General features: G+C 38.5%; 3 protein-coding genes across 4 annotated transcripts; 2 read left to right on the top strand and 1 right to left on the bottom strand.

The window, feature by feature from the left end:
* Positions 1 to 9,522: 9,522 nt before the first annotated feature.
* On the bottom strand, positions 9,523 to 11,668 carry ovca2 (OVCA2 serine hydrolase domain containing). The gene is made up of 2 exons (XM_079447836.1): positions 11,301 to 11,668; positions 9,523 to 11,212 (listed from the first exon to the last, which is right to left on the bottom strand). The coding sequence occupies exons 1-2, from the start codon at positions 11,464 to 11,466 to the stop codon at positions 10,698 to 10,700; spliced, it is 681 nt and encodes a 226-aa protein (XP_079303962.1). The 5' UTR covers positions 11,467 to 11,668; the 3' UTR covers positions 9,523 to 10,697.
* Positions 11,669 to 27,877: 16,209 nt separating this feature from the next.
* rtn4rl1a (reticulon 4 receptor-like 1a) lies at positions 27,878 to 100,961 on the top strand. The gene is made up of 3 exons (XM_079448943.1): positions 27,878 to 28,596; positions 96,770 to 97,221; positions 98,544 to 100,961. The coding sequence occupies exons 1-3, from the start codon at positions 28,584 to 28,586 to the stop codon at positions 99,426 to 99,428; spliced, it is 1,350 nt and encodes a 449-aa protein (XP_079305069.1). The 5' UTR covers positions 27,878 to 28,583; the 3' UTR covers positions 99,429 to 100,961.
* Positions 100,962 to 126,360: 25,399 nt separating this feature from the next.
* smyd4 (SET and MYND domain containing 4) lies at positions 126,361 to 130,851 on the top strand. 2 transcript variants are annotated; one of them, XM_079448936.1, is made up of 10 exons: positions 126,361 to 126,608; positions 126,838 to 126,982; positions 127,731 to 127,820; positions 127,897 to 128,839; positions 128,906 to 129,163; positions 129,244 to 129,416; positions 129,493 to 129,628; positions 129,934 to 130,050; positions 130,142 to 130,265; positions 130,338 to 130,851. In XM_079448936.1, exons 1-10 carry the CDS (start codon positions 126,475 to 126,477, stop codon positions 130,456 to 130,458), a joined length of 2,241 nt encoding a protein of 746 aa, XP_079305062.1. In that variant the 5' UTR covers positions 126,361 to 126,474; the 3' UTR covers positions 130,459 to 130,851. The 2 variants fall into 2 exon arrangements, with proteins under 2 accessions (XP_079305062.1, XP_079305063.1); XM_079448937.1 differs by lacking the exon at positions 126,361 to 126,608 and adding an exon at positions 126,729 to 126,757.
* The last annotated feature ends 4,860 nt before the right edge of the window (positions 130,852 to 135,711 follow it).

Genomic DNA, 135,711 nt, shown 5'->3' on the forward strand with positions numbered 1-135,711 from the left:
CTAACTTAAATTAATTTAGTTTTGAGAAAAGCAATTACTCGAAGCTTAAGTTCATGCCATCAAGAAAATGTGTATATTTAACTCAGAAATATAGTAGTAAAAAGTTGGTCTATTATTTGGATCAATTACTAAATGATCATACATTTCATAAATTCATAGATGTACTGCATTTAGTTTTATTTAATTTCAGTGAAGTGAAATTATATTTGTGACCAATCCTTACAAATTATTATATGTGTGATGTTTATATTATGTGTATAATGTGAATATTTTGTATTGTGCTGTGCATAATGAGTACCTATAATGTATATTTAAATAATATGGTTTTAGGAATAATATTATATTATTTATGAAACAACCAGACAAACAATTACATCTACAAAGATTGAAACCAGATGCCAATGTTCACGTTTTTAAGTGGATTGTGTACATTTTGTGTTATTTTGTACATAACTGCTGTGTTGGTGGACCACACACCCAGGATTTCCACCCACCATCACACTCATGTTTCTGCCGTATAGCGACAACACAGTTAGTTGTGCATCTGGCAGTTATTGGTCACACTGTTTCTGCTTTTGAGGGATAATGAATGAACTTTCTCCTTGAAGCTATTATTCTATGCATGTATTGGGTAACACGAGTGGGTGTGGCAGGTTGAATGTGAATGTGTGTGTGTGCAATGGGGGGCTGAAGGTGCGTCTTTAAACGACCACACGGGGGTGGAGGGGTTTTTACAAATCACAACCCACTTGCCTCTCGCCCGTCCTTTTTTCTCTCCCTTTCTCTCCAGCAAACCTCATTATATGCAAGTCAGCCTTGCAATCAGAGAGAGAAAACACAAACTAGGCTCCGGCATGCAGGGATTTCTGCATGAGTCAGAGAGAGATAAACGTGGTGGGTGGGTGGAGGTGAACAGAATGGAAGCAGAAAAAAGAGAGGGTTGTGGGTTTTTCATATTGATCTGAATGCATTCTGTGCAGTGAATACATAGCGAGACACAAAAAATGAAAAGCCAGATTTCGGCAGACGGCAAACAGGGCATATTGAGCTCCTGTCATTGACTCCCGACAGCGAGTCTCGCTTTTTGGAATCGGTTTTCAAAAATGTGGATATCCCTATCAGTGTTGGTAGCAAATTGAAGAGCATCTGCACAAGTGGGAAGAGAAAACAATACAGTCACAAAGAGGAGAAACACGCAAGAAGGAGGGTGAGAGAAAGAGAGAGAGAGAGAGAGAGAGAGAGAGAGAGAGAGGGAGGGAGAGAGAGAGAGAGGGAGGGAGGGAGGGAGGTGACAGTTTCTGTGGGGGCGATTACATTGGGAGAGGGAGGAAGAGAGCAGGATGAGAAGGGTGGGCGGAAGTGACAACTTAAGAGAGAGGGGAGGGAGGTAAGAGGGAGAAAGAGAAAGGTGTCTAGTTATTTGTTTCACGATAGCTTATAAGACAGCTTATCGCAAATCATACCCACACATGTGACCACCAACGACCCTTATCTTTGAAATCATTCAAGCATTCATGAAAAATGTATGTTTTTTAATGTGAAGATTTATGGCTGAGGAAATTCTCAAAATTAATAACTCGGTTTTGCAGCACAGCATACAGTCCAAAATAAAAAATCGTACAGCTGAAAAAAACGGACGATTTAAATAAAGATACAGAGAGGCTGCATGATGACAAAAAAAGGAACACCTTATGAGGCGATAAGCGGGTTTCGGAAAGTAGAAACGGAAGCAACCTCCCAAAGACTCGACCCACTCAGTGTCTCCCTCGGTTATTTTCTCTACTTTGCTCTGAAATAAAAAATGATTTGCCATTAAGCTTCCTGCAATCTGTAATGGGAGATCCTTTCTGAAATCAAAGAAGAGCACGCCATGCATTAAACTGAAAGACTGTTTGATGAGGGTCAAGTTAAAAGTTCATAATTAAAAAAAATACTCATTTCAATCTGTTTTATAGTGACAAATACAACTCACAACAATAAACACACTACACTCTACATTATGTATATGCTGTATTAAAGTAGAGACAATACAAAGACGTTTAACATCAAAGATTAGGGACTCGAAAAAAGAGTCTCTCAAAAGAAAATATTCTCTGTATTGTATAAACTTATAGTCATTGAGAACAAAACATTTTTTGGACCAGACTGATATGAGTATCGTATCGGGCATATGTAATTATTTATAATAAGCATAAACAATGTAGCACTTATTTGAATGATAATGACTTGTAATGCTTGAGTAGCTGTAACAGTGCCTATGCATATTGTAGGTACTTTTTAATCGAATGATACACACCAATGTGACAAACTGTTACATGTGACATGTGTTCAATAAATGTCATCTTTTTAATGGGCATTGTGTTTTCTACAGCTGTAGTACTTTTAAATTACATTTTAAGTACATTTTGAGAAAATTAGATGAAATTGAAATTCATGTGCAAAACAGAAATGTACTTTGCTAAGTTCATTTTAAAATATGACCAACATGTATGGAGAATATGGAGTAAATCAAATTAAAAATTATTTATCTTCAAGTAAATGGACACTTATACGTTGAGAGTAACGAGCGCAGCAAAAGTTAGAAAATGTGCAAACTTCCTCGGGGACGTACCCGGTGCGGGGGCACGCGGTGTACTCCGTTTCTTGATCATCCCACGTTCAGAGACGAGATACCCGTCTGACACGTGCGTTACGTCTTCGGGTTCCCCAAATCCCCATCCAGAATTGGTCATGAGGACGTAGACTACCGGTTAGACGCATTTCCGTGATCTCGACGCACTTAAAGACTTCGTTGCGAGCTACACTTCTATCGATTTAAGCGCGTATCAAAATGACATTATGACTACTTCCAATTGACGTCTGTTTGAATAACGCGAAAACGCAGTAACTTGGGGATGATTCAACAACACGACACGTTGAGATTGTCGACACACCAGCGCTATTGTCGAGATCTCCTGCATTGATAACAATAATCTAGAGAGCAAATTGCTGGAAAACCAACTGGGGAAAGACTGGGGTGAACGGTGCGCAAGGAATTACGACACGAATCAGGACACTGGCATAAAATGTCATTGCGATATACAATAATCACGTGTCCTTGAATTAATAATCAAAGAGTTCTGTCTTAATTAACATTTTCATACAGAAATGTAGCCTACCTATCCAAAATATCTTGTATATCTCCCAATGCTTATTATTTTGTTCAACAGCAATCATTTGTGTGCCCTTAACGTATTTGGCTGCATTCGGAATTGAAATAGCAGGTTCAGAAAAAGGAACATATATAGATGTGTTCGTTCAACTGTGCTCTAGGAGCCTTGTGAAAATCCAAGCTCTCCACTTGGTCTTTATAAATAGCAGCCCCGTTGACAAAATTCCGTCAATGACGTAGTGCGCGCACGTAGTTGAGTAGGTGATGCTTTTTAGTGAATGAGTCCCCCTCCCTCTCCATCTTACTAGTACTATCACATCGCTATAAAAAGCGCATGCTAGATGGAAAAACGGGTAAGAGCTGCTTGTTTCTACCAGGAAAGAAGACAAGACGTGACGTGTGTAGACAGTGGCCCATTTGGAGACGTTCAGAAAAGAAAGAAGCGGCCGGTTAAACTTCTTACGCAGTTAGGTGTAAACCGGTGGCAACCGAGCTCCTCCAGGATCACCAACAATCCTACCGGACAGCCGACTGCTATCCTATTCCAGTTTTGTCACAATAAGGAGTCTTATATTTCGAGGTAAGTGGGATACTTATTCGTTTAAACGGGGGGGTGTTTAATCGTTTAGGAATTGCATAAATGTATAATCACTCATTTTCAGCGCTGAAAAGTCTTGGGAGTTTTTTCTTCAGATGACATTTCTTTGCGTGTTTATTTAAAGCTGTACGGCATTTTGCAGATAACTTTAAACTTACTGCAGTGTGACTCACTTTTTTCGCACGTGGGCAGCATGAAGCCCCTTTAATTAAAGTCATCCAATGAACAAAGCAACTGTTAAAAAAAGCATGTGAAATTATAATTTGGTTAAGGGAAGATGGGAAATGGAAAAATATTTTTAATGACACTTGAACATATTCTTGTACTAATCCAAACATTTAATGACGCTTACGTTTGTCTTTGAATAATCTAATGTACAATGACCCCACTCTCCGTTAGTATTGTGTGACACCGGTAGATTTCCGGTAAAGACTTTGCTCGTCTCTCTTTGGGTACACCTTTATACAGCCCCCTTCCACCCCTTCCGGTCCATTTCCTCGTATCTTTATAAACCATCCTTTGATTATTGCTGTTATTCAGAGTCGTTACCTCCCTCTTCTATTGAACGCAGAGCTTTCCTTCCTAATGTTTCCGTTCACCCTTTTTTTACACAGACTCTGTGACGTGTTTTCAGTCGTTGAAGTCAGGTCTGCGTCACTATTGCGCACTTTGCAGATGATTCGTAGTCACCTACTGTAACCCTTTAAAAGACAAACACACAAATGACTGCAGTACAGCCCTTCAATTTCATGCGGGGGTGTTTAGAGACGGAGTGGGCATCCGTTTTTCATATGGAAAAAGCTTTATTCATTGACGCGGTCGGGAACGAATGACCATAAAAGTAAATCCGCTGAAACAAATATTTACAAGGTATAACAGAAACTCACATATTCTGGGAGTCACCACCTGAAGTGGAGAGCTGTCCAAGGTTCTTCCAAAAGCTGTTATTTGATACAAAGCCGCTTTCTGTGGTTAAAATACATGTATGCTTAATAAATTAAATTTACAAATCATTCAGACATATAACCGCAGTATTGTGCTATTAAACCCACGCGATGATGCGATGTTAAACGTGTCGTCTGTTCGAATAAAGAACAGAAACAACGGGACTGCGTGTTTCAGCACCATGGACAGCTGTTGGAGTCCCGTTACGCTACATCCGCTTCAAGATTTTTAAAAGGAAGCTGGGAATACTCAGCCCGCACTAGTGAATGTAATAAACGACAAAGAGAATCAGGCGATACGTCGAGTGGAAAATGAATGTTATACTAAAGCAAAACTTGAACAAACATGGCTCTACTTTTTAAAGACGTTCATGCCGAGCCCTACGTCACTGACCCAGCAGCTGTGCCCATGGTAAGCAATGTTCCGAGAACACTCTGCTTGGTCTTCTGTGGCTTTTCTAATACATATACAGTATAATTTACAAAGATAATCAATATGTCAAATATATCAAACAATCAAATTTGTGATGAGTGTTTTTTCCATCAGCCATTGTGCCTTTACTCATGTTTAACACAACTCTGTAGATTTATTTTGTGTTTTTGTAATGTAAAATTGCTTCTTTTCAATTGCAGTAGCCGTTGTATTTCTCCTGCTGAATTCCTCCTGAATTTATCCAACGTTCCCTGAGAGTCTAAACCGTCTATGCCAGTACTTCATGACCTTGGCTCTAGACTGCTTACTGCTTATGGAGTCCAACAGTACAGTAACAGTCTACAGTCATGGCTACTGAAGTCTGGATCCAGCCACTGACTTATAAAGACAATGACACGTCTCAAGATCACAAATTACAAGAACGGTTGTGCAAAAGTGAAGCAGAAAGGGAACACCATGTTCACGCTCACACGTACACATCCAAAATACTCTCTGTGACGGCAAACAGTTGTGTGTAACTGAGCCTGTATTGGGGGAGCCCTGTGCTATGGAGGCTTGGCGTTTCATCTAACAAGCCAATGGGACTGCACTATTTCCAGTTACCATGCCAACACCCCCTCATGCCTACCTCTGCTGTCTCCATGGTGACCGTGGCTTTAGATTGTTACTGTAGCAACGGCACGTGGTAACAGTCTACAGCCATGGTCGCCAAGGGGCAAATGTTATAGCGACAACGGGAAACGCCAAATATAATTGTGACAAGCAGGCTAAATTATGTTTTATGTGTGTGAGCAGCTCGCTGAAATTGGGTGAGGATTTTCCACTGTTGCAGGTGATTTGATATCCAAAACTAGGTCAAAGTCTTCCATTATAAAGTTTCGGGGGAAAAGCTCGCAGACAAAAGTAAATATGTCTCCCCAACTGAATCATCAAAGCAAGGATTACATTGACTGCTTGAATTGGCTGATATTGTGATAAACTGAAAACGGTGACTGTAAACTTCATTCTTATGAATGATAAATTACACACGTTAATATTATTCAATATGTACTGATCTACAAAACCTAATTCATGCTCTACTGTAATAAATTAAATTCCTATATTGTACACTGATGATACAGTAGGTGTCTTCATGGTGAAATGATGCAGTCGAATGGGGAACCGATGATTGCTCCATTTCCAGAGAATGTCCTGAGGAACATGTCGAAGAAATTTTAATGAAACTGATTTTTGAGTGACAGAATATGTTATGCAATTGATGAAGACCCATTTTAACTGGTTGGAGTGCCATCTGTGATGCTGGGGCAGGTGTTCCGATGTATTCAGTTGTGAATAATGAACAAATATCATATAAGCAGGGTTGCCTTGTATAATTTCATTTCGCATTGCTGCGATGCTTAGCACCATGCAACAAAAAAAGCCAAAATGTCAGAAAAAAACTTTCTGTCTCTTGGTTTAGCAGTCATATATCGCCCTCTGGAGGACATAAACTATAATTTCAGAACGCACTGTCTCCACTGGATGTTTGTGGAACGAAGAAAAATTGAAAAAGGTCAGTATTCACTTTGGCATTTGTCTTTTGTAAATTTTTATAATAAAACTATATTAAATTCAATAAAATTTGCATTTAAAGACAAGATATTTGCTTTCATTATTTCATATTTTGCCAGTGTTATTTTAAATACTTTGTTCTTGCTGTGGCTGGATGCAATTTTGTATGATCTATTAAAAACATGTACATCTAGTCAGAGATGTGTTACTCTTTCAAGAAAGATCAAAACATTAGTAAAAACATCTGATGGTAGAGACTCTGTTCCCTACAAGTAAGAGACAATGTGCTAATATTTGAACCTCAGCACATAAACTCTTACTGTTTAGGGCCAAGAGCTTCATACAGAGACAGACTAATTCACAGCATCGTTATTCAGAATAATTAATATAATACATTCAGGCTCAAGTTAAAATTGAAACAAACAGCAAGATGCATTTTATGTAGCTAGAATAAATATTAGTCACTATTCATCTCCAATGGACCCTTATTCTGCCCCTGTTCAAAGGCACCATACCAGATGGAACAGCCAAACCATAATTATTTCTTCTACCAAAACCTAGTGATAATACAGATATCAAATATGGAAAATAAAAGAAATGTGTGACCCTTGGAAATGTTGGCTCTTGTCATGGTACACAGTACATAAACAGGAAAACAATGAAGCAGCAAAAGTGTGTGTTTGGACCAAACTGAAAATAAAAAGCTGAAACCACCCTTTAATGGATGAATTCCCAAATTCCTGAAAATAGTTTGAAACCCCGGTTATAGGACACTGGTTGACCATCTGAAGGCAAAAAAGCCAACATTCTCACAAAACCCATGAGAAGACCACAATATGCCTAATGGGGTCTACTTATTTTTACACTCTTTAACACTTATGAAACAAAGTTTCTCTCTTTAAACTATTATGTATCCCAGCCTTGCCAAATAAATATTAACATATATATACATAACTAAATGAATACATATAATAAAAGTTATTTAGCAAACATGTGGACACTGGTTCCACAATTTTCTTAATAATAAATTATGAAATTTAGATGTATTTTTAAATTATTTGCAGATAGCCTGTGTAGCAGAAATCGAGTAGCACTGACTACCCTTTATTCCTTAAATTCCATAAATATTATCGTTCATAACCTTAATTCAATATATATATTTATATCAAAGGTAGTTTGGTTCAATCTACTGTAGTCAATGTTTCAAATGCTTTCAATTTCCTTGTTTTTAATGGTTTCTTCCACAATTCCCTGCTCTTTTAGTCTCATATCCTCTTAATGAATCTAAATGAAACAACAATCTGAACCTCACATTTTAATTAAATATACCATAATCATCCTCTGCTCTATGGTTTAAAGTAGACTCAAGACCAAATACGGTTTACAAGCAATTACATATTTTATAGCAATGCAAAAGGTTAAAGATCACAGCAAGAATTTTAAAAGCATAAGCAGTGATTTTTTTCTAGTCCTGAAGCAAACGTGAATATTCTAAAACATTTATAATGAATAGAGAACATGTGCTACAAAATAATCCACAAGGTCCTGAAATACAAACATGTACTTAAACGTCACATTACCAGGCACCTTTCACAAAAGACCACAGCCAACACATGTTTCTGCATCTTTCCTCAACAAACATCCGCAGGGCAGCAACAGAAGAAATGAAGCAGTCCAATGGCAGTTAGTTAGTCATTTAGACCAAAACATCTGGTGCCATCCGCTCAGTACATTCCCTGGATGAGAAGATGTCACTTGAAGTAACAGGGTGGGATGAAAGTGTGTCCAAATACTTGTATAAAAACACTCGGTAGCTCCTCCCCGTTATCCAAACCACATCTTCCTCATTCCTCAGAACAGATAAAAAAAGATTGTGTTACGTTTAATACAGGTTGCTGGCATCATTTTGCTGTCTACTATGGCCTAAATACAGCCTGATGTACACAATCTCCCCTCCCAACCTACTTCTTTTCCCCAGACATTCTCCAAACTTACACAACTATCTCACTCACCATTGGCCACTGCTGTTGTGTAAGTCCATGAATTCCAAAGGCTGGAGTCACAGGGCTGTTGTAAAACTTACTGGCAAGAGAGAGTTTCTGTGTTTCTCCTCTTCTCTTGTCTTCGATTTATCAAAACCATGTGTTTGACTGGGGAAAGAGACACGTGGCATGGGGAAGGAAAGAATGGAAAAACAAAAAGAGAAATATACATGGGAGGGACTTATATCAAGGAAAAACAAATGAAAAAAATATTGTCTTGACATTGATTTGTAGCAAAATAATTATGTATGGTGAAATTGTTACATTTTGGGGGGAAATAATGATGATATTTTCAGCTTTCTGGACACTGTGTAATGGAAAATTCACAGTGGGCCGCTTGAAGAATGAATGCATATTTTCTACTGTGGTCAGTTACTGTTTATCTTTCTATAAACAACTGGGCGGCTGTAACATGAACCTAATTACTATTCATGAGCCACGATGATATATTTTATAATGTGCCACCCCAAACGTCGTTCCTATGCACCTGATTATATACAGTATACAGCTATATTGAATGCAGCTAACACATTTCAATTCACATTTGAATCATGCCCAAACAGAAGAACATGGGCTGTTGTCAAGAACATCGTTCTCTGAGGAGCAGGGAGGCTTTTTCTATGTAGAATCTGTGCAAGAAAAATAAATAAATGAAATCATTGGGTTTGTGTAAATGTATCATATATATCGTTTGATTGAATTTAGGGAATGTTTGAAGTTCAACACATGGTCTTACAAACTCTGATGGTAACCAGAATTATTAACCTGACATGTTTTGCAAAATAATTATATAAGTTGTTGTACAGTAAATAAACATTGAAGGATGCAATTTAATAACAGCAATACAATGTTTTATATTCAATAAAGCATTTAAATTCTCATGTCAAAACAAAATAGTTGTCAACCACATTACCCAGACAGATTTATCCCTTCGGATTTGAGTCTATTTGACAGCCTGTGTACACGCACACCAACATAACACAAGCAGACAAACAAAACAAAGCAAACAACAAAAAAAACATATTTATATATTGCAGTAACTGACATTTGTAACCCCTTTATCTTCCCTAATGTAACTTTCCGACACATATATTTAATGTAAAATGCATGTGGTGGGCCTAAAAGTTATTGAAATCAATTGGATCATGAAAAGCATTATAGAATAGTTATTTCTTTAAGTTCACGGAAGCAATGCCTCAATCGTTTATTTGGCATACGTTACATTAACAGAAAAGGTAAGTTGTCTAAGTGCAGCAAGTCTGAATTCTGAAGTTTTGCATGAAATCTTTTGCATTGAATAATCAAGCAAACCAGGTATTTGTATTAAGAAAATAAATACTGTCAAAATAGATCTGCACTGGATTGTTTCATTATCATTTACAAGAATAAGAGGAGAATGGAGCCAAGAGGGGAAGAGATTTAGAGAAACAACAAGAGATCGAGTCATTAAACGGAAAGAGGAGTGTTTGGACGCCCTGGCTACATGGAAAGAGTGAGGGAGAAGAGAGGCGTGCTTTCCACAACATCTGGAAATCATCACGTATGCAGTATTGGACCGTAAACTTCATTTAAGCTATGAGAGAACACAGAGTTCCAACAACACACTGACACTGACAGAAATCAAAATGATAAACAGTTGTCTGTAAAGAATCACTCACTACTGCCCCAGCTGGAAACTGGTGGAAATTTAATAACCGAAATGTCTGGGCAAATTCAGAATAATTGAAGCTATGGATGTTGTGAATAACCACATTTTACTCAAAAATGTAACAGTAATGTATTTACAATGGAGTAACTGTGGAGTATAACTACAACTGGTGCAAAATCAATATTATAGTCAAAATCAAACACAAATAAAATAACACTGCATACTTGAGAAAGTCTTTATTTTCGCTGAGAACAGCATTAGATTACTATTATAATTCACTTTGTACATTTCACTTACATTCCTCCATAAAATAGCTATTATTTGATTCTCTCATTGAAACTTTTTGAGGAAGTCCTGATAAGGCTGCCTATGCAAGGATGCTGCAGGAATAAAGTGTCCACCCGGATGAACGAGGATTTGAACTCCATCAAACGTTGGCAGTAGATCTTGACTCATCTTCTCTGGAATCACTCGGTCATCCTGTCCAAACACATGCAGTGAGGGAATTGATATTGTAGGCCCTTCATAGAAACGCCGATGCTGGGAACAAGCACTGTGGAATCCGGCAACAAGGATGGCAAATCGGAAATTAAAATCAGGCTCTAGTTTTTGCTCCTGCAGGGCACACAGTATGGCCACCAGGGCGGCGCCCTGACTAAACCCCAGGATGCCATCAAAAGGACCAAGTTCCTTTACTGCAGTCCTTACAGTATCCACACTGTCCTCCAGTCCCAAGCTGCTCTCACACTCCTCCTTTGCATTAAAACTGCGTGCCTGGACATTAGAGAACCACCAGCCCCTATGGTCCTCATCACCACCACAAGCCTTCTCTGGCTCCTGATAGGCTAGTATGACAGAAGAAGGCAAGACTCAATTCAATTCATCTCTAGACAACTGGTTTTGACATAACCAATGTTTATGACAAATACTCACTTTTATTTTGAATGACTGGAACTTGGTGTGGTGCACTAATGTACACCAGCTCCACTTGTTTTTTTAATAGTTTGCGTAAAGCTCCTGTCTTCTCTCTAAAAGAGCTTCCATTTTGTCGATAACCGTGAATACAGAGAATGCGAAGAGGAGGCACAGCTTTAGACATAATGATCTGTCAAGTATATCTAACGCTGGTTATATTAACTTATAGATGTATAAACCGAACACAACACGGCCCCGCTAACGCACACATAAACAGGGATGTTTTTAAGTTAGAGGGATATTAACTTGTTTTAGGAATGAAAAACAACAACATATAAAACTCCGCATAAAGAAAGTAAACCTGCATGCTTCCGGCTTGTGCGACTGATTTATTTTCGTGTGGAAACAAAACGGATAAAGAGTTCCGCCTCTGCGAACGTTGAAAACATCTTGATTATAAATCCCCAAATCACAAATAAATGACGTTTTGAATAGAATTAGTATGATTTTGTCTAGATCTGGTGTACCCTAGAAATATAAGACTCGATATAGTACATACAGTCTGTTGTATATGCCTCGAGCAAAACACTGCGTTATAACACGGTTTTATATATAGTTTGTATCTTGAAGACTTTCATTAACTTCGAAAGATAAATAAATGTTACATTATAGTTAACAAAGGAAATGTTAAAGGTATGGTCACAGAAATGTACTGATACAGACAACAGCCTATATTGTATGCATTTGATTTTATGAAATAACTGCATTCTATTCTATTCTATTCTATTCTATTCTATTCTATTCTATTCTATTCTATTCTATTCTATTCTATTCTATTCTATTCTATTCTATTCTATTCTATTATTTAGTGCACTTCCAAAACAAAACGCCAGAGGGCAATCCTTCCCGTAGAAATGTTTACGGGGTTAAAATAGTTATTTTCTATGTTTGCTTTGCAGATGGACAATGTCTAATGATATAAATAAAAAATACATAGTTGACACTCGAATTAATCTGAATAAATATCTAAATACGTACACTGTTTCAAGTCAAAGAATGACTATATATTGTAAAAACAAAAAGAGGTCTGCATTTAAAATAGAAGTGTAGGCTTAAACAACAGATATGTTGACTAAAGTAGACATGAAAGCTAAGGATTATTGTATATAGAGAGAACATATTTTGTATTTAGAGAGACATTTAAGGTAATATTCTATATAATTTTCTTCCGTTTTAAGAAATAACGATGTACGGATTCTGTGTCAGTCACATTTCCAAATGTTTGCAGAACAAGATAAACAAAGCTTTCAAAGTATGCAATAGCTGATTGAAAAAAATAAGTTTAACAAAAATTTGTATGCATTCAATATTTCATACTTTCCAGGGAAAGGTTCTTAATTTGGTGAGATGATTATTTCACTGTTGATGTAACAGCGTTTTCTAGATGAGTGTGCCTCCTGTGCACTCGACAATTAATCTGAAATGTGTAGCTGTGTCCCTGGGGGACCTACTAATCCTTACACTCATATACAACCGAAAGTTTATCTGAGTATATCTGTTCTGATCTGAGGCCAATTTTATTCTCGCTGCTGTGACAGACGGACACACAGATTGTTTTTACGTGCACGTGTCTAAAATATGTATAGCATCTCATCCTTAATATGAATTAATCAAGTGATGGGATAGAGAGAGAGAGAGAGAGAGAGAGAGAGCAAAGAAGCATAAACTAACACTTGGCATATGCTTTGAGCTATAATTATGTGGGGGTTTTGTGGTGATGTGCCATGTTAACTTAAATTAGAAGCTATAAAAGAAGAAGTTTAATTATGGATTCAGCCCCTCTCACATTTATTGTCTTGACTGTGCATATTAAGTACACACAGCCATTCCGTATAAATACCCTACATCACTTCTTATGTGGATTTAGGCCTTCTTAAAAACACATAAAAAATAATTTTTCCAGTGGAAAGCATTTCATCACACATTAAACACTGAAATGTGTCGCTTTGAGGGTCTTCCTGCATCGACCAACGTGTTGTTCGCGCCCCTTCATTACCTTTTTTTCCTCTGTCTGAACTGCATCTCTTTTTAATATACGCCATGATCAACCAGAGAGATGTGTCACAAATGAGAGCAGATAAATAAAACAAGCCCTAAGGCCAGCCCTCCATCCAGTGCTGTTTAAGTGTTTTTTTCTAAAATATGGCTTGTTAGCGGTAGGTGATGGTGCTCCATTCGCACTCTTTGCGGTAGGAAGTTTCCCTGCAGGAATGTCGGTGCAGAATACAGATGAGATAATAGATTTCCGCAGGAACGCAGGGTTGTGCAAGCACACTTGCTTTCACGGTCACTCACAAACAAGTGCTAACAAGTGATGTCATTTAACAAATGGACCACTGGGTAAGAGTGACAGAATTGGATCAGTATTGGGACAAGTTAACATGCCAAAACAGTAATAAAGTTGGATAAATAAAATCACTATGTCAAGTCCCATTAATAGGGCAAACGTTTGAAGAAATTATGATTTTTTTTTTGTTAGACTTTTACATTTATATGTATATTTATATTTTTCAGAAGCATGTTATCAAAGTTTTAGACAGTCTGAAAATATATTCACGTCCAGATTTGTGCAAATTTATTATTTTAGTAATAAACATGAAAACTTTTTTCAAGCAAAATGAATTTAAAAACAAATACGAATATTCACCTCTCAATTAATTTAAACGTCCTTTGCCTCACAAGGTTAATTTCTGTAAGAATTTTAGGAACAATAACACCCAATATGGACAGCTGACACATGTATGAAATATATTACAGCCATTGCATCCTTCAACATATGCTACAGTATAACAAGGTCTTAGGAGACTTCACATATATTAAGTTTTAAATGTGACCACCTGTTTCCTTTAATGACACATTAATGAAATTACATTGCATTATGAGAAATATATGGGTATCGGATAACAGGTCAAGTATATAACTGTAAAAGTAGACAGTGCAGACATATGGATGAAGGAAACTATGTGTGTGAGTTGAATCATGTGGAATTATTATTGCATTATTGAGATGTATACCATATCATCATTACTATTTGCACAGCATGCTCTTATAACTGCACGAGCACATTTCAATCATAAAAGCTAATCGTAATCTAAAGTCACATCTTCATTGTAAGCCATATGGTTGTAGTCTCGTTTTTTTACGTGCACACACATATACACCAACTGCAGATTTAACACCTTGAGAGATGTGTCACAACATGTTACCTGTAATACTCTGCTCACAGAGAGCATGGATTTGTGATGTGTTTTGTTTGTTTGTATTGTACCGTGCTGCTATCGTTGTGGGTGGGATGCACCTGTTCCCATCCCTGCAGCTATTGTGACAAAATATTTATGCCTCTGCTGAGTGACCTCTCGGTTTGGTTCGTAAAAGCTCAGTTTGAAATTTGTATTACAGTTTAATTTGAGCTGTATTTCACACAATAAAAGGTGAAGACTATTTGCCATCTTTTGCTGATGAACAACAAACGTTAGATTGCGTCTGTATTAGGTGCATTTCTGAATGCATTTCGGGTTAAAATGCTTGACATAATGAACAGCATGTAACCAATGCTAACAGACATGAATACTGCTTTAACAGATGCAGAATTATATACATGGTAAACTTGATTTAAATGTGTGTTAGACTGATAATGAGAGCCATTCTTAAAGTCTCCTCTGAGGACACGCAAATTAGTGCTAACCGCAGCTTTTTATAGCGATACATTGTGTCTGTGTTCAAAGAAGAAAGGAACTTGAGGTAATACGAAGTAAAATATTCTTTGCTTAATGATGCAATCCATAGAGGGCGAAGACAGGTTGGAATAGATATGATCTATTTCACAAGTAACTCTTTCAAAAGTTTCTTTTGGCACGAGAATGTTATAAACTTGACAAATTGTGATGTGAGCGACAATAAAAAAGCAGTATTGAGTTGATTCAATGTTCAGACATTTGTGAACACAGAAGCAAAAATGGCCCGATCCAAGATCAATTTGGTCAATTAGGTCAACAAACTAGAAATTGATTCACCAGCAAAGATTCCAGTCCCCGTCTCGAATTTAGTTCACGCGCCGATCTTGCCAACCTGATACGTAGCCAAGACCAATCCTGGAACACAAATATGCAAGGCGCTTTTAAGTTAACTTGAATCGGCATTCGAGAAACAGGAATTCAAAGAGAAAAATGTACGGAGGACTTGATTTTTTTCCATCGGGATTTAAAACATCTCTATGTGACAGGTGGTCGGAGGGAAGGGGCTGAAAAATAAGTGGGGCTGGTAATAGGGGCTGTTGGAGCGGGTTATTACAGTTTGATGAAAGATTACGAAAATAAACATTGTTGCACTGTTCCAAATACTAAGAGGTGTCTATGGAGGTAGCATTTTAAAGCATCCTACTGATGTGAAGGAAAAAATAGGGCAGGATACTTCATTTATCTGAAGGTATTTTCTATAACGTTTCATTGTATTGTAAATGTTTAGTTGCGATGTGTTTAAGGGTTAAAAGCAAAACTACACTTTTGATGGAAAATGAGTACATTTTGTGTTTTTTTTTTCTTTCATTTTTTAACAGTGTAGCCAAACTATGGCTGCCTAATAAGATTTCTCATTTAGGATGGATTGTAAGGCAGGATTGCATTTTATTCTCCCTATAAAACAGTTCATTAGCATTAACAGTGGTTTGCTTTACCCATATTTATGAATCAATCGTGAGTTAAGTCTCCTTCTGTGCAGATCTATATAGTGCGGCATGCAGATGAGGAACACATAGAGTGCTGTAATGTTTAGGAAGCTCCATATTTCTATAAGAACAGATGTCTATGTGGTTTCAATGGCTTGGAAAAAAACATGCTCTAATGAATCATGCAAAACAACACCAGGAGTAGAATGTGGAGTACATTTTGGTTTCATGTTGATATTATATATATATATATATATATATATATATATAAGTGAGGTCATGAAAAGATGAGGTGAGCAGGTGTCATGTTAAGGAGAGTTTCCCGCAAAGAGATGTTGAACTCGCATACCATTTCTGACTCTCTCACTGCTGCTATGTGAGCAAGTCCCCCTAACACAGACGCACACGCTTCATCTGCATACATGTATACAGACAGCTCAGCTGACTGTCACTTCCCATTAGACTCAGTCTCTCCTCCCGCCTGGCCTTTATTTGCGTTCACACCTGGCCATAATAACTGCTCACTACTCTGTTTGAAAACTCAGGTAAGTGTGGTTATGGGATGTTATACAGTAACCTATTAAGGCAGCTGGTGTTCTGTGATATTAATATCTTGCTTTATCAAAATGGATGGGAACAACCTCATTACGATGCCTTATTCCATGACTCTGTACACGACATATCTATACACAAAATACACACTTAGAGCAGCTGTCCTAACAGAGTCTGTGCACAGTATATAATGATTGTACAGATCATCATTTTATATTTCCAAAGCGTACCTTTGAGAACGCAAATAAGCCCAGTTCCTAAGCGAAAGGAAACATGTCTAAAATGTGTCTGAATCCTTCTCAGACCCCAGACTTCTGAAATATGGACGTTTAAGTGGATGACTAAGAGGGCATAACTAATTCACGTGCACTTAGCCAGGCAAAAAAAGTAAAGAAAAAGTTTGAATCAAGAGAAGGATCACAGCTGGTACTCACTGATCCAAATATTTGAATTATTTAAGTAAGAGGAATCTTCATTAATATATTATTGTATATGCCTTGGTGCGGACCAGCGAGGAAGAGAGAGAGATCTCGATACAACTGCAAATACAAAGCGCAAGAGAGAATAATCAGAGGGCCAATGAATTCTTTCATCTTTTCCCCTGTGTATTTTCTGTCAAGAGACACATGAAGTATAAACCTAGTATTACCTGACTCTTCCACTCCAGAGAGAGACTGCATTCATCTCCTGATGGACAACAGAGAGAGAGACACAGAGAGAGAGAGAGAGAGAGAGAGAGACATCGAGTGCATTGAAAGTCAGATGCGTGTGAGGATAAACCGAAGAAAAATAAAACAAATCAGTTCAATATGTGACCATATTGATAACCTCCCTGTGCCACTATTTCTCCTACTCCTGCATTCTCAATAACATTACAAGTAAATGAAGCATGAATGTACAGTATATGCACGTGTTGCACTTCTGTACTGGCAACGCAACCCATAAAAGCTGTGATGGTTAATAATTCCCGCTGGCCTGTAATCGATATGACTGTATTATTGATCTTACAGTTAATGTTTAGGACAGACAGTTGGATCTATATCCTTTCCTTTATCAGCACAATAACTAAGTCAAACAGTATTTGCTGTGAGATTTAGTTAGTTTAGCTGAGCAGGTAAACGCATTGTTCCAATTGTTTCATATGTTCAACTGATTTTAATGCATGACACAACCACAGTTGCAAATACTGCTGTTTGAGATGATTCTTATATAGAGTATAAACTGTACTATTTAGATATGAAGTCAGCCATAAGATATCTGAAAATGGTATGGTTTCAGCCATGTAAAAAGGTCCGGCAACACAACTCAATGATACGAAAAGGGAACAAAATATCTTTGAACATTCTTGAAGAACCTGGAGCAGAACCATTGGTAATTCCCTAAAGTCAATATGTACAAGTTCTTAATTTGGTTGAGAAATTAGTTTTCATTTGCATAGCCGTTCTCTCATCCACATAAACTCTCATTGCTGAATGTCAAATCTCCTCCATCCTCCCTCAGTTCTTAAATGTAAAAAATTGCTACAGAACGTGGACGTTTTGAGTTTAACAAGCAAGGAAGATAATGTGACATGCTGTATCATCTGCTAGGTTTCCTGTTTACATGAACTTAGTGTAGCTGGAGTGTATATCTAAAGCTTTAATAGAGCAGACGTGACACTTAATAAACAATACAAACAAAAATAGCAATAACAATAAAAAATATATTTTTTAAGGTGTTTATGATGAATGTGAACTTAAGGCAAAAGATCCTCTAAACATCTCATTACCTGTACGATTCGCAATTTAAAGACATCTGAGAATACCACAAGAGAGCTTTCTTCCGATGTTTTATAAAACTTATCAAACGTTTTCTATGATGTACTGCATCTATTGCATCTACACATACGACACACTGGTAGTGCTCTTTCACCTCTTCGTACTGCTGTAACAATTAACTTGGGATCTGTTAAACAAGCAGAATTTAACCGCAACTGTTTGGCTACCAATAGCGCTTATAATTGAAATGAGCTGACCTGGCTCACGGTTCGCCGCCTTTTCTAATTAAATTTCTGAAATCTGATGGTTCCTCAACATACGCGCCCTTTTGGGGTAGCAAAACAGCCTTAAACATCAGCATAACATCAGCTGGGCGTTGCCTACCATAACATAAATAAGTATATCCGAAAACCCATTTGACGTACTGTAGAGCTTTTTGCATACTTTTGCAGAAGAAAAGCTGAATATCAGTATCAATGTAGTGTAAAATAGAGGGGATATGATTTTTGACTCGATGAAACATTTGATGAAGTGAACAGAAAAGGAATCAATAGAAAGTTCAAGCTGACGGTAACGTCTGACTGCTGCATTCAGGTGTGATGGGAGCAACTCTGTAAATATGATTAATGAAAATAAGAAATGTATATTTTCATGACTGTGTCGACATGAAAGGGAGAGAGTTGGTTTGAAAGAGGAGGAAGTTTGAAGAGAGAAAGATTTCTAACACATAAAACAGCCTATTTAAGTAGTAGTGTAGATATTCAAAAGCAGTCTGGGTGATTCTGATAAAACCCTCAAATAAAAATAACATAACTAAAGGGTTTTTTAGGACTATTTGTTTTTTCATTATTGGTTTTGCAAATATTTAACAGAAAAAACTAGAGCTTGTAAACTTCTACAACACAGTGTTGCATTAGAATTTTCCTGTTAAGTAACCGTTTTGGAGATACAAGGTTTCCGCCCGACCTGATAATATATGTTCTCTAACCTCTGCTTCAAAGGTCCAGTGTATGAAATTTAGTGGCATCTAACAATTGCAACCAACGCCTCTTCCCCCTCCCTTTCGAAGCACTTCAGTGGCTGACACATAACTAGTTGTCGTCACACATACGAAACGCACTTTGTAGAGCGGTTTGTCCGTTAAGGGCTAATGTAGAAACGACAAGGCGAATTCCATGTAAGGGGGACCCGCGGAGTATGTAGATAGAAATAGCTCATTCTAAGGTAATAAAAACATAACGCTTCACTATGTTTGGTCTCTATACACCTCTGAAGACATAGTTATGTATAGGCTATTATATTGCATTTCGGTCAATAGGCACTCCAAAAATTACTTAGCTTTTTTTCTGCAAACTTTAAATTTGTAATTCTGTTTGTTTCTGTTTTCGCTGTGCTTGTTTTCAGCTTTGTCTCATTAGCCCTGGTGTTCTTTGAGTTTTGGTGGCCAGTTGAATCTTTGATTCTTGTTTGCATCTTACAGTGTGATACCAAAGCCAAGAACCACATCTGCTGTAGGCTAGTGCATTTGCTTCTTTAAATCATTTTTGCATTAAAACCGAAGATAAATGCAAGCAAAAGCCTTGAGGAGAGATGTATGTGTGCACTACTGTAACACATTCACACGGACCGACATTGTGTCACGGCTGTCTCAAGTCACGGTGAGTGTAATTACACTGAATAAAACAGAGCGCATCGATCAGAAGACATTTACAGTCCCGGACGCTCAGTTAGTGCACAACTCGCAATATCTTTCCTTTTAAGCATCATGGAGTGTAAACACACATCAGAACAGATGTGCCAGCTCTGTCTTTGATTTGAGAATTCAGACTGCTCATCTGTATACAACTGCTACTTTTTATATGAGATCACGATACAAACATAGACTTTTTGTGTGTATTTTTTTTATATCCTTTAAGGTTCAAAAACTAAACTGAATTGAGTAACCTGACTCCTGACATGAGTTATATCATGTCACTGACTGGCGTAAGCGTCATATTTTCATAATTTTAGATTTTTGCTTTTTATGTCACTTTTGCCGGTGAAAGGCAGTAGAGAATCAGGGCACGCAAACCTTCACCGCTCAGCCCTGAGTGCCTGCTGCTGGGCTTTGGGTCGTGAGCTGGCCGCTGTCCCCGCACACACATGGTGGGCTGCAGAGTCAATCAGAAATTCACACAGTCACAGATCTTCCAGCAAACAACCCAGCTGACTGAACACACTCACACAGAAACACACAAGGGCACAGTATCACTGCAACTGCCCGAGGGCTGGAAATAAAGGCATGGCAGGGTCACACAACAAGAGAGATTTCTGGCATCTTATGCAAAGTGTAACTGAGGGCATGAAGTTTTGTTTAGAATGCATAACCTTACTAGCCATTCTATTTTTGCAGTATGCAGTATCTTTAATGTATGCGCGGGATGACAAAAATACTACTTTTGCCAAAATGTGCACAGTCTGAGCATTCTGCATAGGATGCTGTAACCCGTGATGCATAGCAGTCAACCTTATTTTAAATTGCTGAAAACAGAAGGCAAGGAAACAGAATTGTGTCTACTTTGGTTTAACTTCTAAAATTGGAAATAAAATAGATTGATAACAATGTTGTCTAACTTAAACTCAAAGTCTGACCTCCAGTCTGGATATGCAAAATGTGGACAATGAGAACATCTTTCGAGGATGGTGTATGTCATTTTGAATCAGACCTGACCCTCCATCTTGACTGTCTCTGTACATTACAATAATATTGCATAGCAGTTATCTTTATAATTTTATAAAAATACTAGGTAGTGTAACGCATATACTGCCCAGTATGTTGTGAGCACTCTGGTACACTCAGTTCAGAAAATATAGCCTGAAATAAATGGAGGTTAAATGAAGACAGATAGAGCTCTGATAAAGTAATTAGGTTTACGCTGTCTATGACCTGTCTAATTGTGATATCCTTCAGATAGCAAGAGGAACGAGCAGAGGCAAACATGCCAGGTGTGTGTGTGAGGGCTACTGGATGTCAGGTGGAATACATAATTCAGGTGTGCCATTTCTGGTGATGATGGGGAATGAACAGGCAGGTCAAGACTGAAACATGACAGAAAAGTAATATAGTTAGAAAATCATATTTTTACAGTCTGACAGGTCAAAGTTTGTTTGCGTGTGCGGAATTATATGTCAAGAGAATCTGATGTGCACAACATCCGGTGTTTATAGTTATGGTTGACTGGCTGAATACATGCGCAACCATACCAAAGTTTGGACATGCATAGGAGAAACACAAACTATTAAAATCATGTCATTTCTTTAAGATCCAGACCACTAATGTTACTGTTACCAGTCCAAACACAGTTACCATGGCAGCAGTGGCAACTGTAATTTTAAATCTGTTCTATTAAAAATAAAATATAAAAAATGCTTGTTAAACTTGATTTGAAAAAGTATGCGTATCATAGCATGTGACCTTCAAACGCAATCCTTTTATGTAATGCTGCTGTTTGTTTGCATGCACATACAGTATGCGAATATCCACCAGAGGTTATATTGCCTGTGTGTTTATGTGAATGTGTAAACAATCTAAACTGCTGTGGGGTGACACCTACAAATGAGTTGTCCTCTAGAAAATATAATCGTGTTTTTCCACCTCTTTGCTTTATTAATACAAGGCCTGGTACAGGACTCTCTCTCTCTCTCTCTCTCTCGCCTCTAAACTAATAAAAATATTCTTGAGCTGAATTATGATAATGTAAGAGGTTGGTAGAGACCGAGACCCTGTTACAATTCATAATAAAACAGGTTATCGCAAAAACAAACCCACAAAACTCAAATGCAAAATATACACCGAGCACACACATAAAGGGATAGTTCACCCAGAATGAAAAAAAATCATTACTTATTCACTCTCATGTCATTCAAAATCTGTAAATGACTCTTTCTGATGTGGAACACAAAAGAAGATATTTTGAGAGTGTTTCAGTGGTCTTGTGGACATACAATGGAAGGCCAATGTTGTTTGGTTACTGACGTTCTTCGAAATATCTTCTTTGGTGCTCTGCAGAAAAGGAAAGTCATACAAGTTTGGAATGTGGGTGAGTAAATGAATGAAGAAGAATTACAATTTTGGGGTGAACTGTCCGTCCAGCCTTCACTAAAGGACTTTGATTTGAACATATTTCTCTCAAATCGGAATTGTATATTTTATTAACAAATGTGTCAAAATTATGACACACAGAAAAACATTTGCAAATTTGCAGCTAAAATCACATCGACCTTTTTCTCGTTTTCTAGGCGCCAAAACAACAAGCCGCTTGGCAGTTTGGTTATGCAGTGCTCATGACTCAAGGGTTTTTAGTTGAATGCTGTATCGTGCCTCTCTGGCATTCAGAGTTAACTGGCACCAGAGAGAAACTCGGATCCCGAGAGTCCTGGAAAGCAGCTTCCTCAGCAGTCTGCTCCTTCACTCCTCTATATTCATTATCCCTCTTTTCCTGGCAATTAGGCCTGATCTCTCACCCCTGCCGGCTTCCACACTATACTTTACTCTGAACTGTGACAGAAGAGCTGAGGAGAAAACTCTGGCATGTCAGGGCTTTTTGCACGGCTGCTGTACAAGGCCTGAGCCGTTGTGATACATTTACAAATGTGGCGGCCTTGTGCAAACAGCACATGGGTAATGTTTAGATTGATAGGTAACTTTGTTGCAATATTTACCAATGATAAACATTTTATCTGAAAGATCGGGTCTCGTGCTATGGCATGCATTCTGACTTCTTTACACTGTTAAGCGTGCAGGCTTCTCATGCTTAACATGGATATATGACGTAGTATTTCTGTACTTGATACACTTCCCCAGCACTCCAAAACCTTTTATTGGTCATTCTCCCGGAAAAGCACGGCAAGGCAAAGGAAAGACACGGCTCAACCGACGAGTGGGACCCGCTTACCATCACGGTTATTCTTATGCTTGTTACTATTGCGAAAGTGAAGTTCAGGTGTGTCTGTTTGTTCACGGCATTTCAGTGATGGATAACGCTGGATTTGGAGATAGTTTGAAACTGATAGCTTCCGCGATCCCAGTGCTAGAAGATGAACTGCATGCAGTAAGTCAAATTAAGTCATACGTTTTGTTGGCCATCGGCATATAAGTGCATAATGTACAAAACACGAAGGGATGATGTGTTGCTTGCTCGTGCTGTAGTTCCATCCCACTCTCCCCACTAGTCCCACCTCTAGCAGTTTGTGTTTTTCTTGAAATAATCGTACAGCTGTATAAGTCTTTTTTTATTAATTTTATCAAACTAAATACTCCTCGAAGATACTACGTATGCAATACTACTTTATAGGCACTCAAGATCAATATGAGATTTGCCTGTGATACGCGATCTATAAATGATCAAGTGGCGTTCTGGAAAACTTTATATATGTACATTAAATTGAAATGGAAAAACGCATATTTATTTTTTGAGTATATAGTAATTGTACTTTATATTAATATTTGATCATATATCAATTGTGTCTCTGTCTCATATTATTCTGCTTATTTTTTTAACTAAAATGTAAACTACAATAATATATAAATGTACTTTGGAAGCTGAACATTGTACAGTCATATATTACTTATCTTATAATGAAGAACTGCAATAAAAATATTTTTTTATAAAATAAATATAATTAATAAAGAAATAAAAATATATTTTATAAAATAATGAATTTATATTTTATTTAAGATCATTCCGGGTGTAAACCATATGTAGTAATAATATTATTATGGTAATATTATATTATTTAAAAAAAACATGTACAATCCTATACAGCATTTTTAAGATAAATCATTTCAGACACACAGACACTTTAGTCAACTGCAGCACACTGCATCTTACAAAATATCAGATCTGTTGGCCATGTAAACAAGATAGCTCTTGATAAATGGGTGAGAAGCGAGAGATATTTGAGAAAAACAACGCTGAGCTGACCACCGACAAGATTGAATTTGAATCTAAGTGACTCCTTATCTCCGAGGCAGATAAGAAGTTAATATACTTTCTCATCATGGATGTATCTTCTTTCATTTATCTATCAGGGAAACACTGTTTGCATAGCGCTCATATATTTGGCATATACTGTAACTTGGGCGGTATGTCACGGATGCATGTAACCTTGGCAGTGCCGAACGGCACTCCTACAGACTGCACAACACTTGTACTGCAGCTAAAAGTGCAGCAGTCGTTGAAGATCACAGAATGACTCATATTTAGAAACTCATACAGAAAGGGGGGTTTGTATCATTTGGCAGGGAGAGTGAAGACAAGAGCCCATCTGTTGAAAAGGTCGAGATCCGAGCTTCCGACTTGGATGTTAGGAAAGCAGATCTATTGTGTTCATTATATGGCAAAAGTTTGAGGAATGGTCAATGAAAGGTCAGCAAAAGGTCAACAACACATCAAGCTGATGACTTATCTGCCAGGACTGTGAGCCAAATCCATTGAGTACTGGGTGCAATGTTTAAATGTTACTTCAAGGTCGAGGTCATTTATAAATACAAATCCGTGTCATTAAATATAACCCACAGTGGCCCTATATGAACCGCTTTTTCTGAAAATAAAAACATCTAACAATTCTTAAATCTCAGTAATACATGGAACATGATAGTAGGCGCACTCCTGGACGTGTGTCTCTAGAGTCTACACCTAATATTTTTTGCCAGTTTTGTAAAGGGAACCCATGAGACTAACTTTTAGTAAATAATATTACCAGTACCCAATACATTAGGCAGAACGTGATGAGAAATGGACTCAAGACTGAACTCCGTTCAAGAGAATGCCATAAAATAGAAACATTGACAGAGCACACTGTTTAAATATCTTCAATTTGGAATATTTATATTTCTCTCTATCTATCTCTCTCTCTCTTTCAAAAGTGTAAAAATTGACTGAAACTAGATGTTAACATCTTCCAAAGACATGTGACTGCATGTGAATCTGGATGCTAGAATAGACTGTTGCTATGGGGTTTCTATGCAGTTGCTAGGGTCTTTTTAATGGTTGCTAGTGCATTGCTAGGTGTTTGCTAGGATATCCTGGCATAACAAGGGCGAATTCCATGCAAGTGGGTCCGCTGTGTATGTAGATAGAAATAGCTCATTCAAAGGTAATAAAAACATAACACTCCATTATGTAAGTTCTTTATAGACCTCTGAAGACACACACAGTATATTATTACATTCTGTCAGTTGATCCTCCAAAACATTACACACTACTTTTAAAGTTTAGAAAAAACAACATCAGTCAATCTGAGGTATAACTACACCTAAGGTACATTTACATTTACATTTATTCATTTGGCAGACGCTTTTATCCAAAGCGACTTACAAGTAGTTTTGTTACAGTGGCACATTACTGCAGAGCAATCAGGGGTAAGTACCTTGCTCAAGGGCACTTCAGTCATGACCTGCTGGCACTGAGATTAGAACAGGCAACCTTCTGATCACAAGCCCAACGATCTAACCACCAAGCCACAACTGACCCCACAACTGAGGTATAATTTGCATCTATAGCTCAATAATGCAGGTTGCAGTTATGTGCCAAAATCTAACACTCATAGTATACTGGTTTGTTGCAATCCAAAATCATAAGGATAAATACAAATAACAGGTCCGTTTACCTTAAGTTCTTTTAGATTCAGATGGTAAACTCAACTCAACTTTGTTTTCAGAAAACACGAAAGAACAGACTGGACTTTGAAATAAAACTCAACATGTGATGTCAACCGAGTTCAGGGTTCTTAGTGCTCCAGTGTGTGACCAGTTTCTAAATATCTTCATCAACACTTCAAAACACTAATGTGTGTTTCTGCACCTCCCAGAGACAAACAATATTGGGTTGTCAGTTGAGCGCGTCCCTGTGGGAGAACAGACAGAGGCTGCACGACTCTCCACTCACGCAATGTTGTTTTGTTGTTCCTCTCATGCACGTTGCATGCTTTCTGCTTGTTATTCTGCTCCAGTATCTTTTCAGCAATATATCTGCATAATTAATGGAAAGTACCTGTTCATTTAGGATAAATTACCTTGATTAAACTTTGTCATTCTAAGACAATTACTAAATGATGCAAAATGTTTAGCGAGTCAATGTGGGAATTCATCTTAAAGGAACAGTTCACACACAAAAAAGAGCTGTTGTTACCCTATTGTTATAAACTTTAAAGACCGTCTTCTGTTAAGCAGAGAACAGGGCTGGACTGGGAAGAAAAATTGTCCTGGATTTTTTGGCCCACATCGCCCCTCTACCATTTCTGTCTTTCTGGGGTGCTGCGAGTGGTCGGGTCTGTCGACCAGGTGAGGGGTGCTGTGCATGGTTCATTGTATCGATGGGGGGGTTGCGTGCATAATTTGCGCTGCGTGCATTCGCATTTGTAATGTTCGTATGAAATGTCCCAAATGAAAGCAGCCCATGGGGAAAACGCCCTGGCAGAGAGAATGTTTGAGAACATCCCGGCTGCTTTTTTCCATATAATAGATGTAAATGGGTGCTGTCAACCTGTAAAGCAGCAAAATAAAAGTATCCATATGACTCATGAGCTTTCTTCCCAGTTTTCTGAACATATGTGTGTGATTTAAGTAATTTTTCACCTCTATTGTGTCTATCACATTGAATAGGGTGCCTTTGGATGCATTGTGTCAGGTTTCACGTCAATGGCCTTCAGTCATAAATGTGAGAACCTATTACAAATGAAGGAGTTCACGTCAAACTTGCTTCTAAACGCACCTGTTTCTTTATTGTGAGTGCCCGGCTGTAGATGGACTGGGTTAAGGTCTACATGTTAGCATTTATAATGAATTAGGATGTACAAAGCGATTAACCCGCAGCCTCACGCTACCAGCTCATTGGAGGTAAACCAAACCGTAGACATGAAGAGACCACTTGGGACAGAGTACAATTTATATCTATCATTGGCCAACCTTACCTGCCCCCTGAGGTAGAGAAAGTGAGGGAGAGAGAGCGCATTATCCTCCTTACACCGGATTACAACGGCCTTGGATTTGACCCCGCTACTGTCTGGATTGTGTGATTGTGATGTGCAGGTGCTTGTGTCAGACGATGCTGAAAAGGACATTAACCCGCTTCACCCTACGCAGAGACATATAGGACACAGGGACATTAACACTCTCACCTTACACAGACACAGAGATTTACGGCTTTATATTGAAGCCACTTGCCTCAGCAAAGGACCGCTGATGCTGCGGCGCAGGGATATAGTCAGAAAAATGTGTCTTAACCAAAACAAGGTCACAAAACTACAAATAAATGTACAAGAAGACTATTTTACAGTCGGTCTATCTGTCTGTCTGTCTATACCTCAACATTTTAAATCCACTGGTGTGCATGACATCAGATATATGGCTCTTACTAGACACAATTAAGCGTGTTTCATAAAACATCTGCTCCAGAACAATTTTCCCCTCGATAACATAACAGTCATTATACTGTCAACATCTTAAGTGGAAAATTTCCCTCAAGACTTTATCTCGGAAAACAAAAGCCCTATGATAAGGATATATCGCTCCTCCTATCTCCGTCGTCAGAGGACGAGACAGGTAGCGCAACATCAGTTTCATCTGCTCGGAAACTAAACACCAGACAAGCCGTGAAACGAAACGACATCAACTATAGTATGCGATATAGAGGCTGGGAACACTCGAGGACAGAGGCATATTTGGGATTAAAGGGTGGCGGGAGAGGGTAAATATCTCTCCGTGCTTTCTTTTCTCACACCCTTCCCGACCCTCCCTTCAGTAGTTCTCAATCTTTCCGACTCACGAAGAGACAAACCCGGGCGACTGTCATTCGTTAACGAACCCGCACGTCTCCACAACCGAACGCAGCAACTACACACAACATACGGCGCCGCGCGTAAAAGTGCCGTACGTACTTGCGCGCGCTATTTCCCCGTAACATCGAGCGATATGATAAAACTTTAATGCGTGTTTTTATGGCTATTGCAAGTGTTCGCTGAAGCCTATTTTTCGGAGTCACCTCTCTCTATAATCTCTTCTCTCGTGGAGCTTGGGAAATGTGCGTGTCGGCGATGTTGTTTTCCATTTTAATCGAGACCTGAGAGCTAGGCTGAAGAGTTACGAATTTCTGTGTGATGTGGATCGACTCACGTTGAAGATAACTAAAACATATCAAACTTTTATCTCATTTGATCCGGATTATAGAAGATGACACGCTTGTTTTGACTACCACAGTGGAATAAAGTGCTCAGCATCACCCGATCAGGATGTTCAAGCGAGGTAAGATCAACTAGATTGATCGTGTTTATGTCATTCTCTTATTTGGGGCTGTTGAAGCAAATGTAGCCGTGGCATGATGCTGAAAGTCGGTTTCATTTCCATTCCCTGCGCGCGTGACTGTTTAAGAAGCATAAGACATCCCAGAAACTCCTGATGGTATTTTTGTCAGGTTTGATATCTGTCTCTTCAAGTTGTGGTGAGCTTTTGGCCGTGTGCCGATAAAATATTCATATACAGCACGTAATATTATTCTTAGAAATAGACAAGCGATGCCGCACTGCAGCTGACAACTAGTAGATATCGTGTCTTAACTAGTAGCCTACAATTAAAATAGTTGGATGCATTTAGTAATAATAATCATACATCAGTAATCGGTGACAGACGCCCATGGAAACGGTGTTTGTGAACTCTTAATGATTGGAGTCTCTGACTCCAACAGCAATATGAAATTATAGATGCTTTTTGATCTTTTTTTGGTGTCTGTATTAATATTCACCAAACTATTTGCGTCTTGTCCTTTGATCTGTGGTTTTTTAATGGCTACGCGTTTTGTATTGTATCTGAGCTATTTTAAGGCAATCAAGTGTCTAGGTTTCAAAATAAACCTTGAAGAAAATAATTTAAGAAACATCGAGGTCATGAAGATTGATGGATGTGAATGAGTGCGTCCACAGGGGGGCGCTGTTTCACCTTTAGCGCAGCGCGTCACGATGCTTTGAGGAATTTATTTCTACTTTGCTTTAAACTTTAGAAAATGTTTTATTGTTTCAGTAAAAATATGTTATAACATTTGGGATGATTATTTGATTACATATTCATTTATTATTTTTGCAGTTTTTGTAGTGCCTCTTTTGGAGTGCTACAAATGGAAAATTCTGCAAAACACTTACAGTCATTTTACGTTTAGCTTTTTTTCATATTTATCATTAGATTTAAGATTTATTCACGTTGTTATTACCTTCATACCTTAAGAACCCATACACCTCAGTGTTTTTCCTCTGAAGTGTGACTCTGGTGTCACAACACTTTTCCTAATGCTCAGCCTGCAGCTTTAAAGCAGCCTGCTCTGGGAACTGCTTCATTTTCTTTTCATTACAAAAGAATATGTGGGTTCGAGTTGTGAAAAGAGATGGGACGGAGGGAGACAGAGATAGAAAGAAGAAAGAGAGGGGGGATTTATTTGCGTCCTGAAAGGCGTTCTGCATAAGCTTTGCCACTGAGCCCCTCCTCATTGCCAACAGACAATAACAGACAGCACAGCGATGAGGAGTTATGACTGTTTATTGTTGTCGTTCCTAGCAGTAGGAGTCTATGCTTACAGCCCGGGGGTACAGAACGGGGTATGGAACGCATAATAATTGTGCAGCTGGAATCTGTTTACAGGAAAGCAGTGTTTCTTGTCGAATAGCATTCGGTTTACTGCACATGGGATGTCTGTGTGGCTTTTGACTGGTGATATTCTACTCTACAGTCGGTCAACAAAAAGTGGGATGGTGTTTCTGGGTGTTTGGATGGCTAGTTTAGTTTCAGATTGATTTTACTGTAAGCAGTAGCACATGCAACAAAATAAATAAAGAAAAACTGGATATTGAAAAGGTGGTTGGTGGGGAGAGGTTGAAAAACATGGTATTACTACGGTCTCATGAAAAAACACAAATTTTTAAATTCAACAAAGCATAAGATGTTAAAGGTAAGATGATTGACGAGACTTTGGTCTGGTTTGCCGGAAGGCGATGTTCTGGATTCAAAGCCCTGCCCAGTGCCCACTTCTGTGACACCCTCTCTTAACCCCAAATTGCTCCAGGTACTCTACAATATGGCCCATTATCAGTCCACTTGTGTAAGAGCCCGAGAAAAGAGTAAAGGAGACATAGATTAAATAAAGGTTTGAAACAAACACGCACCTATTAGCTAAAGTGCGTGCAGGAAACAGGAGGCTACTTACCATAGAAAGTGCTACTGGCTGGGCAGCCAGCCGGGGGCGGCTCGTTGGCCCGTTTTAATAGCTCGTTCGGTTGAAAGCTCATTTAGTCAGAGATCTCACACACAGACACACACGGGCAGCCGGGCACACAGAGAAAAGAAACAGAGCTACATACACCCCCACCTGTGGCAGAGAAAATCGTCTTTGCCAGCTTGCAAACCTACTCCTAATGATGATTCAGTGTACGTCTGTGTGAATATCGCCGTTCTCACTCTATAATTCAAAAGCATTTATATGTTTGTAGGTGTCCATGGCGTGCGTGCTGTATGCGGCACACCATTAGCATGTGTGGAATGAGCAACGTGTTTACAAAGATAAGCTATAAGTGACTCCTCAACCTGCAGGTGATAAAAAGGCTGTTAGTGATGCTTTAACAGGTCTTATAAAGATTATATATGGCTGATTGTCTTCATATGTGACCGGCAGCCAGTACGATGGTATTAAAGTTTCTGCATATTGCGTTAGTAGCTGATAAAATAAAAACGGCACTACTAAAGATCTCCATGATAAGCCCATTTTTTTCACTTCCTGCTTTTCCCCGCCTGAGAATTTCTGTCCAATGAATGGATGACCTTAGAACACATGTAGTTTTGTTTACAATTTCGGTTCACAATTCAAAAAGGGCAGTGTGAACAAAAAACAATCAACTTGAATTTGGTCCGGACCAAATGAAGTGAACTAGTGGACTTTCCTGATGTGAATACACCCTTATACACTGAGTCACACACTCGAATGACGTCTGGAAAAGGGCACATTTGTATATATTGGACGTTTAAAAGATAATTCATTTCATTCACCTCTTCGCTAGGTAATTACCACATTTAGCATTTGCACATAAACCTACATCCGTCCAAGTTTCACCCCTTTGCTCTTGTCATACACATGATTAACCCAAACTGTAAGCAAACATTTGGCTCTTTCTCCCTCTTTGGAGTGTCAATTAAATCTGAAGGGTAGGAAGGGGCGGTCATTAGCTGAAGATAATTAGGAGTCAACGAGTGAAAAACCAAACAATAATGTTTCGGCAGAGGTCTGCCGTGTCACAGCCTATTGAGAGATTAATGATGTATTAACGAGAGGAGAGTGGGAATCGTGCGGGGATAGGTCATCGGTGACGTGCACTCCCTTTGGATACGTGGAGGTTCGACGCAGGGTTCTGTTTGTGCTTGACGGTGAGTCCTTCCACCTGCCCGGTGACTCCTGATTGTACAGGAAATGAAGAAATCCTGCATGAGATTTACATTTTATTAAGTTGACTTAGTTGGGGAGGTCTAGTGTAAAGGTTAGATTAAACCATCAAAATATTAGTTTTATGGTACATATTGGAAAAAATTTCAGTTGTATTTTTCTGTGACAGATCTATTCCGTTTTCTCAGATCTATTCCTTTTTTTTCACGTATAATTTTTTTCAACAATTGACCCTTGGGGTTTTAAAACGTGGGGTCTCTTTAGAAACTATTCTAGATTTTGGCACCAGCCTACCCTGTCTTATAATGGTCGCAGACTTAAATACCCAACTCCATCGGACCACTTTGGTCCCTCTGAAGTTGTCCCACTTCCTGTTAATGAAGGTAAAATACAGAACGTGCTGGTTTGAACTGAGTAAATACTTTTTCCACAGGCTCTTAAATGATTCACAGCATTAAGAAATGATGAGAGCTTCGCCTTGATCCTGACACTTAAAAATTGAGCTCTCATTATTATACACTGTTAAAAGACAGAAGAAGGACATATTTCCCGTCAGACGTTCCGATCTCAACAGGCGGCAGGAGACGTGAAACTACAGACCTCGTCGAACATCAAGGTCTTTTGACAGTAGCCGCTCGCATCTTTGATTCAACATGGCAGCTTTCGCTTTCTTTGAGAGGTGACATCCTCAATCTCGGGCTCTCGACAAAATTAGCTCAAAATCACAAGCCAGGGTGATAATGTGAAAGGATGTTCTTTGGTGGCTAGCGTGTCAAGGGGCACTGTGAGGGTTGGGTACGTCTCATTTTGGGCGACAGGATAAAGAAGCCACTGTTCCCTTCCAGAGCATCTATTTCTCCCTGACCTCTTTTGCACTTGTCTTGTCAGACCTTTACTGATTTGGCCTGGCACGAAGATAACACAGGCTAACAGAGATGGCTAAACATGGCAACACACGTCGGGTTTATAACTGCCCACTTGGTTTCAACCCATGCACAAGCTGGTTTTGATAAGTCAGAAGTAAATTAAAGGGATAGTTTACCCCAAACATTTTTTTTCCATCACCCTCAGGTCATTTCAAACCAGTATGGCTTTCTTCTACTGCAGAACCCTAAAAATATGTTTTAAAGTTTGTTGGGAACCGAACAACATTGGATCCCATTGACTTCCATTGTATGGACACAAAGAGACATAGAAGGAGACATTTTGACTTTAGAGGTCTGATGAGGACATTATTACCATTATTACTTACATTAGTGGTCCCTTGTTTAAAGCAGATTTAAAGGTCCATGCATATTAAATTTAGTGGCATCTAGTGGTAAGGTTATGAGTCCACCCCTCCCTCTTTAAAGCACTATGGTGGTTCTCACAGAACTAAGATGTTGTCACGTTTTCACTTCATTGATTTTCTTGAAACTACGTATTGAACCCAGAAGTGGCAAGGGGCCTGACCTCATATATGCCGTCTCTCAAAGGAATAAAACAATGAAAAATAAGGATGAAGACACGCGCACGCACACACCCTCTCTCACTCTCTTAAAACAGGTTGTACTAAATCTATTAGCTGTTCTCATCCATCATAGAGCTTGTGACTGAGAAACATACAGAGACAAGCAATACATATGAGCTGTGTTAATAGAATCACTTTATAACTCTTCATATTGTACACCAGCTCTAATGTCTCTCTGAGTCACTAGTCACAGTAGGACCACCAAACTCAACTCCGATACAGAATCCTGATTAAATGTCTCTTTTGAACACACACTATTTTTAAGGGCCACACAGATACTCTTTAAGACTGCAGTGCATGGACTAATAGGATTTGTTGTGAAGGATGCCAGATTGCACTATTACCTCTTGCCTTCGAATGTAAATTGCAATGTTTTACAAAACTGCCGTGACGTTACAGAGACAGTTACGTAAGTCTGAATGTCCCTGTTTCGCCTTTACTGTCAAATAATTTTTTATGAAACACACAGTAGATATTCACTGAGTAATTCAGAAGAGTCTTTTCATCATTTTTTAAATGTCCAGACTTCAGCCGGTTTGTAACTCAGAGTTTTCTTTACTGTTGTTATTGTCCATATCTAAAGACTAATCTCTTTCCAGGAAATAGCTTTTTGTTCACATCACAGCATTTTATTGAACGAAGTGAGTCATAAAGTTCAAGCAGAGTCTTTGATATATAAATTTTTTGTATTCATCACATAGTGGGCCGGTAAATTGTATATGTATATATGCTAAAGAAGGTAAAGGTGTACGTATCTTTACTTGGTTTAAAGTCAAAAGACGTAGAACTGACATTTTCATGTTAAAATTTGAAATCCTACTGTTGGGATTGGGTAGTGTAGGGAGACTGTGTGCTTGTTCAATACCTATTTTTTCATATTTTTTATGCAAAATACGGAATGCAACTTTTATATTCAGGAGCAAACTGTAGCATAAACCGTAGATGGCTTCAAATCAGATTTGATGATTTGTCACAGAACTTTTAGATATATATTTGTGGAAAGATTGACGGTGCTTAGCCTTTGCTTAAAAAAACTGTGTTTCTATGTTTCAGTTTGTTTGAAATTTCACACTGTTTTGTGTTCTTCCCTGTCTGTTTAGTATGTCTGTCAGAAAGAAGCTAACATAAAAAGACCCTTTTAGAAAAGAAGCGCAGATGAAAGGTTTTGGTAGATAAAGTGAAATCAGCCATTTTATGCTTTGCTCTGCTAATTTAAAGAGCATTCTTGTAGAGATTAGACAAGGACATAGAAAAGAGATATCAATAGAGCAGAATTCAGACCGATACATAGTAAATACACAAGTATCATTTAGGTTTAAACCAATACAAACGTAGTGAACTGTTGCTTGAATATATGCAATTCCCATGTTGTTCCAAATCTGCACGATTTTCTCCATTTGGTTTTCTGCATCTTGTAAACCATCTTGATGCACCAAGTTTAAACGTGCCAAAGTGCACTTGAAACTAATAAAAAGCCAAGATCAGAAGCCAAAAGATAAAATGGCTTCATTTTAAGTTCCCTGACTCAGGAGTACTGGACCACAACAAATCTGTAGGTCGGCCGAGACACTTAATAATGCGTTCTTGGCGATTGATGTTGCGACACCTACTGTAGATGAGTCTATCTAAAAGAGTTCTCACTGTCCGATTACAACAGATATAATCTTCCAAGAGCTGATGTTTATAAATGGGATCCCAAAGAACCCTCATTTCCACAGGCTTCTCTGCAGATAAAGATGTAAGACTTTTGTCTTCGCTAGCAAGAACAATAGAGAGCTTGTGCGTGCAATCTACACGAGTGTGTGAATAACTGTATGTCACTGTTACACTAGTCCTTGGGGGACAGCGAAGCAGACGCTGCAGGAAAGGCCTTGGGGGATAGATGGTCCAAATGTCACAGTAGAAACATGCAATTCTGCACCAGACAGATGCAACATGCACAACACCAGTTATCACCAACTGTAAGAGAAAACCACAAGGCGGCGGGAGGAGAGATTTATGTGCACAGTAGAGAAAAAAGCATGTAGACAATACTTGGACATAAACATAAAAGTAAGAGAGGAAAAGAGGGTGATGGAATGTATACAGGGACTTCAGGGTTTTTTCACTTTGGCAAGTTAAAGTCACAATACTAGCATCATATCACCGATGTGTCAAACTGAGATTTCACGATTTCTAATAAAATTCTTCCAGAACATTTTAACATCTAATGAAATACAGAGCACAGAAACAAAAAACAGTTTCCTGGGGCTATGTGATGTGGTAAAATGGCTTGCACCCTCACAAAACTCAGACCAGCTCCCACACAACATGACTTTGTTAAGTTCCCTACAGATGAAATAAACCTTTAATAATTTACTAATTAAATTTATGAGCAGGAAAAACGAATGTCAGCGGTAGACAGGACCAGCTTTTCCTGTGCCGCTGTGGAAATGAGAGACAGTTAAGGGGGACCCTGGAGACTTTGTGTCCTCTCGAACGCTCTCTGACCTTGGCTATCGATTCCCGTGGCTTCGCCTGCCCTGTCAGCGTAACTTTATAGCGCTTTAATGGCTGCTTCACCATCGGCTATGGTTAGCTTACATTCCTAACACAAAATATAAGATTGAGTGCGTTTCAGACAGTATTCATACAGTACACAATGGCACGACATTTGCGGTGTGAGGTATCCGCTGAAGCCCAGCAAATGCACAGTATTTACAATACAAAAAAGTCTTGACTTTCAGGATGGGAATGCACAGACAAGCATTGAATTACTTTGTATTGATTTAATGCTTTTGTGTATCTGAATGCTATTATTGACCCTTCTTCAGGCACTTTGAACCCACTCACAAATATGTACACAGCATTTAAGTGTCTTTTTCATTTAGCATCTGTGAAGTGGACTTTAGCTTCATTCATATTTATTTTAATGAGGAGTTGTTCATTGATTAAGACATTAATGCTATCGATCGGGTTTGTTTGTAGTGCTTTACACTACAACCTAGAGCTTTCCTCAGATTTTGTCATATTCACATCCCAAAGGTTCATGCTTGTCTTTCAGTTTCTCAATTTCACTCACACCCTATGTTCCTATTGAATTATTAAAGCGTGTTTTGATTGCCAGAATGATTAGGAATCTAAGGTTGAAACTTTCAGCAGATTTTCGGTTTCCTTCCTATTCAAATCAATAACTTGTAATTCACTTAGTAGAGGATGGCAATGTCACTAAAATGGCCATGGGTTCGATAAAACATATCAATAATAACATATAATTTATAATAAAAAATATTTAATAGATTTTTAATAATACTTTGTAGATTTACAATTAAGCCTTTTTGAACATTAAGATTTTAAACATAATATTAATAATATAATGATAATGATAATACTTTATTAAAAATACAATTTTCAAAAACGAATAAAAAATGATGACAGACTTTCAGTGTACGCCTGTTAGTTTATGTTTCTTCAACTCCGGAGATTCGGTTTTACGAGACTAAAGATAGCTCTCCCATGAAAATACTCCCCCGTGTCTGTAGCTCCAGCACTGTGTGTGTGTTTGTAATTTTAACAACATAAAGCGGTGGACCGTTGGCGTCAGAGCTGTTGCTTACATAATGGACTGCATTAACTCTACATCTGCCTCTGGAGCTCTGGAGTCTGTACAAGGACTCAGCTGTGCCTGTATAGAGTGAGTCAATATGTGATTGAAAGATATCACCTATTCTTCTACAAGGTGTTTTTAAGTGTATTTGTAAGTGTTAAGTATTTGTATACGAGACAGAGAGAGAGAGAGAGAGAGAGAGTATTAACTGAGTAGGTCAGTTAAAATAAAGCCTTAGATGGCTTTTAAGGACAGAATACAGCACTATTTAGACAAGAGATCAAGCCCACCTGTGTGCTCATGGGAGATTTGTACGTTGTGTACTTACTGACCACAGGGATTTCTTCCAATAATCTGTGTGTGTGTGTGTCTACATAGTGTGATTCTGTCATTCTGTGCTTCAGCAAGGTCACCGACTTCAAACACATCATGACTAAGCTGCCGATATTAAACTCTTAGACCGAAACCTCAAAGGATGGAGGGTTAGGGCCCTAAAACACCACCAGATCTTTAAATGTGACCACGACCTCTTTCCAGTGCATTGACAAAATAAAAATATAATGTCCTCAACGCAGTGGAGTGCAGATTCTTCGCAAGTTCCTCCTCCAATCTAATTCTGGCATGAACAACACTCAGCAGCGTCTTGGCCGTAGTTGTTTATTATTAAAAATGTTCCGGAGATGATGATTGACCAGTGAATGACGCACTTCTTTCTGGCTAAGATAAATGAAAGTGGCTTGAAATAGATATTGTTGCACAGACTGAAGATATAACAATAAAAGTAAATGAATGAAAACAAGTTTTTTTCCTGTTTAATAATCCATTTGTGGTTTTCAGGTGCTTAAAAAAAATGACTGTGGCCTGAATTATTTTGATGTGGTACATTTAATTGCAGGATTTATTAAGATTGATTTGTTTACACTATGTTCCCTTTTATAATTGGTTTATCTCGGCATTAGGAGCGATTGTAATACAATAAAATATAAATTTAATTCATATTAACATAGATTGTTATATTTTAACAGTTGACATGCTTTGAAATTTTACGATGCAAAAAACATTGTTTTGTTCTGGGAATCAAACCCTCAACCTTAACATTGCTCGGGCCAACGCTTTACCAGAACACATTATGGTTTTATCAAACATTCTCTTAGCATACGCTTCTCATTTCTTTAGTAACATTTAAATAACCCAGTAGCCAACGTGCTGAGCAACACAACAATACTATCCATAGAACCACACAGCCACTTCAAGAACCCCAACAGTGAAAAAGTTCCTGCCATGATAAACTTCATTTTCATTTCAATAATGACACAGTTGAAGGTCCAGTGAAGCGTAATTCACTCCTCGGTAATAAATCGATGTTCATGTGAATTTGCAGAGACACTTTGCTTAAAAGAGCATTTATATTGAGCCGACGATGTGACTGATAACGTGTGACCTTTCCATCTAGAAAGAATAGAGGTCGCATAGGATATTTCTGTGCGATCTTAAGTAAGATATAAGGCATAATTTATTTCCGATTATAGACAGGTGATCTGGCTGTAGTCATGCGGGTCGCACGGGCCAGGTGCGAGCAAGCTTTCCCAGTTCTCACCCAGCTCTGAGGAGACAGATGGTCTTATGGGTTGCCAAATCCCTGCACATTATCAGGTGTGTCTGTGGGAGCAGGAGATGAGCGCATATTTATGTGTTGGGTGGTGTCTTTTTAGAAACTCCCAAAGGTATTTTTTATCTTTGGAAGAGATTTAGGATATTAATTAGTTTAAGACAAGATGGTGAGGATCTGACTCACTCTCTATTTAAAAAAGTGCAATCTACAGCTCCACAAAAGAAAGAAATTCCACAACATGATTGGTTTTGGTCTGTTAGACTTCATTAGGTGGACTAAACAAAAGAAAATAAGTAAATTTGGTCATGTGACCTCCAATTGAAGCATTGTAATGGGTATTTAAGAGTTGTCTTTCCTTGACTCATTTGTCACTTCAAGAGCGGTGGGGATCGAAACCCTGTGGCGGCACTACAATCATTATTTTTCCATTGAGCAGCACTGTCTTGCTCTTTAATTATTTGTGTATTATACAGAATTGAGCAACGTATTTTCTTTTTAACATCTAGAATACTGCAAGAGGACATCTAATGGCCTCAAAGAGAGAAAAGAATCTGAGGGTCCTCATGAAAATGTAAACAGCAGCGAGACAGCAGATTGTGTGTGTGTGTCACAGAAAACATCTGCCTGCTTGTTTGTACATCGGTGACAATAAGAGGCCATCATTTCCCATAGTGCCTCAGTTTGCTTTTGTCATTTACGCTGGTGCCGCGAGAGGTGAGTCTCATATCAGCAGCTGTGCGCAACCCAGATATCACACAACACAGAAATGTCAACGCCAATGTTTCAGATACTGCACTATTATACCATACAGATGTTGAAAAACCTATTTCAGGTGCACATACGCAGCCGTTGAGGCATGTGAACTGGACGATAAACAGAAACCAAACCTTGGGTCACCCTTTTGTTATATTGTATAATTATTTTTTTATTGTTTGCATGGGCAAGTGTTGAAACTAAGGCAATAAATGCTTTAGTTTACAGAATCCTTTGAAAGTTATGTGAAAATCACAACTGAAACACACAGTGAGAATACAGTGAAGTTAATTACTTTCCATGGATGAAAGCAAAGGAAGATAAAATGGATGGGAATGTGATGAGAGGTGGTTAGAAAAGATTGGCAATGGACAGAATAGATAAGCTTCAGGGAATGCATGTCGTCCATTTGTTAACGGTCTGATCAATAGAATCTAAATGTGTCTTGTAACAGCATAACCTTACATGTTCCCTTCTTCCATGTAGTCAGATATCATCTATGCAGGACATGCACAGCGCTTAAACACACAACATATTCTGCAATAATCTCTCGCAGATAGACCTTTTGTAGTGATATATGAGCCCCCATTCTACTGGGATAAAACCTTTCCTCCCTACAACCCAAAAAACAACACACATACATGTATGTCCAGATTTAACCAGGTTGACGTTTCGAATCTGTGATTAATGACCAACTTCAGCTATCTAGAAACCATGAAACTACTTTCCTAAGTTGTGGTTAAAAAAATCAATGAAACTAATAAATAGCAGAAATGGAATGAGATAAAATTTTGTAGTCAACAATGAAAAATGTGTGTTTCCAGAGTCGACCTACACATAAAGAATTTGGTCTCATCCGTTCCTTATGCATTTATAAAAAAATATAGGCTGTACATGCATTTTAGTTTTGTCAGGTTATTCATATGTGTGCACAAGGACACTGTCATCCGTCTTCATTTACTCACTCTCAAGTTGTTCCAAATATTTATAAAAAAAATGTGTTCTGGGGCAAATACTTTTTGAAGTATATAGGAAACAGTTCTTGGGCACTTTTGAGTTTTTCTACTACTGTATGGTAGTCAATGGTGGCCAAGAACTATTCTGTTACAAGCATTCTTCCAGATTTCTTTCTCTGTGTTCAACAGAACAAAGAAATGTATATAGATTTGGAACAACTCGATCATGAGTAAATGATGACAGGATTTTTATATTTGGGTGGAAAAAATAGCAAGTGCAGAATGCACATTGTGGTTTCACTGAAGCGTTGCTCACGGGATGTGTTTCCCTCACAGGCAGTCAGAGCAATAAATCCCTCAACCCTAGAGATCTTCTTTAGATTAGTGTGACTTCATCAGTTCATTACCTAATGCTTATTTGTGTCGGATTGCCAGGATAGATGGTGGGAAATGTAACAGAAACCTAGCTATTGATAAAGCTGCCATAGTGACCCATGTTAAAGGAAAATTAGGTCTTGATTATATCACAAATTCTCTCGTGGACAGCAAAAATTCTAAATCAAATTATTTGGTCTTCGGCTTTATTCTTGTAACATAATACTGTACATTTAATGTATGTCTACAATTGCCCAATTTGTGTGTTTTTCACAAAGGAATTTCCCAAAGGATTCAGTCCCCAAATTATTAAATGGCTTATAGAATCTTAATACCAAATAAAGCTTGTATGGTCGGAGATGAGAAAATAACGCTTTTCAGTTTTAATGAAGGTTTGAAGATAGTTTAATGCAGCCCACATCGAGCAACACACAGGGTCTATACGCAGGCATCAGAAAGTTCTGGAAACAGAGTCCAGAGGTGAGGCGGAGAGGAAACGTTTTATGTCAAGCTACTTTGCTTTATGCAGGATGAGGCAGTTCCTCTGAAAAATGCAGAGACCAACTGAGCCCTCTGGTCTTTCTTGGAGGGGCATGGTGGGATGTGATTAAAGATTTATACCCTCTAGGGCTCTGGACTGAGTCCACCCTGTGGTCTAACGTGGCTGTTGTCTTTGTACCCCTGTCAGAGGGTCATATATGTCCTTTGAAGAAAGCTAAGAGCACAGATGAGCTGAATAATGCAGATACTGTATTTATTGATATCACCAATTGCGTGAGTGTTTCCCGAAAATTGCCATCAAGAACGGTTCTAGAGGTTTCTAACTTAAAATAACTCTTAGGAGTTCCCTGTAATGTCTCATTGAAATGTCAATGTTTCTCACAAATGAGTCAATTCTTGACACAGGAGACAGTAAGAATGTGGTGTTTCGTGGATACCGCAGCATAGCTATTTCAGCTTTTGATGGAGAATTTGATGAGAAATGTTAAAATCTTTCAACCCCCACCCCTCTTCAACCTCAACATGAAGCCTAGGCTGGCATATCTCCTAAAGTAACAGTTTTCACCCGTCATGTGCGACTCTGGTCCAAGGCTGAGGATGCCTGACAGCACAGTTCTTTGCTCGCTATCTCAGCCTCACATCCATCCATCGGACAGATTTAGGGCTAGGAACCTGTCCCTTACGTTCTCCCAAAATAACACTCTGCCCTTTTCACAAAGTCCTTTCCACCCTTAACATTAGTCCCGCCTCAAAAACACACACACACCCTGCAAAGGAAGCAATGCTACCAGCTACATCTTGCCTGTATGGATAAGGTAAGCAGAGGGGAGAGAGAGAGGCTGGTTTGGGAATGCTAGATTTGGTATCGATCAGTCCTCTCAGTCTGAGACTCTTTTCCACGCTTGAGTAATTGTGGAAGAAGCAAGCAAAGAACGAACCACATCAGGAGCTGTACCACACTAATGTAAGGGGAGCTGCTCTTGTCAGGGCTTTTCTCCAAGTGTCTTTAGCACAGAATACCAAACAGCTTGTAGAGAACACCTCGTGCAAGGAGGTGTGAGGAATTCACCCTCCCACCAGTCCAATTTTTCATCAAGTAAATGCTTTTAAAAGAGATACTTCTGCTGAAAATGAAATCTTTTAAACACCCTATTTCTTAAAACCCATACCTCCTTGTTTCTGTGGAGATGTAAGGAAGAATATTTATGTTGATCTTTTCTATACAATGAAAGTATAAGGAGTCTGATGCTCTTTAGGTCAAATTACCCAATAGTAGTCTATATTACGTCTTCTGAGCCCAAATAATTTTGAGGGTGCTTATTTACAGGCACCCGAAAATAACAATTCTATCATTATTTATTCAAACGTTTCTTTTGAAGAACACAAAAGTTTCGATATTTCGAAGTATGATGGTAACCAAACCACGTTGGCGTCCATTGACTTCCATTGTATGGACACTAAACCAATGATTTCTTACAGGGTTCTCGACTGCAACCAAAATGGTCGCAAATGCGATAATGTTTTAATAAATGTAAAATTTCACACGGTCCCATTGGTTTGAGTGAAAGTTCAGGTTGTTTTGGTATAAGGCTGGCAAATGTACCATGTTAACCCTGTGATGCATACAATCACACTAGTGTGATTAGAACATTCAGCGCTTTGGCTTGCACTGAGCCAGAGACGGACGTAACTTTCTCAGAACCTGCCACATACCACAACTACGTTATACAATGATTTCAACCGCATAATGTTTATTTCAGGCTTCAGACATTTAAATACACGTGCTTCGTAGAAGCAAAAAATACATTTAGAGTTTGTAAAATACACACCAATGTCTATGGAAGCGGCAATAATAATCCATTCAAATATAATTTGACGGATGTTTTATTCACATCAGATACACATAGTGTAAGGCTCAGTCTATTCTTCTCCCATTTCACCAGCCACTAACATTTGTGTATTTTGAAAGAAGTGGAAGAATTCACGTGCTGTATATCCGACAGATCAGATTCTCTGAACCGCGACACAAACAAACATGGCGCCGCCCATCATTCATATAGCTCAATCAATGCTTTCATTATGAAAGCGTTTAAACAACAAAACGTATTCACATACACATATTTAACAATTGCAATTTCAGATATTTCATGACATAGCTAACATGTTTTTGAATATTTTTTATAAAAAATACCATGAAAAGCAGTGCCGCGTCACCATGGAAATATTAAAGTGATACGTTCTAACTATAATAGTCTAAAGCCAACTCTTTTAAAAGGCAAATTAGAGTTACAATAAATGTTTGTGTGTTTCTTACCCTCTGACATCAAAACTCTAGTTCTTGTAATAGAAGAACTGAATATTTTGTTCATCTCCTACAAAGGACAAGAGACCCAGAGCATCACTGTCTTTTTAATAAAAGAAAATATTAAATATATAAATAAATGATTTACGGCTACGCGGAGCATCAAGATTGAATTGACAGTGAATTATCAGATGCTTGAGAAGTGTGAAACAGACATTGATGGAATAAAGACTGTACTGTATCTAATGACATTCAGCAGCATGTATGCTCCCATTTCTGTGATTGAGGATTCGATCACAGGCGGCCGAGAATAATCATTCATCTCTCTGTAATTCAGTTTTTGCTCTTATCAAACGTCAAATACGGCACAAATAATCCGGCCCTTTTTTTATTTGCCACACTTAATCACCATCCCTGACAGATGATCTATTGTGTCCTTGTAGGCCTGATACGTTCAGATATTGGTCTGTGCAGTTTTCATATGATCTCTTAATAAGACAGGTAAATGCTGTCATTATCACCTAACACACATTCACATCGATCGAATCTAAACTTGTTTAATTACGTCAAATTTTCCCAGTATTTGTATAAACTCATGAGGATATCAGAATGGGCCTGCTGGTGTAGTTTAATATTACTTTTTTCAGTTTTTTCTATTTTATCGCTCTTCTGAGTTAAAAGAAAATACTGTATGAATTTTTGAAGATCTGATTTACAAGATGGTGCCTTAAGAAGCAAAAAATGGTGTTAAAATACAGCATGCTCCCATGAAAGCAATAGTGGGACATCGCAATAGACATTTATTAGCAATAATAAAAAAAAATCTGGACACAATATTGTTATGCGGACAAAATGATGCTTATATTTTATATGTTGATAACTTATTGTATATGTTCTTAACTTCAAAATATTTTTCTGTATAAATATGTTAGGAGTTTCTAAAAAACAGAGATTATATTCATGAGAACTCTTCATGAACAGTTATATTAAAACATTCCTTTGGCTAAAAAGTATACACAAAAATAAAAATCACACCCAACTCTTGGCGAATCCTGTTAGACGTTCTTCCTTAAGGTTTTACATGGACACTACAGTAATGGACAATGCAACATGTAGTTGTACTGTACTGTAATTTTCCAATCCGTTTTTCATGTCATCCCTTTGCCTCTAGCTCTCTCTGAGTCTAATTTCAATACAATTATGTAAGAATTAATGGAACTGTACACACGCTGACCCACTTTGACACCGCTACGCTTGACTGCTCCATTTCCCATATAGCACTGTCTGGTGCCAGCTGGGGTGTCAGATGAATAGATGAGGACCAACAGCAGTAACAGCGAGGTTCAGCAAGAGAAAGAGAGATTGAGAATAAAATTGTGGTTTTTGTCTCAGAAAACTCAAGACCAAACATCAGACCCACAGGTGTTCTGTGAAGGCCTTCAGAATAACATATAAAAGCCAAACTGTGACATTGTAGACTGGCATTGAGCTTTTGAATTTTCCGAATGATTGGTTGCACCAATTCATTAATTCAGCTTTAGCGTGTGGGATTTCAGCACATCCGACAGTGCACCAAACGCTCTATGTTGGAAATATTTAAATGATGTAATTGTTACAGTGCTTCAGTAAAACCCTGGTTTATGCAAATGATCTGTATTAAAGAACGTGCTTTATTCACAAAAGTGCGCACAATTAATATCAAAACTATGATTACTCGTGGAAAGCATGCAGTAAGTAGAAGTTCATTTGAAAGAGGGATGATGGCAGAAGCAATTATGATGGATGGGACGTTACAATGGGCCAGACTCTATATTCAGACACACTATGTAGTCAAGTGCACTCACCATTTTAAAGAGCCAGTGTCTGGATTGCAGTAGAGTGATAATGTAGAGGTCCCAGTAAAGTATACCGGGACACACAGTGTGCTACATGCTCCATAACCGAACATTCAGAAAAGGCATGTGGGATCAAATTGAGTTCTGCACAGGTTTGTTGGCATGTTTGTGCTGTTAAACAATGCTATCAGTCATTTATTTAAGTGAGTTCTCCCTGTTGCCCTGAATTACTGAGGTGCAGGACAGAATGTCCAATGTTTTCATACTCAACTCATGCAGGGGCTTAAAAAGAAACAGTTCAGATTTTTAACTGATGAGTCAGTCAGAGGATCATGGGAAGGGGGTAGTGAAAAGCGACTGCAGATTGAAGACCACGTTTTGGTTCTATTCTACACAAATGAACAGAGAAATTGGAGATATTGCTGTTGATGTGGACTGCAGCTGGTATTTCCATGTACAGACCACACCATCAGCAAACCCTCCTCCCGCTGTGAGATATGAAACATCCTGATCACGGATGCAGAGCTCCTATAGGTCCGTAGTTTCTGTGAGTGAGCTTCCCCACAGCGAGAGCTTCAGGTTTTCCTCTATTACCCCTTGTCACTGCAATCATCCTGGCATTCAGCGGTGAGCCGGAGCAGAGGGTCGACTGCTCCAGCAGTGCAGGGCCAGGAGGCTAAAAACTGCAGCACAGAGGTGCAAAAAATAAGCAACTGCCTGACAATCCATGTGTGTGTACTTTCTGTAGATGACCGATATATTTAAATGATGATGAAAAGAGAGTTTTTCACTATTGTTGTTGCTTTAAAACATGCAAACATTAAGCTATGCTCATGCCACTTTGCATCTGTCTCGTGTCACAGATATGAAAATCATTGTAATAAGATCCATAGAAGGGAAGGAAGGAGGTGGGAACCGGCGAACATTTAAACAATAAAACTTTAATTAAACAAACAATAAACACGGAAGTAAAGACCGGCAGCCACCTCACGGTCGACTGCCGGCCATAAAACATGAACACAAACTTAACATATGTCCGGGCCCGGTCCTCTCCCGTAAACAGTCCTACTGGTCGTCCTTTTAAGCTCCCGATCTCCTCCCTGAACCGGCCCCGCCTCACGGCTCTCGTCCCGCCTTCCTCACCACAATCATATAGAGGGTAAATCAATTAATGTATGAGAAAATTGACATATTTTGGTAAACTATTTCTTTAAGTATAACATAATTCATATAGTCATGTCTAACCAAAAAAACTGATTGGCAGACACCAGCATTAAGCATCTCAGATGCACTTAAGGTGACAGTTCCATGAAAATGAAAATTCTGTCATCCTTCACTCACCCTCTTGTCATTTCAAATCTGTATGGCTTTCTTCTGCCAAACACAAAGGAAGATATTTTTTTAAATGTCAGTAACAGAGCAACGGTGGTAACCATTGACTTCTATTGTATAGAGGCAAAATAGGTAGCGTCGTTGTTCGGTTACCAACATACTTTAAAATATCTTTATTTTTGTTCTGCAGAAGAAAGAAAGTTTAAGTCAATCATTAAAGGGCTCATATCAAAGAAATCAAATCTTCACGGGTCCTTTGAAACCAAAGACTGTGAAAACGTAAAAGTATAAATACCCCCACAGTCCAAAAAGATAATTTATTTAGTGTGTTGCAAAAACGACCTCATTTCCTGAAGTCAAAGCTAAATTCAAACATTTTAAGTGGACCTCAGGAATCAAAAGTAAAATTGTGTACGGTATGAAATATTGTACATAGTATTGCTTTTAATATTCAACTCTACCCTCAATGTGCATGGAGAGAGCCGGTTATAAATTACAGCTCTCCTGTGGTATATTAGCAGTTTTGTCCTGTTCACTGGTGATAACCCTCTTTACACGCAGATAAGAAATGGGATTGAACAGCAGGGTGAGCTAATTGCAGGTCTGGGTAAAATGAGACCCACTGAGACTACACACACCCCCTCTTTACAATCACAGTAATTCTCATATTATCTTCCTTACTTAATTCTTTATTTTTTCTTCTCATCATCTTCTTTCATTCTGTCTTGGTCCCTCCTCTCAACCTCTTCCTTCTCTACCAGGTCTCCCAGAATAGAAAAGCCATTTCTTACATCTAAAGCTCAAGTAATACATTGTGAAAATCGCAGGAAGGCAGATTTGGATTAACCTCGGCTTTCCGTACATCAAAAGAAAAATGCAGTCTCCTAGCAGTCGTGTTCAAGTAATGTGCCAAAAAGATGGGGGGAAATATTTCCGAGCCATTTTGCATTAAATTGCTTTTCCGCTTGATTCTCAAGAATCAAGCAGCTTTTCATGGCTCTACCAAAGATGTGCAGTCACAGGCCAAAAGTTCAGCAACCTCATCAAAAGCATGGGTTGTTTTCTGAAAGAGCACACTCACCGTGAGTCACCCTTGTGTGTGTGTGTGTGTGTGTGTGTGAATGAGTTTGAGTCAGGATGCGACAATATAAATGATAGGGGAGAAAGAAGATAGACAGACAGACAAAGACCCCAGTGTTTGCTGATCAGACCGGATTGTTGGAAGCTTTAGAGAAACAGGCAGGAATGCTGGTGTGGGAGTAGCTGCAATATTTGCAACATTAGAAATGTGCATATCCTCAACTTCATTACAAAGTACGTGGGCGTTAAGTGTGCAATCTTACCTGACCCGGACAGCTAAAACAGACTCCCACTACCATTGAAAGTGTATAGCGTGTGTGTGATGAGGGGGAGCTAATGGCAAGGGTTTCGTGAGAGGGATAGATAGAGCCGTTTCTCCTGTAAATATTAGACTCATAGAGAGCTCACTAATAATACATATTTTAACCATGGATTTTTTTTCTTGACACTTTTGACAATATTCATTTATTTTATACAGTATTTGCTTAAAAAATATTTGGCTGTGGTTCTCATCACTGTCCATGGTCCTGAAATCCAGGCACACAATAAAATCCTGCATTAATCAGTGACTTAAACTCAACAAATCCTCTTGAAGAAGCATTTTTTGAAACCCCAGAGCTGTCCTTGGTGCTGATATTTCGTCATTGAGTTCAGTGCTCGGCATGACGGTCTGACATAATGAAAAGCACAGTATGCTCAGCGTAAATAGAAGACACCTGTCCAGGGTGCTGAACTTGAGGTGTCACATTTACTACAGTGATTGCAAGGCAGCTCTCTTCTGATATTTCTCAGAATTTGTGTTTTTATGCTGCATGAATGAATTGCTATTGTATCAACTCAAAGCCTTGTTTTGAAACTTTATTCCTAAATTAACAAACAACAATGATCCCAGTGTCATAATCTTCTTACGGGTAGTTGACAAATAAACTTTACCATAAGTCCTATGACGGTAAATATGTAGAAAGCAAATGATTTACAATATTTTATTTTTAATTATTTATATGTATAATATAAAATAACATAATAGAGCTGGTTGATATGCGATTGGCCTTTTTTTATTTAAGCATCTATTAACACAACTTATACTTACTTGCAGGCACTAATACTTCATCTATGTAAATAGCGTTTTTGGCACATTGCAACCCACATTGCTTGACATTCACACATGGGCAGTCTATAAACTGAAGTAATTTTGCAAACTAGCAAGTTTTCTGTCAAACAGAAATGTCACACATTTTTAGGAAATTTGGGAATGTTTGCAAAGTTGCCTACTAAAAAGCACATTGGGAGATTTTTCTGAAAGCAATATTCACTCATAATACTAAACCACAAATAATGTATTGAGAAATGCTTCAAAAATCTAAACATTCAGACTATTTAACACATTAAGTTTGACCATATATGCATATTGAGCCTGCAAGAGCCGCATTTCCACCTGAGTCCACTGCCAAAAAGCCTGTTGTGTAAATCATGTACCCACACACAGGCAAATGAGGGAGAGAGTGCACACTAGTAAGGCCGTGTATTGAGCGGGTCCCTTAGGGAAGGAGGGGGGGTTCCTTCTGTTTGACAGGCACGCGGAGGCAGGGCAGCCCGGGGGCAGCTGTGCTGCTATCGACAGACACATTACGGATCAGAAACAAACGGAAAGAAGCCATTAGGGAGAACCAGGGGCCTAGAGAGTAAAAGCCATAGAAACCATGGCTGTAATGATAGGGTGGAGAAAGAAAACACAGACAATAGCAGCCGAGATAAAGGAGAAAAACAAATGGAGATGTTGAGGAGGAGATTGGAAAAGTGGCATAGGGATAGTCGATGTGGTAGAACACAAAAGATTTGTTAGTTGGTAGTGCAGTAAGAGAGCTGTTTAAGAGCTGTTGTAACTTGAAAAGTGGACTTTGTAAATATACTGCATACATAAGGACACGTAATGCAGTAAACATGCGTACTGTGGATTATATAGAAATAATATAAAACTAGGACTCTTCCTTAAATTTGCAGGGACTGGGAAATTAATTGTGTCCCCCCACTTTATGTTATGTATATAATTAAAACATTATATACTCTATCTCTAACTTCGAGCTGAAACACAATGTTAACTCGCCTTCAGTTCCGCTGTGGCATCTCCTGGTAATAAAACATCTGTTCTTTGCAACAGATGATTTTTTAAAGGCGAGAGGGGTGCAGCTAAAATGCTCACAGCCTGACCTACTTCTGTCCATTTCGAGAAGAAAAAAAGTATTTGGAAGAGAAGCAAAAAGTGCGCTGAGGTTTTTACTTTAAAGTCATTAGCGTTGGACACATGCTGCGTGTAAGTGCGTATGTGTTCACTAGTTGCCTCATCTGCGAATTCCTTAAGCCCAGTGCTGGGACCCAAACATGGGATTATGGGTAATGCGACTTGCCAGTGCTCTCATGAAAAGACGTTACATGTCGCTTGCTGAGCTCGCTAGAGTCAGTGTCTTTCGAACAGATGTTTGCTTAATAATAGCTTAGCTTCTGTAAACACATTCTCTGCCCGCAAAGATGGAGTCTGTGGAGTGATTTGCGTTCGGACTGATGTGCGTATTGGCTCCAGTGCTGGGTTTTTATCTCATCCCGGTTCCAATAAGAACAGCAGATGAGCAAAAGGAAAAGCTATGTGCGCAGAGAGAAAGATAACAGAGACAACACAAAATGAACCTAATCACCTGGATTATCTGCAATGGTTGTGTAACCTGCTGAAGCACCTAAACATACTTTAAATGAAACTCGTGTGTGTGTCATAAACAGATTTTGGAAAATAAGTTTAATTGAAAATATTGCCCTTAAGCTAAATAGACATTTGATCAAGTTGCATTATTACATGACAAATAAACAGCCGCTCTTAAAGGACAAATGAAAATTCATTAGCCCTGCCTTTATGTTATTCCACCATGTTTATGGAGCACAGAAAGAGAAACCATCATGCTCAAGCAAATTTAGACCTGGCAGACTAAAGCGTGTGACGTCATTGAAACCAATAATGGTTCTTGTGTCTCGTTGCCAAGATGACATAAAGCACAAATGAGAGTTACAAAGCTGTTGTGTTGCTTCTGAAGATTTGAAATTACATGACTCATGTTTATTTGTCTTTTAAAGCTTGACAGCCGCTGGTCACTCTCTGCTTTCATTGTATAAGAAAGTCAACATTCATTAAAACATATTATGTGGTCCATGACTCACAAAATCACATTGGTTTGAAACAACATGAGCGTGACTGATTGATACTCTTTCGTCTCTCTTTTCTCCTATTTTCGGTCCTCTTTACACTATCCTTTAACCATAGTCATTCTATGGTGAAGCACTGTCAATAAAGTTATACTGTAAACACTTTGTTGTCCTCCTCAAGCTCACTCTATTGTAAAACTGCCAGTGTGTAACCAAATTCAACTGTCCTTGACCTCAAAAACTCATCACCAAAATATTTAAACCCCCTCCCCCTCGTCCCCCAGCTCCTGGAAAAGAAGATATCTCAGAGGTGATTGTTGACATGAATCCCTACTTTTACCCTCCAATGGGAGCTCATTATGCAGCTGTTGACCACCATCTCCTGTTCCATGTCTAATCTGGGCCACTGCAATTCGACTTCTCATATTCCCCGTTCTTCAGCCGTCTTTGACGATTCCCGACAAAGGCTGGCTGGTTTTAGGATCCTGAGCTCTGAAAGGAACAACAAAATTAATAGATTAAACATGGCACGAGCTATTCTGTGTCTATCCTGATTCCACATGCAATAAACAAGCTGCACTTTTGAATTCACTCTGGAGAACGGAATTAAATATATGAATAAATAAAATCATTTTCAGCCAAATAAATACATTTGGAAATGCATGAAATTACTCCGTGGTTTTGCTGCAGAGGAAATGACAACGCTGCTCTCACTGTTCACCGCAGTGCAAAGAGAAACAGTGACCCACTTAAAGTATATTGAAAACCAAGCATCACACATATTTAAATACACGCACATGCACATTTCCACACTATGTACACTTTATAAATTCAGAGACATGACACAAACATTTTGTTTTATAACATAGTGAGGACTTTTTTTTAAACGGAGCAAATGATCCCCCAAACGAAACCATCTTCCTTTCTGTATTTTTAGATTTTCATTAAGGAGTTAGATCACCCAAGAAGGAATCTTCTGTCATTATTTACTCACCCTTATGTTGTTCCAAACCCATATGCTGTTGTTTTTTCTGTGGAACACGACAGGGAAAAAATACAGCCTTTTCTATAGACTGTCAGTTCACAGTGACCTACACCGCAAGTCTGTTAACTTCAAAAATGACAAGTAATATACAGCAAGCAACACAATAACATTTAATCTTTGGGCAACTTTTACAAGTAAGACTTATTTTTTTCAATGAACTGTCGCGTCCCATAAGGTGAACTTTTATGGTTGAACTCATACTAAAAGGGTTCAGTGGGTGAAATTTTGCGGCTTCTAGTGGTGAGGTTGCAAATTGCAACCAAAGGCTCAATCCAACCCTCCCTTTAGGGCACTATGTCATACACCACCAAAGGTCAGCATATTCCACTCTGAGTTTTTCATTCGACACCTCAAAGTATGCTCACTGGAAACAGATCGTTCCATCCACAGATAGATGCAGTAGAGTCTACATTGCAGCTAGTGCTTGATCTGCAGAAGTAATTTTTTCGTAGGTTTAATGTATTGTTTTTGCTCTTGGTTTACAGTAACAGTAGTTTTGGAAGTCTGCCTGAAACTATCATCTTTTAACAAAACATTAGCTGTTGTTGTTACACGTGTTATGAAGAGTGTTGTGTTCTGCAGACAAAAAAACTGTAATAAACAACAATATGCAAACACTGGTAAACCCATCCACTCATGTAAATAAATAAAAAACATTCTGCTAACCTGAGTTATTATAGTTTAGATTTTAGTTGTATTTAGTTTTATGAATATTTAAAATTATTTTAATTTTAAGATCTTTAGTTAATTTTAGTTAAAGTTTTAGCAATTTTGGTATATGCTTTTGTCATTTTTAATTTATTGGTTTATTTTTAATGTTGCTATATTAGACTCATTCATTTTATGTTTGTTAATTATTATAATTTTACTGCTGCAACATTTCAACTCTTCCAATAATTATTCCAATAATGTTTAGGTCAATATTTGATATGATTTCAATATCAAAGTTTTATTTTAGTAAACTGGAAAAACCCTTGCTGCTATTTAATAAACAAAGTTGAAACAAGCGAACTACGGAACGCATGAAGGGACAAACTGCTTGTAATTTTTTAAAATCGCATTTAGATTTATTCCATTTCTGGTGTTGAGATCTAGGCAAAATGTAAATATTAAATAAAAATGTTAACCTTGTAGATTCATGGCCCTGTGAGCAGGGTTCTAAATTAACTTTTTTGATCACCAGCCAATGTGAATCAGAATTTCCACTAGCCAATTTTTTTCGGGTGAAAATATGAGTAACACTGAATGCATTTGATCATTTTATTAACAATTTTGGCATGAAAAATACATATAAAGTACAACAAAATATACACAGAAAGTGCATACATTTCAAGTTTGGGATTTATCTACGTTTTGTTTTTTTCTTTCGCGTACATGCGGCAATCCTGACAAAACATGACGACATTTTCGTGATCAAACACAAGCCATTCACGACCCGTCAGCCATTTGGCATTAAATTTTCTTTTCTTCGTTTCTCTGTTGATATCCTCATCCCCTGCCTCGTTCCTCTTCTCGCCCCCAGAAGTCTGTCCCAACCACCGCCTCATTTAGTTTAGCTAATCTTAACTTTATACTTTACTTTGCTAGCTAGCTAGCTTAGCTAGCTAGCTATCTAGCTAAACTCCGTCTTATTTCAGTCTGCTCCCTGCTCTGGCTCCGTTCGTTTCCATGGTTTCTCGCGCTGGTTTCACTACAAACTGCGCGCAGCCAATGGGCGTATGAAACGTCACCACGTAGCATTACGAAACAGTGTTCTTGGGAAATGTAGGAAGTACTGTCAGGTGGATAAATGCATAGGATAAATGACCGAGAACAGAGCCTTATGTATCATGCATGTAATGCCTCATGCATCACCGGCCAAACTGGCTAGTAAGTTTTTATTAACACCCGCCAAAATGAATTTTTACCCGCATTTGGCGGGTTGGCGGGTGTTAATTTAGAACCCTGCCTGTGAGTCTTTCTGAATACATTTAAGAATTTCACATAAAAATTATGTTATCATTTAAATTAATGAATTTTAATAAAAACATGACAGTTCATCATGTAAGATCTTTATACTGTACATAGACATAGGTATGTATATTATATTGCATTTCTGTCAATAGAGCCTCCAAAAACTTGCACACTGGACCTTTCAAACATAATGTATTCAAGCCAGATTTCTAAACCATCATGGATTTGCTAGTGTGTATATTAGTTTTAGAAACAGAGGAGTGTGTGTATAAGTTTATACAGTGACTGTATAAAGGTATCGTATGTTGTGGTCAGTCTGTGACACACAAGTGCTGAGTTCAGCATATTATGACATTCAACAATCCTAACACGTTTGATCTTCTCCTCAAACCAGCTTGAGTCAAGGACACACCTCTCCGCACCCACACGTCCCATTTTCTCTCTAAAAATTAAGCGTTGTGATTGATAGAGCTGTTTAGAAAAATGAACGGATACATTCCGACAGCTTGTGCTTTATTAGGCCTCAATTTCAGCAGGAAGCTTCTCGTGTCAGTTTGACGCGTGTTAACGTCTGTTTGCTGTCTTATTTGTACGTGCGTCTGTTTTGTGGTTCGATAAAACATGACGTGTCTCCAGAATGCAGAGGTAGGCAAAGACCTGACAGCCATTTGTATGAAAGACACATATGCCCGGACAGAAACACACATTGCCGTTCTTATCTTTATGTTTTAATAAAAAACTGTCATACAGGTTATGAGATGAGAATGAGTAAATGATCATACTGTAGTTCAGCAGTTTCTTTAAGGCCATAGCAGAAAAACACTACACATCAATATCCTGGAACACTGTTCCCTACGGACCTGATAATGTGCAGATGACAGATCAATATCTGTCTCCACTACTCTAAATCCAACAAATTGGCTTGTGTTTCATGTAAAAGTGCTTTGATTATACTTCTAATTAAAGTAAATTAATCAGCGTATAGGGACACCACGACCCAGCACGCTTGTAATTCTGTAGCGCACGTTTCTCTGGGCGGGTATCTCTTGCAATTAAATCAATGTCATCACTGCTTCATGCTGCTCCATCCGGATGGGCTATCAGGTTCATCCGCGAACAAAATATAAATATGAAAAGGCAGAAATTGACGTGGACTGCCAACTAACAAAAAGCGACGGCGTAATAGCCAAGTCATGCAGTTATGAAAGAGGCAGGTGGTACATTCGAGCGATATGTCATGTCTTAATTACGCAACGATTGGACGGAAACAATGCTCAAAGATATTCATAGAGCCAAAAGTAGGTGGATGCCGGAACTCTATTGGGTTTCTTTAACAAAACTAGCGAAGAAATAATGTGAATGGGCCAAAATTTGCCAACCCACTGTAAGTGCTTTAGTTAGACGGCTGTTTACAGCTTTGCTTTTGTGAGACTCAACGTAGCGTTCAAAGCGTGGTCTGACAAAACTGTTTAAGTCGTTTTGTCTAATCTGTCATGTTTTTTTTCTGGCTTTGGCACTTTTTATGTGGGGGAAGAATGCACATAACAGTCAATCAATTGCGAAACGTTTGCCGAAGCGATGGATTTCTGTTGTTACGCAACCCCCTAGGATATTTCTCATTCTTTATCATTCTTTTCTCTCTGCGTGAGCGTTAAGTTCATTTGGTGATTTTTGTTCCGTTCATCCGGAGTTTACAAAGCGGCGCAGTCATTTTGTAATTTAATTATAATGTAATAAAGATGAAGGCAGCATTCTCTCTATCTCTCTCATTGTGTGACTCAGAGGTGTTGCATGAGATCCACTCACGTCTTTTACACCTTCCAATCTGCTCACAGGAAGTGACAAAACTGTCGTGTTTGGATCATGGCACCATAACGTCCAAATCATGGGCTGTGAAAAGGCTTCTGTACCCACGCCTTGAACATGCACAGCCCCTAGACACACTTGTCAGTTTGTCTGATATAAACTTTTATCTTGTTAAGCTTCTTGCTTGGTAAAGCAAATAAAAACATTTTAAATACCAAAAAACAGTAGTATTGGTAACCGAACAATGTCGGTACCCATTGACTTGCATTGGGTACTAAACAACGGAAGTGATTTAATGGGTACTGCCAATGTTTGGTTACCAACATTCTTCAAAATACTTTCTTTTGTGTCCTGCAGAAGAAAGTAAGTCATACAAGTTTGAAATGACAAGAGGGCGAGTAGAAGATGATGATAGACCTTTAAAGTACAGGGAGGGACATTGTAGCAAAGTTCGTAAGAAGGGAAGGAAGGAGGCGGGAACCGGCGAACATTCAATAATAAAACTTTAATTAAATAAACAATAACGTAACTGACCGACAGCCACCTCACGGTCGACTGCCGGCCATAAAACAACATACACACACTAAACATATGTCCGGGCCCGGTCCTCTCTCGTCAACAGTCCTGCCGAACATCCATTTAAGCTCCCAATCTCCTCCGTGATGAGATGCGGGACCGGTGCGCGCACAGCTGATTGCACTTATCACTCACGCCACCGGCCCCGCGTCACGGCTCTCGTCCCGCCTTCCTCACCACATACCCCCATCACCCCTTACAGGCCGGGGGGCACCCCCGAGACTGTACCTACTCCCCCCCCGGGGAGCCAGTCTCGGAGTCGGCAGCGCCTGGGGGTATGCACCGGCGAGACGAAAGAACGGAGACGGGAGCCCCCGGAACGACAGGGACGAGAGAGGGGAGAGAGGAAAAGAAAAAAAAATTGTCCGGTTCCCTGACACGCTGTCACTCGGTCCTCAGCCCAGCCGAGAGGCTCTTCCTCGCGGTGCGATGCGGTAGTGCTGGACGTCGGGGGGACGGCCCGATCCTCCTTCGCCTCCTGGCGGTTGGCGATGGCCCTCAGCGTGAGGGCAGCCAGCAGCGGGTCCCCCGTTTCCTGTTCCTCACCCTCATAGTTGTTGGACACAGGATTCCGGCCCACGGCCAACGGCGACGACCCCTCCGCTCCCTCCTTAAGGCCGCCATCCCACCTCGGCCCAGGAGCACGGCAGCGGGCTCTCCGTCCCAGCCGATTTTTCTTGCTCCAGCACCACCGCCTCGGGCAGCGCGCCGGCGGACGTCCCTTGTCCGCGCTGCCCGAACTCCTCCGCACCACGATGCCTCTCGGCAGCGAGGGCTCTTCGACAGCATGCCCCTCCTTCCTCCCGGGTTTCGGCACCAATGTAGCAAAGTTCGTAAGAAGGGAAGGAAGGAGGCGGGAACCGGCGAACATTCAAACAATAAAACTTTAATTAAATAAACAATAAACACTGAACAATCCGGCAGCCACCTCGCGGTAGACTGCCGGCCATAAAACATACACAAACTAAACACAGTTTCGGGCCCGGTCCTCTCTCGTCAACAGTCCTGCCGAACATCCATTTAAGCTCCCAATCTCCTCCGTGATACGATGCGGGACCGGTGCGCGCACAGCTGATTGCACTTATCACTCACGCCACCGGCCCCGCGTCACGGCTCTCGTCCCGCCTTCCTCACCACATACCCCCATCACCCCTTACAGGCCGGGGGGCACCCCCGAGACTGTACCTACTCCCCCCCCGGGGAGCCAGTCTCGGAGTCGGCAGCGCCTGGGGGTATGCACCGGCGAGACGAAAGAACGGAGACGGGAGCCCCCGGAGCGACAGGGACGAGAGAGGGGAGAGAGGAAAAGAAAAAAAATTGTCCGGTTCCCTGACACGCTGTCGCTCGGTCCTCAGCCAGCCGAGAAACTCTTCCTCGCGGTGCCATGCGATGGTACTGGACGCTCGGTGGACGGCTCGATCCTCCTCCGCCCCCTGGCGGCCGGCGATGGCCCTCCAGCTGAGGGCAGCTGGTCATCCGTTCCCTGCTCCTCCCCATCATGGCGGCTGGCAGCAGGCTCGGCCCACGGCGAACGGGCCTTGGCTCCCTCCTGGACGGCAGCCACCCCACCTCGACCCAGGAGCACGGCAGCGAGGTCCTCGTCCCATCCGACTTCTTGATCCAGCACCACCGCCTCGGGCAGCCACTCGCGGACTTTCCTCGTCCGCGCTGCCCGAACTCCTCAGCACCGCGATCACCCTCGGCAGCGAGGGCTCTTTGACAGCATGTCCCTCCTTCCTCCCGGGTTTCGGCACCAATGTAGCAAAGTTCGTAAGAAGGGAAGGAAGGAGGCGGGAACCGGCGAACATTCAATAATAAAACTTTAATTAAATAAACAATAACGTAACTGACCGACAGCCACCTCACGGTCGACTGCCGGCCATAAAACAACATACACACACTAAACATATGTCCGGGCCCGGTCCTCTCTCGTCAACAGTCCTGCCGAACATCCATTTAAGCTCCCAATCTCCTCCGTGATGAGATGCGGGACCGGTGCGCGCACAGCTGATTGCACTTATCACTCACGCCACCGGCCCCGCGTCACGGCTCTCGTCCCGCCTTCCTCACCACAGACATGTTTTGTTAGTTGCAGAGATGGACACGTCATTTCAAAGATATACATAAAAAGTTAGTGATGTAAATAAGCAAGGTATTCAGAAAAAAAAGGTAAAGTTGAAAAAAGTGTGAGTTTGAAATCAGCTCTATTATGCAATATAAACATCCGTAATCTTGTACGCTTTCATTTCAACACACTCTCATACACAAATATTGTACATGCCCTAACAGGGACTTGGCAACACCGTCCAAAACCACACCAGAGCTCTGCCAAATGATGCCAAGAAGAGAAACAAAACGGGAAGAGCTGCAGGAATATTTGATGCTCTGTGCATTCAGCATCTGGCTAGCTTTAATCATATTATCCAAATGTACCAGGGAACTCAATCGGGCTATCTTCACTCAGCCCATTACGCACCTTTCCAACCTGCCCGAATCACTTAGTTCATTTTTTACTACGAGTTGTCAAAAAGGCTTTTTCAAAATCAATTATCCATTTACCCGTTTCCCTTATTTGAATAAAGGCTTGTTCCGTGCAGTTTTGTCACTGCCATCGGTGTTGGAAATTGAGCTAATGAATGCAAATGCATAAAAAATAAATGCTAAAAGGGCTGATCTATTAGAAACCAGGTGGCACTGGCTTGTGACACCATCCTCGTTTGAACACACACATGCACAGAACCACAAAAATGGGTACTGTAGCTCAGATAGCACAGATAAGTCTGCTGAAGATCTGGAAAACGTATTAGAAACTGCAGTTTTACAAACAGACATCGTCTAGATGTCTATATGAGATCAGACAGGAAACGTCTCAGAGACGTATTCCAGAAAAGCAAACAATCAAAAACATGTCTTGCAGACATCAAATGGACATTTCCGAGATGTACGTGTGGTTTCAGACGAGTTCTTATATGTTAAACTAGATGAAAGTACATCATAGATGAGAAATTGGTATTTTGTAAGAAAAAAAAAGTGGGGATCAAATATATAAGCACTACTAAGTCATCTTATACGCCACTCTGCTAGAATGCAGAAATGTACAACCATGGAAAAAACTGAAATGCTCCCTCACAGTACAATTGTTTGCTAACTGTTATGCCAACAGGATCTGTTATTGTAGAGTAAACTCTTAGCTCTCTAAAAGCGTAGGCAACATAGATCACGCTATTGTATCAACTTAAAAAGCTGTTGTGAAATATGAGGGTCTCTTCTGCCTGCTGATGAATGAGCTAGCCGGAATTATGGAGGTCCTGCTCCACTGTTCCCCCTCCAAAGAACGCAAGCTTGTGTTCCCAGCACAGCGGATCATTGGCAAATTTAATTACCTTTCTGAGAGCTCTTCAATCACACGGATTAGTGTGTGTGTGTGAATGTGTTTGGGGCGAGAGAATGACAGAAAAATTACTTGCAAGTGTATATTTTTAGAAGGTGTGTTTGTGAGGCAATGAAAAAACTCAAGGCTGTAATAAAATCGGCCTGTTTGTGACACACAGCAAAATTCCCTCAGGCTCCTTTAAATGAGACATAGTGGTTGTGATTGTGTGAGGGATTTACTCCCAATTCAGAGGTTTTTAACCACTATAATTTGAAAATCTGTAAAACTCGAGGTCGTCGGTGTTGGGTCATTGTAATATCCCTGCTGAAAAGACCAGCTTCAAGTCTTTTGGGGGTCTTAGCTGGTTTAAGATGGTTTAGCTGGTCTCCCAGCTTGGCTGAACTCGTGTTCAGACCAGACCATCAACCTGAAATGTGGGAAACAGAATGGATGCCAGCTAAAACCAGCAAACCGCATTACACTTGTTTTTATGCAAGGATTGCACTGAATTAGAAGTGTGTATTTTAGTGTACGGGTGTCAAAATATACCGGTACTGTCAATAACCGCGATATTAAAACCATAATGATAATCCTTATTGTGTTAAAACAATAGCAAAATCATCTAGGTCACATGACAGTATGAAAGGCCTAACATAGGATGTTAGAATGTTAGAAAAATAATCGATGTTACTTTTGGCAAGGTCCATCTGGTGCAAAGATGTTATTTTATAAAAGGGATTTTGAGGTAATTTGGACCCATCTCATACTATAACTCATACCTCTAAGCAACAGCTATGATTGGAGGATAAAGAAAAGAGGATGCTAATGGCACGTTTCCAAGTCATCATTTGTCATTTTAAATATTGCAATAAATATCGCACCGTGGACTTTATACCGAAGTATTAGAATTAGAATTGGTTACATCCCTAGTTAAAACCACATGTGATAATATCGTACGATGGTTTGAAACTATATATTTTGAGTAATTCATTAATTCTTTAACCTATTCTTTAACTTATATAGATCTGGTTCTCCCTATGGTGTACCTGTTATTGTGTGTCAGTTCAGTCTCTGTTCGAGCAGATGAGGTTGTTTGTGTGTGTGTGCTTAATAAATTCCAGACCCTGAAGGGCATCTTCCTCTTTAAGCATGAGAGTGAAAAGTGTTTCTCCTTGACGTACGTCCTTGCTTTACAGAGACGTGGTCTTCTATCTGAAGACCTTTACGAACAGCTTACCAGTGCATTTTTCATGTCTCTCAAATATCCCCCACAGTGCACACACACACGCATTACTTACTTGTACTTTGACCCCTCCTTGCCTAAACAGTTCTTGTGTCGTCTCGAACTGCCATCTTCGGTTCTGTTCCCTTGTTTTTCTTGTCTCTCTCATCCCTCTGATCTTCGGTTCAGCCCAGTTTTCTAATTACAGCTGTGACAGGGAAGGAGCAGCTGGCGGTTGTTGTCACCTAGTTTTCTGTCACTTTTTCCAGACTCCCATTTCTGTCCTGCTAGTTGATAAGGGAGAACACAGAAGAAGCGTGAAAGTACAGTAACCGGAGCTTATATGACTTATGCAGTGTATTGCAAGCTTTACATTAATATTTGACTGAAACGTGAGCCATCATCTTAGCCTAAAGCCCACAAATCTCATATGCTCTTCATAAATTACAAAATATCACCATCAGGCACATTGCACCAGGTTTGACTTTATTTACTCCAAATGCCTTCGGTAATCTCACGTCACATGACTGATTGCAACACGTCAGGCTTGAATATAAACAACCAAAGGTGTTATTTGTCTCTATGTGCACACCTCTGGTCTAGTGGTTAAACTAGCGATTTGACAGCTTTTGTAACGATAAACCAGGATGACTTAGTGGACCTGTAGCACGGTAAACACGAGACAATTTGTTTTGCTTATGCACACTTCTGTGCGCTCGCTGCCTGTACTTGTTACTCTGTTTTCCACTTCTGCTGTTTCCCTCCATGTCCCGGAGCTTTGCTGCGAAAGCATTTAGGTGTGAAATGGCCAACAGGAGAGAGAGATCAATCCAGCATCTCTTCTCAGGTACCGCCGAGAGAATGGATGCCACAGTACGTGCTTCGCTGCTATAACGTTTTTTTGTTTCCGTTGTTTAGCATCCTGGGTATCTATTTTGTGGTTTTATGGCCTTTCACCTGCCACTTGATCTTATTACAGTATTTGTACAGTAATTATACATAAAGTGGTAAACAATGAAATGTGCAATATTATTGACAACATGTAAAAAACATAAGATCTTTAATGTATGAAGAATTTTTGAGATGTACAAATGTTACGAATCATGTTAATTTTAATGTATTAATAATAAATATGATTACATAAGTAGGACAAATTTAAAGGACAATTTACCCCAAAATGACGTTTTGAAGTCATTTATTCACCCTCGTGTCGTTCCCATCCTGCAGAACTCTAAAGAAGATATTTTGGTTGGTAACCAAACAACATTGACCCCATTGACTTATATTGTATGAATTCAAAATCACTGAGACATTTCTCAAAATATCTTCTTTTGTGTTCCGCTGAAGAAAAAGAGATAAACAATTGTTATAATGACCATGCTGAGATCATCACTGATAACGTAGTACTCGTACCTTGTGTGATGTTGTGCCCTAAAGCAATCCATATCCAAATTTATACACCCCGGCGCGTTAAAACTCAAGCAGTTCATTATTTTGAAGGAATATTCATGCGTGTTATAAATATTTACAGTGTTCTAACTAGGGTTGTTAGCCGCGGCTGAAAGATGTATATTAATGTAATGCCACACGACATTTTACACAGATGAGTCATTATATCTAGCACAGTGCTAGCAAGCCCATAAAACACGTTTTACACCATTTTTATCTTCCGTTCACATACGCACACACATTGATAACTTATAAGCAACGTTACGCTTCATTAGGAAGCCATTTGTATGCCCTCAGGAATGAGTTCCTGTAAGGCATTCGTGTTGTTAAATCTGACCTCTGCTGTCGCTCATAAAAACATTTTTCTCGGGCATTAGCCCCCCGCTCTCATTACAGCCGCACTGACCAATAGGTGAAGAGGAGCAGGTAGAGAGTGTGAAGAGAGATTACAGTAATCTACCCTCTAGGGCAGACCAAGGAGAACCTAGATTGATTATGTTTTGAATATTATTCACAGGATTATTCCTTTGAAATAAGATCTAGTATCCGACTATTGCGGGTGACTCGAGACAGTCAGCTCATTTTCGTTATAATTATACATAATTGGAACGTTGGTCCCTAAACTTCACTAAATAGTTAACATTCATATTATTACTTAATATAGTAAATAATATTAATTAAAACTATATTATTTAAATATCTCATGTAAGAGAAACATGAAGTAAATTATAAGAATAACTTTGAATTAACCTTATATTATTATATCCAATTTTTCTTCATCCTTATTTAATATTTTTCATTTAGTCTAATCACTACTAATATAGCTCCTGAAGTTTACATAAAATGGTTTAAATTATAATACTATTATTTACTATAATAATTAGTATTTATTAAAAACGATTATGTAGGTAACATTTAGTTAATAATTATAATCATTTTAAATTAACTTATTTTTATTTAAACACATTTTTATATAATCTTTTTTTATGTTTTTAAACTTTATGCAATCTTGTTCATTTATTCTAATCAAATTGAAATTATAACTACTGGAGTTTATATCACTATGGGGCACCATGAGTTCTTAATATTATCAAATTTCAAAGTCGTAAGACAAGAAAGGATCATGAAAATAGTGTTTCAACAGTATTAGAAAACTTAATAGCCAAATAAAAAGTGCATTAAATGTGGTACTCAGGATAGTAAACAAACGGTACTGTTCAGCGTTTTGACAAAATGTTTATATGCTCTCCTACTTGTATGTCAGCCAAATGAATAAATTTAAATCTAGTGACCATGTTTAAAATAGTTTTATAACCAAATCATTGGAAAAATACCAATACTGTGCAAATATATGGGTAGTTTACAAATAAACTGTTAATGTGTGTAATAAACTATAAATAATAAACTGTTAAACTGTAAATAAACCTATGGCTTGACAGCAAAAATGTAACAATAAAATATATAGCTTTTCTTATAAAAAACAATAAAGCATTACATTTTATATAGTTTATATTTATTTTTTATAAAATCAAATAACATAAAAGAGATTAAACTTTGTTGTTCTTTTTTTGCTGTCATTCCATAGGACATACGGGTTATTTGTCACCTACCCGTACACAGAAAGCCTAGTTTATATTTAGTTTTATACTTTTTTTGCAACCACTAAACTACTTATTATATTATTATCCTGTATGAAACAGGTACTCATAATTACTGTTTCTTTCTGAGACGATGAAATCATCCGGTTCCCCTGAGGAGTTCCAATTTAGTCTTTAACCTCTAGTCATTACGGAAGGAAATAAAGAGGGTAGAAAAGAGAGAGAGAGAATATGCAATAGAGACTGAAAGAGAGGAAGAGAGACATTGCACGTGTGATGGAGAGCGAGTCAGGGAAGGAGATATATACAGTAGAGAATGGCCATCTGGGAGGAGAAGGCGTAGAGGAACATGTTGTTGAGAGGGGTTTATAGCCCTCTGTCTCTGCTCAGCCTGTGCCTGCAAAAAGACATCAATTATACAGTGGTGCTTTTAGACAGCTGGCCTGTGAAAAAAAACCCAGATAGCATGAATATAACATAAAAGAGTTGTGTCTTTTAAAAGCTCGCTGATCCCTCCTCATTGAACACAACTGAGAGTTATTGCCGCACTTTGTGGAATGAAAGCTTCTGCCGCAGCATCGTCACGGTATTAAATATCACATATACCGTCTACATGATGAAATACTTTTTTAAAAGCCTTATTAGGTCTCGTCCACATTGCTATGTGGACTCCACGGGTTTGTGCAAACCTGAACCATGATGTTTTTGCCTGATTTAAGAATGTTACAGAGAGGTTTCATTATAATTCCATAATCTAAAAACATTGTTTTAAATGATATTCTCATAGATTTTGATATAGTTGAAAAGTGCGCTAGGATTATGGTGAAAGTTTTCATTTAATCCATTAGCTAAGGGTGGGCTGTAAAAGCACGCGGAGAGTTGGCAGCCGTCTCATTGTTTTTGTCAGCTCAAAGCTGACGCCGCAGTTCAGATGTCTTGATGGTTTGGAGCGTGAACCTGCAAAATGGAAAGTCCAGGCGCTTGTCATTTTTGAATTTCAAACTGGGTCATTTGAGCTGTCAGGAACCTCTAATGTGTGCTTAAAAGCCAGCCATCAGCCAAACGTATTGAAATGCAAATCAACGTTTTAGGCCAGTGACAGCCATTGGCTTGTTTTAAGAAATGTCCCCACAGACTCAGAGCAAACAATTCAAATTGAAAGTTAAACAATACGAATGGCTAGGAAACAGACTTGCTGACACTTAACAAAATACAGTACACACATGTATACAAAACACGGATCTTTCTGTGAAATAGAAGAATAAAAGTCGAATAAAGTGCAAAGCAACTCATTAGAATGCGCGAGAAAAGGAATGACAGAAATTGCAAAAATAGTTGCAAAAATAAAGTGTGGGATGACTATAGTCATCATCCCTAAAAATTATTTTCAATTTTCCACAATTTACACACGTTCAAAAGGCATTTGTGTTTTATTCTGTGAAATAGTGACAACATGTATTCCAAATAAAAAAATTGGATGAAAATTTTAAATGGGACAAACTAATCAAACTAACAGAAAAGATGCAACGTTAGCAGATCTTAAATACTGCAAAGAAAACAGGTTCATGTATACATAACAACATAATTCTGGGGTTTTTACATATATTTTAGGATCAGTTCAAAACAAATATTTGAGGGAAAACGCTTTATTTCACAACTATCATGTGTCCTTGTATTCTCTATGTCCTTCATATTGCATTTGGTCATTCCTGAGGTTTGTTTCTGTGAAAATGCAACAGATACTGGACTGGGTTGTCACAATACATGCAGAAATGCTGACGAAAGGCAAAACTGGAGTCTTTTAATTCTTTCTGTGGCTTTACGAGAAACAGTCCCCAAAGGAACATAGCCCTACACTCCGTAAAAATAGGCCACAATATATGAAGGACCTTTCTGTATTCATTTTTACGGTTGTTTTACCTGTATTTTTCATTTTGCACTGCATTAAATTGCATTTTAGCATCAACAGAATTGTCTGTAAAAAATTAAGGAAAACGTACTGGTAGTTTTTTTACAGTGTAGCAACAAGGGTCAATGTATATCACAAATGTACTGGCCCCAGTGGCATGCTCTGTGTTCAACTTCCTTGGCCAGACGCTTTGGAGACTCCTGACAGTCTGAGGCCCTGTGGGGATGGCCCCACTAGCCAGTCCCATAATTCAGTCCTGCACCAGACCAAAACAAGAACCACCTCAACATTCTCCAAACTCTCTCTCACTCTGTGTCTACTTGTTTCTTACTCTCTGCTTGTGTCTCTCTCACTTTTTTTGTGTGGGAGATAGACAGCAAGAGTCTGTGAGCTTTGTGATTACTGAACCGGCCATCCGTGATGTACAACTCCTTCTGCTCTGCCAACACACACACACACACACACACACACACACACACACACACACTGCATGAGAGCATCAAGAAGATTCCTTTTGTTGAGACGAAAAAGAAAATGTGTAAAATTTGATTTGCTTGCTTTACATGCTAGTCAAATGCAAATTGGACGAAATTGGTGGATGCTGTCAGGCTTCTGCTGATGATTTATGCCGCTCTAAACACACCCGTCATGCTCATTTTTACCCAATCCTGAGCGCTAAATCAAGATAAACCGGCATAGATCAAACACTAACCTAAGAGAGGAGCAGACGCGCCTCCAGGTGGCGCGGTTTGAGTGACTGTTTCTCGGCTGATCCTCGGGACTTTCTCATCAGACGTGGAGGGGAGGAGAGAGAGAATTACAAAATAAAACGAGGCAGGTTACAATCAAGGGTGGGAATTGATTTCAGAAGCCTATTCAGGCAGAACACCGCAGAGAGCTTGCACATCAAAACAGAACAGGTTTGATTAGCTCGACATGCACGCACCACGTGCACACGTGCAAAACAAGAGATGAGAAAAGTTTGTCCCACTGCTGATATGCCGATAACAATATTTTGATAGCCATTGAATGTTTTTTAAACATAAATAATGTGTCAAATTCACCTTCAATTTTGCTTATTTTGTGTATTCGCATTTTGGCCAATGAATCAAAATTAAAGAGACATTTCATCCCAAAAGATAAACATTCTGCCATCATTTACACACCCTTGAGTTGTTACAAATCTGTATATACTGTATTTGTACTGTACTGTGTTTGTTCTGACTAACACGGGGAAAGATATTTAGAAGAATGCTTGTAACCAAATGCTTGTTCTTGGCTACCATTGACTACCTCAGTAGGAAAAATGACAATGGTAGTCAAAAGTGCCCCAGAACTGTTTGCCTTCCTACATTCTCCCAAATGTATTTCCCCGTGTTCATCAGAACAAAGACATTTATACAGATCTGGAACAACTTGAGGGTCGGTAAATGATGACAGATTCTTCATTTCGGGATCATTCCTTTAAGTGTGCCTGCGATCCTTTATGTTATAGAAAACTGTCTACCTAGTGTGAACAGGATTCAGATATGCAATAAAGCTTTTGTAATGGTATGGTAATGCCATAGATTGAGACACGTAGAAAGAAAGATCTGTTTGGAGAAAAGGCAGAAGAGAGACTGCCCGAAGACAACACAAAGGCAAGAAGTTAGAAGTCCCGTGAGAAGAACAGAGAAGACCCTTTTCCCATGAGGTGAGGTATTTGCAGACTTTAAAACTCAAACGACAGTTTATACCGTATTCGTTTTTCATTAAGGAACTTTTTCTTACGACTTGGAATTATTGATCTGCATTAGACACATACGGTATCTGCTCTTCAGCTCCAATGGTTATGATTTTGGTGAACGTTAGCTGCTGATTGGTTGCTGCCTGCATCTGATTGGATGAGCATAAACAGGTTTTGTTGTGATTGGCTGAATTCTTAAACCAAGTCGCCAGGCTGTTTTCTGCTCACTGCTGTTTCCAAAGCTCGGCATCTAGATAAATAGAGAGAAGGGTAGAGAGAGAGAGAGAGAGAGAGAGAGAGGGGTTAGCAGTCATTTTTTGTCCATATGAGTTTACGGAGTGAGATATTACATAACCAGTACCTAAGGAATATTTTGGCAGTGCATGTGAAAAGACATGCTGACTGCAGCCAAACTTCTTAACGTCAACAAACTACTGAATAATAAATAGACAGAGTCCTACTCCAAACCCTAGTGAGCTAGAGTACATGGGTGGCATCATAACTGTAATGGATGGTTTAACTGATTTATTTGATAGTCTCTAGAAAGGAAGCACTCTTGAATAAAGAACTGATTCAACCTGATCACAGGAATTCGTAACAATTTTATGAGGTGGCTTATTCTTATTCGTACGAAGCTCCTAACCCCACCCCTCAACCTAATGTCGAAATTGAACGAATTAGCCACTTCATAAAAAAGTGAATAATCCATGTGATTTCAGTAGAGACCTTATATATAAATATACATAGCAAACATTTAGTAAAAAAGGCCTGTTCGTAATTGTATTTAATAAGTTGTAAATGTTAAATAGGAATAAAATATTAGTAACAAAATTATAATAATTGGAATGCATTACAGGGTTGTTTTCTATAAGGATACATACGATGCTGCCTCAGAATTTGCCCTTGAACTAGCTTTTGAGAGAGCATATCTATCTCTCTTTGTCACTGACCGGGCAGATATGTGTCAGTTTGGGATATTCGGACGTGATACAATTGATGTCAAGGGTCACCGATAATATCTGGTGTCAGATTAAGTGCCTGTGGGATTGGGATTAAGGTCTCTGGGATTTTGTGAGAATTATTCAGCATCTGTTCGGTGAACAGATTTGGGCTATTTTACATTGCTGTTTCCATCCATACATTCAAATAACATATTTCAATGAGATATAACACTTAAGAACAAAGCTATTTTTAATTGAGTTCTTTAGCTATACTCCTGTCAAAAATGTGACTGGCTCTTTTACGATTTTAATCGGTTTCATTTATATATACCAACGGCCATTTCTTCCCACTATATTGTCTCTGGTCTCTGCCTGCTGATCTGAGGTGCCTGTCTACGTATGGATATATATAGACCCATTACGTATTCTGCGGATGGATCCATCATCTATTCTCCATTCTACAGAGACCAACAGAAACATGATAGAAAATCCAAAGTAGAATAGGTATGAGGGAGAGAGAAAGAGTCGTAGACGGAAGGACAGAATGCTTGAATAAAGAGAGAAATGGCAAAAGCCTATAGCGAGAGCGAAAATGTGTTTATAAAATTTTAATTAAAACTAAGAGTACCTTCATGCGACTTGGAAAGCATCGTGAGAGCTGTTCTTTATAGCAGCACTTGACTGTCCCTCTTACTCTCTCCCTCGCTCTGCGTTTCAGTTTTGCAGGTACGGATGTGTGAGGTCATACAGGGGTCATCTGAAAAGCGATGAACTGGAAATAGCTTTTGGCAAGTTAGAAAACTGTGAATATATTGACAGGTATGTATGTGACATTGTGCATTTATTAATCAAGTCCCATGTCATTCTAAATAACATACTTAAAAAAATGTATGATCTGATATGATATACGATGGCCTCTCTTAACAACCTGCATTGGGTTATAGTGAAATTGTATTATCATAATATCATTATGATATTAATTATTAATTATCATTATTATATCATAATGTACTCCGCTGCTTATTAATTTGATTTGAAAGTATTCAGACGTGCTATCCATCCAGAGAAACTACTTGAACTATCTTTGTACATAGTTTTCATAAAAAATGTATAAACATATTGATCAAAAAATAATAATTATCTAGTATTTGGTGCCTGGCTGTATCTATTTGAATAAACACAATAGGCTCCAAATGCCTGAAATGAGGTCATTCTCTAAAACCATTAGCTTGGTGGCTGTCTTAGACCCGCAAACCACCCCAGTTTAAGCGCTTCATCACACAATATCAGTAAATCACTCCGTAGTTTGTCAATACAGATAATGAACACGGCTAATGGCGAAAACCACTCCAGTGTTTATCTGTTGTGTAGTCACGCTTCTCTGATTAAACGCTTGTCTTCTGGGGGCTCCTGTTGGCCTGTTATTGTGAAGCATTCAGGTTAGAACAAGCTCCCTAATGAATCTATAATTAGTTAGATTGATCAAGCGTTCAGTCAGCTGACCCTGGTAAAGACTGAAAGACGACAAAGGCCGGCTTTAGGTGGCTAACGCTGCCTGGATTGGTGTAAGGGATGCTGAGAATGCATTATAGTCAGGAATGAGACGGTATAATGTCATGTGCTCAGCAGGACGGCTTTAATCCTTCAGGTGTTATTCTCAAACATCGCATTGCAAAGAAAGACGGGGATATTAGATGCTGTGCATGGAATCGACCAAAGCAGAGAAAATCTTGACCGTCTATAACAGCTGGTCATCAGTCCCGTGTGGAATTGTTAGTCCTCTTAGGAGGTTTTTCTGTTCTGTTCTGTTCTGCTTTTGATTTTGATTTATTCGTTTCTTTGGTGTCTCCTTGATCATTTCATTAACTGATGCTAACACCAACAAAAGAAACCCTGTGGTGCCTCAAATCCTGAAACTGATTACAGTCAGTGTTGTCACAACAGATACACGAATTAGACTTTTACATTTTCTTAAGAAATGTTTTGTCTATTTATCTTTGTGTCCGCACTGCAACATGACCCATTAGATAAAAAAAATCACGGAGGCGATCTTTGTAATATCCTGATTGTTTTTCATAGATATCAATGAGATAAAATGTAGAGCAAATGAAAACTATCACAGGAAAGACTACTGCTATCAGATATTTCTCCTGACAGCCAGAAATATCACAAATGTACCTCTGTACAAATGGACAAATTAGAGTTCAGAAGAGTGTCACAAACTGAGCTCAGATTTGTTAAAGGAATAATTCACCCAAAAATGGTCCTCATTGACTAGAACATAGTCATTTTATTCTAACTTTAGAAAGTCAATGTGGAAAATGTGTGGGTGAAATAGTATATTAGTATTACTAATTATCTCAATATGATCTCAAACATTTCTCATAAAATTGACATGAACAAATGTGTCCCTGGAGAACAAAACCAGTCCTATAGGTCAATTTGTTTCGAATAATTAAGCTTTTTATTGATATATGGGCTGTTAGGATAGGACAATATCTGGTGGAGATACACCAGTTTAAAACTCTGGAATCAGAGTTATCTTTTACAAAAAATCCCCTTTTATGCCCTTCTATCACTCCTATATATTAGACAATGTTATCACATCTCACATCTCCTCACATTTCTGTTTAACACAGTCTAAGTTTTGGCTATGAAAAGAATAGGCAGTGAGGTCGACAAAAATGTCTGGATGGATATTTATCCACACTCTGTGCTTATCCAGCAATATGCAGTTCAGCGGACCAAGACGCCTGGAAAGTTTGTGTATGAAAAACCTGATATGAGGGGCTGATGGCAAAAAAATTGAAAGAGAGAGAGATATAAAGAGGGATATTTAAAATGTAAACACAGGAAAACGTGTTGTCCCAGCACTCTCAACTGAAACCTGCTCAGACACAATAAATCACACCGAAGGCTGCACCACACACACCGCATCCCTTTTCATATTCTGTGTTATGATTGCACTTTATTTCCCTGTCATTGATCAACACGAAGTCACATGCTTATCTTGCGTTCAGCTCTATCAACACTGTCATCTTTAAGGGCTATTTTAAGACCTCGATATATCTCAATTGCGCCCGGCGCTCACACCGTGGCTGCTTCTGCTGATAAGGATATACAGGTATGACAGAACCCGGGATCGAATGATCGGACCGTTTGACTTTATTTATGTGTGGACGAGTGCCGATGTCTGCATACGTCGCATTTGGAGCATTTCAGACAGTAGCAATTCTTTATTGAGTTTTTATTTAGCCACTGGGCAAGTTGGCTACATCACAATGACCTTTTACGTGCTAATAAACTGTGTTGAACTGTTGATGACAATGTTTGGCTAATAAGACGCTGACAGGCTGCTGCTAGCATGCATTACTGAGCAGACTGGACAGATGCAAAAATAGTGCACACTTTGCCAGAGGGGACAGGGGATGAGCGAAGGGAACGAGGCGGTGACTAGGACACTTCCTTGGAGATGGGAAACTTGTGTCTTCACCGCGTCAGGGGTATAAATCTATATAATGCACACGGCTAAACAAGAGTCATTCTACACTATTTCGGCAGCCAGCGATAACAGGATTCCACAGTAAATACTGTCAACTTATCTTCAATTACTGAAAACAGGATGAATCACAATCTATACTGTTGAGGCCCAAACCCAGCTGTTTGGTTAAAATAATCAATATGGTTTATATTTGATCCAACCATAGGTCTGTTTCATGCTTCCGGGTTTTTGACTTCCGCATCGTTCAACGCAGGGTAAACGATGTTCTGGTTACAGCAGTATCCAAGTCTAACAAAAGTGTCTGGATTAAATGTCTAAATGTATTTAAATGTCTATGTTAATAGTGTAACAGCATTTTAAAGTAATTTCTTATAATACAGTGACGCGATCACGGTTAAATAACACGCAAGCTAGGGTGTATAAACTCAAAACACAAACGAATATTAGCAGTCTGAGTGCACAAAACGCACGGATATCAATTTTTATGTTTAATATAGACTAAAGACAGTACAGATAAACGTAAGTGGCTTTAAATGACACAAGTGCATTCTATTATAATAGGATTTAATCTGTAGGGCTAAATAGGCTTATGGGTTAAAACAACCCAGCATTGGTTTATTTACAACCCATCAGCTTTGTCCTTTTTAACCCAGCTTTTTTGGTGTTCTAATTATTGTGTCACAAAAAACAAACAAAGATTTTGGTACAACATGATGGTATTGACAGAATACAGAAGTAAATGACAGAATTAACATTTTGGGGTGAACTATCCCATTAAATTTTTGAAACCTTTGATACTTCGCCCCTCTTAAGTCTCCTTAATATCTTTAAGGGATACTTCACCCAAAACCAATTTTTTTTATAATTATTTACTCGCCGCCTTCTCATTTCAAACCTGTGTGACTTTCTTTCTTCTGGAAAAAAACACAATAGAGGATATTTTGCTGAATGCTGGTTAGAGAAACGTTGTGTTGAGAGACTGACTGAAGTGGGAACTGTCGGTCCCCGTGGACTTGCAGTGGTTTTGTGTCCATACAATAGAAGTCAATGGGGACCAACGGTTTTTGGTAACCAACATTCTTCAAGATACCTTCTTTTGTGTTTTACAGAAGAAAGAAGGTCACACAGGTTTAATATGATAAGCATATTTTCATTTTTGGTTGAACTATCCCATTAAGGAGGGCTATGCAAGCGCAATCTCAGAGCAATATATTGTAATTTTTCTCTTGCTGCTATGGTTGACCATTTTAATGAAAACCAAAATATACAGTATATGAGCTTTTTGTGTATTAAAAAAGTAAGGGCTTTTGGCCAAAATGCCTCACCCACGCTTTCCAGCGCTTTAGACAAGACACATCACAGTGCGGAAATGATCAAGTTTAAGTGAAAGCCCTGATCTTTAACACACACTCACATACGCACTAGGGTGGAAAGTGAGGCAGAAATCTTTCGGCCTAGCATATGGACTCTGGACACAATCTTATCAGGCCGTTCCCTACACTAAATCCCACGGCTGAATATTGAAAGTGGGCGGTGGGGGCCGTGACGATGTGGATAATAGTAGCAGACATCCCTCCCACAGTGATGCCAGAAGCCTTAGGAGAAATGTACAGATCTCACACCCGCAACAACAGAGCGAAGAGAGATGGAGACATAGAACAAACAAGCCTGCCACGTTACCAGATACAACGAGTGACTGGATTTGAATCTACGTCTTTATAACTTTGCATGTGTTTTATTATTTTCTGAGTTTTAGCCATATTTACTTAAGTTACTCTTAACTTCTGTGTGTCCTGATGTGCATGGGGTCACAGCTTACTTTTCCCCACTCAATGACCTCACGATTAACCATGACATGATTGCAAAGTCATAAGGGAAGACCAGAGGGAAGGAGGAAGTGACATTATATGTGTGGACACTGGACAGGTGGTGACATCTCACTTCTGACCTAAGAGGGTGAATGAAGATCTAAGCGTAGCTCCAACAAACAGATTTGTCACATTGGCGTAAAGGGTCTGTCTGTGATTGTTTGGGTGTGATGGTCTTGAAGCTTGTTCACATCTAGTCAGATACAATTATGAAGGAACAATCATTGCAGTTCAATTTTGCAGACTAATTATACTTCAAGTTCATTTTTTAAGTATACTTAAGTTTAGTTGAAGTATATTTTTAAGTATGTAGTAAGTATACTAATATCAAATGCATTAGGTATATAATTGAAAGTGTACTATGTGAATACTGCTTAGCACTAAATTGGCCTTTCTTTTTAGTTTATAAAAGAACACTTTTAAGTGTATTTTAAGTGTAAAAGCAGTAAACTTTTGATTACACAACTAATTTACAATTAAGATTTCATTTGTACTATAACTATACTCCAAGTAAACTTGTTGGTATACTGATAGTTTACTAGTTCAATACTTTCACCACTTTTAGTCTATGAAAGTGAAATGTTTTCCTACTAAACTATTAGTTAAGTAGTTTTACTGCAAGTGTACTTGTAGGTTTATCTTAATAGGGCAAGTATAGACCAAATATACTTAACTCAGTAAAATCAAGTAAATTTAAGTATTTTTCTGAGAAGTACAAAAGAACAAGACTAAAAGTACACTTGAATGAATTTCTTTTTAATAAAGAAAATATGGTAAGTTGACTAATAAACCGTTCATGTGTCCCATGGTGTGACAGCAAAAATATAGAAAGCAAACTGTTAATAATATATTATTTTATTTATATGTATAATATAAAATAGCACAAGAGATTTATCTTCATTGTTAGTTTTTGTAACATTTTTGCAGTCACACCAAAGGATACATGTACGATTTATTTGTCAACTACCCGTATACTGTTATTAGTGTTTTAAAAATAACCCTAACCCTTATTATAAAATATGTCCAAATAAAACTTTATAAGAAATATATGAATAAATCATAAATGTAAAATCCTGTATCCTACTGTATATGTGAAAAGTCCTCTAAACTCAAGGTAACTAGGCTTTTTCTACAGCGGATAGCAGAATATCACAAAGGATTGGCAGAAGAAAAATAAATGTGCATTCAATCATGATGCACACATCCACACACACATAGTTTCTTGACCCCCTATTCAGTTATAAATTGGGACCCCTAGGGTTCTCCATATGCTTAGCATGTATACCTGTAGGACATCAAACGCTCTCGCACACACTCAGTGATATTTAAAAATATCTTAGCTCTGCCATCCATCTTCATTAGCTGGTGGGACCAAGAGACAGCGCACATATTCTCAACAGTTAATAACATAAAAAGCACATCACAGGCCGCAGGGAAAAACCAGCACAAGAAAGAGAGAGCTATTAATATCCAGACAGGAACACATTAGTATGTACACCCATGTTCATATGCAGCATCTCACACTTACACACGCTACGCAGTCAGAAACACAACAGGAGAGGTGGCGTGACCTTCATCCATGCTCTTCAACATAATGAAGTTGTGTCTGGTACAATAGTGTACTGTATAAAAGAACAAGGTGTTCGATATCACATGTACTATAATAATGGCATAATATATTCAAGAAAGGGTGTCACTTAGCAGATGTTAGTTTCCATATTTAAACTTTAATTACTGATAATATCTCATTATAATGCAAATGAGAAATTTAAGCCTATTTCTGCTGAATCCTTCAGGGTAAGAAATGAACACTTTAAGTGGTTTTACGGTATTGAATCTTCTTCACGCATCTCTCAGTGAGTAATACATCTAGAGAATAGTGCGTTAGGTTTGCGTGTTATGGAAATATTAACCCTAATAATAGCAATTTACTTTTGTTTACCGTTCATTTTTTAAACCGCAGAGCTACCGCGTAATTAGAAAAAAAGAGAAATGAAAAGGCCGTCGTCCCGGGGAGAACGTGCATCAGAGACTGTTCTAGCAATTCTTTATTCCTCTTGTTGTCTATCGCCATCCCTCTCCGTTTTCTATGTCTCTTTTTTCTTCTCATTCTCATTTATATCTCAGTGGGGGAGTGAGGTTTGACTTGTCCACCAGTGCGGGCTGCGAGTTTGTGGGGGCATTCTCCCCGCTGGTTCATTATGTATGAGCGTCGTGGATCCGCACATCTGCGGCAGAAGTCTGCGAGATGCTATCTCAAATTTATCTCCCCAGATGCAGTTCAGGAGCGATTATACCACAAGCCAGAACACGTTCCGGAAAGGAGTCATTTCCTGCAGTACTTCTAAAGCGGGTCCACCCACGTAACTGACGTTCGTCTCACTGCCCGGCCTTTTAGTGACGCCAAAAACATGAAGATTTAAAGACAGGAAAATTAAAACACTGAATAAATTCAAAAGAAGTGTGAAAAGCCGGTGCTTTCACATTTATCGGTGCTTTTGAAATACACACCCTGACCAGGCCTGGATTAAGAATTCACGGGCGCACAACAAAGTCTTGAAATAGCCTGCAGGGTACTACGTGTAGGAAACACCTTTTTATACAGAATTACATTGACAAGTTTCAAACTATGATCACAACCTGAGGGACAATATCAACACCTGTACACATCCTCCATCATACATGATTTACACCACAACAATGCTTTCCTGGACCAGAAACAACAATATCAAGAGATTCCCCTGCATACTGTAACTCACTGGCATTTGCAAGCACACACTGCCTCACCTCTATTTTATAATTCAGTTCTATCAGATTCCTCCATAATTCACACACAAATACACCGGATTAACAAACCTGTTGTTAAGAGAAAAGAAGAACTTTATTAAGATAAATTATAGGATGTTCTTAAGAATATTGTTAAGTGTAATTCTCAAATATTTTCATATAAACATATTCATATTTTCTAAGAATGAAAGAGCATTCTTTGTCAATGATTATACTATAAGAGTCATTTGTCAATTTGTTTACACTTTATTTGTACATCGTTCTTATGTAAGCGTGTATGTGTGTGTTGTAAATGTGTTAAACGGTAGCATACTTATTTAGCCTATATGTTACGAGTCTGTGTAAATAAACATTTTGCAATGTATGTACTCTGGATTTTCTAATAACGAAGGCTTAAGATCGGGAAAGAATTGCCCGATCAACATTATATAAAAATTAATTATTGGCAAAGAAACACCACCAAATAAAAAAACTGTGATGGTATTCTAATTTAGCCTAGATTAAACTTCCAACAATATTCAGTTTATATTGTCAGTTCTGCACCAGTTTAGTGTACACTTCTGCTACTTACTTGCTGGTGGTTTTGATATACTTTTTTCTTTCCATGTAAGGTAAAGTGAAGATAATTTAAGGATACTCCACAGCAATTGGCTATATTGAAAATCGCCAAAGTTAGATACGGTCGACTAAGAACAAGATGCGAATGTAAACTGCAGAATTCTTGCAACTTCTCTTTCAGCTCTAGCACACATGAATTTACTTTCCCCTACAACATTCGTTCAGTTAAACAGCGACACTTCAAACGCTGCGTGAAGAGCCACAGGCCCTGTAGCGTATCTGTGCACGCTGAAGTGCAATAGAAGAAAACAAACTACAAAACAGAGCCGCAGATTTCAGCACGTGAACTCTCCATCCAATCACAGTCCACATCTGGCCTGAGAGCGAGTCGCATCACTCGGCACTTGTATTGTTCATTGTTTTTCTTCTGATAAGCTAGCTTCAAAAATACTACCTTGAAATGCCTATTACAGGTGCTGTCAGTGTCCCCGCAGCTGCTGCCAACCCGGGTATAAATGTCGCCTGCGCCTCTGACCTAAGATGTCGGTTAGTGTGAAAAGAAACAGGAGACAGAGACAGGAGAATCATACACCTGCTATCATTACTAAGCACAATATCTCATTCCTGCATTGTAATGGGGATTCAATTATTAACAGAAGGTTATGACTAAGCCCAGATGGAATCTGCAGACTTTTTCCATATATCCAGTGCTGCGTTTGGAGGGACATCTGTGAGATACTGCGCTGGTAAAGTGGTAAATTAGGATAACATGCCTCTTTTTGGTAGCTGAACGCATAGTGAAATTATCCTAAATATTTTAAAAACAAACACATAAAGCGTGGGTGATGTGAAGAAGTTTTTGACAGTGATGACAAATTGTTGAAATGAATAAAAAAAAGTTGAAAGCATATCTAGGGACCATAACATCACTATATTTATATGTTTCAAACTACTCAGAACACCTTAGCAACCGCACAGCAATTCCCCGGCAACCAGCACCGTTGCACTAAGACAGCATGCTTTCTATATCCAAGCATCACAAAAACAAACAACAGAGTTATTGTTATTGTACGGTTATTAGTGAGATGTTGCTATAGCGGTGACTGGCACATTGAAATTGTGTTGGCAAACAGCGGGCGCACTTTAAAGGCTTAAACTTGCAACAGCAGTTCGATATCGCCTCCCACGCAAACAGCAACATTTGCCTTACTAGTAAAGAGAAGCACTTATCAAGGAATCCTCCAGGCCTTGGGGGGATTGAAGAGAGCGATTTAGCCAGAGAAAAGAGAAGTCGGTGCCTTATCCATCCACACTAATCTGATCTCAGGTCTGAGGGCCCCTGTGTGCCATCTCTCTGTCAGAGCATTTCACCTGACTTTCTACATCAGGGAGCTTTTCTTCGATCGCTCAGGTGTGTGAATGTGACCGGCTCAAGTAAACTCTAATCTGTCTCTTTGACAAATGAATTTAGGTTCTAAATGAGACTGGTTTGTTGGAATGTGAGCAACTTTTCGTCTCTTGTTTTTGGTGAAGGGATGTTTGTGCAATGTTTGTTTGTAGGCCCGAGAGCTGGGACAAAAAAACAAGAAAGCGTTCAGAACAAAGAATCCAAATTCGATCCAAAAAAGGTGTAAGAAGAGAGAAAATATAGAAGGTGAAAATACAGGACGTGTGTGGGAGGGAGACATCAAGAGAAAAAGACATCTAAGTCAATGAGAAATGGCAATGACAAATGGTTCGATAATAAAGGCAAATGGTTTAGGAAGGAAATTAACATTTTATCAGGAATTTAGAGACATTCAAATTGAGAGGATCTTTTATCACTATCACAATAGCTTAATCTGTCTGGAAAAACTGTCTATGAAATACAGAACGAAATATCTGAAAAAGAGTTCACAGATTCAGATTATATCTGACAAATGAAATAAACCAATCTCATGAACGACTAACCGCTCAAACAAACAGAGATGTCTGGATAAACTACGTTCTAAACGCTCAGGACAACACAAGCTGTATTTCTGACAAATAAACATCAGAAAAATATTTTTTTTATTTTCATAAACACAACACAACAATTCTTAAATGCAACACAATCCATCAAACTCAAGAACACTGTGGATCAAGAAGCAAGGTAAAGTGTTCACCCAGAAATGACATTAGTGTTATTTTATTCGCCCTGTTCATTTCATGGTCTCCGTAGGGCCGCGCGTCAAGCTACGCCACATCACTGAAGATTAATGTCAAACTCTCAAATGCTGCTCTGTGTCACCAAAACACGTTTTCACCTCCTGGAAACTTGAATTCGCTCAATTAAAAAAGACAGCCATGCACCCAAACACCTATAAAGCGAGCACACATGCGCATAGACGGCACTGTCACTCACACGGTGGCTTTAAAGCCCTGCCACCCAAATATCTCCAGTCTTGTGCTCTTTGAAATGGTGAAAAACTGACATTTGAATGCTTCAACTCTAACATCACTCCATCACTCATCGCCATCTAACTCCTTTCCAGTTTCCCTGCTTCTGATGGGAGGAGAGAGTGAGTGAGTGAGAAAGTGTGCGTGTTGTGATGGTGTGTAAGCTGATAAATGACAGATCCAGGACAACCTATTTCAAATAGTTTGTAATTGGACGCACAATGTGAAATACAGTATGGCGCGAGAGATGCTTTTATCCAAGAGCCGATGCTTTTATCCAAAGCAAATTACAATGGGTTTGGAGTATTTGTGTATTTGTTTTAACAGTATCTATATGCCTCAAAACTGCCAATTCCTGCCAGTTTAGGAGTTAAATGGTTGTGTAAAACTCTATGGGGCATCTCGAAGTAGCCTTATAAGTGGATTTCAGGGTTAAAAATAAAATAATAAAAAGCTGTACTATTCTTCTGCTCATGAAAAACATGTCGTCTGATGCCAGGATGTAATTGTGGCTGTCAAAGGTTGTGATATTTTTGAAAGGTATTGTTTTTCCATTGTTTTGCTTTTTTTTTTAAAGGAAATGTTTATCAAGTTACTGAAATTTTTTTTATACTTTAAAATACAGTTTAATGTCATCAAACTCTTGAAGAAAAATATGCAGGTGATTTCTTAAGACATCTTTTTTTCCCTCAGCTGACACCTTCATTCTTTAAATCTCAAACTGAAGCTAAAATATATCAAAATGAACAGATATGTTCATAACCTAAAAAAGGAACAAAACTGAACTGTATTAAAATGAAAACTAATTTGGCCCCTTGCCGTTACATTTCTGAACGTGTCTTGTGTTATTGTGAAAATGTTAAGAAAAATCATGGCCCTTCTAGATAAGGACTCACTTTGTGTTCTATATCTCCAGCACAATAAAAGCTAATAATGTAAGATATAAATAAAAATGTAATATCATATGCTGCAGCCTGCGACATTGTTCATAATCACAGAAATTCTGTGAAGTCATGTCAAATTAGTCAAAGTCGTTTTCAAAGACGATTCAGCTAGTTTCTCATCACTTGCTGAGCAAGTCCCAAAGCGTGTGCTAACCCAAACAATCTGTGCTCTCTGTATCTGTCCTCATTAGTGAGCGGATTCACATTTCTGGCATTTTTCCCATCTTTCCGAGGTCGTGGCGTGCTGCAAAATCTTGTGACAGTTTATTCAATAATGTGATTTCAGAATGCATCACTCGTGTGGATGTAGTGGAGCATGATTTTGAAGGATCTGGTGGAGTACAGCTGGTAATAGTCTTAATTAGGAGAGATTTCATGAAGTCGAGAATATAACGGCACTTTTGGGATCTATGCGCCGCAGAACAGCACTTTCCAGATTGGAAGCGGTCTAAACTTCAAGCTCAAGCGAGGAGTCGGTTATATTGTGTAGTTGAACTATGGCCTTAAGCATAAGCATAAAGACGTGAAACAAGATGCTAGTTTTGTGTCTATTTCTAAAATCCTTTTCTATCTTGTTTGTCTTAAAGGTGTAGTTCACTCAAAATAAAGAAAACCTTTTGCTCACCTCAATGTTGCTCCAAGCAGGTGTGACTATGTTAAATATGACATATTCACAATTTGTCTGCAACAAAACAAAAGAAAGAAATGCAGACAGAAAGTCATAAAGGGTCGTAAAATGAGGGTGAATAAATTATAGATTTATTAAATTTTTGGGTTAACTATTGCTTTAAAACTGGTTTTACGGCAGATGATGCAAGTGAACCTTCACACACACGCAGATATCCACATTAATTACTTTTCTGCCTGATGGAAGATCATCCTTTCCCCGCCATAACTGTCTTTTCTCCCGTAATCTTCTAAATTTTCCGTCTCTCTCTCTGTCCATCTCTCCCACTCGTTCTCTCCCTCGCAAACCCATCTTACTTTTCTTGTCCAGCTTTCTTTCTCTTTTCTGTCCTTTGGATCTGTCATTGGTATAATCTTCAGTCAGACAGCGGGCAGGCCATTAAAATCAACTCGAGCTCTGTCATTGGTTGGCTCACGTCCTGTCTTTCCTCTTACTTGTTTCCTTGTCAACTACCATGACAGCGGCTGAAAATATTTTTAAGCAGACACGCACTTGCACAGACATTTCGGCGGCCTGTGGATGGAACTATGTGCTGGCACACACTTACTGTCATATGGCTAAACCAGCCCTGAAAAACACGCAATAACTGGGAGGTGGGAACTGAGCCCATAGATGCGCTAACTGTTCATTTAAATTAAAAACAACTCCTTTAAACATTCACACACGCAAATACTATCATCATGTGAGCTCAGAAACATGCAATTACTGTTTATTAAGGAAAATCTCTCACTGAGGCAAAATTTATCAATTTCACACCAATTGAATGCAGAGAAACAGATGGAAGCTAGTGAAAGAGAGAGAGAGATGCAAATTAAATTAATTGATATGAATATATTTAAAAATTATAAATTTTATAGTAAAAAATATACCTTTGATTTATACTACGTTTCTTTGGAAAGCCACAGTTTTTATTCTAGATTACATGTCCTCTGGAATTGAAAACACTCCCTTATAAGGGTTCTTTTTAAAAAACACATTATATAAACTAATCAAATATTTAATATTAATACTTGACTTCAATATATTCAGCCAATATCATTAGGAAACACCATGAAAGTATGTAATTTTATTATAACCTTTTTTTATTTGATTAAATAATTCATATATAGCTGTGCCATTTCGGCAAGCCATAATCGATCTGTGTTAAAATAACTTGAGCAACATTTCACAGATCATAACTAATCCTATTACAGTTATAATGCACAGAAAGAACAATAACTGACCACCATCATTGATGTGCAAAAACACGACATGATTCTACAGCGACATTACAAAGGCCGAATAAAATCAGAGTGGCAATTAAAAAACGAATTAAAACACCCAGCGATCAAAGCAATCTAAAATTATGTTATTATGAGCTACAGCAGAGCATTTCTGCTCTCTGGGTGCTTTGGAAATGTAGTCATGACTAGTCTAAGGCAATGATGAGGGCTGCTTACAGTAAACTGTAATAATCTATAAATGACAGAGACAAAAAATACAGTACACATTGGATTTAAAAACAGACGAAACATTATTTGCTTACAAGAACGGTAACTGTGGGATATACAGCACGACAGAAAAGCTGACCACCCTCCTTTCAACACACTGGACATATGGAGACATTAATGCTCTATCCTGTGAATCTGAACACACTCGTATTCCCCATTGATAATTAGGAACATGAATTAGCATCTGGATGGAATTTGCAATCATCCAAATGACCCAATTACGTTGTATAAAGAGCATGTTTTATTTTTGCTTAATGTGCCGACTGCCAGAGCCTTCAAACTAACAGGAAACAGAATCAGAAGGTTCAGCACTCAGCTGTGCAAGGATAAAGACTGAAAACTGGAATTTAGTAGAACTAACAGAATATTTAAACAGATTGTGATCCAATATGGAGTTCAGATGTTTAGACCAAAATAACTCACAATATCACGATATTGTCACGATATGTATCCGATTTTAAAAGATGCCGCTAAATTTCACAAACTGGACCTTGTTTATTTATCATTTATATTACAAAATATTTATAATATTGTTTACGAAACAAAATGGAGAAATGATTTACAACTTTACAGCATGTCGTCGATTAGCATAGAAAAAATAAATAGTACTTCTCACTGAATTTCATTCATTCACGAAAAGAAAATTACATTATGTTTGTTAAACATTGTCAATGCAATTTCATGATGTTTTCAAATATACCAAAGTAAAAATTGAGAAAAAACAGAAATACAGAGTATTAACTGACAGAAAAGAGACCCTAGGAATCAGAATGGTTGAACACAAGAAGAGGAGGTGCCAGTCAGAGCGATTTCACAGCTGGATGCGTCTATCCTCACATACACCTACACATCCGTCTGCGCTCCTCACCTTAGAAAAAAAGAAGAAAGATGTACCTGGATTTCACTTTAACATTGTTCCTGGAAATCCTGTGTGCATGTTATTGAATGGATTTGTGCGGGTGTGCACAGCAGGTGCATTTGTTCTGTGGTATTAAGGATTAATGCAGTTGTTCCGAGCCTCAATATTGTTCCTATTAATATCCTGTATACAGTATGTTTAAGATTAAATGCAAAGCACAGATTGGAATAAATCGGTTCGAGGGAGCAATGAGCATTTCGAAAATCCATTAAACCTAAAGCCTCTAGAACTGCAAACCAGCATTTATATAGTGCTTCATATCACAATAGAGTATACAAAGATTATGCACATATTACACAGAAAATCTGATGTTTGTATTGGCTTGGCTTCTGGGACTTTTTGTGATCTGAATCATTTAATCTTTATTGAATCATTTCTTTTCTCAGAGCATCTTTCCCTCATCATCTTATAAACATCAGTCACAAAAAGGCTTAAATGTACAATTTCATGACTATGTGATAAATCGAGGATTGTGAGTTGATACTACCAAAACATAAACTTGAATAGAAAAAGATTAGGTTTATAGAGCATCTACAGATAATAAAACCCACCAACCATTGACAGGAACAACAATAAAGTTCCCAAACAAGGTCGATGCCTCCCCAACACACACATTGTGTGGACATACTGTAGAGATCCAACACATAACAGAACGTCTAACTATTAACCTTCTGACAGATGCTCAGCCTTCACAACCTTTCCATCCATTAACACACTCATCTTGTCTCACACTGAGAAAGAAAAAAAACACACAGTCAATGGACATAGATCAGTGAAAAGACAGCTTTGATGAAGGTTAAAGATAGAGACCAAAAGGTAGAAAAAGAAAAGAATCACTCATTTCCCAAAGAGGCTTGACACGGTCTCTCAAGGAGCTCTTGTAGGTGCCATTGCGGTCACTCCATGCAGCTATAAAACACTCCAATTACACAAACCACAAGGCTTGAGGGTCCTCGTGGTTGGCGGACATCAGTTTGATGGACCACTCGCTGTGTTTGGATGGCTTGCTGAGATGAGTGTGGCCATCATTAGAAGAGACTTCATAAAGTGCCCAAAAAGCATGTTCACATCTACTAATGGTCACAATACTATTGTTTTCTCTTCTTAAAGGTCCAGTGTACGAAATTTAGCGACATCTAGCGGTGAATTACATTCATCAGCTCACTCCACCCCTCCCTTTCGGAGCACTACGGTGGCTGAAGCAGAACAAAGATGTCGTTGCGTTTCAGCTTCTTTGCCGAAGGATATAACGTATTCACAAAACGCGCTCTTTAGAGCAATTTGTCTGTTTAGGGCTACTGTAGAAACAACATGGCAAATTCCATGTAAGGGGACCCACAATGTATGTAGAAATAGCTCATTGTAAGGTAATAAAAACATAACGCTCCATTATGTAAGACCCTTATACACCTCTGAAATGTGAAGCCCTAAAAAAACAGCTGAAAGGAGTTTAACATGCAGCGTTTTGTACCATTTAATACGTACATTTCCTTTAGAAAATCAGACAAATCTACATTAAAAATATTGTGGCATTGGCAAATCAGCACTACTCCGGAAAGATTTCCACTGACAGACTCTTCGTAATATAATTGTAGCAATTGTCGAAAATAAAATAATTCTTCCGGATGGTTTTGGCATTTTTTGTGATCTGTTGTCACACACAGAAAAATGCAGTGGTGATGGTTCTTGACATGGGTTTCACAACTGATGTGTAGAACTACAGGATCTATTCCAGACAGCCTAACATCCCGCTGTGTGTCCAACTGGGATTTAATTTTACTGCACTCGTCCCTTTCCCCAAGGACAGTTCTCTAAAAACGATTTAAAGTATTGTTAAAATACCACGGAGGTACCCACTGACTTGCATTGGTTTTGTGTCCATTCAATTGAAGTGAAGTGAAGGTTTGAAAGAGGGTGAGTAACTGATGACAGAATTTAAATTTTTAGGTGATTTGTCCCTTTTAAATCTAGAATTTTTGTGGGGATTGATGTGTGTGTTGACTATTTGTTTGTCCAACCAACAGCAAAAAGGCAGATTTTTGGCCATTTGATGATGATAGTTGTGCAAAAATGGCACTCTGTACCTTTGAAAGCATGAAGCAGAATTTATTATCGTTCACTTTAAGGCTAGCAAAAAAAATGACACCTGCCTGCAGGTCCTACCGCCTTACTTTCCAACCATTCTCTCGTTCCGCCACACTTTTGTCTCTGTCCTCAGTTGATGTACTACAGTGACATTTACCTTCCCATTCCCTGCCTCGTTTTTCAAACATACACGATTTCCCCCTGGCGTATCTCCGTTTTCAGCTGGCTGAATGGACATACACATATTCCTTGCTCAGTGTAGCTGTGTAAAATTTTCTTCTCCCTTTAAATGTCACATTCTACAACTCCGACACACAAAACAATCAGTGTGAGACAAAGACCAGCATGTCTACCCTCTGTTGGCTCAAACACAAAATCCAATTTCCAATTTTTGGAATGTTGTACACATGTACAGGTGAAGGGTTTTTGTTAAAATAGTTATTAATTAACTTTAAAATGCATAATTAACTACAGGCACAAACAAGTTACAGTATTATTTGGTAAACATATTGAAGAGTGTAAACACTTCCAAGCTTTAAGCCGGTCAACTAGCAAAGCCAAGGGTGTGAGTTTGGGGCAAGACTGACCAATTGCAGATGAAGTAGCTAAAGTCTGGTTTCCAAGAGTGGTTGAGAAACCTGTTTGATGCTCATTAAGTTCACATCCTTGCCTGCATCTCACCTGTAAAAAATCCATTTGATTTTCCAAACGAGAGAGCAATAGAAAGATAAAAGCATAAACATTTATTTCCCTCAAAGTTATCCATATTTATGGCACCTAGAGAATACAAAGTAATACAAGTTTGGACACAGTGGAACTGTAAGCTCATCCTTGCAGAATTCAGGCCGAATTGCTGGATTTTGTATTCAGGACAGCTTTTCCCCCAAAACCACTTACACTTCTGTACCTCTCCTACAGGCATCAAAAAAAGAATAGGCATCACTCCCGTCCAAATGTTTTAAAAAAGAAAAATGGGTACACGCGCAGATACGGGGGCCGGGTTTGGCATGATGCGGTGGCGTGCCAGGCTTTGATGCTGGCATGTGGCGTGGGGTGGGATTGCCCTGAGACGTGGTGGATTCAAGGGGATAAGTGGCTATCTCAAAGGCCCAGATACCTCACGGTATAAATGAAAGTCGGGCAACAATCTGAAACACAGACCAGCTTGTACAAGAGAGAACAAGAGAACAGGAAATAAGTCGAGTTTTAAGATAAAAATGTGTTCAAACTGAGTCGACCACACAATGTTTAAATATGCGTCGAAAACAGAAAATAGATCTACATAATGCAGAACCTTTTTTTTGCCTTCTTGATATTGTGTGTTTGCTCTAAATTGGGTCACAATTTAGACTTTTAAAAATAATGTCTGGACCAAATAGCAATTGTTTTCTTGTACAATAAAATGTTTAACACAATTCAATATAGTAAAGGACAAGAGTTCAAATAAGAGATGCACTGATATATCGTCCAAGAATCGGTTTGGTTATTGGCCCATAGTTTAAAAACAGCCACAAATCCTTTCAATCAAAAGAGGACAGAAAAATGTTTTGAATTTGTGTTCCATGTATAGAAAATGTTAAGAAACATAACCAGATTGATGTTCAATATTAATAATCATTATATAAATTAATAACATTGGGAATGTAAAGAAATATTCATTTAATTTATGAATTAGAATTGAGTTCACGCAAGCTAAAAGAACCACCCAAGTATCGTATAACTCTGAATAATTGGTTTTGGTTTAAAAATGTCGTATCAGTGCATCTCCAGTTACAATAGTTTTCCAATAATTCTTATAAAAAAGTATATTCCTGTATGTGTATTACTATATAAATGATACATAAAAATGTATATTAATTCATTACAGTAATACATTTTCTTATTTATAAATCTCACACTAATATTTACAAACATAAAATGATGTACTAATATTATGTAGCTAAGTGTTAAATAATATTTTAAAAGGACGTAAGATGGAATTAAGTGTTTTGAAAATTAATTGACAATCAGAAATTTGACAAATATCTGATTTATTGTCCAGCCCTAATAGAAAATGGGAGTTTTTGATAAGCTGTGAAATTGTTTTGACCCTGTTTCTGCCATTTTCCGCCCTGACACACTTTAATTTAAGCGGTGTGTGTGTGTGTGTAAACTGTAATTGATAGATGAAGGCTTTACAGAAAGCTCTATCCTGATTAGCAGTGTTTCGGCTCTGCGAAGTTAATGAATAGACATTACAGCGGGATCAATGGCGTCTCTCTCGCAGCCTCCATACGAACACACCTAATGAAAAGGGATTACACTCTTCAAATCAAGGCCTCTCTTTCTTCCTTCCTCTCATCCACATGTCTCTACTGTCTCCTCTTGCTTTTCCCGATACGTTTTTCTCACTTCACTCTAGGAGAAAAAACTGAAAAATTAAGTTTTCCCTCAGATAAGTCTCATTTTCTCATTATGTGGAGCATAGCCTCTACAGCATAACATAGACATGGGACGTTAACACCAGGGGCTCTGGATACAGAAAATGTAATACAAATCTATACTGTGTGGTGGCATGCGTCATTGTACCATTCGCGCACTGAATCCGTTTTCTTGTGTTAAATGAGGCGAATGAGAAATGAGGACAAGTATGTGTGTGCTGTGCCTCTGGTCGACCGATGTTGGTAAAGTCTTAAGCATAAGCCATTCCGAGCTACAACGTTTTTTCCAATCCTTGGCAATTTACAAGCAGAAATGTGCACATAATCCAGCTCTGTATATCAGACACCAGCGGCCTGTTGTCACTGTCGGGCCATCTTGGATCTGAGGCTTGACATCATGACCATTTGTATCTCTTCTCACGAGCTGGAGTTAAAAACCGAAGCTTTAAACGTCATGTTAGACCTGTCACAGTGTTATTACTTAGATTTAGCTCTAAAAATATGAACAATCTCTTTTTTCAATGATACATGTCACAAAGTCTTATTTAAGTTCAAAACGTTTTAAACCCATCAGTTGCGAGGGCTCTTAAATGATTAGTCGCAACTAATCGTATGCAAATTAAAAGTTTCTGTTTACATGATATATGTGGGTGTACTGTATATAATAATTATGTATAATACACATTTGTATATTTACAGTGGCGATCGGTGCCTAATCTTAAGGGCCAGCAGTAATTAAAAATTTGTGTTCAGTACATCATGTGTGTGCGGCGTCATGTCAAAATTCGTGAAAACCTATTTTGACATGACGCCACATACACATGACGGGCTACATACATGTTTGCCCGAGCTTCACATTACTGCTTCCCCTGAAGAGGAGGCACCGGTTGCCACTATATTTATAAATAGTCTTATTAGATATAAATGCAAATATTTAATACAAAAAATATTATTTTTCTTAGAATTATTCATGCATGTGTATTTATAGACTATATACACATAATTATTATAAACAGCACACACACATATATTATGTAGCCTATAACAAAAATATTTATTTGGCGATTGGTCCGTACTTTAATCTGTAGCTGACTAATATTCCTAGATCTATTTTTAACTCCCTCTCACAAAATTCATGAATTACTATCACTTCTTGATTTGTGTATGTTGTCTTTGTAAGGATGTTATCCGACCCATCCATTTGACATTATTTTGACGGCAACATATGTCTTCTCTCTGCTGGCATAAAAACAGAGCTGACATTTATGCTGACAGCTTTTGCTATTAAAATTGCTAATCATATATCTGGATTAGTAAAACGTTTACAAATTCACAGAATTACTGTTGATCGCCAATATTAAAATCAATTCAATCGTTTTATTTAGCGCGGCTTTGCCTTTGTTTTTGGTATGCCAAAGATAAATAAGGTAATAATACAAGCACACGATGATAAAGAAACAGACGGCGTCTCACTTCCTGCTGACAGGGGCAGGAAATTGAGTTTGTCCAGAACAAAAGGAGAGAGAGTGAGATGGAGGGAGAGAAACAAGGAGATTCAGTGTTGCTTCTCATTAAAGCGGACAGTCATTGATATGCACACGATCGCCTCGGCTCGTCCATCTGCAGTGGCTGCTGCGCTACTCGCTCAGACCTGAGGAAAAAATTAAAGAAGCCTTTATGTTTTATCTGTCTCGCAGCTGAAAGGAAGGAGAGACACGTACTGACAGACGTGCGCTGAGGGTCGCTGACACGTCGCCGGCGTCAGCCTTTCAATTAGTATCTCGGCAACAAGACGTCGGCTGTCTCGCAGGGATAAAGTCAAGCCAAAACACAGTTCATAAAAATACGAAATTCACTCGATATCATCCAAAAGAGAAACAACCGATTTAACTCGCTTTGGAGCCAAAACAGCCTCTAACTCACCAGACAATAAAGACTCCATTCACTTTAATGAAGAATCAAAGGCATCTAGATTCGCTTTCTTTATTCAGTGATAACGAGATAGAGGCTATTTTATATAATTACACTAATAGAAGTGTATTGTTAATACAGCTCTTGCTAAGAAATAGAGCACAAATACATATGACACTCATTTAAACAATTGCAAATGATCGTTTTACATTTTGGTAAAGTTATGGCCAAGTCCTATAGGCTACCAGTTTCACTGTTTCAAAACTACAACAATTTTACGAATATGGTTCTTTTTATTGTTCCAAATATTCCTTATAATATATTGTGTTTATGTTTAATTAGGCTACTGAGATGTTTATAAAAATGACATATTTCCGAGCTGTAAACTACTATGTAGCCGTGGCACCTTTGCTCAAATGGACAGTTCACCCAAAAATGAAAATTCTGTTATGAATTACTCATCCTTAAGTTGTTCCAAACCTGTATAAAATATTTTGTTCTTTTGAATACAAAGAAAGATATTTGGATATCTACCATTATATAATTTTTCATTCATCCAAATATCTTTATTTGTGTTCAACAGAACAAAGAAATGTACACCTGTTTGGAACTACGTGGGGTAGAATTACATTTTTAGGTGGAGTATCCCTTTAATGTTACTGTGTCATACCGGTCCATGCCTAAGTCCTATGCTTCTTATACCTACTACAATTTCAAATTTGTTTTTGAGAGATCATAAGTGGCTACTGGCTCACTTCAAACTGAGATGGGACATGAGACACATTAGTGGATAATGTGAAAGTCTATGGTTTTTGCTTATAATGCACAGGGACCCAGGTTAAAATCCTAACCACATATATACATTTCCATTCAACCATAACTGATAATCTTGCATACATCAAGGGAAATAATTATTTGATCCCCTTTTGTAAGTTTGCCAGCTTACTAGAAAAATGGGGATCTATAATTTTTATGGTAGGTTTATTTTAACTGATAGAAACCGAATATCAACCAAACAATCTGGGAAAAAATGTATATAAATGTTATTAATTGATTTGCATTTCAGTCAGTGAATATATTTGATCCCCTACCAACCAGGAAGAATTCTGGCTCCACAGATTGGTTATGTGCCTATATGGACCACAGATTAGTCCTTTAAGAAAGTACTCCTAATAGCTTGCGTTTATTTGGAAATAGAAGAAATACAAAATAACTATCAATGTACCTTGGTCTCAAGCTCTGTGCAAGATTTCCCCAATGGGGTAAAGATGATCATGAGAAAGGTTAAAGATCAGCCCAGAACTACACGGAAGAGGCTTGTTAATGATTTCAAGACAGCTGGGACCACAGTTAGCAAGCAAACCATTGGTAACACGCTATGCCACAATAGATTGAAATCCTGAAGCACCCGCAAGGTCTCCTGCTCAAGAAGACCCGCCTGGCTCGTCTGAAGTTTGACAATGAACATCAAAATGATTCAGAAAAGGCTTTGGAGAAAGTGCTGTGAGACCAAAACTGACTTTTTTGGAGGGAGAGAAATGCTGACTATGACCCCAAGAATACCATCCCTAAAGAGAGACACAGTGTTGGAAACATTATGCTTTAGGGCTTTTTCTCTGCTGCAGGGACATGATGACTTTACCGCATTGAGGGGCTGAGGGACAGGCCCATGTTTTGTAAAATATTGGGCAAGAACCTCCTCCACTTAACTAGATCACTGAAGATGGGTCGCGGATGTGCCTTTAACATGACAAAGACCCAAAACATACTGCCAGGACAACCAAAGAGTGACTTAAGGAGAAGGACATTAAGCCAGTTTCTAGACCCTAGTCCTATAGAAAATCTGGAGGAGTGGACTAAAAGGTATCCTGACACATGTGCAAACCTGGTGACAAACTATCAGAAATGTCTTACCTCTGTGCTTGCCAACAGAATTTCTCCACCAAGTACAAAGTTATGTTTTGCTCAGGGATCAAATACATATTTCACTGTTTGAAATGCAAATCAATTTATAACCTTTATATAACATTTTCCCCCTGATTAAAAATATTATTTCCCTCACTGTAGGTTGTACTGTATGTAAAATAGCAGTTTTATCCTAAAACATTTTCAATTTCATATATTTAATGATATTATAGCGGTTTAATTGAAGTCAGACCTAATACTTCCAGGTGGCCGTGCCAAACAACTGGCCTTGAGATAAACAGGAAGCCTTACAAACAGTTTGTTATAGACCTGCTGGTGCCGTATGGCCCACAATCACCCAACAAGTGTCTAAAAAATATAAGCATCCATTTGTGATATTTCAATCTTCCTGTCATCCTTATCCCCACCTGTTTTCCTTCCCACCTCTCTCTCGCTCTCTCTGTCAGTCTGTTGTCTTTTTATCTCTGTATGGATCTTTTCCCTTTGTCAATCTGCACTACATTAGTCTCAGCGTGTGTGTGTCCACTTTCCTCACGTCATTTATTCGTTGTGTCACCGCTGCCTACACACACTCCAGCTTTCTTTCTCAGTTGTTCGAATCTCCTCCTGTGTAAAAGCACAATGTAGCTTGAGTTATGACTTCTTTAATGATGGATGCTCTCAGGTGAAGCAGGAATACAAACTAAAAGGTGAAAGCGAGCATGCGAGCGAGCAAAGTTAATTGTGTGTTTAGGGCATGAAAAGGGTGACCAACAACAATGAATTATGGCAACAACAAAAAAAACACGTAATATACGGGTTTCAGAAGGAGAGTGATATCAAATTTGGATAAAGAAATGTAACATTAAAATTATGACTCCACCTTAATAAAAGCAGCCACCTTAAAGCTTAGCCTAGAGAATGAGTATGTTGGGTTATATTCTATATTATATCATATTGCATTATACCCGTATATACTGTGTAGATTATACAAAGGAAAAACGAGAATGGGAAGGGAAACAGGAGAGGTGACCGGAAGGTTGCCTCCCGTAACGTAGAGGGATTTCTGCAGCCGCTGTAATGTGATAAGAGAGAAAATCAAAGAGGGACATTATGGAAGAGCGAATGAAAAAGGCGAATAAAGGACAATGGATACAAAAATAAGAAGGCGAAGAGCTAAAGATGTGTGTGCAGCTGTACAGACTACGCAACACTACAAGTGATCTAAAGTTCACCAAAAAATGATAATTCTGTCATCGTTCACTCACCCTCTTGTTATTTTAAACTTGTATGACCTCTTTGTTCTGCAAAACACGAAAAAATATATTTTAAAGAATGTTGGTAACTAAAAAAGGGCGGTACTCATTCACTTCTATTATATGGACACAAATCCAATGCAAGTTTGATTCCACATTCTTTGAAATAGGTCCCAAATGCATAACAGGTCCCAATATCTACAGTTTTTGGCAGACACTTTTATCTTAAAGCACTGCATACACTTTAACACTTTATGCGCGTTCCCTGTGAATTGCGCCCGTGACCCTGTGATTGTTAGCGCCACACTTTATCACAAGATTTCAAACTAGTTGAAAACCAGGCAAAAAAGAAAAGATGAACATTAAAGATACAGTTTGTAATATTTTTGCAAAAATCGCAGAATGCTGGAAATCAGACTAGAGGCTGTTTTATGATTGGCTTAGGTGCCTCACATGACTCATGTTAGCCGCTACGCTTTCTCCAGACCTTTAATCTCCCTAATAACACAGTTTCTGGCATTACCTTCGGTTTCCGCTTTTACTCCCGTAGAAACATTGACAACACAGTCTTGTGGACAAATGTGAAAGTATTCGTTTGTAGCATCTTTCAAGCAATTATCTTGTTTTGGGCAGTCGTTATGGGAGCACGATTATTCTTTACTGTTTGCAGCTGATTCTGTCAATAAAGACATTTTTAATAGACAGAGATGCTGATATTGTTCTGTAAGAAAACGTATGATTATTATATCGATCAACAAGGTTAGTCTTATTGTTTGCATGTCTTTTTCTAAAAGAATGTCATGTATATATTTATTGAAAAAGCAGTAATCGTTTTAAGATCAAATAACAAAATAGTAATAAATGCATTTGAAATCATATGAATGACGCCTAATTCATTATAATGAAATAAAATCACGTCATCAAACGCAACATTTATAAAACTTTATAACTTCACATCATCCATAAACGTGATTTCTCATTCACGTCTGATTGATTATGAGCAGTCGAGTTGAAGACGCCAGTGACAGTGTGAAAGAAGAACGCAATGAACACGTCCAGCGGCACTGGCATATGTTCCATTTAAAGCACTTTTTAAAACGTTTCTTTCAATGGCCGACACAACTCTCTTTCTCCAGATAAAACAGACAATTTTTGTTTCACAGCGCACAGCTGCAGAGGCCCGGCCCACTAGTTAGCAAAGGCTAAATTGACTCGCGCCAACCCATCAACAAATGTGAGATAAAATTAACATTTACCATGACGACCTAATTGCTATTGAGCGGAAGTTTCAATTACGACGTTACCTTAGGGCGCATTTAAATCGTAAATTAGGCGATGAATAAAATACCACATTTCAGCGAATCAATCCGATTTTATTGCTGGTAAAATAATGATCTTTGCCCGGGGGTTGAAAGAAAACCTTTACGGTTCGAATCATTGGAAATAGCTAATGGGGCCAGCATTTCTTGCCAAAAGGTGCTGTCATGTTGTTAGGGCCGTGTCAGGGTGTTCTTAATCAGTGCTCTGTTTAACCATCCTGTAACCTGAACTGATATACTTAAATGTATTTTCATTTGTAAGTGCAGCCCCAGGGAGAAAAGGCAGAGGACGTGCTTTGACCTTTTCTTTAAGCGTTAATAATCAAATACACCTTATTCGTGCTTGCCAGTTCATCCTGTGAATCACGTGTGTGCATACCAGGCTGAGCTGAGAGAGCAAAAGAGAGAGAGAGAGAGAGAGAGAAATAGATAAGCAGACACGCTGTCTAAAAGAGTTATTCAGATGCAATAAAGCATGGTAATACGGCCTGGTTTGGCTCTAGTCCATTTTCATAATCAAATCAAGAGAATCCTATCAGACAAATTCAATTCCTAGTTGCAGCAATAGAGCTGTGTATTCAGCATTCATTTTCAGAAGAATAAACTTCATTTCACTGGCCAAAGACTGTAGTTTCGTTTACATTGTTGGAATGCTGTTATAAATTGTAAGCAAATTGAGCATGTGGGATAGAAAGTGTCAGAGAAACAGTCGCGTGTCAAACAGAAAGGCAAACATTTAAACGGGAAGGATTGTTTATGTTATCTGAGGCCGTTTCACACCGCATTAGGCGTCCGGGTGCGATGTGAAACAAAGCTCGGTTGGAAAGGTCATCTGTCAAGTATGTATACTGAGGGGATCGGCGTGAGCTTCAGTCAACACAATGACGCGTGTTGACGCATGTACAAATATGCGTATTAAGAAATTGATGATTTGAAGGATGTGGAATGTCTGCTTGCTGTAATACAAAGCGTCCGTCTGTATAATGAAGCTAAATATAAACTTCTTTTTAGTGCAGAAAATTCACAAATGGGTCTCTTCATTTGGTTTTAGTTTCAACCTATGCACAGACCATTATCTACATTAACAAACATAAAAATGAGGTCATCATTTATCGACCCAAATCTGTATTGACTATTTCTTCTTTGAAAGAATATATTTTGAGAAATGAGTTTTGTGTCCATACAATGGAAGTCAATGGGGGCCAATGTTGTTTGGCTTCCAACAATCTTCAAAATATATTTGTTTGTGTTCTGCATAAAAATTCAGAAAGTTTACATATGGGTGAGTAAGCGATGAAAGAATTGTATTATTGAATGAACTATTTCTCTAACATTTTGGCAACTAAAAAAGAGAAAAAGTGCAAGTTTCATACCACGCTCAGCCTCTTAAACAGTGCTTCAAATTAAAAGTCACTAACTAATATAATGTGCATTTTTAGAATAGCATAGAATAGAATGAAATAGCCTAATTAACATTTAAAAGGAACTGTTGGAGGAAAAACCCTTCCCGGTTTAAAAAGTCACTAAATAGAAGCTAGAGCAAAAATAGACAGACCAAAAGAAATTATGTTATATGTGGGTTCAGTGGTACATCACGTTCTGCTGTTGTGCATTTATTAAAATTTCGACTGTTCACAATTCTCCATTTTACTTAGTTTTAATATTTAAATTTGGGTACAATATTTACTATAAGTACTATAGATCACATCATCTCTCGAGTTTAGAGTCAATATCAATCTCACTCTGCAACTAAATGACTCACACTTTCCATCTCCTTCGAAACTCTCCCCACTGTGTTACACCTCCAAATCTCCATTTCTCTCTCATTCCCATTTCAATTCAACATCAAAGAGCTGAATCAACGCTGAGCCAACGTTCACTTTCACTACAGCGCCCTTCATCGCAACCTTACCCTCAAGAACATTTTCATAACATTCTTATTCTCTCTCTCTCTCTCTCTATCAGACATGCATTCTTCAACAGTTTTTTTATTTTCTGTTGTTTTCTGCATTTTATCATTCACATGCACACACGGAACTGCTCATGTATGTGTTTGTTTTCTCTCCAACCGTTACCTCCATTGATTTTCTTTTGTAAAAGTATAACCTTGAATGTGGGATCTATATACGTATTCAGGGATGGCTGTAGATAGAGGTTGTATCTTTAGTTATCTGCAGCTCATCTGGTAAAGCATGCATGGCGCTTGCAAGGTCATGGTACATTTATGCTGATCTAAGCTGGTCTCTTTAATAGAGAACGCTCTCTTTATCTCATTTAGTCATCTCTGCTGTCTGTTCCACAGGCTGTGGTCTGGAGGTTCTCCTGGTGCTGTGCGGTTTAGAGCTGACCCAGACGTGTCCACATCACTGCATCTGCTACGACTCCCCCAGCACGGTGAGCTGCCAGGCCCACAACTTCCAGGTGGTTCCAGAGGAAATCCCAGCCGAAAGCGAGCGGGTCTTTCTTCAGAACAACAAGATCCAGCGACTGCTCCAGGGCCATTTCAGCCCCACCACAGTCATGCTTTGGCTGTACTCCAACAACATCTCATACATCCAGCCCTCTACGTTCATGGGCTTCACCCGACTGGAGGAGCTCGACCTGGGAGACAACCGTCACCTCCAGTCTTTGGCATCTGACACTTTTCAGGGCCTGACCCGACTCCATGCCCTACATCTATACCACTGTGGCCTAATCACTCTGCCCGCTGGGTTATTCGATGGACTTCATAACCTGCAGTACCTCTATTTACAGGTATGTGTGGCATTTGCAATATCTTTGTAACACATCAGGCTTTTCTGAATGATGGGAGCACCCAGGAACTAGTCAAACTGTTTGGTTACTTTTAAAGTATTTAAAGGAATATTTCACCCCAAAAATAAAAATGATGTCAACAATCCACAAGTTGTTTCACACCAGTATAAATGTATTTGTTCTGTTGAATACAAAATAATATATTTTAAAGAATGTGGGAAACTACACAGTTCTGGGGCACCATTGACTACCATATCAGATTTTTTTCCACATAGCTTCCAACAACAACATTTATATAGGTTTGAAATAACTTTTTTACAGAATTTACATTTTTGGGTGAACTATCCCTTTAAAATAATTGTGTCCGTTCTACCAGAAGACTTTGTATAAATATATATCATTTTAGGTCCTCCTCTGCCAAATTGAATGTGAATTAATAAAACGCTTGGCTTGGCACAGTTGTGCTGACACTTCTTACTATACAAAACCCTTTTGATGACAACAAAAAGTGCCCTTTTGTAGGGTTATCATTTTTATAGACTGTGTAAGCGGCTTAAACTGTTGCTTGGGAATCATCTGACTTGTCAAGTGAACCCTGATAAGATCAGTCCAGAATGTTCAATGGCTGCTGCGGCCGTGGCAGCAAAAACTCTCGCCTCAATAAAAAGATAACCAGACAAAATATTTTGTTCTAATGAAAATGTCAAAAGGGAAACATACTGTTTGAGTACCAGGAACGCTATGAATGCACAACACTTGGTGTTTCATTAATGCACCGTTATCATTGATGAAGACTAAATGAAAAAGGTTAGCGTAAAAATGAAATAACAATAATACTAAAACAATTATGAATAATGAAAATGCCAAAAAAATTGCCATAATAAAGTAAACAATAAACTCTGGAACTTGTGGAAAGTTAATAATTGTGTATTTTTATACATTAAAAGTTATAAAATCAAAACTAAATTAAATTGAAGCTGCACAAAAGAAACTAAAAGATAGCAAAATTATAACTATTTTTTGTTTGAAAAGGTAATGGTTATAGGAACACAAAGTTTAGAACCACATTGAAAGAAATATTTTTTACCGCTCTATCCTATGAAATGTAACCATGAGAGAATAATATGCCAGAAAAGAAATATAAAAAAAAAAGTGAAAAGCTGATCTTACTAATGCTGTATCTAAAATATGAAGATCCAAGTCAGCTTTGAACTGTTTTTAGATTAAAAAGAACAAAGCTGTATTTGGTGGTGTAGGGTTATGTTCTTATGCATGTTTTTCTGTAGCCGTTGTTGACTGTTGGTTTCTTTGGCACTCTGCAGAACAACCAGCTGGAATTTCTCGAGGATGACATGTTCATTGATCTGCTGAACCTCAGCCACCTATTCCTGCATGGAAACCGACTATGGAGCCTTCACCAGAACACGTTCCGTGGCCTCGGGGCACTAGATCGCCTGCTGCTCCATCAAAACCGGCTCCAGTGGGTTCACAAACAAGCTTTCCACGACCTGCGTCGCTTGACGACCCTCTACCTGTTCAACAACTCTTTACCCGAGCTGCCAGCCGAGAGCCTGACTCAGCTACCCACGCTGGAGTACCTGCGTCTCAACGACAACCCCTGGGAATGCGACTGCAAGGCTGTGCCGCTCTGGGATTGGCTACGGCGCTTCCGTGGCTCCACCTCTTCGTTACTGTGTATGGCTCCGCCCGAGCTGGAGGGGAAGGATCTGAAACGTCTGACGAAAGAGGAGCTGCCTTCCTGTACGGGCTCAGAATCCCTCCATCAGAGCAAATCCAGCAACCAGGGGGACGTAGGAGTGTCGCTGAAGAAAGATCACCATCATAGATCGCACAATCACCATCATCATCCTCACCTGCCACATCAAGATCAACACTACCCCACCGCTCCATCTCCCCTCCCCCGACCCCCGAAATCCGGCCGCAACAGAAACTGCACCAGGCACCGCAGCCGCAAGGGGAACGGACAGAATGAGGTTTATAACCTTAATGAATTGGCCAAAAAGGAATCTGATGACAAATATGATCCGTCAAAACCGAGACGGAAGAACAAGTGCATCCCACGGACCTCAATGGGGCCCCCTAGTGGAGTGCAAAGAGCAAACAGTAGGGCGACGTCCCTCTTGGCGCCTTGTTTTATCATCCGTCTTTACTTATTGGCGTCGCTCAATGCCCTTATTTTCCGCTGACCTCGAGGAAACCTCTCGTGATGGTTTTTCCGAAAACTCAGCCCTCTGTGTACTCTGGCTCCTACACTTCAGTGTGTGAATGTGTGTATGTGTACGTGAGTGTGTGTACAAAAGTGCGTGGAATTTACCGAGGGACATGCGTGAAGTTACGGGCTGAAAATAAAGCGGAGATGAAAACAAACTCTGGGGATTGTGGACTGGAGAGATACAGAACACTAAATGGACTAATGTTATCCCCACCTGGTTGAAAATGTGAGCCCGTCTCTTTAATTTCTGTCGCTCCAGATAGATTGACCTGACCTATTAAACCAGGGCATATTCAATAACGGAAAAAAGACCATCTGTACATTTAGTTCTTCATTACACATCTGCCGAATCATAAGCTGCCCACTGTGGTCAAGCTTACCACCATTAAAGCTTCAGAGCACCCTCTCTGGCCTTTGACTTGCACACAGACGGCGGCCGGGCTCTCAGCGGGGGGCGAGGGGATCGTTAGCAAAACAAACAAGCCAATTATTTAGGCAGAAGATGACATGAGCCGTTACCATGGGAGGGATGTTGTGAACACTTTCAGCACCTGTGAAAATAAAAACACAAGCTAAGCACAAAAGAAAATTATTGTGTTGATCATTATGAAGGATGATTTTTAGTCTTAAGCTGAAGTGTAAGAATTATTGCAATATTTACACATTCGATTACACGGTTCTGAAGCAGCTGCAGTATGCTGGCGTACTCTGAGGGCAGAAAGAGAAAAAAGTAGAGTTTGCCAAAGGATTATGGGATTGCTCTGGGTTTCAGTGTATCTGTGTGTTTATGTTTGTTGATTGTACCCTGAAGATAGTGTTTTGAATGACAAGAACGAGGGTAGATGTTATTAAAACGTGGAAAGGTCAAGGGAAGCTCGTGCAAAAACTGTATTTTGTTTTCTATCACCCCAAATGCAATAGTTGTCTCTCTTCTAACATAATAGAGAAAACAACAATACAAGTTAATGCTTGCACATGTACTGTACAGTTCAAAAGAAAAGAAAAGTTGAGGGAAATATGGAAAGCCGGAATGGTTACAGCACGTCAACCCTTCACCCTTTCTGACCCCTGCTGCTGTTGAGCCATAAAAATGTTTGTATTGAAATACTAAGAAAGCAAAGAGAGATTATTAATGAAAAGTAATAGCGCCCCCTTTTGGACAGGTGGAGCAACAGCACATTCCCCACCTCTGACCCGCCCACATTTTTAAGTTAAAAAATATTATGACATAACTGTTTATTGTGAGCATTTGTTTGTTTGAGAATACTTGCCACTTATTAAAAAATAACTGTATTTTAACATCTATGGGGAGGGGGGAGTTTTTTGTATTCATGTAACGTTTCTTTGTACATTTGTCAAAAAATGTTAGTCATAAAAGGTACACCATGCTAACACCTTTGTTGTCTTCCTGAAATTTACTTCTTCCCCTTGTTTCATCAAACTTGCTGTCTGTTATTACACAACATCAGACACAGCAGCTGTTCTAAAGAACATTAAAGAGAATCATGGTCACACTGCTTATGGCTGTGTTTGTGGACGCTTTGGTTTTCTTCTTTATGCACAGCATTTGAGGGAAAATACATAATAACATATTGAGATCAGATGATGTTTAGGCAAGGAAATTATTATACGAGACAGAGCTTTTAGTTTCCTGAGCCAAATACAGTTTCCTCAAACACATAATAAATCTCATCGAATCACAGGGTTGATTTACATTTGCCAGTTTCTCTGCACACAACGGAAATGATTAGACTGATATATACTTTGAGCATAATTCCTTCAGGAATCTCTGCTTTCTACTCATATATCCCAGCCTGAAATAAACAAACACTGTACAAAAACATATGGCTGAGAGTTTTCAAGAAACACTAAGAAAAAGAAAAAACAGACACACGACAGAACAAAGTGACACTATTTCAGGACATAAAAAGCTTCGCCACTGAAGGTCACAAAAATGATTGTTAATGAATCTTGTGTGGAAAAATTCAATTTCCTTCTTTCTGCCCCTCGGCTCCTGATGAAAAGTGATATGAGAGCTGGGATAAAATCTGGTTTGTGTTCACATTCACTTTAAACTAGATATCTGGGGATAAAAAGTATATTATGCAAGACCACAGACTGGCCCTGAAATGTTAAATATCTGAATTCTGTTGGAATCCAATGAATAGCTCATTCTAAGGTAAGAAAAACATAACACTTCATTATGTAAGGTCTTTATACACCTCTGAATACATGGTTATGGTATACTATATTGCATTTCTGTCAATAGATCCTTCAACAAAATTACACACTTGAAAATGAAACAGGGTTACAGGATCAACATTAACCTACCACCCCAACAAAACAAGAAATTGTCTGATCTGTTTTCTTTTCTTTTGGAACCTCACCTTTAATACAATTAAACTGTAGAAATTGTTGTGGTGCCCCTGGATCTGTGGGTCCCTGGTGTCCATTATTTTGTATATACTCTGGTTTCCAACAGTTTCTGACTTTTTGGGGACAGTTCACCCAAAGAAAAAACATGAAGTCACCATTCTAAACCTGTATATGACTAATTCGTCTGTAGAATACAAAGAAGATTTTTAAAAAAATGTCTCAGTGGTTTTCTGTCCATACAATGAAAGTCAATGGGGGGCATTGTTGTTTGGTTAAAAACGTTCTTCAAAATATCTAATTCTGCAGAAGTAAGTCATACATATCTGAAAAGACATGAGGGTGAGTAAATGAAAGAATGATTTTGTTTTGGGTGCACTATCCCCATATTTGTCTGTGCGATCTGTATTTAATGAAATGCAAGCATTCTGAAGATTAAAATTAAAATGGACGAAAATGTGAAGCAGTGGCCCTCCCTGCATGAGCCACTGGTACGCAAAAGGTGATGACTCTTCAAAAACGAGTGCAAGCGGCCAGAAATAATAGGAGGAAAGAAACAGATGAGCGTGGAGAAATTAAAGGGACCCTCCCAAGGTCCCTGGATCCCAAATCTATCATAAATCTAATGTTGACTGTTCTCCTAAAGCTCTTACTTTCTAAAATCCTTTAATCCAGCTTATTTACTAATTCAATAGATTTCTCCTGAGTGCAAGGACACCTATTCACGTGACGGGGCCTGACAAGAGAGGAATAAAACAGACAGAAGAAAAAATGTAAAGGAAAATAGAAGTACAGTATGGGTGAGATTACTGCACCTCCTACAGGTAGGGGAGGGTATTACAGCACAAAAGCCAAGTATGGTGTAGCACAGTTTTTACAACAAACCAAACAAAAATCTGATGCTTTTTGTTTTGCATCCTATTAAATTCTACAGCTACAAATTCTCTCCATTGGTAGAAACTGCCAGAATATGGCAGGTGCCTACATCAAGTGACAGGTTTCCCTTACAAACCAAACTACAGATGGTAATAAAAACTAAAATCCATCCCACATGCACAGTAGTGTTTCTGAGGGCACACCCATGCTGAGAAGAGTCACCTGAAAGACATTCCCAGCGCTTCATTCTCTGACATGAGCTCCGTGACTGCAGATTTGAGCATGTGACTCCAGAACTCTCAATCTGATCCTCTGTTAGTACTTTAAATCCACTCTGCTGTCAAGTCAAACGCTTAACTCAGATACACAGAGACAGAGAAAGAGAGGACGGGGGGGACAAAAGAACAAAGCTTAAACGAGAGTCTGTATCTCAGAAAGCATTTTTGTAACATAAACTGTATGTTGTGGAGTTGGGTGCAGTCAATGTTGCAGCGCTTCAAAGAATCATGTGTGATCTTTTTAAACCGTTTACAGCAACAGTACTTCGCATAAGTCTCCCACTTTCATTTGTTAGCAGAAAGGATGAAGAATAGCCCATATCAGCATCCTCAGTGCTATGGATGGTATTACCCTACCGATTAAGGTACCTCTCCAAGATTCCAGAAAGATTTCTGTAGCGTTATGCATATTCAAATTAAAAGAGTAATCAGCAATATTCCATCTGTTCCGAAGTCTCTTGAAACCTCCCGGTCTGTGTCAGAACCTGCCCAAAGTCTCTTCAGTTAGCAGACTGTTTTGAATTTTAACCCAAATGTGATGTAGCCAAGAGCAGAAGGCTTTTAGCGCGGGTGATTCTCCTCTGGAAGAAGCACAGAAACAGCCTTGGTATGATTTAACTGCTGTGTTCTCCAAAGACAACCACAAAAACTGGAGATACAAAATATGTTGACCATAAAGAGACTATTTTTTGTTGGATAAAAAAAATGTATTTCTTTTTTGGAGAACGTATGTATGTAAGTAGGCTAAATGAAAAAATTATTTTAATTTCATGGGGTATGATAAACCACCGTTGACATGAATTGAGTATCAAAGCACCAGATTACAATATTTCATCTAATCTAGTTGAACATTGAACTGACAGTCCCCGAATCCTTACAGATTGTACGTAAGGCATGTTACATAAACATGGGGCTTTAAAGTTTTAGCATTCTTCAACAACAACAGCATTCTTTTGCAAGAAAACACTGAGGACATTAAACACCTCCCATTGAATGAGTCGTACCGGGGAAAAATGAAACATTTCAAGTATTCAGTTCACGTCTCAGTAAAATGGAATGTGTGATTAAGACGAGCTCATTAGCCAAGAGTCCAAACCATTTCACAAAAGCGCGGATGAAAAGAGAAGCGTTTCTAATTAGACGACGACAGATAACATTAGACACATTCATATCATAACAAAGAAATAAAAAATCTGTATCTCTTTAAAGATGTAGGAATGAAAATGCATGACTTTCCTCACATCAATTTCTTTGAAGAGAAACTGACTTTTTTATACATTCGAATAAAAGTCAAAACAACTTAAAACTAGTCAAAGTGGCAGCACAGATGAGCTCATCAAGAATTAAACAGCTTACTTTTTACATCAGCAACCTATTGGGAAAGAAAAAGATTTAAACATAAACACTTATTTAATCTATTTGGCATATTATGCGCCACGTGCTGTTGGAAAATTGCCCGATTAGGGCTACTGTAGAAACAACATGGCGAATTCCATGCAAGGGAACCCGCGGTGTATGTAAATAGAAATAGCTCATTCTATGAGGCCGTTTAAAGCGGCAAAGAATTATGAGTTTTGGCTGTAAAACATCGTTTTACTTTTTAAGACGGGTCTCAAAGTACAACTTTTTTAAAACGCCACCGTTTTCGTTTCCATGTAAACTGCAAGATGGAATTTTCTGAAAACGATGACATCGCGCACATGCGTATTACGTGCTCAGTTGCACGAGTGAACAAAACAATATGGCGGCTTCCAGTACTGTGAGCTCTCGCCGCTCGACTATGTATTAACGTTTCCCCAGCATAATGTGGATTTGCTGCACCAATAAGAACAACGGAGACACACTATTTACATTCGCCAGATGTTTAACACACATATAAGTAAAAAGCAAGTTTGGCTTATAACTGTGCATGTGTATGTGCCAAGGCCATACTGTTTCTTTACACAACAATATCGCCATCCACTGGCCTGGCGTGCATACTACATAGTTTTTCTCCATTTTCCTGGATCCGTGTAAATGCAGTGCGTTTTGATAGCGCTGTCATGTGTACGTGAAACTTTTCAAAAAAGCAAAGGAAAAACTTTTCCGTTTTAATATCGTGTAAACATGGCCTTTGGGAATAAAAACCTTGAAGATAGACAGTTTACTCGTGTTACGAGTATAGAAAGAGACCTGGCTTGGTTTTCAGTGTGTCAAGACTCCATCCTCTAGAAAAAAAAGAAAAGTTGTCAAGTTAACTTGATGTTTTATGGATGGCGAGTCACACAACATGATCCGAATCCAGCAAGATTCCTTTTTCTGATACAACTCAACAGATTCCAAAGCCACAGATGAACCAGGGCTGTGGCAAGCTACCAGAACAAAACACCGACAGATTCATAACTAGGAACATTCCAACATGTTTCTCTTTCATATACACAATATATAAAGCACCTAAACTTTCACCACAAAAGACACTCATTACAATACACAGCCTTAAATTTGTTTTAATTTGAACACCACTTTTATTCCTTATTTAATGTATTTGTATCGTTTGAATGCATATTCAACACCTGACCGATTAGTTCTGACTTCTGTTTCTTTTCTACTATTTCTATCCTTATAAAAAACGAAGAAAACAATCCTTAGCTTTGTTTATTGTGGTAGGCTATATTAGACCATTTTTACCGCTTTTTGTTTTTACTGCCTTATCTTCTTCCAATTGCTTCTATTGTTTACCTCATTTGTAAATCGCTTTGGATAAAAGCATCTGCTAAATGACTAAATGTAAATGTAAATATTCAGCATCCCATTAAAGTTAAGCACTTGAGTTACACATTCAAACAATGGCCATCAGAGAAGTGTTAAATTGTCTGTTTGACAGCTTGAATGTTTCAGGGACAGACAAATATCGGTGTGAAAATGAACAGAAGGCTGCGAGAGGAAAAGAGAAGTGGTTTATTTTTAATCTGTGAAGAGCTTGCACTATTTTTTCGACTTTGCAGACAGCCGCGTACTAGACAAACTAATAGACTGTTGTCTAACAGGCCGACCATTTGTTATTTCTCTACCTTTAAAATCACATAAAATTATGTTTTGTTTCAGTTCACGTTGAAAAAAGTTGACCCAAAAATTTTACTTGTGTCATCATTTACTCAGACTAATATAATTCTTAACCAATAAAACTGAACTTAATCTTCTAATCCGTTACTGCCACAAAGTTACAGTATGTAGGGCATGTAGAAAATAAGTCATTTGGACCCCTTTTTATTACATTTTTATGACACGTTTTTGCAATTTTGAAGCTTAATAGCCTCATTCCTCATCATGGTCAGGATATTCTTCCTAAAAATGCATATTTTTGTTTCACAGAATAAAAAATTAAATGGGTTGGAACGGCATGAGAAATTAACAGCAAAAGATCCAAGGTGCATAGAAAGAACAAGCAGAGATTAGAAACAAAGATGTATGAAGACATATAAACGCACAGTTTATATACATTCACATAAAAAAAGAAGAAACCCCCCTTCAGAAAAACAGCACAATTACAACTTGTATTGATTCTAAACCCGGATGCAAAAACTTCACCCTCTTGTCATTTTAAACCTTTATGACATTCTTTCTTCCGCAGAACACAAATAAAGAGATTTTGAGGAACAGCACTGGACCCCATTCACTTCTATTTTTCTGTATGGACAAAAAACTAATGCAAGTGAATGGGGTCCAGTTAAAAGCATTTTTCAAAATAATCGTCTTTTGTGTTCTGGAGAAGAAAGAAAGTCATACAGGTTTGAAATGACAAAGGGGTGAGTAAATTATGACAAAAACATTTTTTGGGGTGAACTATCCCTTTTAAAGCACAGAATCAAGCGGCCTACATCTAGCGTCCAAAAAATAAAAAAAGCAAGACACTTACGGGCCTACACGCTGTACTGCTCATCTCAATCTCTCTGACAAAGTTCTCTGGAGATCACCAGGGTAAGACATCACTGATGCATTATATAAATGGTCTGTCTGTGAAAAATCTTCTAAACACAGCTACATCTAAAGTTTAGTCTAGTTAAAGGCGTTTTATAATGAGGAATCAAATGTTTCTTGATCTTTTGAGATCAAGAGCTTGATGTTTTATGAACACATACTGTACTGTAACTTTCAGACCTTAAAACTCACTCGTCCAAAATGAGCAGTTGTTGAAGTGAAAGTGAAGTAAAATGAATCTACGAAGGAGACAGAAATGAATCTGTCTGATGTCAGAAAGTTGTGGAAGCTCATCAATGTTCAACGTAGATTAACAATTAAACATTAACAACAAAGGTTAAGGTTGCAATCTGTAAATCTCATGTCATTCGAAACATCATCGCAAAAAAATATATAATGAGAAATGTCTCATTGGTTTTGTGTCCATACAATGGAAGTCAATGGGGGGGTGTTGTTTGGTCACCAAAGTTCCTTGAAATATTTTCTTTTGTGTTCCGCAGCCATACAGGTTTGAAATGACATGATGAATTAATAATGACAGAATGTTTATTTTTGGGTGAACTATCCCTTTAAGGTTTAAGAAGGTAGAAGCAGCTTTTTGCAAAACTCAGCTCACAGCTGAGCCGAGAGCCGTATGCAGATGCTCCTGGAAGGGTGTATGGTACAGTTTCTATAATCGGAGCCTGAGGCGGCACACCCACGGACCTACGCAAACTGTCTGATGCATACTGGAAACAAAAACATCTAGTGCCATACAGTAGCTAAAAACATTTGGCAGGCTGGGTGAGGTATTGTGAAAAAATAAACGCTTTTCGGAAATAACTGGTCACCCAAGTTTGCAAAGAGCTTCAAATCATGTAATAAGGCATTCAGTTTCATAACAATGGTAATATAAGCTACTTTGCAAACCTGTCGCTCTACGGTTTTAACATATAAATCTGACGATGCTATTGTGTCTTTTCATTAATATATTCAAAGCAGGTATGGATCACAAATCAGCCAGATAACTGCCGCACTTCAGCACCTTTCTGTCATTATATGCATATTTGCCTCCTCAAGCATACAAATTAGCATAGACAGCAAAGAACAAAAAGTTTCCTCTGCGTGAAGGCTAGAGGGCAGAGATGGTTACCGTGACAGGCCTACATCACATCCGACAGGCCCGTCAAATTTACTTCCAAGAGCATATTTGTGAAGGGCCACTGAAAACTTGAGGGCTGATGGGGTGACGTAGACACAGCAGGGGTGGAAGACATGTGTGACAGCTCTCTGACACATTCTTGAAAAGCGTGCCAACCTAAAATGAGCTTTCAGATTTCAACAAAATTATAATATATATATATATATATATATATATTATAAATAATACTTATTTTAAGACCTCACGGGCCAGGGGATGCAATTATTAAAACAATTTATTGAAATTTGAAGTTAAATTTATTTGATGTATTAAATAGACAGACGGCTGATGGCAAAATAGCCAGCTTTAAAACTTTAAGATCCGTAGGCAAGGGCACATACACGGCGCACAGAGGCAGAAATGATGTGGACAGCCACTCGCACAATAATTTTCTTCCGACAACCGAGGCCAAAACCTTAGGCCATCGACTTCTTTTACTTGCAAGAGGATCCACATAAAAATCTACATGAAATCGTGCTGGAATATGTAAAGGCCTCAATCTCAGGGAAACAGGGCCGGACCCATGAGAGAAGCTAATCCTCTTTACGCGGCTTCATCGCCTGAGCCAGATTCATTCTGAACATTTCAGACACACTGGTACTGTGACTCATCATCACAAGCTAAGGGAGGTGCAAGCATTTAACAGAACAGCCTGAAGTGGTGAGCAGGAACACGTTAACTAGCTTTTAGGACGGTAGCTGATCGCTCAAAGCAGATAGAAGATGTTTGTTAATTTTCTGAGTATATTTTTCTCTGATATTATTATTTTTAGCTTTTTATAAAGTGAGGAATCCACAATCTAGTTCTTCGTCATTCCTAGGTACATGTGACATATCTAGAAGCTGCCTGTCAAAATGTCCCCTTCAAACATTCACCCCTCACAGACATGCACACACTTCGTGTCTCAAAACACATCGCTGCAATTGACAGTGGCCAGGGGCTGTTGGTGAATGTCCACTTTCATGATCTTTCTCCATCACACACTCTCAGATTTCATGATGTCAGTTGGTTGCTAAGAGTGCTGATATCTCCCGCCTAGGGTGAGTCGAAGACTCCTGACATTGGCATAGGTCTGCACAGGTAGAGCATTACAGGTGAATTGTAACTCCTCTTCTGCTTTTGGTAGCATACGATGGCAGCTGTGGCATAAGAGTTAAATGCACAGTGAAAACCATGTAATATATTTGAGAATCAGGGTATGTGAGCGCCACAGAGTGGAGATGTGTGATTTTGCCTGGAGCGTGGAGTGTTTCCTTTGAAAGTGTATGTGTGCGCTGCTCTCTCTCTCTCTGTCTTTTTCTCTCTCTCTCCCTCTCTCCAAGATCGCTCCCACACTCAAAGAAAAATGTGCTTCATAAGGTTCTTTGATGCCATAGAAGATGCTTTTGGTTCCATAAAGAACCTTAAATATCTGAAGAACCTTTCGGTTTCAAAAAAGGTTCTTCAGATTATAAAAAGGTAAGAAAGAGACGGTTCTTTAAAGAACCTTAGACTGAATGGTTCTTTGTGGAACCAGAAATAGTGATTCTATGGCATCGCTGTGAAGAACCTTTTAAGCACCTTCATTTGGAACACAACACAATTGCATGTCAGCAGAACTTCACCACATGAACTACAAGTACGCAGTTAATTCTTATTAGCATGTAGAAAGTAGAAACAAAAAAGCTTCAGGTCTCAGCAAAACATCAAGTCTAAGTTCAAACTAAAAGATATCAGACAAACAGCATCAAAACCAAACAACAAAAGCAGCCTTAGACAAAAAGCATCCAACAATACAATCTCAGACGACCTTAAACTAAAAGCATCATACAAAACGGCCTCAAACCAAAACACAATGGACAAAATTACTTCCCACAAAACAGCCTCAAACCCAAACGGTTCAGACAGAGGGTTTACAATACTCATAAACCAAAATAATTTACTAACGTTAAGTAAAGCTCTAGCTAGAAAACAAAATAAATAAGACAACAAAAATGCCCCTTTAGACAAACATGTTCACTCCTTACACCCTGTTAATACACCCTTCATGCAAGATCTTTCAAACTTGTCATAAAGAATCTGTCAAAATCTCAACAGACTGACCCCCACCTGCCCATCCTCAGAACGCCCAGGTTTTTGAAACGTACTTCAGAGTGCAGAGTATGTCTTTAAAAAAATTCATTGAAGAATTCAAAAATATTTCAGAGCAGCAGGGGGATTCTAAAGCAAGAACCCCACTGAACAAAAATGTCTTCATTGCTTGAAAAGCCAAAGAGACTCTCTCGCCCGCCTGTTCCACGGGGTGCATCAATGACAGAATCTGCAGAGGGAGTTTTACTGAAGTCGGGGAGTTTGTGTGCTCATAAAAAGCCGACTTCAGTCAGCTCCACCATCAGGACATAATTCAACGGAGCAAAGAGACGCTACTCAAAACAACAAACGGAAAGGAATGAAGAACTTACAAATCACTACTGAACACAATAGACATTTATATATGACCTACGTACCCTGCAAGTGGAGGCATTGGCTAGTAAGCTGTATACATAGGGAACAACCTTTTAAAGGAAACATTCACTCGAAATGCAGGAAAGCAAACAGTTCTGGGGCACTTTTGACTACCATTGTCATTCATCATCGCCAAATATCTTTTACTGTGTTCTACAGAACAAAAAAAATGTATACAGATCTGGAACAACTCGAGGGTGAGTAAATTATGAGATATCAAACAACAGCAGTACAGTAGACTTCTCAATTCATTAAAATAATCATGATAATGAAAATGTTTTATTGTGTTGTCAAGTTGTCATTAAACGAACTTAAGACAAAGGGCTCATCTTTACGACACCTATTCAGATAAATATATTAAGATCGCTAAGACAAATAAAAGTCGACAACATACATACACAACAACGACAAAGTGCTTCTTTAAACTCAACTGTCTTATTTGTAGATTTAATTGCAAACGTCTTGAGTATCCAATATTGAATTATGTGGCTTTTATTAACATTCTGCTAGTGAGTCAAAATGGAAAAAAGACATAAGAATATTATTTCAGCCTTCTAGACTATAGAATATAATTACTGGCTGACACTCCATTTCCAAATCCATGTTCGGACTCACGCATAAATGAGAAACAATGCAAGCGGAGTCAGTGCTGAGTCAGGCCATTTGAGGAAAATAACGGCAATAAATATGTCAGTGTGACGATAATTCATAAAGCTTACTGTTATCAACCCACACACAGATACGCACACATGCACACACATTAATTTCCCATAAGCCTTAGTATGCCTATTACATTACCTTTTCGTGTGTGTGTGTGTGTGTGTGCGTGTGTGCGTGCGTGCGTGCGTGCGTTTGTGTGCTGTATTTATTAAAATATGTTTTTGTGTCTGTGATATTTACTGCAAAACTATCTGATGATGATGATGATGAACAAGAGGATTGAAACTTTCAAACGCCTCATAAATAAAATGGAATATGAAATAGACTTTTCTCTCAATTGAACAGGTCATTACACCGAAAGCCCCTTCGAGCGGTAAAACCTTGTGGCCATTACTTTCAGTTGAACTCTGCTGAACGTCAGCCAGCAACTCAAAGTTAAGCATCACTGAACCCTTTACGATTTGACATGTTGCCCTATTTACACAGAGAGATTTAATATCTTTATGAAGAGTTGCCAATCAAGGATGCATGCAAAATGCAAAACAAAACAAACATCCAAAATGACACGTATAAACAAAAGACCCCATTATTTTCAGCAACAGGCATTTGTTTGACATTTGTGATTGCTACCTATAATGAAATGAATGAACTCGTCTCCATGGCGACAATCAGTCACTAGTGATAAATGCATAACAAAAGAAAGGGATCGCAGGCTGTCAAAAGAGAATCCAATTAAAACAGGTTCAGGAACAGAGAGCTCAGCTTCTACATTAAAATCGTATATGATGCTCTGCAGATGTCGGGAGATTAGTGCATCTTATGTAAATATTATATATATACATTACATACATCAACTTTTCTTCCATTGCTCTTAATGTTTTTGGTACTAAATATTAAATGTTCCTATTGTAAGGTAACACATTAAGAAATTTAAATGGATTATTTCTACATATTCTAATAAGATGATTGTTATCATAGTAACTAATAACTTAATACTAATAACTATTATAATAATGCAGTATATTAAATGTGATCATTTGTAAATATTTTGGATTGTGGTATTTAAACTAGGGATGCACGGATATGTAGATAACCGATAATTCTTAAACGTTGGAAGCCGATAACCGATACATGGCCGATATACAATATCTAAATATTATTATAAAATTCCCTAAGACTGAAACAAAAGGCAAAAAGTGGACAACTGCCTTTATTTGAAAACATTCACTGCAGAAAACAAGGTAAACATTAGTTAAATCTTTTCCCTTAAGATCATGTACCAAGCCTACTTTACACTAGTTAACAGTTCTTTAACCTTCAAACTTTCCTGGTGTATATTCTTTTAATAAACAAATGATTTCCATTTCCATATACAGGTGGTGTTTCCCTGCTTGACATTTCTGCCTGCCGCACCTCCTCCAGTGCACCTTTTTGTCACAGACATCCCCCCTCATCTAGTTGGGTCAGCTTCAGAATACTGTAGAATACTTTATCCACATACTGTACCTACATCAATGTTTTTCTAACAGCAGTAAGCGAATGATCACTACAGAAGGATAGTACTGACAGTATTTTAACTGTGAGCAGCGTGCAGCTGAAGAAGTTTAACCAGAAGAAATGATTTATTGACTCTAATATACATCGGCCAATTTATCGTGCATCCCTATTTTAAACCGAAGTGTCTCCACAACGACTCAGACAACAAGAGTGCTGCTAAACTCACAACCAATAGGACAAAAGAGACTGCAAATGAGGAGCAGAAATGTTCCAATCTAACACTTATTCCAAGTGGCAACTCGCACACGTAAACAAACACTATTCCGGCTCATGACCCCATCTTGGCCTTGGCCGTTTTGACAGTCAGTTTGTTTTGAGTCCAACTTTTGAAGGAAGTGGCACAGCAGTAAATGCAGACATGAGTGGCAGTGACCCTCAGGCCACAGCAAATTATACAGGGAGGAATATAAAGAGAAAAAGAGAACTTAAGAGAAACTAACTCTCCTTCTGTCTATTTTTGTTTCCTCTGTCTTTCACATAACATCACAATAAATGGGTTTTAGATTTTTTTGTTAGCTGAACCCCACTGACCTAAGTATTATACTTGAAGTCCCGCCTGAGAGGTAGTCCCCCTGAGGAAGTAAAAATGTCAACAATTTAATAGCAAATTTGCATGTTGAAAAGCATTTATTTTTAGCTGTTTGGAGGTTTTATTAGTAGTATTTTACATGACTATTCTGGCAATTCAATTTTTACTGGTAGACATACAGTGTACCTCACGAACCCCCTGCAATTCCCTTGTGAACCGTTAGTGGTTCTTGAACCCCAGTTTGGAGATGATACGAGGCAGAGTTCACTCGTGACTATATTCACAACAATGCACAGTGTGTCTTATTGCTAATTATTATAAATTGGTTAGAGACAGAAAAAACAAGAAAGTTCAGACTGAACCTTTCACTTTTTCTAACAAAATAACTCATCTGAACTGGAACTTTCTACTTTAAACTGTATATATGCCAGTTTGAAAGAGTAGATCAAGTGCTGTGTGCAAGTTAATTGAAAGAATAAGGGTGCAGTCAGAGGTCAGACAGATAGCGGTGACCTCCAGCTTCTGATAAGCACAGCTTCATTAAGATAAGACCCAGCATGGCTGCCTGTGATGAGAGCCCATGACTCCAGCGATAACCACTGTCTTTCTGTCTGCATGAGTGAGGAATGTCAGGGAAAACACTTAACGTTTGCTCCCCGCAAGCTTGTAAGCTGTAGATGACAAGGAATAAAGTTTTTGAATTTCAGCATATACAAACTTGACAGCCAAGACTGAAGTTTCACTTGGTTATTCCTTGCTACTGAATGATACAGCACACATGGCATCAAATCACTTTACTAAACATTGATTCTTGCAGTTTCTCTTTGATGAGGAATGAGCTACCAAACCTTCTTTTGACCTGCCGAGACCACCGTAACCTTCAGTTGAAGACATCTCGGTAAGCATTTCACTAATCCACAACCATAAACTCTATATCCCATCTTAAAAAATATCATTCAGATTTTTCTGGTTTTCACTTCTGCCCAAGCTTGTGTCATAATCTGGCTGATACTCTAAACATCTGCTAAATGAATAAACATAAACCTTGGTAAAGCTGTACATGGTAATATTTTGTAAGTGGTATCTCTATTTTCTGCAGGTTTTGACAATTCATGTGAATCGAATTGTCTTTTTTCATAAACCAACAGTAATTTTGTCTACGTTTTCTCAGAACAAAAGAAATGCTTCATGTTTCTCTTTCATCGGATGTAAATAAGGTCGTGTTTAATTAGAAACGTTTTCTTTCCAACGAGGAAGCTTCCAGAACGGGCTGCAGAGAGCAGGAAACACTGCGGATGTGAAAGAAGAGGTTTATTAAGAGAGCGGTAGGCGAGCAGTGATTTAAGGAGATCAGAGGGAGGCCTTGGACGTGTGTGAAATTCACTCGACACGCTGAAATAACTTGTTCATTTTTTGTGTGCTGGCAGATGCCTGAGCCTGTGGTGTGAGCGTGTGTGTGACAGTGAGAGAGAGCAAGGGTGATACAGCTAATTTCAGCCACTCACATGAAAAAGCATCACCAACCGAGACATGGTAAAAGCCGCATTCTCCATGGAGTGCACTGTCATGCTTTAAACTAGCATGCACACACATGCATTATTCAGAAACGAACAGATAAACATACAGACCTACAGCATAACAAAGCCTTTTATATCACACAGGATGAAATATAAAAAAAACATACAAAAATAAACAGTCTTTCCTACAGAAAATTTGCACAGCATACAACAGAAATAGTTTGGTAGCAAGTTATTTGGACACAACACAGCACAAACCATTATTAAAGGTCCAGTGTGCAACTTTTTGGAGGATCTATTGACAGAAATGCAATATAATATACAGAACTATGTCTTCAGAGGTGTATATCTTTCCTGAAGCTAGGTGGTAAGAGCATGGCTAACAACAGCAAGGTCGTGGGTTCGTTCCCAGGGGACATACTTAGAAACAAATGTATAGGATAATGCTATGCAAGTCAATCTGCCAAATGCATAAATGTAAATGTAACGAAATGACCTTAGAATGAGCTATTTCTTTCTACATATATCGCGGTCTCCTTGCATTGAATTCACCATGTTTTTGCCCTAAACCAGGGGTCGCAACCCGTGGCTCTCGAGCCGCATGTGGCTCTTCTGCCCCCCTGCTGCTGGTCCCTGCAGTTTTTATAAGGCCTCTTTAGTACCTGGTATTAAGATGCGTTTTGGTCGATCGGATCACAAGTGGAGGAAAGAGGCACATACCCGCTGCTGTAATCCGTCTATTTTGTCTAGTTTTGAACACTTCTGTCCTGATTTCTTCAAGAACTATCTGTAAATGTATTTGTCTTTTCATATATTTCATTCGAATAGACAAGTGTAATGCAATGTACGTATATAAGTGCATGCAATGTACATACACTATGAGCGCAACCAGAGACGACAGAAAAAAAACATACAAAGAGAAGCAGTTTTATTTCTGTTTGACAGATGTGAGACAGCGCCGAACACTGTATGCGTGTGTTAGAAATAGAATGGTGAGAAAACATTCTGCTTGCTACGTTTTTCGTCTTTAAACCAAACTTTTATGACGTTAGCCAGCATAGTTAAAATCGTGTCTGGTTAGCGCGCTTCCCATAATGTTTATGCATGATAAAGTGACGACATGTCTGTCCTATGAGAGCCGCTGTCATGCCTTGGGAGGGGCGGAGTGAGCCGTTTGTTACAATTTGCAACCTCACCGCTAGATGCTGCTAAAATCTCCACATTGCTCCTTTAAATACTTTTGAGATATTTTAACTAATTTACTTTAGTAAAAGACAGTATCTGACAGCAGATAAGATCTATAGATTATCACGCCATCTCTGTAGGCAGCAACTCATATCATATAAATAAAAGTACCATATAAAACGCAGAAAGTTCTGCACTTATTGCTCGCAGCACCAAAGTCCATTTGAGTTGAATAGGAAACAAGTAAAAGTTTGCAATAAATCACAGTTCAGAATTAAATGACACTAAATGGAAACTAAATTGCAGTATTATCATTCTGTGGCACAGATCTCAGTCTACAATTTTATCAGTCCCTGCTGTTCCCTACATGTGAAAAGAGTCAGACGTGTGTGACGCAAAAACACGAGATTCTAAACTTGTTACAACAGAATTAAACTCCCTGTGAACCAAAACACGCACTTCCTGCAGATGTTCTTGCTTGGCTAAATTAATGATGCATTTATGAATATTAAAACATTCATGTGATGTTAGAGTTACAGCACAACATGACATATACACCTAGAAAGTTGTTTGTTATGCCCCATAAGAAAATTATTAAGAATTATTTGAGATGTAAAACGAGTTTTTAATGTGTTCTTTAGTTTGTGACAGGAAAATAACCTTTATTTACGTCACGCCCCAAAATAGGTTTCTCTTATAGAGTCTCTTTGTTTCCTGCGCCTGAGGGAAGGAAACTTACTCTTGATCGTCACAGTCAAGTCAAGTCAAGTCAAGTCAGCTTTATTTATATAGCGCTTTTTACAATTTTCATTGTTACAAAGCAGCTGTACAAGAAAAAATGACTATAAGTAAAACATAAAAGGTTATGGAATTCAAAACACAGGTCAAATATCAGACACACAATAAATTCCTATATGCAGTGTTAATTAAATAAGACTACCAAATTCTAGCAGCCCCCCCGGCCAGGCAAAACAGTGCAAAACAGTATGCAAACGGTGGCGAGGAACCCAAAACTCCATTGGAGGAGAAAAAAAACCTCGGAGGGAAACCAGGCCTAACCAGGGGGTGAAACCAGGCCTAACAGTCTGTCTGGTTCATCAGTTATCAAGACAGAAAATGAGATGTCATATCACCTTTCACCTCTTCACTATAGAACAGAATTTCTATAGTGGATTTTTGACCCGCTAAGGTAAATGTGGATATACTTTTCACTGTAAAAAGAAGATAAACCTCACTAAAATAAAATAACCAAGGATGTGGCTGAAAGGCTATATGGGTATTTGATGGTTTCAATTTGCTCTGTATCTTAAAGGGACAGGTCAACAAAAAATGTAAACGTTTGCAATTTATTCTTTATGACAATCACAGGACTTTGACCCAACACATTTAGCAGAAAGCTCAAATGTTTAGACCACTTCGCAAGATGTAAACACTGGTCCAGAAACACATCTGGTTTGTTTTTTATGTATAATTAAATCCTAAAAACATTGATTAAACATTCTGATTTGGTATTAAATTGTCTGTTGGTAGTATTTTGTTCAAACATTTGTGCGTGTGTCAAATCCTAAACAAGGAAGTTAATCTGGACCAGTGTTGCTTACATTTTCTGAAATAGTTTTTACCCAAATTGCGGCTTACAGCAAGAACGATAACCATAAATATAACTGTAATGTTTTTTATTGTTCATTACTTGCATGGAACAAAATCATTCTGAAAGTTATCCCAACAATATTGTTTCTTTGTACTGTTAGTTGTGGTGTTGACTGCTATTCTCTAGGGTTGTCAAACGACATACACAACATGCATATATTTAAGAACAATATCAAAATGTATAAAAAATAGATATTATCTGTAAACATAAATAAATGCAATAAAATATTACCTAGATATGTATACAGTACATGTGTAGTGTTAACTAATTAAGATGCACAGTACGACATATATTATGTAAACACAAACTTTTATTTTGGATGTGATTAAACAAGATTAATCGTTTGACAGCCCTTCTATTTTCTTAAAATGGAAAAAAATCTTAAGATTTATAAAACCCTATCTTTATAGTTAGTTAATATCCTTTGTATAAACAAACCTAAAGACACTTTGGATAAAAGTGTCTTACTGGAAAAAGTATATTGTAAACCGGGTCTGTCTAGCTAACAGTAAAAAACAAACAATATAAAATAGACTAGACTACAGCGTGTTCTTTAACTTTTGCACTATATCCTCAATCGTCCAAAGCCCTGTGTGCGTTGTGTTAGAAACAGAATAACATAAAAGTAAAACAATTATCACAAAAACTGTAATTTGTCGTTAACAAATCCTTTAACAAACAAAATATTTTACAACATCAAGAGCTCTTATCAAATAAATTAAGAGATCCAATGAAGTACAGTTCAGCCAACATAAAACACTATTATAGTCATCAGGGGATTGAGGACGCCACTAATGGTGTATCATAAAAGACCATCAGTCACATGCAAATTACTTTATTTTAACTTGTCAATATTACCGCTGTAACCATGCCACAAAAGGTTATCACACAACAGGTTTTAACTGCAAATATCAACATTATTTCTTACGTTTATTTATACATTTATTTATATATTACCAGAACTGTTTAGAAGAGAATCAGTTAAAAAAATGTCAAGTGGTTGAAAGCACTTAAGCAACGCTACACACTACATTTAACACCACAAAAACAGGTACATTCAAAATGAAGTGGGAAAAGCGAATATGTTTGCCAAGATATGAATTACAGTTCAAGGTTACATGCAAGCAATCTATTTTAAATGCAAACTGAATAATAGAGATTTGTGGGTAACATAAATCCCTCAGGCTACAAATACATTTAGAGCTACTTCAGTCAACTGATCCAGGAATACAGGATTTGTTGGAGTGAAGCACTTCAATAAATACATGAAAAACATCTATTTCTCACAGCAAAAAAACACATGCATTGACTTGAAATAATCACCGCAATTATGCTGCTGGCTGCTCACATTTAGTAAAAATGTGCTTAATGCAATTCTTTTAAAACAGTTAAATTCCCTTATAACTTGCCATACACATCAAACAGCACAATGCATGATACATAATATAAATAAATAAAAATAATACACATTTTTCATTTTATTTCATTGCTAAGTCTGATAATGATGTAGAACATTCATAGAATCACATTCACATTCATGCTTTGGGTGGTCCCACCAATACTATTCTACAATGCTGCTCCAAACACAACAATTAAAATAATTACATTTATAGAAGAGGCCAAGGCTTTCCATACATTAGAAATGCTAAGCAGCCCAGTGTTGGGAGAGAGAACAGAGGCAACCAAGGAAAATAAGAGATCATGGTTCAGTGTGCAATTACATCACAGAAGACACTTAATTCTTTCTGCGTTGCTAAAACTTTCTTTTATGTTTGAATTAGAATGAATCGGGGAGGGACACCTAAGGATAAACTTGGGTTTATATGACACACCTACTCATTCTAAATTTAAATAAGACATCAGAAAGAAGCCTTCCAGTGGACATTTGCAACTCAGAATGCAAATCTCCTATTTAAACTGTCCACCAAAATGAGACTTAAAATAACTCTTAACTTTAAACCCTCCCAAAGTCCTCATAAGGTACTACGGGCCTAATCAAAGCCATGTTCCACAAGGGGAAAGCTCAGAGTATTTTATGTATGACATTGTAAACTGTGTGAAATGTTCGAGGTAACACTAGCTCTCTGGTTTGTGGGGTATTTCTACCTTTATCTCAGTTTAAAACAGCAGGTGGCTTGGGTTGTTTACCGGCACGTGTTTTTGACGCTTGACAAATGACCCGTGTCGCAGCAGCTCATATGTGACAGACACATTTTGCATGAGTTTGGCGGGTCGTCTCCCTGTGTCTCCGGGCACCTGCTCTAATGATGATTTATAGGGCTCATCGCAACGCAGCCTTGGCCATGCTTGTGTTTTCTTCATTTATATTCTCTTGCTGTTCCTCTCCACTTTGGCCTAATTTCACACGTAAACACACAAAGAGACACTTTTACAGTGTCTAAAGTTCTTGTAATAAACAGCTTCATTGAAACGTCTCTGTTCGTTTCTCAGCCGCTTGTGGTGTGACTGTTGTTGCCGTCCACAATTACAATAAAATTTCAAATGAAGAATGTTCTGGGTTAAATAAAAGATTAGCATCTGTAACACGATGCAGATTATAATTTAACTGTAAAACAATAACGCATGCAGAAATCAACTAAAGCAGACTACATCATGATGTTTGAGGTCTGAAAGAAGTTTTTAAAAAAGCAGTTTTGAAATTAGGTACATACCAATTCAGAATTTGTAAACAAAGCTGGTGCAGCACTGATCCTAAGAACTTTCATTTTTTTAACCCTACACAAACATCTGAACAAAATACAACCAACAGAACATTCGTAACCGAATCAAAATGTTAAACCTTTTTAAGGTTTTACTATATAATATTTTAACGAATGATAATACAATTAAAAAAATGAAATCGGAAGTGCATCGGGACCAGTTTTTATTTCAATTCAAGGTATGATACTGGCGATAATTCTAGAAAGGACCATGGAGTATCTCTCCACAATGGATGTTTACCTGGAACAAATACCTCCCACAGACGCATAAGTTCATTCATCTAGAAAAGGTGGATTCAGACTACTTTACAGATCTGATAATAAACATGTTTTCATACATTTATTCATGAATAATTCATGAAAATGCTTTAAAAAATATATACGCTTCACTTTCCTGGTTCAACCACCGTTGGATTGCTTTTTTAAAACTTGGTTAAATGCTTCTTTTTATATACTCAGAGATGTGCCAAAAATATTGTGAGGTGACAACTGAGAGCATGTTACAGATCGCTAAACATATTTACCAAAAAACATTGATCTAGGCAAAAAATAAGGAACAGCAATCATAACAAAATACTTTGTGCTCTTGGTTTATTTATGATTTAAAAAATGTTTACTCCGGACACACGGCTTGTTTTAATGGGTGTCGGATCACATCCGGTGTGGACGAAATTAAAAATGATAATTGGTTCTAATACGTTCTATTGTCTTTTGTCGCATCGCGTCCGTCAGGTGTAGACACGGTGTAAGAGAAATAGCTGTGTTGAAAAAATAGATGAAATTTAGAACTGAAAATAAAGAGACACAAATCAATAAATGACATTACCGATAACAATACAAAAGCATCAATATGAGCGTTTATTGCTAAATCAATTCGTAAACTGCAGCTCTTTATTTCAGCATTGCAAAAAGATTTGTGTTGTGTGTTTGTGCTTCGTGATATATATATAGCCTAAGCCTCTGAATTTTATCACTGTTTTTGCATGACTTCTCTGAGTGTTTTAAAGAGCACTATGCACAGAGAAAGAGAGAGAAAACGAGAGAGAGAGAGAGAGAGAGAGAGAGAGAGAGAGAGAAAGTGCAGAGGAAAGCAAGACGATGACAGGTTTGATTAACAAACAGCCAATTGTGTGTAAGTGAGAATTTACAAGCGAGGTGAATATGCAATGGAGTGTGAGGTCGACAGTCACACGGGCACAGCTCCAGAAAACCTTCATTCCAACACAATGCCAACCTGTCTTATCAAAACACTACAGACGCCACAATAAACCAGTGAGACAAAGAGCAAAAGAGGGAGTGGGACAGGGTTTGTAGTGTGAGAGAGAGAGAGGCACTTTATATCCATCTCATTACAGTAAATGAGAAACACAAACAGGGAGTGTGATGCGAACAGAGCTAATGAGCCCAGAGTGCTGAGGTAATTACATCATAGATGACATATCATCAATAACACTGACCTGATCTTAGCCCACACACACATACTGCACGCACAAACAGTCCTGACACATAGATTAAACAGGCAACAGGACAGTTTCAGTACACACCAACTCACACAAAAATGAATCCTAACTTATAATGAAGAAATGATGACGTGCTTGCATCAAATGCTGAATTAATTATTCATTATCATTATTTATTTACATAAATAAAGTCAAACAATAACAGAACGTTACATAAAGACCGAACAGACATGAATGTATAATCCAGGCAATAAAATGAGAAAATACCTCCTACTGTTGGACTGATATCCTTTCTGGATTTAATCACTCAGACTCAAGATGTTTCAATTTTCTACAAAAGTTATTTACAGTCAAACCACTAACCTTGCACCTAGACTCTGCTATCGCTGAACCAGAATACACGTTTTACATCTCTTATCAAGCAGAACAAATTTAAATGGCTTATTGTTTATTCAATAAGCGATTTGACTTATTCAAATCGCTTATTGCTCCCTGAATTCTTTGTAAGTCGCTTTGGATAAAAGCGTCTGGTAAAACGACTAAATGTAATGTAAATGTAAATTGATGCGACAAAAAATAAGGTACCAAATATGTGCAACACAGACCAATTGTAAACAACTCAGTATTTGGCATTTATTAGGGATGCAACTTTGGAAGCGGTATCCAAGATAGTCTGGGTTTTGTGTACGTTAAGGGCACTGCACTATCAGATATTGGACAGACTAACTTCCTGTTGCGTCGCGCTCTCAAGTGACCAAGACGGCAAGCGGAAGTTTATTGGGATGCGGCCTCCCTCTCTCTCTGCGCTGGTCTCTGCTTGATCATATGACACATCGTCAATGTATTCGGCCATTTCACTTATTATATATTACTATATGCCGAATATCTTCGTTTGCCAAGCATTAATGTTTTTATTATTCTTGTAACAAAGAAAATGAATATATTCTATACGATAAATTGACAATTAAAATTAAGAAATTGTATCAGAACATAGATCACATCAAAAACCAATACAGAAAGCATTGGATCATTCCAGAAGAGAGGTACATTTTCTCCTGAGTTTTCCTGAATTAATCGCTTTGTTGACCACAGACCGATGAGACCAAAATTAATGGTCAAACACAAAAGGGCTTTTTTCTACGAAGGCAGATGTGCTCTATTGATCTTCAGCGCAAACACACAACAAATCAACAGGAAACGCATGCGCAACCCCAATCCACTGTGGCTAGAAGCCAAAGTCTGTCACTAGAATAGGACACTTGAAAGGTGCAGTCCCTCCCAGTTAAGACGGTCAGGTGTGAGGACCGTGGAGGGCTTTGCATACTAAATGAATAGTTGTCTACTTTGATTATCATCTTGCATAAACAATGTTGTTCCAAAACCGTCTGCAGTAGTCTATTACTGTAAAGGGTATTATAAAGAAATGTTCAATTACATTTATTTTGCAGACACTTTTATTTACAGCGCATTACAGTAAATATTGCTAAAGACATGATACATGTACAGTCCCTTAATAAATCCTAGAATTGATCTCTGGCCACTCTTTCTAACATTAAACACTAAAAAAAATTATTGATTGGCTGGAAGGTGTGCATCAAAGGAGTAGTTCACTTTAAAATATGACCCCATTGACTTTCCAAAGTAGGAATAAAAATTACTATTAAAATTACTAAAGCTGTTACATCATTAACAGTTTTAACTTGGCAAATGACCATGGTACAAGCAGGATAATCCACGGCTAGCCGTGCATTAAAGGTTTTTTTTGCACTTCACAGCTGGTGGTTGTTGGCCTCCACGTCATGCATTAACTATTAATTATCCTTTCATACACGGCTAGCCATGGATTATCCCTTACATATCACACTTTATTATAATAACATACATTTATATTCAGTACATATTCAGACGTAGCCAAACATTTTCACGTATCCTTCTGTGAAAATTTAAATCTAACCAATTTTCTGCTTTAACGAAAAAATTCTTCATGCATTACCTTGTCAAAGAGAGCTGAATAAATTCAAGGAGTGCCATTACATTAAACACGACGACACAGATTGTGTACCCACTGAAATGAAAGACAAATGTAGATGTTCCTCTGACCTCAGTGGCTCGTGAAGCTTAACCGAAGCCAGAAAATGAAATCAAACAGTCTACTTTGACAGAGCATGGATCAAGACTTCATTATCGCATTGTTTGAAACAGTCATGGTGTCTTGATCAGCATGTGTTTGTGTACGTTGAAGAGAAACCGGTGTGTGCGAGGGAGCTTTGACGTGTATTTTAATCCGCAGGTGACTGAACTGTTTGTTCAGCTGTTTAATGCATTACGGTTCTTGGCTCTGATTAAAATGAGAACGTTCGAGTCTTACTTCTGTGAACATACAAACTAAAAGCCATTCAATTATGTGATAATGCTCTGTAGGGGGCTTTTGACATCTGTTCGCTGATGTTATTACAGCGGGCACTGCACAAATTCATTGCAAGTTGATTGTAGGAACTTAAATCATCCTTTATTGTTTTGAGTTTATATAATCAATTTCCCACCATTTCCAAAATAAAGGCCCTCCTAAATCAGGGGCCCGGCATAATGGTTCTGGTCTCTCTGATAGCATAACCGATTTAAGGTCAAACAATTGTAAATGTAAATAATTAAACTCAAACTATACAAAATGCACATAGTAAGGATAGCACAACTGGTGGATTTATTTATTCCACATTTTGTGTTGGGTCACTACTTGACGCACAATGTAAAATATGGTCCTATAACCACTGCAACCTTGACATGAATCAAACTTAAAGATCTCAATTGGGGGCATACTGTAAGCACCTAGGTGAAAGACTACAGATGGCTCGAATAGCATCATATACTGTACAAGGGAAGTTTATAAGCAGATGGACTGAATATATATTAAAGAACATTCTCAAAATAACACATTAGACATGTCCTTTTAAAATGTCAAGGAAACAAACTGGCGCGTTTTTGGAAAACAACACATCCGACGGCAACAATACTAACAGTCATGCAAAACACAAGCTGCAAAAAATGACACTATTGAGTCCATTAACAGCAGCTGTTGAGACGCAAATTTAAAACATCGATCTAATAAACAAGTCAAATGTAAAGCTCTCGGTAGATGGAAAGCTGTGCTCAATAGCCAGATGTGTGATAAGCACCATCCCTCAGGAACCTCACAGATGAGGCGGCTACAGACAGAATACGACATTAATATTCATATGCAGACATGAAGTGAAATCAAGTTATAACAAAATTCAATCCATTTCATTTAAAATGACGATAACCGTAAGGCTGTCCCCTGATAATGGTGCAGAAGATACTATTAAGCTCAGTCTGTGCTGCGTGAAGTGTACTATAAATAGTATTTATGTGCTATAAAAGTATATAGGTTATATGGCATGATATATTCAAGGCTGTAAGGCTGCACTTATGGTCTTCCGCAAGCATCGGTCTAGTTATAGTATTAGATATATTTGTTTATTATGAACTAAATGGTTTTTCTCTCCTTGATATCATATATGGCATTAAAGGAGACCTCAGGCGCAGGATTGTAAATGTAACGCTTTAGAGTTTTGTCGTGTGGGTAAATATTTCTCTGGAAATAAGTACGATTCCACAAATATTGTACTGCAGCTTTCGATTTACCGAAGCTGTTTAATTTAGTTAAGAATAAATTACTCGGAGAATAATTTCTCACAGCCAACCAAACAAGAAAGACAAATTAGTCTGGTGAATCCTATAAATCCTCATAAAGGAAATTCAAAGAATGCTAGATTTTTATAGTAATTCAAGGGACATTGATTAAATCCTGTAATCACACTAATGTCCTGGACAAAATCTAATTATGAATGTAGAATCTGCATCAGAGCATAACATAAGAGAGTCTTCCACACATGGTCTTTATCTCTAAAGGTGAATATGGGCACTTTTGTGACAGAACTGGCTTTCTGGGCGGCCCCTATGTCCCAATGGAGAAAAAGTAGTATTACTCACTAATTAAGTCCCTTGAGATCTTGACCAACAGCAGACATACAAGAACAAAATCTGCTGCGACAACCAAGAAATAACCCACTTATGTCAAAATTGAAAATTGTAATGTGGAACAATGTCGCCACCTATTGGAGAAACGAACGTCACTGCGCCTCCATGATCACTCCTAAAGTTTTAATTTTACCGCATTTATAAATACACTAGACCAACCAAATCGAGACGACTTAACGATACTCGTTTAGATTAAAAGATTTAAAAAACTAGTCAAACTTTCTCACAAGTCTTTTAATCTCACTGAGTTTTTCTGACCATATAACGTAACACACCGTTTCGCCATATCGCCATAAGAACTAAAAACACGTGTCGCTTTGTCATGCAATTTCAATTTACATAAGCATTTATATTTTAAATGAATAAAACAACAATCTACTGAAAATTAAATGATTTCAAATCTGCTCCAAGTCCCAGACCTGTATTTTGGAATTTGATCAAAGTTTCAACCGGAAGTCGGTTTAGCTGCGCAAACCAAAGCATTTGAAGTTTCCTACCTGTACATTTTCTGTCGATGGGTATTTTGGCGGATTGTAAATGAATCTGCCGTGTCCACAGTGGGTTCGGCATGTTGAACAGAAGTGGACGGGACTGGGTCCTGAAGGAAGGGAGCGATTCTCTTTCCTAACAGATATAAATGACATATTCAACAACGCGCTGTCGCTTACAAAGTCAGTATATATTTCATGGCGTGGCTGTTCATTTATTTATTAGACATGACAGTAATATTCACCATCACCGGTGTTGAAACATTAACTAAACATTTACTAATTTATTTATTTATTATCGAGAACCATTAATTAAAAACCGTATGTATTAGGTAAGAACGTACATTGATTTGTTATATATAGGACAATAAATAAATGTTTCACGTAAATTACCACTTGTCTATTTTTGTAGCCCAGACGACCTCAACACTTTGTCTATAATCTCTGACAAGTACTCCGTTAAAAAGTCTCCAGAGCGCGCATCTGAGTTTAGGGAGCAAGGTAACCTCAGCTTCAAGGTGAAGGATTACACGACAGCTGCACTGTTTTATTCTAAGGTAAGAGAGCTCGCTTAACTCCAAATATCGATATAATCCAATATAACACAGGTAAAGATATGTGGAAGAATACTTGTAACCAAACAGATTCTTGCCCCCCATTGTCTTCCATAGTAGGAAAATTACTTTTTGAATAAAAAACATTAAAGTAACTTTTCCTACTATGGGAGTCAATGGGGGGCAAAATCTGTCTGGCTAGCATTCTTTCAAATATCTTTCTCTGTGTTCATCAGAACAAAGAAATGTATACGGATTTGCAACAACTCGAAGGTGAGTAAATTGTGTAACAGAATATACATTTTTGGGTGACATATCCCTTTAAAGGTTAAGTGTGTAATTTCCATGTAAAAATACCTCTGTTCCAAAGATATTACTTTGCTGATATATGAAATAAATTTCCGAGTGCGAACGTAGTGATATTAATATATTAAAGCCTGGTTTCACAGACGCTTAAAACTAGTCCCAGACTAAAATGAATTTTGAGCTTTCTTAACTGAAAACAACCTGCCCTCAGTGCCTTGACATATCTAAAAATGTCAGTGCCATTGTTCTGATCTTGAAACAAAAAATGGCACATCAGTAATGCTTTTTTCTACGCATTTTAATAAAAGCGACTTTAATAGCCTAAATTAACTAAGGCAAAGTCCTGGTTTAGGCTAATTCCGTAGGGTCAGACTAAGCCTTGTCTATGAAACAATATGGCATTACTGTACTATAAACATGATGTTTGTAATTTCTGATGTCTCAGGGTATTTGCCATGCTGATAAGAATACAGAACAGCTGTCCTTGTGCTACGCAAACCGATCTGCAGCCCTCTTTTATCTCAGCCTTTATAAAGTAAGTACCTATGACATATCAATTTTTTTTATTAATTAAAATGTGTTTAAATTAAGCGAGTGTCTGTTTTTTAAAGGAATGTCTTGAGGACATTCGTCAAGCTTTGGAGGCCGGCTACCCGAGCCACCTGCAGGATAAACTGATGACTAGAAAGACCACCTGCCTGAATCAGCTCAGCAATTTTGAAAAATCCAACACCTCAGCCCCAAATAACCCACCAAGCCGGAAGAGAAGTGACTCTATTACCTGCACATCACATGGCGTGTCTGTTTATTTCAGTCCTGGGAAAGGTCGTCACCTATTGGCCACGGAAAATAAACTAGCCGGTGAGGTGGTGCTGGTGGATGAGGCTTACGGCTGTGTTCTAATCCCAGGTATCAAACTCACCACAGAGACTGAAAAGACCGTGTTTGACACTGAAGACAGACATTGTCATCACTGCCTAAACCGAACCCTGAGTTCGGTGCCCTGTCCTAACTGTAGTTACGCACGGTACTGTGACGAGAGGTGTCAAAAAGGGGCGTGGAACCAATGGCACCAATGGGAGTGCGCTGTTGGAGCAGACCTGCTAGTTTTCGGTGTTCTGCCGCATCTTGCACTAAGGGTTGCGTTGAAAGCTGGGCAAAATGAGGTTCGAAGGGCAATGGAAAGTTCTTGTGTGATGGAAAACCAACCTGGTCTGCTTAAAAATGATTCACCGGTCCAATTGAACTATGAAGGCCACTGCACCAAAAGTTCAGAGCATACAGACTGTTACCATGGCAACTCATATCTAGGGGTCTACAGTCTTTTACCACATGTGGGAGAACACTCACCTAGCTTACGCTTCTTGCTTGCAGTCACCACAGCAACACTTTATAAGAAGCTGCATGGTGGACCTCCATCGGACATGTGGGCATCTTGCGAGGATGACGAAGGAGCCTGGAAGCCTGAGATGAGCATGCTGGGAGCCACAGTTTTGAGGCACCTGGTACAGCTCAGGTGTAATGCACAAGCAGTCACTGCTATTAGAGTTACAGGTAAAATGAAGTTGAATTGTTTTTCTATTTGTTTGTTTTTGTTAAACAATATTTGATCTTTTACAGAAGAGACTGGCATGTCTGTTCAATCCAGCAACGAAATCCGCATCGCCACGGCAATCTTTCCCGTCCTCAGCCTGCTTAACCACTCATGCAGTCCAAACACCAGCATCTTCTTCACCACAGGTTTTAAAACCAACCAGCTCACGCAGTTCTCTGGTTCAAGTCAAGGTGACCATTCTGAGACCCTTCACAGCGGTGTGACAGTCACTTTACGCACTTCCAAAGACCTCAAGGCAGGACAGGAGATTCTGCACTGTTACGGTATCATACAAGCTTGAGAAATGGGAATTGGTCAATTTAGCTGTACCTCATGAAGTATTGACTGAGACCCTTCCTCACAGGCCCTCACTCTAGCAGAATGACTGTGAAGGAACGTCAGCGCCTTCTGTTGGAGCAGTACTTTTTCACCTGTGACTGTGTGGCTTGTCAGAGAGAGCAGACAGAAGATAAAACAAGCGAAGATGTGAACACATCGCTGGGTCTGAAGTGTGGGAAATGTGAACAACCTCTTCAGGTCAACATCTGCAAAACAGGCACACACACAATTATCACAATGATCATCTGACTATATTGATCTTGTGTAATTTCAGGCCTACATGGAAAGGTACGTGTGCTCTCGGCCATCCTGCGGTCATCAGATCACCAGTGCTGAAGTGCAGAAGAAACTTCAGGGTTTGCAGAACTTACTGGACCAAGCTTTTCGTCTTATGGAGAGAGACAGATCAGGTGTCATTTTGGGGAAACTGCACAAATTGTTTATTTGTGGTCCAGTGTAAATTAGATGTCCGATAACATACAGTGCATCCGGAAAGTTTTGCATTTTGTCATGTTACAGCCTTATTCCAAAATGGATTCAATTCATTATTTTCCTCAGTTCTACGAACAATACCCCATAATGACAGCGTGAAAGAAGTTTGTTTGGAATAAGGCTATAACATGACAGAATGTGGAAAAAGTGAAGCGCTGTGAATATTTTCCAGATGCACTGTACATGCTTGTATAAAATCGCTATTTTTTCGTTCCTCTTGCAGATGATGTTTTAAGGATCCTTAAATCTGCCTCGTCTCAGGCAGGCAGCATTCTGACAGATACTCATCCTGTACAAGGAGAACTAGCGGATGCAACAGCTCGTGCATATGCCACCAACAGTAAAAATGACAATAATTAATTTATTCTTTAATATATTTCAATATTCTGAAGGATACAGAAATAACACCCTTATACAATTTTGGCTGACAGGTGACTGGAGTCGGGCTGCATCTCATCTCAAACGCAGTATTGTTGCCATAACAGCCCAATATGGAGAGGACAGCGTTGAACTGGGACGGCAGTTTTTTAAACTGGCACAATTGCATTTTAATGGGTAAAGACTCAACTTAAGAAGTACTTTCATAGTCTTATCATTACATGTATTATACCTTACTTTTGATCACAGCGGAGACCGCAGAGCCACTCTCTCTGTCATCCCCGAGGCTCGAAGGCTTCTCTCTCTCCACTGTGGCCCTCATTGTGAAGAGCTACAGGAACTACAGGAAATGGAGCACTGTCTAAAGTGACTGCTGTGCAAAACGTCAAAAGCAAAAGGTTATCAGTTGACACAATGTTTAAATACATTCAGATCTTTTGTCTCAGAAATACATGATACATAATAATAAAGGTAATGATTTAACCTAATTTGATGTTGGTTTCTAATCCTGATGTTATTGGGAACTAGATTTCCAGTACGTTTCTTGATGTGCGTGTGTCTTTCGTATATAAACCATATAATTTGGTTTCTTTAGTAAATAGTGAAAGGCAGAAGAAATGCTTTGGATTAGGGCTTTGTTCAAATACACCATGCTGTGTGATTTTTGCAATCACTATAAAGGGATTTTATTACATTTCTGACCACTAGGTGGCAGTCTTCAACAACAATGATTAAAACGGCACTCTGAAGTACAGTACATGACAACAACATTTTGTATTGTTTTTATTGACCACTCTAAGGCCTGTTCATACAGTAAAATGAAGCTGAATTGCTTATATGTTTTTAAAATACCGTTAATTCATATTAGAACCTTGCATCATATAATAAATTAAAATGTATCTGAATCCAGCTCTTACTATGCTACGTTTCAAAAACAACCACACATTACTAGAACCCAACGCTACAAAATTCTATGCCCACATCCGCTTGTCTCTCTACATTGGCTCGATAACCCAGTAAAGGGCAGTGACGCCTATGACATTTTATGTTGCTAATGGGCTCTTGCACACTTACGGTGCAGCCCAGGGGACCGGCTCTGTGCCCACAAGAAATTGCATCCTCTTCTCTGTGCGCTGCTTGAAAAACAATGACAAGTGATGAAGGGGAAATTCCAAGCAGATTTAGCAATACACTCACTCTCCCCGGATTTGACATCCACTGATCTGTGTGAGCTTTTTTGGATTTATAAAACGTGTTATTCCAGTGGTTGGTTTGAGCCTCTGGTCAATGTTCTTGACTCTAAATCTGTTAAACGGTCATGGGATAATGCGATTATGTATCTCAGGAGAGCATGTGCTGTATGTTTGACCTCATGTTGCTATTGGGGGGCACTCAGACTCAAAATGGGGTGATAATTAAGGATAGTTGGTCATTTTCCTGTGGCCTAGTGGTTAGAGCATGGTGCTAGCAATGCCAAGGTCATGGGTTCGATCCCAGGGGATTGCACATAGTCAGAAATGTAAGTTTTATTAACTGCAAATAAACTCTCGCTCGTGATAAAATCAATGAAACGCCCACCGTTCTCGGGGTCTGGCAGATTAATCCTTTTGGAATAATGCTCAAAACATTATGTAATGGTTTTAATGCAAAAAGGGAATGGTTCACAGTGGTATTTTAATGGAAACCATTCATGTCTTTTGTCTTTATCAGCAGGGTTGTTGCATTTATAATCTGATCTCTTGAGATCAATCTGTCATATACAGGTGTTGTTTGCTTCTTTATATATATATATATATATATATATATATATATATATATATATATATTCACAGTATATAACTTATTTTACATGTTATCCTATCTATCCTCTATGTACAGTATGGGGAGGCGCCAGTCCTTTAAATGGGTTTACAGGGGGGCGCGACCATGAAAAGGTTGAGAACCGCTGGTATAGATGGTTTCGTTGGACGCACACACCTGGGCCGAAAGTAACTTCTGGCCTGTGTTTGCTTATAACGCAGCAATTTATTTTATATTTAATTTATATAAATATTAATTTATAAATGTATTAAATTAAAGCTATTCAACAGTTATTTATTCTTTGTGGAGGTCTACCGGAAGTTAAGTTTGGGCCACATAACGTTTGTTTATGTTGTTGCCACTAAAATTGTCTACATAGGGCATGTTTGGTTGATTTAAGATTGAGGACACATTGAGAGATTTATCAAACGCTTTGGAAATTTCTCTGAATTGTCAATCGATCAAATATGAATTCATATGTGCAGCTCATTTCAACTTACTGCGGAGAAAACCATCTATCACCATAGATCACTGTCTGTGCACGTTCACGTGAGCACATCACAGCCGGCAGAATCATCTGGTCGATTTTCCACCGCTGATTTCTACCAAGTAATTCCATCAGGTAACAGAGCCTGATTATGTGAACTGTCTGCATGCAGGTTTTATGAAATACTGACTCGAGAAAGAGCCGTTCTCATTGGCTGAGGCAAAGCGTTCGTTCTGACTGAGTTATGTTGTCAGATAGGCCTGTATGTGTGCAAGCGTGTGTGTTTTGCTGATGTCAGTGTCTCAAAATGCCAGCAGATCTGCTGGGGAAATGACAGAGCTCTCCCACCAAGCTCAATGTTCAGCTGTCAATCAAACACTGCGATTTACATGGTCATCGCAGGGAGAGAGTGCGCGAGGGGGCAGTCAAAGATGTATCGCCATGCCAACATATTTTTTAAAAGGCTGGAATGAAAAATGAATTGAAGAAAAAGGATCAAACTGTGCTGTATCCGAATTACTGACATCGGATATAGGCTTCCATATGCAGGGTTAAATGTCACCATCATATTCAGTATATTAATAGCAAGAAGTACACATGCACCCTTAAAGTTGACAATTTCAATTTTTTTTGATACTGAGGATTTACTTTAGCGTATGTCTAAACGAGAGCAGATCCCCTATGTGTCAACATATAGAAAGTTGTCCCAGAAAATAGAAGATGTTATAGCTCCAAAGGGAGGACAAACTTCTAATTTATGGCTGCGGTTTTGAAAATAAAAAAATGTAATGTTCACATGGGTGTAGTTTTCAAGTGTCCAAATACTTATGACCATGCGGTGTACAACAAAACTCTTGCAGAAAATTGTCCTCTGCGAAGTGAGTTCACACAAAAAGTCAAATTCTGTCTTGAATTAATTGTCCTCGTGTCAATTTCAAAGCCTGTATAGTACTCTTCTTTCTTCTGTGGAACACAAAAGATGATTTTCTGAGAAATGTCTCTGTGGTTTTATTTCCGTGCAGTGGAAGTCAATGGAGTCACAACCTGTTTGGTTACCAACATACTTCAAAATATCTTCTTTTGTGTTCTGCAGAAGAAAGAAAGTCATACAGGTTTGTAATGGCACCAGGATGAGAAAATCATGAAATAATTTTTATTATTTTAATCTTTTTAAGCATATGTTTATTTTGTGCAACGGATCTAACGTATATTAAATGACGGACTATTTCGAATACAATCAATAACCACGACCACAATGCATCATCTAAAGTTTCTGTATCCTTCAGCTCTTCTGTCATTTAAAACAGGGACAGGATGTCTAAAGCAATGAGATGATGTATAGCAGTGTGCTCGCCCAACAGAAAAAAAGCACAAAAATAATTTTTCAAAGATAGGAAAAGATGTAATAGGGTGTCAAGCCACGCAAAGGTACTAAATATTAACACATTGTTCATTATAGCTTTCTTTGACCTTATTTGTCATCTTTTTTATTCAGGCTAGGTGACACATAATAGCTGATAAAGCAGATTTAATCTCATCTCCATGTGCATAATAAAGTCTTCATTACTCTCCTCATTAGAGTCATTATTTTAATGTATGAGCCAAACTCAACTGAAGGGTCCAAGAGGCATTAAACTTTAATCAAGTCATTTTTTAGTGAAGTAGGCGGCGGGTGTTAACTTCTAATAGATCTGTCTGTCTATGTCGTCGTCGTCTGTCCGTCAGTCAGTCTGTCATTTAGTCATTTAGCAGACGCTTTATCCAAAGCAACAAACTTCAAGTTCAGGGAGCAATCAAGCGATATTTGTTCACATTAATTGCTGTCCTCGGAGTCTCTATAAACCACGGTGAGCTATTTTAACCATCTCCCTGGGCAAGCCACCAGGTCAGCAGAAAAGACTGAATTAGATAGGGGAAACTGAGTCAAGTATATTTGAAAGGTGATGTAATTTCAGCTGCAGTTTTCTAAAATTGGAAATCTAGGACGAACAAAGCAAATACTCTGCAATGTGCGACCAATAAAAACATCTCCTGTAATAGCAATTCAGGCAACATAATGTTCTCCGCTGGTCTTGCCTTTGGAGACGGTTGTCTTACAATAAGCAATTTAGTCTAATTCCTTTAGACTTTCAGATATTGTCCTCAAGAGATCAAAATGATCATTGCATAATCCTATTTTAATTGCAAAGTCGCTTTCTAATAGTTCCTGAGCACTATTGGTGTAAAATTGGGAATAATAACTTAACTTATCTTACTTCTGTCAAACCGATATCTGACCATGAAAAAAGCAGGGCCTGAGGCTCTTGGTGATGAACGACATTATTTCTTGAAATGCTTGAGTTCTACACGGCCACACCGTCAGTAATTGAATTTGTGTTCCAGGCCTCACACCAAGTCACGGCTATAGAGATAAGAAATAAGAGCCAGAGGATCATAATAAGGTCCATAAACTTCCAGCACAGGGAACACAAATAATGCCCAATACACTATTTGAAAAACTGCAATTATAGTATTATGAAAAAGTTATATAATGAATCAAAGGCATGGCCTGATAGGTGCCACACGTGTTTTGATGCTACCGAAGTTGGCCATTGCTGAGTCCTTCCCCCTCTTTATATAGTTTCTTTTTGATTTTCTGCACCTTAATAGCCACACACACACAATTTCAAATATTACAAAAAGCACATTTACCTTTACCTATATGTTATTTACATATAAATATACATTTATATAACATAACGTTTGGAAAGGTTCACTCCAGTTTTTGTAACTACAGCCATATTTACACAGAAAAGATGGCACTGAAGATGCATCTGAATTGGTATTTTAGAATATTTAAATATATCATTTTAAATAAAGAAATCTAGAAAAATGAAAATAAAACAATAATTTTATATATAAAGCTAACTTAGGCCGATCATGACAAGAAACAAAACAGCTTTTTTGTGGCATTGCATCTTCACACAGGAGACATTCGTTTTAAAGTCGGCATGAAACGGAAGTAACAATCCTATTTTTTTCCATATCGTAACATATCCGAGTGAAACGTTTTCTGAAATGAGAGAAAGTGTAGGGCGGGACTTGATTTCCCACATCGAGAACTAATTGGATCGTCGGAAGATGGGTGATGCTAAAAAGAATGGATTCATATTTGAATGCGAGTTTGTAGTCATTAAAGATACAGTTCACCCAAAAAAGACAAATTCTCTCATCATTTAGGCTACTCAACCTCATGTCATTTCCAGCCTGCGTAACTTTCTTCAGCAGAACACGAAAGAAGATATTTTAAAGAACGTGGTAACGAAACAACACTGGCCCTTATTGACCTCCATTGTA

The sequence above is a fragment of the Barbatula barbatula genome (genome assembly GCF_947034865.1).
Source record: "Barbatula barbatula genome assembly, chromosome: 24".
Classification (NCBI taxonomy): Eukaryota; Metazoa; Chordata; class Actinopteri; order Cypriniformes; family Nemacheilidae; genus Barbatula; species Barbatula barbatula.

What these genes read in the sequence shown, in the direction of transcription:
- ovca2 (XM_079447836.1), bottom strand. Translation starts at nt 11,466, where the DNA reads ATGTCTAAAGCTGTGCCTCCTCTTCGCATTCTCTGTATTCACGGTTAT. An exon ending in TCCAGTCATTCAAAATAAAA is followed by an intron (nt 11,213 to 11,300) that starts GTGAGTATTTGT and finishes CTGTCATACTAG; the next exon opens with CCTATCAGGAGCCAGAGAAG.
- rtn4rl1a (XM_079448943.1), top strand. An exon ending in TGCAGTACCTCTATTTACAG is followed by an intron (nt 97,222 to 98,543) that starts GTATGTGTGGCA and finishes GGCACTCTGCAG; the next exon opens with AACAACCAGCTGGAATTTCT.
- smyd4 (XM_079448936.1), top strand. Translation starts at nt 126,475, where the DNA reads ATGAATCTGCCGTGTCCACAGTGGGTTCGGCATGTTGAACAGAAGTGG. An exon ending in AACGCGCTGTCGCTTACAAA is followed by an intron (nt 126,609 to 126,837) that starts GTCAGTATATAT and finishes CTATTTTTGTAG; the next exon opens with CCCAGACGACCTCAACACTT. An exon ending in TTTATCTCAGCCTTTATAAA is followed by an intron (nt 127,821 to 127,896) that starts GTAAGTACCTAT and finishes TGTTTTTTAAAG; the next exon opens with GAATGTCTTGAGGACATTCG.